Source organism: Bactrocera oleae, chromosome 3, assembly GCF_042242935.1.
Source record: "Bactrocera oleae isolate idBacOlea1 chromosome 3, idBacOlea1, whole genome shotgun sequence".
NCBI classification, from domain to species: domain Eukaryota; kingdom Metazoa; phylum Arthropoda; class Insecta; order Diptera; family Tephritidae; genus Bactrocera; species Bactrocera oleae.
In genome coordinates this window covers 28,604,846-28,726,741 of record NC_091537.1, presented here as the reverse complement: position 1 = coordinate 28,726,741, position 121,896 = coordinate 28,604,846, and the positions used below count along the sequence as shown (strand labels likewise).

The following is a 121,896-nucleotide window of genomic DNA, read 5'->3' as shown; positions in this document are numbered from 1 at the left end:
AGTCTGCTAAACTAACAACCAAATTTGTATATACTTGAAATATATAGGAGCTGGGAAATTTGTTGCGTTAATTTCACATAATGGGCAGTAAATTAAGTTTTCTCCAGTGTTATACGTTCTCTTATTGTTCCTAATATATCTTATATAATATATTGACCGATATATATGGTGTAATGCCAACCGGCAGTTTGAAATTCTTCTATTGGGTACATGGGGCGTACAGGTGAAGTTATCCGATTTTATCCAATTTTGTCATTACGACATATCATTATATAAATAATGCTCTCTGAGTTTCACTATTGCCAATTTTGGGATTATGAGATATCATTAGATTAAAAAGATAACTTACAGATTGACCAATCTATATGGTATAAAGACAATATGGCAATAAAATCAACCGAGAGTTCAAAAATATTTGTATTATTTATGTGTGGGCTTAGTGAAGTATTGACCAGATTTTACCCATTTTTGGCTTGAGATATACTGTTAGCATCAAAAGATGTGTTTTGAGCCTCAACAAGATACCTCACATATTGACCGATATATATGGTATAAAGTAATCCGGAATTTTGAAAATCCCTATATTAAGAATATGGGGCTATGGGAACCAATTTCTCGATTTTACCCATTTTTATAGCTACAAAACATTATTACGGGGAAAAGAAGTTTACTCAGTTTCATTGTTATATCTTAGAGAATGACCGCTATTTTTGCGAAAAATTCAGCCATAGGCACTCAGGTAAATATATTCGGTATGTGGGGATAAGTTTTTTCCGAATTTGACGGTTCGAGACGTTAAATTTAATATCTTAAGGCCCTATTTGTGTAAAGTTTCTCTCCATTTTTCATCAAAATATCTCAATGTTTACTCAAGTTAACTCTTTCGTGTATGGACGGACGGACAGACAGTTAATTGGAATTCAACACGTTTGTCATTCTGATAATTCTTATAGATATATAATATAACTCTATATCTATTTATGGATGAAGATGATACAAACGAATGTTAGGTGAACAAAACTCTCTCTCTGCAGCAACATGTTGCAAGATGGCAAAACTTTATTTATTTCAGACATTCATTCAACTTAACCAGTTAACTTTCAGAAATAGTTGGTGGAACAAGATTATTTATGAACCTCTTCCCTCTGTGCCACATGAAACTAAAAAAAATTTTACGATCGTATTGAACCAATTAACGAAACTGTTAACACGCACCTTAGACAAACAATGCGAATTAATTTGATAACATTAGATTTCGATATTCTGTTCTTGAATATTATTGTTCATATTCATTCGTTAGTCAATACCCCGCCCGGCTCAGCGACATGAATACTCTCGAATATCACTGGTCTTGAAGAAATTTTGGGTCTGTCCTATCTGCAAAGGCAGAACATCAAGATTCTGTAATACTTTGGCGATATAGAAAGAAAGCTATCCTCCTCATCTTAGATTTTGTATGCTCTATTTTGAAGATGCCCCACAAATTGAATTGAATCAGACTGATATCCCTTTCAAAGGTTGCGATTGGCATTCCTTGTCATCATCGCCGACCACATTTAAAACAAAAAGTCTCCCGTTACTTAGTGACAAACGCACAAGTACGGAAACACTTAAAGTTTATGTATATGTGTAGATAAATAATTGTAAGCATTCAATATTATATTATTTTTTTGAAAATTGTTAAAATTTTACTTGAAGTTTTTAACCGATTAAAAAATCCACCCCTTGGGATCGGTTTCAATCTCATTTTAATCTGACTAGTCTAGACTGATAAAACAATGAATTCCTCAGTTGGAAATTCCGAAGTTTTCATGTATATTGTGAAACCGAAGAAAAGCTTCTTCCAAAAGAATCTATCAGACATTGTCAAAATCTTCGGATCAAATCGCATGGCTCTTTTTTGGATAAATATGTATATTAGGTTTTAGAATGAATTATAGGTACACAATTTTAAACTACTAAAATTGGTAGCGATATTAACATTATTCTATTTTAAGTCCATCTGGAAACACAACCGAATGGCGGTCTTTTCAAATTGGGTAACTAACTTAGCATACAGTTTTTTGTTGAAATTAATCACTTAAGTATACATACACACTGTACATACATTTGACCTTTAACTAATTTACCAACACGCAATTCCAAGTCGCTCAAACAAATACAATTACTCAATTAAAGAAGGAAGTGACAGAATAAAGAAGAAGGAACACTAATGCAAGTGAAAAGTAAAGTTGACATTTTCTAAATAATTTCACGCACCAATGCCAAAAGTCCTGATGCCAACAGGAAAAGCAACAAAAACAACAACAAGAAAGCAACACATTGACAATGGCATGAGCAACACAAAAGTCCAAAAGTCGAGTGAATGCTGTCCGCTTCAGAGCAATTTCCCTAATCCAATAACAGTCACAGCCTCAAAATGTCACCGGCAATTTAAAGACGACGAAAAAGCATTAAAAAGTCGTTGTTGTCTCAATTTGCAATGCGCATTTGTCCAGGGAATGTGTGCTGCTGGCTACTACAATTTCTCTATTTCCGCTCCAGCATGTAGACAATTCGCACCAGAGAGAATGAACGCGTTCGCTACATAAGTAGTACCCGTAAATAGAAATGCTTCAGCTAGTAGGGTCGGTACGAAGTACATTGAAAATATGTTGCTACTGTTGCGTCTTCCTTTTGAGCTTTTCAGCATTAAGCAAATTTTTCGATTTCTTTTACAAAAGTGTTGTTGGAGAATGGGTTCTATGTACTCACCCACTCTTGCTTTAGTTGTAATCAGGCAATTTTAGAGTTGCGTTTCTCTTCTCGCCTCACTCCCTGCATTTTTATCCGCTTTCTACCTCGTTTATTTGCATTTATGTACTTGCAAATATATTTGTATCTGTATTTCGAGCTTGCAATGTATTTAATGCGAAATTAAAGACTAACGCACATTGCAACAGCTTCCTGGCGAATGGAATTCAAATTAGTCGCACGGGCGGAAGCGTGCGACTGCGTAACGAAGGAGAACAACAGCGCAGAAAAAATATGATATAAACAAACAATTGGAGAAAAACTAAAAGGATATCCGGCAAATGAGCTAACTGATACGCTTAAAACATCCTGGTAACTTATTCTCGTAAAGAAAACGAATGGTGACAGCTGCGCTTTTAATGGTGGCGGAAATAGTAATTCGTTGCGAAATATTATTGTTGTATACAATGACATAAGGACATATAATTATTATTCGCGCATCTTCTTTTACAAGAGTACAACGATTTTATTCACTAAATCGTTGCTTGATAAGCCTAAAAACAATGAAGGTAGCTAAAGAGTTACACTGTTCAAATTGAACTGAATGATTAGCCAAATTGATAACGTGACGTTTGTTCGACCTGTTGGTGCTTACATATTCGGCTTAATTTTCTCCTTCATCATTTTGAATCCCACAACCTTTCTTCAATTTATAATAAATAAATGAAGTGTACATGGATATATATATCTTGAAGAAATAGGTTCTTTGTCATGTGCCAACTTTGATCTAAAAATGGTCCAAATTAGACCACACACGCTCCTTATAATATATATGTTATGAGGACCTTTGTTTTTGCATTTGTTTACACGCGGGATATATCGGTTGACACATATCTGAGATATTTTAATAAAATATCGACTAAATGTATTATATATCGAAAAGAATTTATCCATTATATATAACAGGTGCAACATAAACGCGGTTGTGTTAAAAGATATTTATGTTATTTCAAGGTATCCAAGTACAAGTCACACAGGACTTAAATTCAGTACATTAGAGTTTATTTTGCATAAGTAGGAGTTTATCCAAAACGAAGGAGTGCAAAAGTCACTAAGGTTTCGCGACGTAACTCGAGCTCTTGTTCTACTATGGTGGCTTGACTGCACCTATGTCATTCACTGAAAGGAAGTCAATGAAGGTGTTGATAGGTCCGATACGAATGACGTTTCGTGCCTGTCTGCAGTTGATCGCGTCTGAACTTTGGTCTGTTAAATAATGAGTCGTTGATGTCAAGGATATTTTTTTTCAAAGTATCTCGTACAGGCCTCGCATGTGTTGTTTGTGCTTGTGAGTCTTCCTCAGAGGACATTAAGAGGCAGCCTGTAATTATCAAAATTGCGGTATATCGGTGCTTTGGCTGGTCTGAGTATTATTTTTTTATGTCTAGGTACCATATTGAAGTGACCTAATTTATTACCGACTGCCTATATATAAACCAGGGATTCATTTTATATTTTGGGATAAGAGAATTTGTTCTTCAAAATATTTTCCACGAAGATCTATACAATTCTGCATGTTTTTGAACCAATTGTCGAAGCACTTGTGCCACTCTCTTCAAAACAAGCGTTCTGAACGCATCAACCGCCTCTTCAGGTGTTGAAAAACGTTGACCTCTTAGCTTATTTTTTACGTACTAGAATAAAAAGAAGTCATTCGGTGCCAATTCAAGACTATACGGTGAATGACTCGTCAAATCGATGTACTCAAAAATGCAGCTGTTTCAGACGATAAGTGGTTGACCGCAGACCGAATAAACCTGTATCCACTTGCCCAAGCTCTGCGACGTACGCTTATCCGGGCGATCAAATTTGAGGATAAGACGAGTTGGTATGAGTTCTTACGGTGCGGAGTTGCACCGCTTGTAACCTCCCAATTCTTATGAAATCCCAATTGCTACAAATATCAAAGTTTTAAATATTCTGAATTGAGAGCTAGTACCTAGTACATTCAATCTTACTAACGAATATTTTTTCGCATGGCGGGTAAAAAATCAATCGAAGCAGCTTAATTGCTTCGGCATAACGAGGAAGGAAGGAATGATCGGCGCTTTACGGAGGACTTAAGTTTGGCAATTCAAAAATGAACAAATAAGAAAGGTCTAAGGTCGGATGTAACCAATTTATAATTTATTTTATTTATACTCGCGCACGGTATAGTAATATATGGGATTTTCTAATAGTAGAAAGTATTGCATTCATTATTTACAATCATAGGCCATAAGATACTTTATTATTATAAAGAGATTGTTTCGGAATTTCATTTAGATTTCTTGCATAGATGCGGTATGTAGTAAACTGGAAGTTCAAAAATATTTATATTAGCACGCTTGGTTGAGTTAACTTTAGTGGTTTAACTATTAATACGGCGGGGTTACGCCCACTTAAAAAAGGTCTTTAGCCTACAAGTGCCTCTTACTACTACGATTATATGTACCAAGATTTGTATCTTAATTTAGTACTTAGTTATAACACTTCATATGTTTTCATTTATTGACGGTTTATGGGCGTGGAAGTAGGTTGTACCAAGTTTCGTCAAGATACCTGATCTTTTACTCAAGTTAACTGTTTTCGTAACCCTGATCATTTGTATATATGGTATATAACACTATACCCATCTCAATAGTTTTAGATGGTACAAACAACCGTTATGTAAACAAACCTTATATAATCTGTGCAACTTATTTGAATTATCTTTGCCAATACATGTCACCACTTTATGCGATATTATATGAATGGAGGTTATTCAAATTTAACGGAAATTTGATAACTCAACAACGAATAAAAATTATGCAATATATACCTCTTTTAAATATAGGTAGAATATATATTTAAAAACTAAATAACAAATTTTCGTTTACAGAATTCCATGCACTTCAATAATCGGCGATTAATTTAAAAAAAATTTGGATACCCTTGTTTTCGTACCCGGTCTCAAGGAGGACTTTCGAAAAAAGATACCTGGCGGCGAGCAAGATTTTTCTAATTAGAAATATCCGAAATCCAAAAACCAAAAATTTATTATTATTATAATAGTATATATAATAAGGAAATAATGATTGAAGTACTAGTCAAAATTTTGATATAAATGGCGGCTTCCTAAATAAACAAGGTCGATTTATATTGTTGCGGAAGACGTCTATTAAAAAAATGTCACTAGCATATGTTTTTCATCAAATGTAGCTATAGACCGTCTTGGTCATGATTAATTTATTTTTGTCTATGGAATTAATGAAACTTCGTCTCTATGACGTTTGCTGTAAAAATTTCGAAAATTTGTGCCATGCCTAACCATTCACAAGTATTTGAAAGTGTCCCACATCCCTTGTAGTTTAATTAAAAGAATTTTCATAGTTTTTGAAATACAGATTTTATTTTAATAAATTTTTTTTGTCTAATAATCAAGTATACAAGTATATAAACAAATCTGAGTAAAAAATATTTACACATAGCTTTTTTAATATTTTGTGTTACAAATTTACGCGCTCGAGGATGTATGTGTAAAATGATATATGTGTGCTTGTGTTTGTGTGAAAGCAAAATATTTTCCTAAACTGCCAAACTAAACTTTAATATAAATTAGTTAACACACTTTTATTTTCATTTCTCTGTATATCATGAAATATTGACTTATTTGTTACTTGCCATCATGTTGTACATGACATATCTCGAACTCTATCTCTTATGGCGTACATACACATATGCATTTTGATAAGTTTGAGTGTACATAACCCCAAAGCACATCGCTTACATACATTTTCATGCATTTTTTTACTTAAATATCTAAACGTATGTCATGCTAAAAGTTTTGACCAGTTACGGAATTGTCAGATTTACATATGTATCTATTTTAAAACATTCATCTCTTTTAACACATGTGTTTGTATCTCTTGTATCAATGGATGTACTATAAACATACATCTCGTTGACCCTTTAGTTATTGCGTACTGTGCATAAACTCAGCCAAACTGCATTAAAAGTTACCTCGATCGGACGGTCTCTCTTAAGAGAAATTAAATTAAAAAGCAATACAATCGAATGAAAATATGTGGTAAATGCACGTGCGAAACTTGAATTGTTGTTTTATACCGGAGCACAACATCTTACAAGAAAATTTTTACAATTGGTTCATAAAACAGAACTATAGTAATGTGTACGGATTACTTGTTTTATGTACACAGAAACAGTAAAAATATAATGAGAAAATCAGAAAATTAAAAAAAATTATCGGTAAAATTAATAAGTTTTCCACAAAGGAGAGCCCCACTAACTTCTATAGCCCCATTGTAGAATGAAAACGAAAGTGTTGAAATGAATGTTTTGTAAAATCCGAAATTTTCAGTAAATTTACAAATGCTCGAAGCACTTCAAGTAAAAACCTTAATCCACATTTCGAAGTAATACCTAAGCTTAAAATATATCATGTCCATACAGTTATCCGTCACAAGCCAATCCACAGGGTCGGTGTGGATAGTGGTTTATCAACTCAATCAATGTACACGGAAAAAAGGAATCTTTCAAAGACGATTGCAGTATGTTAGTTATGTGATGAAAACTATGATATTTTTTTGAAGGTGCTTTTAAAAGGTTGGACGGCCGCTAAATTATTGGGAACTAATTGTAAACTCTTCTTTTAATATTTAAACATAATAAGGAAATTCTCTGTTTTGGGGCCATTTTCTGCATATTTGGATATCTCAATCTTGGATATCTAAGCTTGGAACATATGGAGCCTTCAACTCAAGGGAAGAATTATACAGGTAAATAAAATATTTATGTCCGCTGTTTTTTTGTTGACCACTTGTCCTTTTTATGTCCGAATATATATTTCTTTTAATTTTTGGGATATTATAGCTGGCATTTCTTTCAAGATAATTTTCGTCAATAAACTTTTTGAAAGTAGAAATCCACATCTTAAAGTAACTTTATACGCGATATTATTCCGTTTACAAGCAATTCTGATTCACTCGTATCCAGACTACCCTACTTGGCACATTGCATGTTGCATATTGCGTTTTCAATTTTGCAGCAGTTCGTGCAGCTTGAGCCACGCTTTGTATGCAAATTAGCTGCAAATAGGTGCACAACATGCCGCTTTCTCACACCGACGTATGACCCGCGTATTTCGTTGGCGATTTATGCAAATTTTTTCGATAGCAACAATAAAAGGAACAACGGATGCCAAGATCGAAACGAAAGTTTTTGCTGTTGCATGCAATATGTGAACTACATACGAATATCTGCAAGGAAATATGGCTCAATTGTTCTTGTTTCCAAATGAAAATGTCTTTTGAACTCAAAAATTGCCCATATGCAATGCACGTGACTCATGTAATTGTGTTTTATTTTTTACTGGCTTGTATGAGTAATATGTAAAAGTTAATATTTATACATAAAACTGTAATTCGCTTGTGAGTCATTGGTTGCTTTCAATTTCATTTGAACTCGAGCGAAAAAGGTTGCGTGACCCAAAAGTACGAACATTTCATGGTACATTTTTGAATACAGCTGACTACTCGTATTGATATACATATGTATGTTTTATACATACATAAATAGCTAAAGTATGTACAACACGCGTAGCCAATTATTTAAGTAACTGGAAAGTATTAGCAGAGCCGCCCTTTCGCAAAGTTCAGCGACCTGCTGGAAAAAATTTTGCACAAATGTAAGCCGCTAATTTTTGCTAAATTAAGTGACTACAATCTCATTTCTTCCTCTGTTGATTCAAAGTGACGTATTATCTTAACTTTCATTCTGTTTATTGGTGGAACACGCCATCGCTGGCCGTATTTTTCATATCAAAATATTTAGATACAAGAACTACAACAAAGTAAACAAGTAGAATTTGATATAAGATCTATGCTGATATTTCATTAAAGTAGCCTTAAAGCTATATTTAAAATTATTTACCAAGTTTTGTTTTCCGAGTCAATATAGATCTTGAGTTTATAGTATATTTTCTAATGAAATAATTAGAGTAGTCATTTTAGAAAATTGAAATTACCATTACAACTCCAGAGAATATTAATTTTAATGTACCAATGTGTATATCTTAAAAGAGCACAAGGTAGTCTGCCTATTAGGTGAAAGTATATATACCTGATAAAACAGTCAAAGGGTTAAAAATCAAATAAAAAATATGCATATATTAAATCATAGCCCTGTCATAAAACGAAATTTTTTCATGATTGACTTAACTTAATAAAACCAAGTAGCCAAAGTATTTCTTCCTGTATTTATGACGTCTTGTTTATACATATATATTTAGTTTAAAGCCAGTAATTCGCTTGAAAAAGCGTCAATATTTCATTGAGAAGCAAACTCATAAATACAAAGCCAAACTTAGCGCTTTTGAATCTGTACTATATCTTTTTTGGGCTATATTATGTTTGCTACACATTTCGAAACACCCAAAAGGAAACGTAGGAAACCATTTTATAGGGTATATAAATTCTCAGCGTGACGAGCTTAGTCGATTTAGACATGTCCGTCTATCTGTCCGTCTTTTCGTCCGTTTTTCTGTCTGCATATACGCGAACTAGTCTCTCAGGTTTTGAGATATCGATCAGAAATTTTGCTTTAGTCCTTTTCTCACCAAAAGCTACTCATTTGTCACAACCACCGATATCGGGCCACTATAGCATATAGCTGGCATACAAACTGACCGACCAAAATCAAGTTCTGTCATTGGAAACTTTTTTTGTGTAAAAAGTCGAAACTCGCTGTACATATGGTATATAGGGCAAAAATGGCTTTGGGCTGATTGGACTAATTTTTAACATTTCTTAGCTATCCTCGTAAACATATTTTCAAGCAAATTAAAAATATATGTCTCAAACACTAACCGACCTATTCGGTTTATGGTTTGTTAAAATAACGGAAATCATTATAAGTAATATACGGGAAATGCGGTAATTCGTAGACCAATTTCACATAATTTCGGTATTAAATTATAGTATATCCAATATTATATTGTACCTAGATTGCCTTTTATCTTTCTAGTTTTATTAACCCTAGTGTTATAATCTGGCAACTCACAACTTTATAGTAAAATTTTATATTTTTGATGTTATACATACTCAAAACGTTTTGACATGTGAACGCTATTTGTTTTGTTTACAGTAACTTAAAATATTAATCAAGGCCAAAAAAAGGAATCGCGAACATTTTCGCTCGATTAGTTTTTGCAACTTTCGACGTGGATTAACTCAGCAACAGTGATAAACCTAATTCAATTTATGGCGATGAAACTCGATCGAGGACTTTTAGGGGCGTTTATCGATTGTATGGTGAGTTCAATCAGGGTCGTAGATCACGTTAAGGTGAATTTCGTGAAGGTCGTACAAAATCAGTTTACTCCGGAAGCTATTGATGCTGTGCATTGATACTGCAAGATCGTGATGGGACCTATCGTGAGATTGAGACAACTATAGGCATTAATGATACCAGCATACAATCAATATTGCATGAACATTTTACTGTAAAAAAACTTGTACACGTTGGGTCGCACACAATTCGTCAATCGGTCAAAAATAGGGACATGTCGATTGGTCGAGAGATAAGCTCTCACACATCGACTGAAACAACTGCATTGTTAAGTACTCAAAACATCGATTTGATGAGTCTTCCACCGTATAGTCTTGACTTGGCATCGAGTTATTTCTACGTAAAAATAAATGTTTTTCGTCACCTGAAAAACACATGTTATAGAGACACCTCAATCAGAGCAAAAGTGTTTCGACAATTTATTTAAACGCACGCAAAAGTGTATTGATCTTAATAAAGAATATTTTGAAAAAAAGCGATTTCTGATGTTTAATATTTGTTGCTGTCCTCTAATCCCGAGATATAAAAGGCAACCCTTGTACGCTCAGTTAATTTTGCGAAAATATCTTACATGTTTACTGATATATACTCTATAAAGGCAACGAAAAGTTTAAACATCTTTTATTGGGTATATGGAAAATAAGAGGAGTATTGACCTAATTTTATCTAATTTTAGCAATACCACATATTATATAATTAACAGAATAAGATGCTTTCTAAGTTTCACTAAGGTACCTCACATACCATCACTAATATATATATGTGTGAAATAATATCAGCCGGACGATTCTAAATATCAGCTCTACTGGGGTTAAGGCAAGTTTCCTCATGCAAAAATACATTGTTATTAGAAAAACACGCTCGCTCAATGTTATTCTCACATATGGGCCAACTCGGAGTTCGAAAGGGGCCGTCCATATATTACGTCATTCTAAATTAGGGGGGGGTTGGTCTGCGGATGACGGTAAAGTCAAAGTCGGTAAAGACGGTGTCTTTAAGAAATGACGCTAGGATGATTATAGGGAGGGGGGGGGGTTGGTCTAAAATCTGAAAAAATCGATGACGTAATTTATGGACAGCCCCAAAATCTCACATTGGGTATATGGGGGCTAAAGGACTTTTGACCCGATTCAACCCATTTTTGATACAAGGGTATATAATTATCAAAAAAGCGTTCTCCCCGAATATCAATAATATATCTCACAGATTGACAGATAGTTTCGGCAAAAAGACAGCCATTGACTCTGGGGTAAACATATTTGGTATGTGGGGCTTGAACAGTTTTGGTCCGAATTTTACAGTTTTTAGACGTGAATTGGGGTACCTTAGAGGCATTATTTTTGTAAAGTTTTATCCCGATGTATTCATATTGATTTGTATACTCAAAAGTGAGAACATCAGATGAAATTTAAAATTGGTTTATATGGGAAGGGGGCGTGGTTGTAGTCCGATTTCGCCCATTTTCACACTGTAGCATAGAAAAGTCAGGGTTGTGTTTTTACCGAATTCGGTTGAAATTGGGAGGTTCGGGAATATGTGATTTCACCTAAATGTTGGCGGTACCACGACCATCGTCCATTTTTGAAATCTGCTCCTATAGAGCTCTCTTGTACCATTTTGAGTGTGAAACTTAATATCTTTGACGCATTGAGTTATTGATGTATTGCACTTTTAGTAGTTTTTAACAAAACCGATCTATTGGAAGTGGCCGGGGTTATCACCCGGTTTCACCTATTTTCACACTGTCGTAAGAAAGGTCAAAATGATTTATCCTGTGCAAATTTGGGTGTTATAGCTTAAATGTTTGGGAGATACATATATATTATTATGTATTAATATACCTTATGAGCTATCTACACACTTTCTCAAATTAATTTCGATAACTTTGCTGTTGCTTTTACATGTAATTTGTTTGAAAACAGGCCAGAAGCGAGCAGAGAAATGACGAATCGAATACAGCTGTTATTACTATATTACGCTCAATCCTAACTCTTTTTCTGCTTATTCTCATTCTTTTTTTTAATACATAAATCGTTAACAGTTATATTTATATATGTTAGATTAGAATTGCTCTATAGTCTTAATATCCGGCAATATGGCGCAAAAATATTATTTGTTTTAATTACAATGTAAACTAAATTTGTGAAGTCTATCTAATCCTAACTTACTAGGATTTATACTATATACATATATCATCATAACTTGATAAGATTTTTCACTCAGTTCGGTAACAAAAATATATGAAAATGGCGTATATACTTGTATGTCTATTGTACAAGTGTACAACTAACTTCATAAATAAGTGAAAATCGTTTTATTTGGTAATATAGTATATCAGAGAATGGTCTAAAAATATCTCAATAAAATTATTTTGGAATAGTTCGCCTTGCATTATAATTCTTCTAGATTTCCAAGAGTCAAAAGGCTGGCCTCAAGTTTAGTTATGTTTTACAGGTTTCCTGTTAAACTTATCAATGTGTTAGAGTGTCTAGTTGAATGGTTTTCATTATTCAGAATGGGCACACTCTCATCTTAAGTGTTTCAGCAAATGTTCTCAGATATAGCAGTTGAATAAAATCGGAGTAGTATGTGGGTTAGATATCAAACGATTAATCTCTTTCAGTTAGTTCTGAATTTCTGTTTGATATTGGTAATACAAAAATTAGAAGACTTTCTCCGCTCAAATATAAAATAAAGCTCATTTAAATAAGTTAAACGATTAGGATAGATATATATTTCGAAACTGCTTCATTACTTTTCGGAAACGAACTGCTCTTTTACTAACGCTTATTTTTATCAAGCTTAAGTATTAAATAATTGAGCTATACCTTTGGTTTACTAAAATTTAAAAGTTTATAAACTGAACAATTGGGCGAATTAGACTGGAGTCTTTGAAAAACATGTATTCTATTGTTCCGCGATTTGAGTGCGTTGAGAGTGTTTCCAGCATTTCATTTCTTTTGCAGTTTTGCTGAATTTACACACACATACATAAATAATTTTATGGTACACTCTTTTTTCGTACATATTTTGAATTATTTTGCTATTAACGATTTAGATCTATCAATTGGACTTAAGTTGTAGAATTATGTTTTTTTTTTTAGTTTTTTATTTGATTTCAAATTGTTCATGCTTCTCAATACTGCCTGTTTATGTTAGTAAAGGTCTGTGCGTAACCTCATTTGAGTATAAATATTGTACTTACATATAAGTTACCAAATCTTTTTATGAGAAAAAATGTATACACTCTCTTTTGTATACAAATATCGTAAATCTGTCTTTAACAAATATTTTCATTAGTTTTGCAAAATTAGTTAAATAATTTTCTATTCATAAACTAATTACTAAATTAATTATATATGAATTTTTTTTAAGTTTCAGTTTCTGTTTATTTACAAATAAGATTTTCATTTCTTGTTTAGTTTATGCATAATTATAAGTCTAACAACTAAATGCAGGATTTTTAATTTGGCATAGGATATGTGTCCTTTTTAATATATTTTTACCGTTTTTATTAAAGACAACGCTGTTATTTCTTTACAGGTGTTGCTGTCATCTACTTAGTGTAGTACGAAATTAATTTAAATTAGTTATCTTAAAGCTATGCTGTAGCTTGAAGTACTAAATGCCGTTAATAAGCTCAGTAGTGTTACCAGATGTAATTGCTGTAATGTGGTCTGAGAATGTGGCTTTGCCGAGGAGGAACCTGCAATAGTCAGAACGTTAGTTTGAATATGCAAAATAGTTATATTAAGTTTATAAGAGGTTTAGAGTTAGTGACTCGCCACCGAGGTTACCATGTGCACGCGATTTGGCAGCAATTGTTTCACGTGATTCCAGCGCTGGTGCACGATGCTGTCGATCACTTTGCACACTTGCCTCATTGCTTTGCCAGTACAGCGAGGAGATTTTGGCCACGCACTAACATAAAAATAAACATAAATATTCAAAAAGATTTTTTGAAAATTTTGAGATTTGTATTTTTATAGTTTTTTATACGCACTTTCATTTTTATTTCGCCATCTTGAAAATGGATACCCTTAACACGAAATTCCAAGCCTAGTCGCGCCATTTCAAGTCCCTCGCGACCGACCACATACTTTTCATATTGTTTGAGATACGAACGATTTGCCGGTTCACCATTGATGAACCAGCTGAGATGACAGACTGGTTTGGATGGTCCTGAGGTGCAGTTCATGCGAATAACGTCTCCTATTTGGTAGCTGAGTCGACCGCCGGTGACTTTTGGACCATGGTTGGGTGTCACTGCAATTTAATATACCATAAAGTCATTAAATATTAAGTATTTAGATGTAGCTAATGTTTTTGTTTTTACAATTTATTTTACTTTTCCGGGTAATTCTATAATTCTGAGATCACGTCAGATCAAAATAATGACTATTTTCTGCATAGAATAGAGTTTGCGAAAATCCCATCTTTCGATAAAACTAAAGTAACTGTAACCGTTTAATATCTATTATATGTGATCGTAACAGTTTTGCTGAAATGATATAGCTATGTATAAATACGTTATCTTCTGGTTTTAAGATCGATTGCAAACCGAGTTAGAATGCATTTACAAAATTTCAAATATTCAAAAAAAATCAATAGCAATATGAAATAAATTATTGCACTCCAGACTTTAAGTTTTATCGAATCTGATAAGAATAAAAAACTATCAATAAAATGAAAATTAAAAATATATACTAAGAATATATACTTTTGGGTATCTTGACAAATAAATTTAATGTAAATATTTTTTTTTTAAATGATATTATGTTATAATATTTTTTTTTATGAAATATAAATTTTTAGAAAATTTCTGTGAAAAAAAACTTTAACTTCGATTGCACCGAAGTTTTAATACCCTTCACTAATACAAAATATTTCTGGTACAGCAGGTATATCCTATAAAGGCTTGTTCTGAAAATTTTTTTCATAGATTGCACCGTTGTCTTATTCAATAGTCCATGCTAAATGAAAAAGATTTCTATTGAAGCTATAGCTATACGCTTTAGTGGTCCGATATCAGCGGTTCCAACAAATAAGTAGCATCTTGGGGACAAAAAACCGTGTTCAAAATTTTAGATCGATAATTTAAAAAAGAAAGAAACTAATTCGCATATATACATACTAAACAGACAGACAAACGGACATGGCTAAATGTATCTTAAAACTAAGGGAACAATTTTTATATATACATACAGAGATATAGATATACACTTTAGAGGGTCTTCGACGTTTCCTTCAGGGTGTTACAAACTTTGTGGCAAATTTTATATACCCTGTTCAGGGTATAAATATCGGCTGCAATGTTAAGTCTTAGTGGTGAAAAGTTAAGGAAGACTCATTCACCTGCTTTTTCTTTTTTCTTTCTTTTGAGCAGTTGAACCTAACAATATTTGAATTTACTTTGAGTCTAAACTGCTTCATTCACAAGAAGTTAACGTATAAACTTACAAATTATTGTAAGTTGGAATCGAACTATGATGATAAAACCTACGACTATGTGTCAAATATTGGAAGGGAAAGTATCACAATAAAAAGCCCTTACTTGTCAACGTGAACAACAGACTAGCGTAAACACTGTCTGTCCAAGAAGGGATGCTTTATATTGGGTACTAAATTAATAAGTAAAGTACTATTTCGCTGAACAAGACTACTACTATGTTTTCAATATGTATGTCATCATGTTTGTCCTTTTATATGGTGCAGGAACGTTATGTGGCGATATTGAACTGCTTTAAGCGGTTGTTGTTATTGGTCAGAAGTCAATAAATATACGAATTGTGGTAGCTACAGATTGCCTAAATGAAGACTAATCTCAAATGTTGAAGTATTCCATGAAGAGTTGATCTTGTTTTCCAATGAAGAACCGGGTACTAGTTATGTCGAGAGCTTTATATAACGTAATATAGTTAAGTACTTTTGTCTCTTTGCTGAAATGCAAATCTTTGACATAACTTCAGTTAAAACAAATTTACATTTATTTTCTAATGCTACAAGGTTATGGTATATTATTTGTGAATGAAAAGTTTTACACGTATGCACAACGAGTATATATTTACTTAAAATCATATTGAAATTTATTTCTTTCCTATAAATTAGGTATATATTAGCATAAAAATGTATTACATTCTAAGAAACTTTTCTCGAATTTTCATAAAAAGTTAAATTACACTTTTCACCCAGGCCAAATTTTACGCCTGAAAGCATGGAATGCAGAGTATACTCAGAGGCATGTAAATTCCACGAATCATAACATTTCCATAATAAATGAACGTTCTCGCATTTTCATATATAAGTGACAGGCGGTTGAGTGAAAGGTTCATTTTTAAGTACATCATGCATATATATTCGTAGCTTTAGGTTATTTACATTAGAAATGCAAAATCAATCGAAGAAAGGACTAGAAATTTATGAAGAAGCCAAAGACAGAGCTGGGGGGACATATCCACCATTTCTAGGCCGCATTGCATTAAGAAGCAAAACCACTTTCCTTTACTTTTATTATTATGTACCTTATGAAAATTGGACAAATATGCAAATCAGACGGACAAATACCTAAAATATAGAAACAACGTTTTTTGACTTACAAAAAGTTTTTGCTTTATATCTTAGAAAAATATGGAAATAGCAAAACAATGAATTTTACATATACCCAGCAAAGGTTGCTCGTCCATATTTGTGAATAAATATGGCAACGTATTTCTTTTTATGATTGGCCTCAAGGATATTAAACCGCTTTTTATTTTCATACGTAGACAAGCTACTCACCGAAAGAGTGAAGTTCTCTATTGGCAATACAGGAGGCAGAAGCCGTACCATAAAATATGCAAAAGCAAAAATTATTTGAAACAAAAGTCGTCAGTCGCAGCCGCAAAGTAGCGTTAGGTAAGTCAGCGAGTTGTTTTTGGTAAATTACATGTAACTTGCTCCTAACTGTTGGTGCAAAATTAATAATTAATGGTGATAAAACTTTTAGAATCCAGCAGTATTACCCTTTTGATTGAAATGAAGAGTTTAGTATTCAATTTTAAAATTTAGCAAATAATGAAAATTATCTGCAGCACATTGAAAAGTCTTCGAATGGACTATGATGAAGTATAACAGTAATGATAATGTTTCATTAGGCGTGGATACGATTATCGGAGTAAAAAATGCCAATTCAGATATTCAGATATTATTCAAAGAAGATTCATTATCAGTGGACTCATTATGATCTTCAATCTTGAGGGTAAATTATTGTTTTTTAAATGCCAAATAGTCTGATTACTGAAACCAAAAATCTGACTTTCTGTGGTGTGAAAAGAATTGGGTTTTAAAACCCTGAATAGGGTGTATTAAGTATGTTACGAAGTGTGCTTTAGAGATATCGGTCTGAAATTTTGCACACGTCGTTCCCTTCCTAAGAGGTGATCATTTGTCTGAGCCGCCCATATCGGACCACTATTGCTGCCATGCAAATTGATCGACCAAAATCAAGGTTTTGTATGGGAATATGAGATTCGCCCGAGATAACTCACACTCTAAAGTTATCAATAAAACGTGTTGTATGGGAAAGCGCTGTGCAAAGCGAACTCGCAATCAAAACAATAAACCGGCAAAATACCAATAAAAACAATTGCAATATGAAATAAGTTGGGCTTGAATTTTGCGATTTGAAGAGCTGTGGACTTTTTCCGCACTTAAATCTTAAGAAAGTGTCCGCTGTAAAAAAACTGTGTGATAATTAAGAGGTAGTTGCCGTGGCATATTTTTAACCAGAATACCAATTGTATCAAAAAAAGGTATTGAAAAGTTCGAACAACGCTGTATCCGTCATATACAAATAAACCATTCGATAGCACCTGTGTTGACTAACTTTTAGAGAAAGAACACGATATAGAGTAATCAGCAGGCCAAAATAATTAGTTATATAAGTATATGCAGGATAGGAAAGGCTCAGATAAATTTTATCTATTTAATCTAATGGTACGTGTAACACCCAGATCTATTAAAATTGATACATCACCAACTAATCGATACCTAAAGTATAAAGTCCGCCATAAGGGTGGAAACGAGTATAATGTATATATGTATGTATGTTAACTAGAAGAAGGGATGAACCTATTTTGCTCATAGAATTCTATTAAGACATTTACTATTTTTACCAACAATCAAAAACAGATAGCTGAGACTGTAAGCATCTCGGAAGATTTTTTAATTTCTATAGTATTATTGACCATTGATTAATTTCTATAGTTTTTATTAACTATTGTAAGATGGTTTCAGGAAGATTTGACTCATTTTTAATCTATGTCTAGAATATTATGTTTCATACTATATTTGGTTCAAATCGTTCGGGCAGTTGCCACGAATTGATATTTCGCCGACACATGTCCACTTTCTAAACTTTGGAGACAATTTTTTTCCACTCAATTCTAACTATGATATGTACATATACCTTTATGTAATGACTATTTAAACTCCGTTAAAATTAAACTTTTCTTCACATTCTCCACAACTACATTTCATAAACACAAATGTGTACAACATAAAAATGCAACACAAATTCAAGCAAAAACTCCAACGGCGTTATTAGACCGCAAACAAAATATTCTACAAAATAGGTGAACCAACCACTAACTGAGAGTAGATTTTTTCACTCCTCAATAATGTTTTCCATTCACTTTTGGCATAGTAAACTTGCTTCCGTACTCGTCCTTGCACATATAGAGTAGAAGTTTTGAAGCGTCTATAAGTGTATATAATTGCATAATTTGCTTTGTGTGGGAAGGGAAGACAGATTAAAGCGTTGAACTTTATGGCCAATATGCATAGTTGGTGATGTTGTCACCGGAGTACCGCTAGTCTGCGAAGAATGTGAATATTATACCTTGCGAATCAATGGAAAAGATAAACAAAAGGAAACACACACCCCTAACGGTGGTAAGCCAAGTCAACTTATCTTGAGCTTACGCTGAGTTTGCGGTTAAATTACAGGCATCATTTCAGGCAAGGCAGAGAAGTTCTTGCTAATGCTGAGGCAGTGGCTCAAAAGCATTCATGCACATGCATCGTCGAAAAAGTATGTATACGAATGTGTTCGTATGTGCATATACTCGTAAATAGTTGGGAGTGTGATATGTTATATTATCTAGTGGTATTTTAAATATTGCCTCACTTAAGCTTACCGCTCTCCTCGCACACGAAATTTTGAGGCTCCGAAGCGCACACTTTATTCCACTTGTAATTCTATTCATAATATACTGGAGATACGCAAGATGTATAAAAGTGATACCACTCTCTGATATACGAACAAATATACGCGCCTAAAGAGATCTAACCTACATTGAAAGAATTTAATAGAAGCCGAAGAATTTATTTAAAATATAAAAACTTTATATCTGCTCTTGAGTATTGGATCTAGTCAAGACATGTACTGGATTCGAAATGGACTTCCTTTTCAAACATAGTTTCATTATTTTTATAGGTATTTACTAACTTTTTCACTTAGGCGTTCAATTCTTAGTTCAGGTAGCAACCGTTGTTTTCCCTACTGGGAAGCTTATAAACAAAACCAACTTCACTTATAAGTGCTCTGAATAGGAAAGCACTAACCTTTTTGGTAATGGAAGCGTACAAATACAGATGTGTATATTTATTAATATCTAATAATTTACGGTGTCAAATAAATGCAATTGGATGCGTTCATATGAAGGAACATACAAAGAAGATTGCATTAAAATAATCCGCACAAAAATTATATGCAGCATACATTTTAAGAATGTCGAGCTATTTATTAGAAATGCTTTATTCTCTAAAATTAGCAATTGGGAAGTCGTTCGGATTTACATGAATACCAAAGCTTTCAAACTTCAAGTATGCTGCTACAGTTTCAATTCCAGCTTCAGACATGACCAACACACGTGAAGTTTTGATTCGCAGCTAAATTATTCCTTAGAGTACAAACGATTTGTTCGGTTTAAGGCTACTCATAATGCTACTCTGATAACTTTGGTTGCACCGAAGCTATAATACCCTTCACAAATACAAAGGCTCCTTACAAGAAATTGATTCCGATCAATTTGTATGGCAGCTATATGGTATAGTGACCTGATCTGAACAATTTCTGCGGAGAATACATTGTTGTCTTAAACAATAACTCGTTCCTATACTAATACTTGATTCCGATTGTTCAATTTGTATGGCAGCTATATGCTTTAGTGGTCCGACATCGGCCGTTCCGACAAAGGACCAGCTTCTTAGTGAGAAAAGGATAGGTGCAAAATTTCAGATTGATAGCTTAAAACTGAGGGACGAGTTTATATATATTCGTACAAACGGACAGACAGACGGCAATAAATTTGAGGCTCTCGATTAGGAATATGAAATGTAGAAATTCTCTTCAGTTGCATGTGAATATACACAGTCGCTTATCGCTCTGCCTCTGCGCTGTGCCTTTATAAATAATTTGGACGCTTAATTAAAATTTAAATAGACTAGTGCATGCGCTCAATTTTCTTCCTGCAGCTTTAAAAGGCAAAGCGAGTGAAAATTCCACTAATTTTTAATTGGTCGCGTTTCTGGTTGAATGTTATTTTAGTTGAACGGGTTCGCTGTGGCCGCTATTGTGTCGACGCGTTGCTGCAGCATTTTTGTATGCAGAGATAAGAACCATGTAAAATAGAAAATACTTAGAGTGAAACAAATTTTACATTATAACTGATAACAGAAGCCTTTCGTACATACATATGTATACTATATATGTAAAATGAACTAGTGAATCGTAATCAACAAAGAAGTCAGTTTCGAATTTTGTGATAATATGTTGTTTCGCATTTTAGCTGACAATATAGCTAATTTAAAATAAGGGCTAAACAGCCTGTTATATTACTTACTAACAACAGTCATCGTCTCGGATTCGGAAACTGTGTTGAATGCTGGTGCTTCACCGGAAACTTCGCATTTGTAGACTCCTGTCGACATCAGTGTAACGCGCCGCAGTGTCACTTTTGTATCTGTTGAATTGCGAACCTTAAAAAAACCAAATCAAAGCAAAGATAATGTTAAAACAATGATGTTATTGTTATTTTAATGAACAAATATTTAGTCAGTTTATAAAAGGCATTGTTCGTCAATAAACTTTTGTTGTCAATGTTGTCGGAAAGGTAGAGAATGCTGTTTTGATATTCAAGTATTAAGCAATATTATATAATATAATAAAATTTTGAAATTGAATAAAGTAAGTAAAATCTCAAACCATAGCTTTTTATAGCTTATGGGGGCAAAAATAACTGATTAGCTTTAAGTATTACTTTTACAGGAGAAAATATCTGTTTTTTGTTTGCGCTAAATAGTGGGCTTACAATGTTTAGGTTTCTCTATTAAAAATCAAAGCAACGTCGAAATGAGGGCGAGATATTCGGCCGAACGCCTAACATTTATGTACGTACATAACTTTCACTTACTTCGAGAGGAAATATATTTTCCGTAAATTAGCTTGGATTTTCAACCACAATACTTGTATAAATGGCTAAAGCTACTGTTATAGAGACTACCACAAACCTTTACACAAACAACAGCTAATGAGATAAAAACTGTTGATCTTTTTAATTTTTTCGACTATTTTCCCTCTCCTGCAGTATTTTCAAACCTGGAGAACGCTGACACAGCATGACTTGGCATCGGAATAATTTGTTGTGCCCAAACTTTGGTGGAAATGGTGGAGGAAAAAGTTAGTCAAGCCAAGAAAAAGTTTGAAGTGGCAGAGCAGCAAAGTGAATGTTTGCAAAAAGAAAGCGAGTCAGTCATGCAATTAAATTTGCGTTAGTGAAATAAAGATTAATGTATTTTGAATTTTCCACTAAAATTTCATTATTCAATCGGATGTGGCAAAAACGCGAAGCTACCAAAAAACACGAGTGATGGTGAAAGAACTCAACCAACTGTTGTGCCATTGCAATCGGTGGGAGGGGCAAAAGGAGTGGGGAAAAGTTTACTTTTAAAGAATTCTTGGTGCGCACTATTAAGTAGCGATATTGAATAAAGAAGTTTGCTATAAGAAACTAAGCTATTGGTTGGTCGACATTTCTAAAAAAAGCTATACATATACAGTGAAAATGCATACTGAATAATAAATAAACGTCTCAAAGTTGCTAAAAGTGTCAGGCCTCAATTCTTGACGCCGTTGCGGATCATCACTAAAACGCATTACTTGTTTTGTTGTTGTCTGTACATACATAAAAAATCTAACATGACTACATAATTGTACCTATTTTTTTAGAAGAGTACAAGCTGAGTGCAATATGAGTACAAGATTATGCAAAGAAAGGGACTTATCATTTGTATGCGTTGACTCCTCCGAATTCTTTCCCTCAAATCATTTTACTTCGCGAACTGCAACTTGCAGACTTACAGATGCACTCATGCATATATGGGATGAGGTTTCTTTGCCTAGAAATTATTGTAATTGCAAAAGTTTGTGACTGTGGGGATAAAGTAATGCCTGCTTGCGGCATTTCTGGTCGCCTAACCAAAGCTGTTAGTCAACTTCTCATTTCTTACTTCTTTAAACTAGATGCTTTCACATTTAATAGTGCATGTTTGCTCTATTTTCGTCCAACTTTTCGCAAAGAAATGTTTAGATATAATAAGTATTACTAAATGATGCATTTGCTCAGGTCCCGCAACGCGGTCTCCCCTCTACAGCATTGACATTAGCTTTCGGAGGACATTTCAGCCATGAAAAGGATTCTTATAAATGCTATCACGTGGTCGAATGCGTTCAAATATTTGTAGGAAGCCTCATTTGTTAGTTAACATCAAAACGCACTTAACAAATGCGTCGTATATACCTATAATCGTTCGGGCAGAGCTCATTTTCATTATGATTGTTGTTATAGCTGGCAGAACAATCCTATTTTATTTTACAATAGTTATTGAAAAGTATTCAAGTCAGGCATAATTAAAATAATTTAAAGTTTTGTAAAAGTAAAGAAAAAAATTCCTTCTAAATTTATAAACGGTTCAAAAAATAAAAACTAAGTCTGCAATGTTTTAGCATGCAATTGAATCTAATTTTAATATCGACGATCTTATAACATTTTTGTTTATTTATTTTATTAGCATTTTCTGGGTAGTCGATGAGATTGTTTCTACTAAAATCCAAATAATACTGACTAAAATCTTGCCGTTTTGCTTTCAGTGCACAACAACGTTCCCACTCAGGTGTGTTGTATCCATTGTTACTATTGTACTTGTCGGTGAAGTTGGTTATTATTGCGTTTTCTCAGTACCAGAATGTGCTCGGTTTAATAGCACCCGTTGTATTTTATGTCATACAGTTATTTTCAGTATGTTAATTGCGAAAACAGGTGTCTAGCGGTCAGGAAGATTTTTATACTCTTGCAACATGTTGCTACAGAGTATATTGTTTTGTTCACCTAACGGTTGTTTATATCGCATAAAACTAATAGAGATAGATATGGAGTTTTGTATCTATAAATAATCAGGATGACGAGACGAGTTAAAATCCGAATGTGTTTCTGTCCATCCGTAACTTGAGTAAATATTGAGATATCCTAATAAAACTTTGTATACGTGTTACTTGGCAGAAGAGTGAGGACAAATTCTTTGACGGGCATAATCGGCCAGTGCCACGCCCACAAAACCCTATTAAGTGAAAACCTATAGAGTGTCATAACTAAACTATAATTTGTTACAGGTGATTGCAGTTGCAAGGGACAAATGTGGGATACAATTTTTTAGATATTAGAAGCGGCCCTCCAACAGGTTTCATGTACATATCTCCTAAGCCATTCAAGCTATAATAAGCGAATTCGCTCAGGCAAATTTTTTTGGCGTCCCTACCTACCTTGTGTAAATGGGCGATTTCGGATATAACCTCGTACACTCTCCGTTTGTAGAGGGAATATTTTCAGATATATTTACATTCGGTAAAAAAGAAAAAAAAAACAATCGGTTTTTTTAAATTCTCAAGTGAATGTAACTTCTTAAATAGGTTTTGGATAAAACAAGGGTGCTAGTTGTTTTGCTTGAATCGTAGAAAGATCAAGTGAATGAGTTCGTAAACTTTGTTAATTGGATGTTATTATCAAGAAAACCCGTTAGCTCATAATTCATTCGGATGCAATGAAAGTCGCTCAAATTCGGCAATTTTGACAATGTATATCTATATAAATTTATATCGCCACCTAAAATGCATAAAAACGCATTATCAAAAATTCGAAATTGAGGTTTTTATTGATTATTATTTACTACACCATACTACATATATGTACAAAGTTTTAAGCTTCCACTAACAAATATAACCAAGTTATAAACAAAATTGAAATTTTGTTTCAATGTGAATGGTTTTTCTTCTATAACGTTTTCTCCTTCTCGAGTAAACTTATAAAAAGTTTATTTAGGTATTTTGCATTTTAGGTTAAGACATACTTTTATTAGTCAATGCAAGTAAACGAAAGTCTCCACATAACATTAACTTTGTCATCTCATCAATGACCAAAACAATGATGAGAGGTTATTGTGAAATATTTTTAAATAAACATTAGAATTAAATAGTTTAGCTATCCATAAAAATAGCCATAAATAGAGCAATCCAATGGCATTGGAAATATAATCAGTCAGATCAGTCTTGCAAAACGCTGAAAATAAATTAAGTGTCAGTTTTATTTCGGCACTGAATTTTAAGTTTTCAAAAATGGTATTCCCTTAGTTAAAATAACGATAACAGTAATAGTATGTGCGACTGCAAATGTGATGCAGTAATAGATGTCGTTGCAAAATAATACAAATAAAACTTTGGACAAAGAAAAGCAATTGCATTCGAATCGGTACACTTGATTATTTAATTATACTCGTACTCGCAATTATTAAATGTTTATTTCAGAGCATTTAAACCGTCAAGTTGTATGGAAGCTGCAGGTAGTTTTGAGGATGGATAGTTATTCAACGGCGTCGAAATGGCTCAGTAGATTTTTATAGAAAATAGCAAGATTATACGGAGGGATTTAGCGACTTAACGGAAACTATTAGATTGGTTTGAAAAAACTAGACGCGCTCACTAGTGGTTGTTTACAAGAGTTCTATATTCAAATGAAAACACGCAATGGCAATGAATATTATGCAAAATATTCAGAGTTTATTATTGGTGATTATAGTGGCAATGCTGGCGAGTCCTTAACTGATCATTTAGGAATAAAAGTTTCAACGTAAAATCGTGATAATGTGATGATTCTCCAACAATTTTTTAATGATTTTTAGTGGCGTTTGGTCATTTAACGATAGCTTTTTTAGGTAAACTCATTTCGCTTATCAGCTTTGTGATGATATATCTTTTACTTTTTAGTCACCTAAATGGTGTCTATGATAACGCCCATGTGAAGTGGACTACCTTAGGTTATGAGGAACCTTTATCGTTTGCGTAAATGATGATACGACCAACCCTAAGCTCCTGAAGATTTTTGATGTTGACCTAATTAAATCGATTTGTTTAATTAAATATTTAATTTAAATTTATTGCATTATTAGTGTGTCTGTATTAACCAATAGTTCAAATTTCTATATGTGACTATGCTTTACAATTTCCTTGTAGCATGTTCCTACAGGGTATTATAATTTTGTTCTCCTAAAACTTATTATAACAGCTAAATCGAATCGATATAGGATATACTTGTATACATATACGATCAGATGACGTGACCAGTTGAATTCCAGTTGATTCTCTGTCTGTCCGTCCATGCAAATTGGGAAAAACTTAGGATGTCTTGATGAAACTTGGTACACGTGTTTCTTATTGCAATAAAAAGGTCGGTATTGTTGATTTAGAAAACGCCACAATAAGATGCAAGACTGTGAGGTGGCACAGCAGATCGCAATAAAGAGGGGTATCTGTGGTTTGAAAACTTTTAAAAAGTGGTCGTGCTTTTTAATTTTACGGTATACAAATCGAGAGCCAATACCGTTATCGATATAATTCGCACAAAGTGCCTAGACAAGTAATGACAAGTATATTAAAATGGAGATTATGGCGAGTTTTTTTTTTGTAACTTTTTTTTGAGTGCATTTGACAAAAACATGAATTTATACGTGACGTAATGAACGAGAAAGGAAAAGGTTTTGCTAGAAAAGTTTGACAATTTTTTTCGCGATTTTTTCTCTATCATTCTTGCGCACAATGAATTTAATTTAATATTAATAAAACATTTCTTTATTTGAGCATGGTTAAAAAATTTGGTGACGTATACATATATAAATATCTCTTTTTACTGCCGATTTTGACTTTTTGGCCCTGGTGAACTGGTGAAGAATTTTGGCTGTTAAAAAACTATTTTTGTACCGCTGATAATAAAAGCATACAATTCTTTGTAAATTAATCTTTTCACAATAACATTCCACGTTTAATGGCATTAAACGAGGTATTGAACTGAAAAACAGATTAACCGAACCATAACTAAATAAACCCGACTCTTCAAGTTCTGAGAAGAAATTCCAAATATATACAAGTAGTATATTAGTTCCTTTCATCTATGTGTATATGTATCATTGAAGCGCCTATTCCTCTTGCGCTAAAATATATTGAGGAAACTTTTCGCTTTTACTGCCACGAACTGTTGCACGTTTTTAAGAAATCATCATTAACATAATCATTATTGTGTGGCAACATTAATCATTGTCGGACTGACGGTGCGAAAAATCAGCAGAAAAATTACCAAGGAACTTGTTTATGTAAGTGCCTGGAACCCACTTTGGTATGCACATCTATTATAGTTTATATGTATGTGTGAGAGTGCCAATGTGTGTTTCGACTTTCGAGTGGCACGTACAATTTCAGCAGACCGCAAAAAGCAAAAAGGTACCGCAATATTCTCCCCCTAGAGTTTATTGGCTGACTGCCTGTGCGGCTGTTGGCCGCTCGTGGTGGCGCAAAAGTCATGTTTCTTATTGGTCATTATTATAGCGGTGTGTAAAACCATTGCAATAAATTGCAATAAAACTGAAATTAAATTTTTTATTAACCTACTATTTGCAGTATGTGGAATATGGAATTCGACTGAGTGTTCGATTGCTTGATACTCAGTGTGGTGAATGTTTCATTCATGCTGTATGCAGCTGGTTAAGGGCAATCGCTAAGGACACTGGGGACCGAATGCAAAACAGGCACGTTTCTTACTGCCATCGATTTAAATTGCCAAAGCGCAATGCGAGAAAAATTGTCTGCTATAATATTAAACGAATACAAATGGGATAGACAGCGTTGGTGCCATAAATAAGTACACACACTGGAAAATGAAATTATAAAGATTCAAATGAGGATGCTACGAAGTTCAGCTTGTAACTCTCGAAAGTGGATATAAATATATTGTAGCTTTCATATGCCGGAGAATATATTTTTGAATTATGTACTTGAAGAGTAGCTTTTTGAATAATAAAATAAGATTAAATGTTATTATGAGATACCCTTAAAAAATATTTCCTATTTTAATTAGGCTGTTCCTAAGCTAATAATTTTGACAGAAAATTTAAACAATAACATTGTATTTACCCAATCTTCACGAGTTTGCTTTCCTTCATTTCTCTCTTAATAAACAAGCGCGCTTGCATACATACACTCATACAAATATGCAACATATATTTTACAAGTGTATACAACTGCTTATAATATTCATCTTCCCTTTTCTTTTGTTCTTTCATCATCAAAAACCTTCAAGTGAGTGAGTACTTACATCCACATTGACACCGGGCAAGGGAAATGCTTGTCCTGGCGGCTTATCACGCGGAACATAACGGTAAAACTCATGTCCATCCTTGTACCATTTCACCGAGTACAATGACTCGCCGTCCAAATTATAGCGGCAGCCGAGTACCGCGCTCTTGAAACGCATTATATGATTGGGTATTTTTACTTCCGTCATTGTGAGCGAGTTGGATATGTCTGGAAAAGAGAAAAATATTGTTTTAGAAATTGTAAGATAATTTAAAGAAGATTGAATTCCTTATATTAATTTTGTAAATAAATAAATAGTTATTATAAAAAGTATAAATATTTTTTAAAAAATATATATATTGTCTGTATACTCCACAGGTCGTTGATACCACTATCCTATATTATTGTACTCGTCGTTTGTTTCGTCCCCTATTGGAAACTTGCGTGTCCGCTAGTTTTCTATATGAAATAGAAATCGCGTTGCCCTTCTATGGCGACTATCCAAAATTGGTTATTGGCGAGTTTCAAAATGCTCGCAAGCCGATTTTTGAGGAGCCAGACCTAGGTGCCCCGAAAGCGGCTACCATGGAAGACAACGTGACTAAAGACCATGCCCCTGTATGGGTAGACAATTGATTGGAGATGCACAGATAGCTAAGGCAGTAGGCATCTCAAAAAACCGCATGGGTCACATCCTTCACGAAATATTGGCCGTAAGAAAACTTTTGGCGCGGTGGGTGCCGCATTTCATTCCAAACAGCTTCCGAAAACTTCACTTGGAACATACCAAGGTACATCGAAACAGCAACGCATCTGCTTTAAAGAATTATTGGACCGAATCGAGGAAAAACTTTCTCTATTTGGCTACGAAAAAAGTACTTTTTCACCATTGCAACGCAACGGCTTACAGTTCCGCCGTGACCAAATTGATCGAATTAGGCTATGAACTACTGCTTCACAGTATTCTCCCTATTTCCCCTATGCGACTACGTTTTGTATCCAAGCTTCAAAAAGTCACTTATCGGGTAGATATTTGTGTCGAATAAAAGGGTGATTACCCCCTCGAAAACTTATTTTGCATCCCTGGAGGAGGCTATGGTTGAGAGGTTTTTTTTTCTTCCAAAATTTTAATTTTTCTTTTATTGCATAAACTTTTTCGAACCGCCCCCATATAGGTATATGCATAACTTTATATACCAACCATATTAGATAGTTAGTTAAAAGGGGTAATTCTAAGTAACTACGTTCGGCTGGAGGAGTATTTTGCATTTTTGTTCCCAAATAAAATTAAAAACCATAATTTTAAAATTGGTCTGATTATAATCTTAACAGAGCTTCTCAACATACGACAGATGAGATGACTTTAGTACCATAGGCGTCAACATACAACTAGACATTGGCACCTAAAAGTCACCAGGTAATGACTTACCTTCACTAGAAACATCAGAAATTTTATGGCATCTTTACTCATTTACAAAAATTATATGGCATTTGTAGGCATAAACAAAGCTTTCAAGCTGCGCATAGTTGCATATTCATGACTGCAGTTTGCCACACTTATAAGCTTTTTTTGAAAGCTTATTTCATTAAAGGGAAACAGCAGTGTCGGCTTTTATTCACAGCAACAGACTCTAAGGAACGACGCATCTATAAGGTAGGCACCCAGATGCATAATTCAGCTAGATTGCGACAATGCTTAGACAACGTAAATAAGTCGTCACACCTCTAGACACGAACGCCGGACTTGAATGCTTCAAAAAAAGAAGGCTAAAAGGAAATGTTGGAGCAACTACGAAAACTACGACAAAGTCTAAGCGCGCATCCGTCGCAAACACACACGTGCAAACGCGCGTGCTGTATTGACTGACAGTCAGAGTTCAATAACAAAGGGTCATTAGTAGTAGTGGTGGTAAACGGGGCGGCTGCACAAACAATGGACATTTAAGCCCGAATGAAATATCATTAACTCTAGCAGAGCCTTGCCATTGTACCACAGCCAAGTTGAGATGAATGAAGTATACCTACAACTCTATCAACGCCGCCAAAGCTTACATGGCAGCAGTCACTGCAGCACAAAAATAAAAGCGTAGAATAGCAAAGCATTTGCTTAGCAAGGCGAAATTGCATAGAAGAGTGGCGCATTAGAAGGTGAATTCTGTTCACTTGTCGCAGGGATAAACCCACACACACACACGCATGAACTTGAATGCAAATAAGTGTTTGCATGCACTGCGTCAACTTCGTAATTGCGTGCATAGATGAGTGTATGTGTGAGAGAATTTTGTTGTTGTTGCTGTATTCGTGTGCTAACGTATGACATCAAAAGATAAACTTATGCTGGTGCGCACCTTTTGCTGGCAAAACAAATTATGCCCGCTAGTACGGCATATTTCGCCAGAACACAGTGAGATGTACAATCATATGTGAGTAAGTGTGTGTGTGTAGTGCGCATCTAAGACACGTTGTTTATTCGAACTTTACAAGCAGTGTAAGTTATGTGAGAGCCGATGTGTCATTTGCGTGCATTAGCATGCGCTTGAAAGTTTCTCCTTGCGTCCTTTCTAAAAGCAGCACAAAAGCAACAATCTGAGTCTGCAGCGACAATAGGAACAACGCAGGATTTATTGGTGACGGCAGAGAGGAATAGCGATTAACTATTGCAGCTGTTATCTGTAATTTAAACGTGTGCGCACATAAGGGCATGAAAAGAAATATTTAAAAAAATCACCTGCATCAAAGTACACGTGACAGAAGTGAATAGTTCTTTACCAAATATTAAATACTAAATTACAGTAACCATCACACTTACAAGTGGATCAGTTAAAAAATTTGGCAATGAGAATGGATTAACCCACTTTTAGTTGAATTTTCGCATTTGTGAACTAAACTAGGCCCTAAACGTAATTAGCTGCAGTTTAACAAAGGGCGCAGTCGGGATAAAACCACGTTTGTTTTCGTACTGATGTCATCAGATTATTAATTTTACAATATATAATGTAAACACCAATAAAGAGAAAGATATATTTAAAAGTTGCCAAAAAAGTGTAACTGACAACTATCATTACAAAACGTTCGAAATCTATCCCGAATAAACGGTATAACGGAAAAGTACTGATCTTATGTTAGATATCCCAATGCTATTAAATGAATATGTTTTCTTCACATAAATATGGTTTGGATCTTAAAATGGATATGAGTAGTTCATGTCTTTTCTAAGGTCAGATGTACCCTACATAATTATTTTGTGGACTCTATACTCATAGGTATCTCTGAATATGAAAAATATCTTAACCCGGTTAGATCTATTATTTTTTATACTTTCGCAACATGTTGAAAAAGAGTATAATAGCTTTGAGCACCTAATGATTGTTTGTTAATCGAAATAGATATGAAGGTGTGCATACAGCTACTTATAGTATGACGAGACAAGTTGAAATCCGATGAAAACGTATAAGACGCGAAAACTAAGCCAAAAATAAAGCTACAAGCTCTAATTTGATGCACCGAATAACAGTAGAAAGAGCCATCTGTGGTTTGAGTATCTTTAAGAAATGGTGTGGTTCCGCCCCTTATCAAGTTTAATGTAGATATCTTACATACCGCTAAATCTATATTAATCATATTCGCTGAGGTTAAATATTTCCGGTACCTCCTCCGACACTATGAAAATGGGTGGACTTGGACGAAAGTCCCACTTTAAATATAAAACAATGGGTAAAATTCCATATCCGATGAACTACTGGACCAATTTTAATCGAATTCGGAGCATTAGATTCTTTGGCAAGCCTCTACCACGGTGTAAAAATATACGAAATTGGATCACTTCCACGCCTACTACTCATATAACACAACTTTAAATTTTAATTCTTTCACTTTATATAATACAAATGAAGCAGCAATAAATATTTCGAGATAAAGCTTTCCACAAAGAGTGCCTTTAAGTTACGACATTTCAAGTCCAAAAATATTTGAAATCGAAGCCTCTGATGCTGAATATGTGAACCCGAGCTCCTTTGGTTCCTATGGTTGTATTTGTGTTTTAAGGCTGTGAGTAAGGATGAAAATTTGATGATTTGTGTGTTGATTTGCGTAAAGGAAATTCAGAAAGTGGTTTGAAAGGGAAAAGTGTCCGACTCTGGTTGCCGGTTGTTCGTTCATGTTAAATAAAAGGGAAGGGTCAAAAAGAAAGGTTGCCAAAAAAAGCAACAAAAGTTTTCGCATCTGAACTCAGATTTAGGTGACTAGTTTGCTCCAATTTCCTTCCAGTAAACTGCGATTTGTGGAATTCTGCGCAGTGGCGAACATGAACCTTTCGAAAACACTTTATAGGGTCTTATTGCGCTATGTACATTCCTTTTGAATTTTATATAGAAGATGTTTAAGAAATAGAATGCAGAATCCTTGCGATTTATATTTTCAACCGTGTGTCTAGCAGTCTTTCAAGAAACTGCTTATTTAGTCCAGTAATTAGAACCAAGGGCTCGGCCTGAGTTACATTTACGTAATCATAAACATTCAACAAAACCTACTTTGGCAAACGAAAACGATATTTTTTTTTTAAACGCACTGTACCTACTAACCGGGATGTAGAGCAGGTTCGCCTCCGCGTGGTGCATCCTGGGTAACGCCAAATGACCTGCGGCCTTTACGGCCTTTTTCTTGAACTCCTGATCTGACCTTTCCTCGACCTGGACATAGCTTGGACAATTAGATGGATTCGGTTGAATCCTGGGCTGGTGGTCTTGGTATTCTGTCACCTGAGTATGCAGGGGTGATACCCTGCAGAAATGTCTGATAGGCTAATGCCAAGGTCGCCTCCGTCCCGTTAAATCCATGGCAGGCCACGGAGTACGTTCCCCTCCCGTCATCATTAAGTTGGTGTGGTAGGTGTTTGTTGAGATGACTCCTTCTTTGCGCTGGTCGGCTCTGAACGCATTGCCTCATAAGGGCGTGCGTCAATCCTCGCCTTGGCCTCGTAACTTAGACAACCTTGGGACCATAAAAGGCGACTACCTTTCCGGAAGATGGATAGCGGCTCTGAGTGGAGACCCAACAAGAACAATATGCTAACAGACAAAAACAATAAGGATGAGGGAGGAAGCGGGTCGAAACCGACCTCCGCTGTAGTGGACGGTTCCCTGGGGGGACACTTTCACCCAGAGGGACGAAAACGTCCCCGGTTAAGGGTGAGAAAGGTAATCCAGGGGGTGCTTGGCGTACCGTCACGGGGGGCGGTGAGGCAGGGGGGGTCGGCAGGAGTCTTCCGACAGCAAACTTGGGTAGGGCGGAAGTGCGAGGCGGAATCGCCAGCACTAGCAGAGGAACCTCTGCTAAGTTCATGGGGGTCATGGGGTCCTCGACGAACGCTAAGGGCCCAGTGGGGAAGCGAGTGACTTCAGCTAAAAAGCTGCCGGTAAAAGCTCTCATGTCGGTGCAAAAGATTTCAGACCCATCAGCCTATCCTCGTTTCTGTTGAAAACGCTGGAGAGACTTATGGATCTGTACATTAGGTGCAGAATACCGAGGGGTAAACTGTTACGGGCGCAGCATGCCTATATCAAGGGCAGCTCGGTCGACACTGCTTTGCATGATGTAGTGTCGTGGCTGGAGACAGCGCTGATGCACAAGGAATTTGCAGTGAGCACCTTTCTCGACATCGAGGGGGCCTTCAATAACGTGCGGCCAGAGACAGTGCTTAAAGCCCTCGAAAAGTTTGAGGTGGAATCGAACCTCAAACACCTCATTTGCAGTCTTCTTTGCGACAGAACTGTCGTAGCGGAGTGGAGTAGTGCCAAGTCAACCAGAAAGGTTAATAGGGGAACTCCGCAGGGTGGAGTACTCTCACCACTGCTCTGGATATTGGTGGTAAACGACCTACTTATGGAAGCTGGGCTTGTGAAGAGGTCCGAACAAGGACACGCCGCAATTCTCTCCTCCTTCACCTGCATTCCTGAAAATTTGGATCACTGCGTCACAGTGGCCACTCGAGGCGGCTTTTTCTCTGCTCATATCCCGACGAGGGAGATGTAGAGGGGAAGAAGCCGCTGGAGAAGAGGCGCGGTGAGTTTTTTCACGGATGGGTCGAAGCTAGGAGGGAAAGTTGGAGGGGGGGGTTTTCTGTAAAGAGCTCTCCGTCAATCTTTGCTTCAGGCTACCGGACCACTGTAGCGTTTTTCAGGCGGAAGTGACCGCGATCAAGGTGGCAGTAGAAGTACTGTCACGTAGTGTAGCTTCGTTTAGAGAGGTGAGCATTCACTCCGACAGCAGAGCGGCAATACAAGCCCTGAGTGCGCGAACCGTGCATTCAAAGCTAGTCAAGGAGTGTCTGTCCTCGCTAGAATTAGCATCAGGGTACTTCAATATCAGGCTCGTTTGGGTGCCTGGTCACAGCGGAATCGCTGGGAATTGCAAGGACGATGAGCTGGCTAGGGGGGGTACCCTTGCCCCGCTCACATCGGAATGTGATCGAGTTGGTTCTACACTAACGTCTTGCATTCTGGCTCTGGACCAATGGACCTCGCATGCGCTCAGCAGACGCTGATCGACGACCAGCTCCTGCGCGACTGCGCGATCCTTCTGGCCGAGAGTGGATCGCAGGAGGTCGGGGGATCTTCTCGCCTTGAACAAAGTTCACCTCGCCGCCATGGTAGGAGTTCTCACTGGGCACTGTCCAATGGGAACTCATGCGGTGCGGCTTAGAATACTACCCGATGGCAGTTGTCAAAGCTGTATGGAGGAGGGTGAAGTGGAAACATCCCGGCAGTTTCTCCTCCATTGTCCGGCTTTTGCTAGGTTGAGATTGAAACATCTCGGCAATCACACTTTGGCGGACCAGAAGATCTGGCCGAAACAGATATTGGCCGTCTCAACAAGTTTGTCATAGGCACAAAGCGCTTTGTCGACATGTAAGGGTCTATTGATCCGGCTCATAGGAGTTTTGGGTACCACAACGGACCGGCGTTTAAGCTGTCCAAGTGTGTTCCTTCTTAGGATCGTTGATCCTTCTTAGGATCGACCCTTTAACCTAACCTAACCTAACCTACCTACTAACCGTTTACATTTGCTTATGTTTACATTACTTACTACAAATAAAATTTCGCACATAGAGCAGTAAATTATTTCAAACGCGTTGGTTATTTAAAAACTTGTATTTCTACAGCGATTGCTTAAACATGACTCGTTGCTCCATAAATATAATTTTAACTTTCCTTTTCAATGTGTATGTAAATCACATTAATGCATGTGTGCACTTATATGAATGTGTGTGTGGATATGTAGTTTCTTAGTATTTTCACTTTTTCACTAGCGTGACGCCGTCAACATTTTTCCCGCCTTGTCTACCGTTTATTTGTTCGGTTGCCTCATGTTTGCGCTTTTCGCCGTCTTCTCTGTTGGACGCGGCGTGCGTGTGTTAGTACTGCCGCGAGGCAATCATGGCGACGCAGCTCTTGAACAGTGAAGCCAAGAGAAGAAAACAAGCAATCGCTTTAGAATTATTTTCCCTACATATTTATGAAGAACGACGCGTGCTGCAGCAGCGCCTTGTGGCAGCAACTATGTAGAAAATCAATTTCGTTCTTCATTTGCAGTTGGCAATTTGCATAATAAGGTCGTTTGGCGCAATTTACATGTGAATGTAATAAATTCTTCCTGTGTGTGAATGTATAAAACAGAGAGTGTGTGGGTGTGTGTACAGACACAGCGTAATTTGTGTTATTGTTATTATTTTATAATTGCACACATATGTAAATGTACATATATGTATGGATGATTAGGCAGTCTGTCGCCTTCGAAGTTCGCTTTGGCATAAATGATTTGTTTGTATTTGTTGGCATATTTAAGGATCTAATCAAACCAGATATCTTAAAAGTAACAGTTTCCGTTGTGCTTGTTTGAAAGCTGTGGTGTCGTTCGGACACAAATTTGGTTCTTACATGATGGTTTCGATTTATACATGTGATTTAATACTGATCCACTTCTGATGTTGAAAGTCTTTAGCTTTTGCATTATGTTCGGAGCAAAAAAAGTTTATTTTTCAACTAATTTTTAGGTAAAAATTTACATTTCCCTACAAACAATTCAATTTCATTTCATATTGGAAAGTAATTTTTTATGAGGTAAATTATTTTAGAAATCTACTAGCAAATGCAATTGTTTTGTTATCACACAGTATGTCATCAACTTCAGAGCTCGTAGAATCTCCTACTTCCACAATATTATTTCAAGGAGATGTCATATTACTCTTCAGATTAGGTCATCTTTTCGGAGTCAACTTTTCGAAAGTAAGAATTGATTTTTTGAAATTTCCTACTTATAAAAAGTGTAACTAGTCCGGAAATTACTTTTTATACTCTCGCAACCTGTTGCTACAGAGTATAATAGTTTTGTTCACCTAATGGTTGTTTGTATCACCTAAAACTAATTGAGTTAGATATAGGGTTATGTATATATAAATGATCAGGATGAAGAGACGAGTTGAAATCCGGGTGACTGTCTGTCCGTCCGTCCGTCCGTCCGTGTAAGCTCTAACTTAAGTAAAAATTGAGATATCCTTATGAAACTTGGTAGACATGTTTCCTGGTACCTTGAGACGGTTGGTATTGCAGATGGGCGTAATCGGACCACTACCACGCCAACAAAACGCCATTAATCACATGGGCGTGGCACAGCCCACTTTTAGGTGAAAACCCATATCTTGAGATCTGCTTAACCGATTTCAACCAAATTCAGTGCATAACGTTCTTTTCATATTTCTATGTTATATTGTGAAAATGGGCTGAATCGGTCTACAACTACGCCTATTTCTAATGTAACACCATTTTCAATTCCATCTGATTCTTTCACTTTCCACTATGCATATCAAGCAACAATGATTATATCGGGGTAAAACTGTACGTGAATAATACGTTTAAAGTATGCCACCTTGTGACCAAAAATTGTCTAAATCGAACCAAAACTGTTCAAGCCCCTAGGTACTAAATATGATGACCCCTATAGTTCACCTTCTACCGAAAATATCAGCCAATCCACAAAGAAATCTCAAACGAGTATATAATTTGCGAGAGTATAAAATGTTCGGTTAGATCCAAATTTAGGCCTTCCTTACTTGTTTAATTTCAATTATCTTTTTTGGTCTATGAAAAATTTGGCCTTATGCCGTTTTTGTTCAATTTTGAACTTTGGCAAACACTTATCTAAATAATAAAAGCGACGTATTGTAGACTTGACTAGAAATTATTATTAGTATCATACCGAGCTCACGAATAAGTTAGGTTAGGTTAAAAGTTCGATCCTGTTACAAGCGCCAATAGAGATTTCACTTGGACAGCTTAGAATGCCAGTCCATGGATATACCTAAAACTTCTCTAGGTATATTGATCATTAAAACTTCATACTACTTCGACAAAGCGATTTGGGCCTACCACAAAATTGTTAAGGCGGCTAATACCAGTTGGGCTATCTCTCCTGGTTTGCCGAAAGTATGACTGTCGAAATGTTTCAACTTCAGTCCGGAAAAACTGGACAATGGAGGAAAGAGCGCCTGTATGTTTCTACTTCACCTTCTTCCATACTACTTGGACAATGGCGTCTGAGAGGAGTTTTAGCATTACCGCATGGATCCTATTGAACAATGAAGTTGTGGCAAGCTGATACTTGCTAAGAGCAAGTAGGTCATCTTATTAATACTTAAAAGTTTGTGAATAAATCGAGCGAAAATCACACACATACTTTAGATGACACCACTTTTGTAAGTACGAGTAGCATTAGCGACACTTAGAAGTATTATTCGGAATGTAGAAGCATTTGAAAAGACAGTTCCAGACGATTAGAACATTCTTTGCTTGCCTATGCCTGGGACTCTTGTGCAGATTCTGTGGGTATAAGTGTTTTTTTGTTTTTGACATATGGCTGTACTCTCGGAATCAGTTCAATGTTAAAAAGTGAAGAGTGGAGAGGAAAATAAAAAACAAATCTTCACATAAATAAAATAATTAAGAATAAGAAATATAAAAAAGTTAGACAGGAGTAATGGAAAATTTCTTTACAAAGCACATAACTGTAAAGAAAAGAGTTGTTGGCACAAGAGAAATAAAATATGTGCGCTGGCTGTAAGAAGGAGTTTCGTAGAAGAAGCAATTTCATGCATCGTTTAATTTTCATTCGGGTTTAATTTGTGCCGTTTTGCGCTTTTGCCTTCATTACTTTAGTTTTCTACAAAATGCCGCCTTGCCATCTGCTCATCTTCTATGTCTCTCCTTCAATGTACTATATATAATATATAAGTACGTACATACATATATGGTGGCGTGTAAGCCCATTATGTTCTTATGACTTCGAAAATTCTGTATATTATATGTATATTTGTGTGTTGTGAAACACTTCTTGCCCAGCTTGCATTTGAATAAATTTATTTAATTTTATTTTTTTCCATAGCAAACTATTTCACTACTACAAGTACAATACTTTATTTGTTTGACTGCTATACATACATATTCGTACATTTATATGTAGTAGCGAATTTGTTTTAGAATATTTCTTCATAGCGCCTTTAAAAATGAAAATATTTATTTTTTCCTTGACTGCCTCGGCAAAAATTGCCAAGAAGTTAGAATTGATGAAAATTTACAAAATAAAATTATATGAAGCGCATGGTAATGTGCACGCCCCTCCAACTAATAAAATCCGTTGTTTTGTGATTTCTCTCCAGATTCATACATATATGTATATACAATATACACATGCACACATGCATACAAATATATATTATGTGTGTATGTTCAGCTCAGTTGTTGGTGTTGTCGATGTGTTGTTTTTCTCTACAGCTGCTGAAGTTGTTGGTGTGTATGTATACAATGTTGCTAGCTTGTGTGTTGCATGAAGCTAGAAGTTGTGTTCATTCACCATTCTATCCTTGATACAATTGTTGTGTTTGTTGTATTTATTGTTGGTGTCAAAGCCGGTGTTTATTTGTTTTAAATTGCTTCAACTGCTGCACATACTCCCGCAATTGTACATTTCAGCATTTGTCGGTCTATTCATTGTTTTTGCTATGTTTCAGCAACAAAAACTTTGATTGCGCAAACATACATATGTACGTACATACAAGTATAGTATGTATATCTGTATGCAAAGTGCTTATTTGGTATTTATTTACACATTTCTTCTTCGTTTCATTCTTTGGTCTGCCTAAGCCTTTTTGTCAAATTGCCTGGAATTTTATGAACTTAATTCTTTATTTTTGCAATGGTAATTTTTCGAGTTGGAAATGCCGGCTTAAGTGCCACTTTAAAATGTCATAAAACAGTAGCAAAAAACACTCATTTCAGCCATAACATGAAACCTAATGATCGGTAAATAATAGCAAACTTTTGTATTGGCGAAATTGTTCACTTTCAACTCTTTTTCGACCCATAAGATCATATGTTTTCAGTTTCTTTAGCAACATTTTGGGTAAAGCTATAAATTTGCCTTTCTGCATTTGTTGATAATTAATAGCTTTTGATAAAAAATCATATGACAAAAAATTTTGTTATTAAAAGAAATAAATGTTTCAGTGTTCTGATCGATATAGTCGTACGGCATTCCAATGGGGCATTATTAGTATAAGTATTCAAGCATTTTGCACTTTAGTAGGTATATTTATCTGTACGAGAAACGACATCGTACTTCGAGAACAACAATGGAAGGATTCAGTAGTCGTTACCTTTGATGATTAGTGATCCACGAAAATGTATGGTGCTCAAAGTGTAAAATATATTGGGATGTAACTTGTCCTGATATGTCCAAATAAATGAACTCCGTTCCTATATACATATAAACATAAACCGTAAATTGCGCTCACAATTTTTTTCCTATATTATATAATTAAAAAAAATATATTTAGTTCTACTTGATTTGAGTCAAAGGTATAGGAAACTCGCAAAGTTCGAAAACGGACGTAGTCGAGAGACGGAAAAAGCGATTACCAAGTGTAGTGAGTTTAAAATTCAAATATATGAACAGTATTAAAACTGTATTCCTTTGCACTTTCTCAAAATATATTTCAACATATCTTTCAATATATTAAAATCTACAATCGCATTAACTTTAACATTCAACATTCATAAAAGTAGCCTTACAAGCAAATATATCGCTTTTTTGTTCGCTCGCTTAAAACTAGACCAAACTTTTTTTAATTGCATTAAAACATAGTTTTATTAAACGTTTAGAAAATCTGTATAGAAATAAAAGAGCTGTGCAAAAATATGCTGCAAGTGTTGAACAAATATGTTTACATACAGGTAAGTACAGGTATAGGTACACACACAAATATGCATTGTAATTGCCGTAAACTGGCAGTATCAACTAGCGGTGAAAAAGCCCAACACTAACCAACTGTATACACACGACACCACAAAGAGTTTTAACGATTTTCGGTGTCACTTCGGGCGCTAACTACAACAGCAACAATATTACACAGGTACATACACAACGAACTGGTAATATGAAAGAAGAGGGTGGAGGGAACAGGGGAACACACACGGCAAGAAGCTTTCGCCACTACCTAAAGACTAGAAAATAATGCAACCATTTTGTAAGCTACAAATAACTTGCACAGAAAGGCAGCAACAATGCGTGGCAAAGCCTGAAATAACGGAAGCAAAATAATAACAACAATAATAATGAGAATTTATGATGATGTTCGTAGCATATGTATGTGACTAAGGGCGTTATGGGTGCGGATGGCGGAGTAAAGAGCGAAGTTTGTCGCCAGCATCGTGTGTATATGTGTGATGTGGTGCGAAAACAGCTCAGTGACGCTCATAAAATGGCAAAACTGAAAAGTTGGCGACATGTGTGGCTTATATTGCCAAAGTGGCGCGCTGGGTTGCTGCGCTAGTTGCACTACTAAATGTCAGTCAACATGTGGAAAAGTGTCATTACACGCCAACAACGTCGGGCGATTTGATCAGCTGTGCATGATGTAGTTGCCACCGCACACTCCAATATACAGAGCGTCAAACTGACTGACTAGCCGCCTAATGTTCCACATGTTGCTGCACGGGTATAAAGGAGTTGCGTTATTGTATGGTAGCAAGCGTGACGCTGGGCGGAGTTGACTTGCATATTTTCATAGCAAAAATTTATTACCTTCATACATTATCGACTGCATATGTAAATTTGTACTTACCCTTGTTGCTAAGTGTTTATTGCATGTTGTTATATGCAGTTTTTATTTACGTGGACAAATTTGTATACATTCATATGAATAAATACTTTTACTGTTGCAAGGAAGTATGTATCAAAAAAAATTTTTATAGTAAAATTTAGCTGGAAAACATGCCTCTGTTTAGAAGAGTTCAGGTGATGGCCCCACATAGGTTAAAGTTATCACTGCTGTACAATCAAAAATTATGGGACAAAAAGCAATAATATAGAAGGGCAATAGTGTGATTTAGTACTGATATAAGATTTTAATACCTGACAAATATTTTGGTTAGGAATGCTACAGCTAGAGACCTCTGTCCGTTGTGATGTCGAAAACTCCTAAGTATGAATCAAAAATGTCGACAAAGTGCCAAGAGTCTGCTACAAATTTATTAAGGTGGCTAACATCAATTCCAGCCCATTGGATAAGTTCGAAGAAAGTAGGGCAACCGAGATGCTTCAACCGTAGTCTGGCGAAAGCTGGACAATGGAGGAGTAAGCATTTATACGTTTTACCTTGTTCAGCCAGGAAATCTATCATTGCAGTGATGTGAGCATTGCTAAAAGCTAGTAGTTAAATAGACCATTTACTTTGCTGACCAACGCTTGCTGAGCTCGCGCGAAACTCATAGATCCAACGCCAGAACGCACGAAGACAAGGGAACACCACCTAGTTCTCATCTGGATGGGATTTGGTAAGGGTGTCCTTTCTTTTAAGCTCATTGGTTCTACAGTTTCGAATGATTCCGCTGTGATCAGGCACCCAGACAAGTGTAATACGGAAGTAGCTTGATGCTACTGCTAGTGAGTTCATGCATCCGTTGGTTAGCTCTGATCGCAATGTCAGCGAGCTCAGAGCTCGTATTGCGGTTTTGATATCGGAGTGAATGCATACGTCCCTTAAAGAAGACACACTTCGTAGCTTCGTAGTCCGAAGCAAGGCCAGCTTTTTAAGCGTCGAATAGTATATAGCGAAAGATTTAATATATAATCACTTCGAACAATGATGACCATGAGTCCTGGTAGGTTATCTTGTTGTAAAATCACGAGTTGTCTGCGATCTTTCAGGTCCAAAATGATAATTTATATGAAGTGACTAAAATAGTAACATCGTGGGCGTTCATGAGGTTTTTAAAGAAGATATATTCTTTAAAGTTGTATAGAAGTTATTACAAAAATCAGTAAAACTGTTTTTCCTCCTTAACTGAGAAAAGCGTGGGCAAAGCTGTGGAGACACTCATGTCGAGGAGACCAGTATCCTTGCCAGTAGCTCTTGACCTCCCTGCCTTCCCTTTAATGGTATTATTATGATTTCTTTGATTTGTTGGTGTCATTCTCTTTAACGACTCTTAAAACTCTTGATATTTATTCGATTATTTGATTTTTAGAGATAACTGTAGTTCTTTTGATACTATGAAAGAATTGTTTCTGATTTAAAAAATCTTTATATTTTTCAAGTAAATCCTAAATTAATGCCTTGATAAAACTAACTCTTGCATAACAAGTAAGGAAGGGCTAAGTTCGGACCGAACATTTTATACTCTCGCAAAGCCAAATGGTATACTCGTTTGAGATTTCTTTGTGGGTCTTGCCGCCTTGTTCTATGTTGTCCGATATTTTCGGTAGAAGGTACACTATAGGCACTGGTGTCCACATATTCAGTACCTAGGGCTTGAACAGTTTTGATTCGATTTAGACAATTTTTGGTCACAAGGTGGCATACATTAAACATATTATTAACGAAAAGTTTTACCCCGATATAATCATTGTTGCTTGATTTGCATACTGGAAAGTGACAGAATCAGATGAAATTTTAAATGGTGTTATATGGGAAATAGGCGTAGTTGTAATCCGATTTCGCCCATTTACGCACTATAACATAGAAATATGAGAAGAATATTATGTGCCGAATTTGGTTAAAATTGGTTAAGCGGATTCCAAGATATGGCGCTGCCACGCCCACTGTCTAATTTTGAACGCGGTTACTATAAAGTCATCTCATACTATCCCCGAGATAAAATTTAAAGTCTCTGTTTAGTGCTTGGTTTATCGCGCTTTTAGTATTTTTTAACAGTACCGTTATATGGGGAATGGGCGGGGTTGTCACCCAATTCCACCCATTTTCACACCTTCGATAGAGGTGCTAAAACAATTTGTTCTCAGCAAATTTTGTTATTATTGCTATAGCGGTTTAGGAGACATGCACAATAAACTTATAAGTCAAGACCACGCCCACTTTAAAAAAAATATGCCCATCTGCAACACCAACCGTCTTACGATACCAAGAAACGTACCAAGCTACATAAAGATATCTCAATTTTTACTCAAGTTACAGCTTGCACAGAGTGACGGACAGACGGACGGACGAAGGGACAGACAGTCAACCGGATTTCAACTCGTCTCTTAATCATGAGCATTTATGTATACATAACCCTATATCTAACTCGATTAGTTTTAGGTGATACAAACAACCGTTAGGTGAACAAAACTATTATACTCTGTAGCAACAAGTTGCGAGAGTATAAAAAAGCTAACAGATATTTGCATGCTGTGGTAACAATCTTGGCAAACCGTTGTTATTATATAAACCATGTTGAATAATAAAGTAAAGATTTTGAATGTGACAATAAGTAACTATATTTTATTATTTTCTACGGCGAATATGTTGCTGACAGTGCCAAGTGAAACGCATTCTTAAAATATACTATGTATTGTATAATATGCCGGAAGCTTGTAAATAAGTATTAGAATCTATAAGTTGCAAGAAGATTATGTAATATAGTTTTTTTCTTGCGGATTACACAATAAGGCTACGTATATAATATAGAAAAAATTGTGCTGATTCGAAAGTAGTGAACGTTGGCAACGGCATTCAAGAAAATAACTGAAAAGTTGCGATAGATTTCTTGGCAGCATCTGTTAGCTTCTCTTTGCAAACAACTTTCGACATATTATTTTCAATTCATTTATCGCTATTATAGCTACCAGTTGACTTTTGGGAAAAAAACAAAAATTAACAAAGCTTTTTGCCGTAGAAAAATTTAACTGGTAAAAAACTTATCTTAGGATGGAGTAAATAGTTAGTTAGTAAGTTTAAAATTACAATTCGTGCAAGACTTGGATATAATTATTAATCATTAAGGAAATTTAACAGGATTTCTAATACATCACGTAAGAGTTAAAAGTTTTTTAAAGATAGATATAATCGATACATAATACGTGAAAAAATTTAAATTAAAATAAATTTGCTTTATAAGCTTAATGCACAAACAAAAGGACACCAATAAAATATATAAAAAACCGAATGCGAAAATAAAATCGCTTGCAGAAGTAATAGCTGCAGCTGTGTTTATAGCTCATCAATTTTAAGTATTTATGAAAGCAGACATACATCTCTACCTTACATACATACCTAAAGCTTTCAATATTTATGCAACAGCAACACACAAGCACATACCCTTCTCTAGTTGGAGTCCTCACTGAAACGACTATAAGTCTATAAGTCAAACATAGTAATGCCTGTTTTCATATTTTTCTTTTTTGCTAGCAGTCTAAGTGGAGCAAAAATCAAACACCAACTCACGCCTTCGACAAAATAGCTCAGAATTGATCAATGCATATGCTCATAAAAAGTAATAAAAAGCAAATACTAAAAATATATGACAAACAAACCGAAAAACAAAAGAAAGTACAAATAAATCGGACGCTTCTGATTTGCCATATAAAATACATTGATATGCATATAAATATAAAAGCGCCAAACTGGAATTATTAACACAGAGCTCTGCAACGGTGCAAACACCCTAGAGCCACGGCTATATTTGGGATGGTTGAAAATAAAACAAAATTTACGGCAGCGTTGATTTGGTCATAAAATGCCAAACAATATGAGTTTTCTGCCCCCATTCCAACGGTACTGATATTTAAGCAGCAAAACTAAGTGAATTTTGAATCTACACTGCGTATACAGAACCTTCATTACATGAAGAGCATCATTGTCCTGAAATGCAGGATTCCAGGAAACTTTTGGTGCCTCTATACATAAGTACAATACTATGTGCTTTGTTTGTACGTTCAAGTATAAAAAATATATTATATCATGTGCAATATGTTGATTCGTATACTTGCGCTTGTGCTTGACAGCAGCAGTCATCTTAGCAGCGGCTTCGCATCAATAATGTCATAAACACCCTGAAGCTGACTGGCGAGTGCATAATATCTGTAAGGACACAACTTTCTCTTTAAGCGTAGTGTTTTCTCGACTGGCTTTGACAATAATTTGCACCGATAAAAGAAACAATTGCTTTTTATGCACTGAATGAAGTGCGTCAATGTATTTTGATGTTTTTTTGCACACCTACTACTCAGGAAAATATTCGTTAAATTAGAAAAAAGTGAAAGTAATGAAGTCAAGTGCATAGAAACTGCAGTAGTTCTTATTAAAAAAAAAATACACAAGTGAGTATAAAGTTTATTCTCGCTCCCATCAAAAAAAGTAATATCATTAATATACCAGTCGGTGGAGAGAATTCAATGAAATTTGAGATGTTAGAACACGCTATAATTCTAGCTCTGTACAATACAAATACTCATAAGAGATAAAATAGAAATGAGATAGCTGCAATACTGTCCATAATGTTTCATTAATATATGTATATGGTATAAATCTATTAAGACAAAGCACGGATATACGAACCAATTCAAACGATGGTAAATTGTTGAATTATGCTTAGATTCGCTTCCGCGTTCACTTTATACTGCCGATTTGAATCCATTTAACTTCTCCAGTACTCAGATCTGAAGGGAATGTTCGAACGGAAGAAATTAAACGCAAATGAAGAAGTAGCCGTCAAGACTGGGGTCTACTTACATGACATCTGACCTTGATGACATCTATTTGGAATAATCAAATCGCATTTTTCCAAAAACAAAAAACATATTGTTCTATAAAATGATAGAAACTTTCAGCCTGTTTATTACGTAAGGTCTAATAAAAGGAAATCCGTTATTTTCGTATTAAGTTGAAAGTGTAATTTAGCACAGTTTAAATGATCCGATTTATGTAAAATTTACTATGTTTTGTTCAAAAACTTGTTGCCAATTTGAAGGTATTTCCATAACGCCACTCTCAGAAAAGTATATAGTACTTCTTTTAACTCCGGTAGGAGCGTAATCAAGTATATCATAAAGATGGTCGATTAGCCCATATCTCCTAGTTCGTTGGGCTGCTACCTTGGCCTACGAATCTGCCAAAAAAAACATATCCTTCTGAAGCAAGCCGCTTGCTCCAAAACAGACGCCCGTCTTTGCTGTCACAGTTATGTTAAACAGACGTTACGACCCCTCACGCAGAAGTATTGTGTTAAGTGAATGGTTTTAGCTTTAAGGTACTCAACTTCGACCTTACCGACTTATTAGGCTCTACCAGCAGCTAAGCTACCGCCGGTGACTATTGATGTGTGTATGTGTATTTTTTACCATATGCGTCAAACATATTACCAAATCATCCTGATCGTCTACCGGGCTACCGTTTCTGCTGGCTTGTCGCGACTAGACCACAATCTTTTCCATTATTTTATCCATGTTTTTGATAATTACTCTTCCAGAGGATGTTACATCTTTCTACCCAACCAAAGTTGCGCTGGATTGGCTATTACCATATTAGGACCATTAACAGTATTGACAACTACAAGTCAACCAATAGCAAAACTGTCTGAAAAGTTAGTTTTTAGTCAATAATCTTAAATTTCTATTGCCAAATAGCGTATTCCGATTGCACTTAAACGAATCGAGATACAGATTACTAAAATGTATGTATGATAATGATGAAATGACTTTGCCAGAAGGCGTCTCCGTTATAGATATACATAAGTTTTAAAGTCAGCAGTAACTTTAAATAATATTATTACGTAATTATCCCAGAAAATTCACGATAAATTTAAAATGTAGTTTTGATGATCTGGTGTCGATCCTATCAGACAACTACTCCATACCAGCTAAAGCATTTATATTAACTAGACTTGAATAAAGTCATGAACGATAATTGTGCTCTCAAGATTTGTTTTCTTATGTTAGAGGTATAGTAAAAAAGGTTTTGAGGCCAAAATTTTCCCACGATGGTTACTATTTACGATTTTGAAAAATTCAAAATTTTTAAATTTTCTCTGAAAACGCACCAGTGTTCTTCATATAATATACAGTGGTTTCTGAAATATTAAAGCAATAAACTCATAAACTCGGAAAAAACAGTGAAATTTTTAATTTTGCATAGCTCTTAGGAAATTTTTTTTAACATTTTTTTTCCTTCCAGAACTTTGGTTTATGATAAGATAAAACTTTCCGCCAAAATTAATTCGGATCGGTACAGCTCGCGTCCAACTATATATGTGGAAAATATTGAACCGATAATTTCTAACAACTTTGCTTAATAAGTTATGGGTCTGAAACCGCTTCGAGCCAGCGAGTTTCAAGGCGAAGTTTAGCTCTTAGGAATTATAACAATTTTTTCGTCAATTTTTAATATATGAAATCTAACACACAGGTGTATTTTAATATCGTGCTGATTATATGTTGGAATCATTCATATCAAACAACTGTAACATATACAGCTGTGTTCACAAAAATAGCAGTGCGAGAAATGCAATCAAGTAATGTTATTTTTTTTCAAGTTCCGTTACAATTATTCCAATGTCTACGCGTTGTTGTTGTAGAATGGAATGCGTATAAGGAAGAAACGAAAAAATCCCGTTAGATTTGCGAGATTTAGGCAAATGAAAGCACCAGTCTTTGGCTGTTCATTAAAATAGCAGTGTGTATCTTGATAAGCCAAAAAAATTTTGTTAAGACGTATAATTGATAAAAAGTAAGTGGTTTTGTGTTAGTGACTATTATTAACATTAGAAAACACTAAAATAAATTTATATTTTTTAACTTAGTGGTAGGGGCAAACATTGTACTCCTGAAAAAAGAAATATTATAGTGCAACTAAGAAACCTGGGAAAAACATATAAAGACATCCAAGAAATATGGGGATGTTCAGCTAAAATGATTCATAATGCTTTAAACTTTAAATAAATACCCGAAAATTGTCGTATCCGACGTAAAACCACGCCTCCGATCTATTGTGCGTTATAGCAGGGCGCAGCCTTCTGCATCGCCCAGCAAGATAAAAAATGACTTAAGCTTGAATGTTAGTGGCGTTACTATTCGTCGACATCTTAAAGAACAAAATCTCAAAGCGTCCCATCCACGAAAAGTTCCACTGTTAGCCACCAGACATGTCAAAGCACGTTTGGAGTTCGCCAAAAGTCACCTTAACTGGCCCATTACAAAGTGGCGAAATATTTTATGGGGTGACGAAAGTAAAATTGTTTTATTTGGTGGAAAGGGCTCTAGACAATATGTCAGACGTCCACCTAACACAGAGTACGATCCTAGGAGTGGGCCCTATATTCATGATTGATGGGATCATGGATCGATCTGTATATGTTGGCATATTAGAAAATGTTATGTTTCCTTATGCCAATTGGGAAATGCCACTAAAATGGACGTTTCAACAAGATAACGACCCCAAACATACAAGCAAACTGGTCAAAAGCTGGATGGCATCAAAGCGATTATTAAGTTTTTTTACCTTTCGGTATACTGCCTTTAATTAAAAAGCTAAGAGGGCAACATCATGTAGGATTTTCCTTGAATATATACTTAACAATGAAAATTAGACATTTCCATTATATACTCGTATATACTATATGACATCTGGTAGACATGTAGTACAGGTTTTTCTAACAAACTTCTGTTTATTAAAATTATATGAAAACCACGTTTATGGAGGCAACCGATGCTTCGGAGGCAGTATGTATACTGTATAATATGCTCCATGCAGACATACTGTACGATAATTGTTGGAGTGGGAGTGTTTTTGTCTTCGTACGCTGTTAATAGAATTTCAATGAAATATTTATGCGCACCATTTACGTTCATTGTAGAGTAATTTATCTAAATTAATCCTAATAACTCATCGCACTTGAGCACAATTACACCAATACAAGCGCAGATATACAAATGTTCAAATACCTAGCAAAGCTACAAAAAAAATAAACGAAACAGCAAGGCAAAAGCGTGAATGAGATTTGCAAGTAAGCAGACAAGTGTATGTGAATATGAGTGTTTAACTGCCTTTTATACACATTCATGTCTACTTAGGCATACATACACAACTTAGATGTTTCAATGTATGCGCTGCTTGCACAATTACACATAATGTTGAAGTATAGAAAATTTGCGCAAAACACACGCAGACACACCACCACTCACACACAGAGCGCGCAAAAACGGCGAACAAAGTAGAAAAACAATCAGTGAGTTTGATTGATTGGAATCAATTTCCCACCAAAGCTAGATGAATGGGTTTGCGCGCGTGCTGGGAGGTCGAAGCGACTGTCTGTGGGCTTAGAAAAGTCCGTGAACGCGGTAAAAAGTATGCTTTATTGTATTCATAACGCAACGGCGTGAAGGGGAGAAATTCGAAAATGAGTGTAATACGAGTATATGAAATGGCAGAAAGAAGGGTAAGGCAAAGTATTTGCAAGCAGGGCGAGTGAATATAAACAACGCCTACTGAAAACACAATATACACACACCTACAAATGGTTGTGTAAGCATTTATGCAGAGCAAACATTTTAACACATTTATATGCGGCGGTGTGAGCCCTTGAAACCTTGACGTATCGCCGAGTGAAAGTAATGTTATTGTCCGTAGCGCACCACAAATAGATACCAGTTTTTCGGCAGCCTGCGAAGGGCTTAGAAAAATTGTAATAAAATCGTGTGGCAAGCAGAATCTGTACGAATACAAATTACGCTTAAAATGTGTGCAAAAGCTAAATAAATTACTTTTTGTACGTTTGTTTTTTTATCAGTTCATCAAACATCTAATAGATATGCCTGCGTGTGTTCGGCAAATATCTGCACACATACATGTGCAATACTTTCACTGATTTTCAATGGTACTGCCTGTAAACAACACCGCACAGCGCGCATGAGTAACCAGCCGTCGTACATGGTGTATACGCAATATATATTCATAATATTATATTATTCCGAAAAGAGACAGCGACAGTGCTCAAACTGTTTTTTTGTTTGTTTCATGTTTATTGAAATCAGTCGAATTTCATGGGTACACATTTCCACGTCTTCATGAAATCTTTTTTTAAATGAAATTATATAAGTGTATTTTAAAGTTTTACGCAGCTCATGATCAACACCTCATCAGTGGTAATGACGGCAGCACCATTAGAGGCAGCAGCAAACTGATGCTTATCACACACTTGTAAATTACACTAAAAACCTATTAAGTCGTATTATCGGTTAAATGGCGATATATGTATGCCTGTGTATGGGCAACCGCACGCATCACACTCATTTTGCCTGCGAGTGCTCGCATGAGCAAATACAAATATTGGTTTTGGGTTTAGGGTTATTGTAAAATCATCTCATCGATTATCGCTCAAATCTAGCAGCCTTGGCAAGTGAACTTGAGATGGCCTTTTCACTGCTCATTGCCTTTCCTCGATGGGCTTAAGAGAGATAAGGGTAAGGCAACTGCTGGCGCTAACGCTTAGTTATGGATGTATGTGGAAACTTATGAGAGGTATGCGGAGATGTGCCCACCAGTATGAATTCACTTATACCTATATATTGACATATACATATATCAGTATATATATATATATGTCGGTGCATATTAGGAAAGCAATATAAGTTTAATTTCGTTTTACGTTGTACAGAGAAATCATTCGACAAACTATTCTTGCTTAAATATACAATATTTTCATATTTATCTATATTCTAACAATTCGTTCATACACTTATGAGGAATTTAGCTATTTTCCCTTTCTCTCTTCCGTATATAATCTTTTGCGTTCGCCTGCCACGCGCTTTCCATATAGAAGTATACCGCATATCATCAGTTTGCCACAAACCACTAAAATGGACACAGAGCCAATCAAATATCAAACATACATTCAAAACCATATGTACATTCATTACTATTCTTGAAGACAAAAGTATTAGTTTGTGTTTCTGCAATAGATATTGTGTTGCCAGTAGAAAGTGCTTGGGCTTAAAATGTGGTTAACGTATGGGGAAATTATCGGTTTGAAAAGAGTTGTGGCTGTGTTGGCAGCTTGTAACGAAACCAAACCAATGGGAAATTAACTGGATGTCAAAGGGCTACAAATAGTTATAAAACAAGAAAAAATAATAACTTCGGTTGCACCGAAGATATAATACCATTCACAAATACAAAGGTTCCTTACAAGAACTTCATTCCGATCTAATTTCGTGAATATACCTCGTCAAATAAAAAAGTTTTCATGCAAGCACTTGATTCCGATCGTTCAGTTAATATGTCAGCTATATGCTACTCATGCCTACAGTAACTCATGCAAAATTTCGTGAAGCTATTACGTCAAATAAAACAGTTTCCCATACAAACACTTGATTTCGTTTGTGCAGTTTTTATGTCAGCTTAATGCTATACTGGGCCGATATCGGCCGTGTCGACAAATGAGCAGCTTCTTAGTGAGGAAAAGACAAGTGCAAAATTTCATATCGATAGCTTAAAAACTGAAGGACTAGTTCGTATATATACAGACAGACGGAGAGACTGGCGGACGAACAGACGGACATTGCTAAATCAACACAGCGCATCATGTTGATCAGTTATGTATATATTTTATATGGTCTCCGACGTTTCCTTCTTGGTGTTACAAACCTCGTGGCGAACTAATATACCCCGTTCAGATTTATAAATATCTAGATATTTAGTTATTCATAAAGGGTGAGTCTTTTTTAAATCGGTTTGAAATCTTCAATTAGTTTTGGTATTGACTAACCGATTGAGTTGATTATAGAAAACGAGAGTAACCCCAATTCAGTAAATTCTAACCATGAATCCCTTTGGTTGGACCTACATTGTTTTATTTTTTTTCGGAAAAACCGAAACAGTCAATGAAAATGGATATAAATAGATGTTTATGATAAGGCGGCATGTCAAACGGCGAATCAAACTTTTCAGTGTAAATAATTTGCCTTAACGTCTGATGTTAAAAAGTAGTGAAAATGCCTTAACTCAAGATCTAAACATTAGACTATCATGAAAGGTGTGTGGGTATAAACCAAATTATACTCCATCAGTATTCGGGCCAACTCAAGAGAGTCCTTTGTATCGACTTTATCGCTATACCGCACGAGATGTTCAAAAAGTAATAAACAACGCTATAGAAAAAAGTAATATGGATAGATAAATTATTAAGGACTAAATGGGTAAATTAAATAAACTATCAAAGAAAATCACTTTTAGTGTCAAAGCTCTTTGTCTTGTAAAAATAGTACTGCTATTCAGCAATGGTCTGCATAATATTCCGATTAAGTTAAGCGTTTACGAGATATTTGCCGTCAAATATCAATGCCCACCAAAGGAAAAGAAAGACATAAACAAAAGAAAAAAGAACAGTTTTTATAGAGTAGTAAATTTACTAGAACTTTACCTATTGAAGGGATATAAATAATGTGATATTAAAAAAAAATAGGAGACTGTAAGGCGGAGCACCTTCCCGTTACAATTAAGAGTTCACACTTGAAAAAACTTTCTTATAGGTGTCTATTAACCAATTTTTTAGAGTACCAAGCGAAAATAAACATATTTTATTTTCCTGTGGTCAGTATAAAATATTTAAGGAGATATATGGCATAAAATTCACCTTTTATTAAAACAAATTGCTTTACGATATTTTAATATTTCAATATTCATTCCTTATGTCTACATTAATATTTGGCGCAAATACTTAAATAAGACATATCCTACAAGAAACTTCTGATGGGTTCACCAATACACTCACATTTATAGCGTTTCATTCAATGCTGACAATTTTCAGTTATGATGGATTTATGGTCAGAAATGACTCAGAAAAAGACATGAGAGTGAGCAGTATAGATGTATAGTGAATCAATTCCGAATACCCATGCGTTAAAGAGAGATGCAAACTCACACACATACGTTTGTTTACATCAGTTTTTACACAAGGCTCTTAAGAAAATGATAGAAACTTTGTTCTGAGCGCTGATAAAATTTTGTCAGCTGTGATTGTCATATGACCAGTCAGATGACTGTTACTGTTCTTATAGGGTAGGTGCCGGCAGGAATTTACCACACAACTGCATCTTAAGGACTCGATGTCAACCAACGCATCCACCTTCAATTTCCGTGGAGTGAAGTAAAGCAAATAACTTACAAAAGAAAAACATATACAAAGACTTAATAGAAGAATATGTTGTAAACATCGTTGGAATTTAAAGTATGCCAAAGCAGAAGACAGTAGTCAAAATATTTTTGTGCACTAAACAGAGCCACCCCATATCCACAGCAACAGATACCATACCTTTGTTTATATATAAATACGTTTGTACATAATTTAGTGCCCAAGCATATTTTCGTACATATAAAACCACACAAAAGTACGCATTCCTTTATTTCCACACACACCCATTGTCAGTAACAAATATGTTTAAAAGTTTCCCATTTGTATTCTATTGCTAGAATATGTGTGTTCGAGAATGTGGCGGAAACATAGATTATCCGACACTGTTGGGCTGTTGAGGAAAACTAGTAAACTAAACTATAGAATGGCTGTGTGGTCGAATTAAATAAATGAAATGAGATAAGAAAAGCAGTTTGACCGGCAAATAAGTTTAATAATTATGCACGTAAGGAATGATTTAATTAAAACTTTAAAATTAAAAGAATTATATAAAAAAGTTCAGTATCAGAAGTTTGGTAATGCTTATTTGGGTCAATTAATTTCAAACTTGAACGACAGAGGCTCTCTTTGCTATGGCAAAACTACCTCGAACTCATTTTAAAAATGTTCAGTCTTTATTGTATTCCTAGATATTTAAAAAAAAATTTACCATGGACAGGGTACATAAAGTTAGGCCCGAGTTAAGTAAAAAACGAAAGGAAACGTTCCAGATCTTAGAAAGTGTATGTATAAATGATCACCGAGACGAGCTTAGTCACTTAGCCTAAATGTCTTAATTTTCTTAATATCGAATTGAAAATTTAAATACAAGAAGCTGCTTATTTACTAGAACCACCTATATCGGTTCACTATAGCATGAACTTTTTATGCGGAATACTTTTTCATGTGACAAGAAATCTTCCCACAGTTTCACATAGATTCTTCGCCAAGGTATGTAATGCTAAATTCTTCGAACATATTCCTCAGATCGTATATATAGCATATATGTCATACAAACTGACCGATCAACATCAAGATAAAGATCTTGAAATATATAGTTTTTCCTTATTAAATAACATTTATTTAACTTGAAGGTTGTTATTTCAATTAACGTAGCTAGAAAATGGTTTTTTTTTATAAAATTGCTTAAAATTTTTGTAAAATTCTATTTAAATCATGATTTATTGTTCATCAATTTAACTTTCAACAAATTAGCATAAGAAGATTCTGAAATTCAATACTCACTGCTAACGAAGCATTAGTTCTGTACAAACTAACTCACTGAGTAGTCATTTGAAACTATAAATTACATCAATATTTACGCTTTTGATTATTTACCTTTTCTATTGTCCTTTGCAGCAGCTGCTTGCAGCATTCACATGAAAAATATCATTTATCATATTTCAAATATCCTGCTCATTTTTCAAATATACCAAATGATGCTATTGTCACTTCCAGTGACTAGAGTCATCATTTTACCAACCATATGTACATATTAATAAACCCTTTCTTGATAGATATGTTTTGTTATGGCCGTCACTAAAGGGCGTTACTACGTAAGTGTGATTGTGATGGCCCGAAAGTGAATATGAAACTGATCAAAATCACACTTAAATCGATTTATCTTTTGTAAGGGTATGAAAATCTAACTGATTGATGGGCCATATACGCGTAGCTACATACGCCCCCACAAACCAGAGCCATCCATTGTTGTTTACATTTCGTTCTACTAGCGCAGATAGTACGGGGCGTATACGCAACGTCTCAATAAGTGCACTCAAACATATAAGGATGACTGCGAATGAGCAGCAAAGGCTCGACAGTTTGCAGTCGTTTTGATGGAGTATTTTACTAATTTTGTAATTTGTTTATTAAATCTAGTGCAAACACTTACGGCGGCGCAGATACGAAATATTTTCTTTGCGACCTGTAAGTCAAGTGGCCAATATAAAACACTCGAGGTTAAAGGAAGTGACGATCTAAGCAAATAAATAAAGTGTGTCAGCGCAGTGCTATTGTAAACAGTAGAGGCAGCAACAATGGCCTCACCAACACCAGCACGTACAGGAGAAACAATAAAATCTATCAGCAAACACTTAAAGCGTCTTGTTAGACAACCAACTAACCAAAGAACCAGCCAAGCAAGCATCGAATTCAGCAACCCACAGTTGCATGCCACTTGTACGTTAGAAGGAGAGAGGGAACATACACACGTGTTTGTAAGTATTTGTAGTAAGCATTGTTGATTACGGGAGCGTAGTGTTGTATGGTTGTGTTGGTAGTAAATGCTAAAGATAACGGAAGCGTTGTTGCTTTAGTTGTTGTTGCCATTCACATGCACATATAGGTAGCTAGGCAACAGCGCAGGCTTCCCTTCGTTTCTTCGTCATTCCGGCCCTAACCCAATTTCAAGTGAGGATTATTTTTATAATCTAATAAAGGACACCACACCGACGTGTGAATGAAGCAAACAAAGCGTTCGCCCTTTTACATATAAACCAACTGGTATATAAGAATAGGTATGTTATATGTTTTGTTATATATGTATAATATATAACACTGTGTTTACACGGAACCGCATAAATGTTTGTACAAACCTGTTTTGTCTAGGTCATATCTTGTGTTTCGAATAGTTAAGGTGCTCGTGAAAACAAATAAACACACACAGCTAGGTGTGTAGAAAATTCGAAAATAGAATCTGGTTTATATATGGTACCCACCACTCTGCCCACTTGTCGCACACGTGTAATCTCAATTACTTTTAAATTTGTATATACGTGTGGCATTTACATATTTGGTACATCTGAAAGCAATTCCTACACCTAGTTAACCTTGAATACAAATTTAAAAACTAAGCGCCGATTACTTTTCTTATCTACAAATTAAAGAAAGATCGCTGTGTTTTCAATTCTGTGTATTAATTTATAGGTTCTGTATAGTGTCTTTCTTCGAATTCATCATTTCATTAAAGGAGATATTTTAACGTTATTTTGGATGGGTTATTGTTTAAGGCAATGGCGCAATATGCAAAGAAATTATTCAGATCCAGCGACTATAGCTTCTACGGCGATTACACCATTGCCTTAGCCACAACCCCATTGGCAAATTTCTTGTGTATCTCGTCAAATAAAAAAGATGTCCATGCAAATACCTGATTCCGATCGGTCAGTTTTGTAATAATTATATGATAATTTTTTAAAATACCATAATTGGAAAGTTTTATACTGCTCTCCCTGCTAAGAGAAAATATAGAGAACATTTCCAAAATTGTATTCATTAGAAGAAATTGATTAGAATACTTGTTGTTTGAAACTGGTTTATAAGTTTTGGCTTGCTGGGTAAAACAAAAGGCAACATATCACTTCTCTCATCAGTGAAAACTGCTTACACGTTTTAAACAATTGACTATTGAACAGGTTATCTCAGTACCATATATAATATATTTATGTATATCAAATATTTCCCGCATGGACAGTAAAGTTGCTTGTTTGAGAGACAGCAGTCCTTGCTAAGAAATATATGATCATATAGATTCCGTGCGCTTTCGTGTGTAACTATCTTTACTTCAAGTAAATATAATATTACAAGGATTGTGTACCTCAAGAAGACAACAAGAAATGCTAAAGTAATCAAGAGCCCGGAGGAAGATGAACACACAAAATAACGGGAAATGCGAGCATCTAAACACAAGTAGAAGAACCAAGCTCATGAAGTTATTGGCAACGACAAGCTACACAGCAGGATATAAAGTAAAGGTTTGCAAAAGGATAAATAAGAAGTGTCATCGCATTATCGGCTCTTATCAATCACCGCAAATTCCTTACGTGCACGACAATAACATACTGATAACTGAAATTCAAGGGGAGACGAAGGGAACAACCCACGTTTTTCACCACACTTTCCTTGTCGTTATTGTCACTCTCATACAATTATCTTGCAAGGAGGTAGGTCGTTTTTTACTTAACTTTTTCTTTTTTTCGAAAATGCTGTACCTACATTTCGATTGTAAAATTGTAAATACGAGTGATTGTAACGGAAGTATTTCGCAATTGTTGTAAACATGAATTGGGATCTGTTAGTCGGTATACTCGTACTTGCGAATGTTGGTAAATTCTTAAAAATGGTCGAGAGTTACTTCAATGATTCACATCTATTTTTTTTGCAAAACGCAGAACCTGTAAGCAGTATTTAATTTATTGTTAGTGATCCATGTCGTTGTAACGGAATTGACAGTGTTAAAAATTCGCGTTTGATTAAGGTTATTATAACATAAAATAACAATGCAAAAACAAATATAGCGAAGAAGGAAACAACTTTTTACTCACGCAAAGAAGACAAAATATTAATAATATTGTGGTGGGTGGATTTTTTCAGTGAATTATTCTTAATAGGACGTCTCTTAATCTATATGATAGGGAAATAACACAAATCGTATTTGCTGCTCATATCTATACATATATTATATATTATATTATAGTGTTCCAAGTCCAAGTTATTTTTCAAAACGTAGATCATGATCTTCTAAACTTATTTCAAAAAATGGATTCTGCTCTTCTGCCCTGAAATATTTTTGAGAATTAAAACATTTTTAAACAGCCTTTGACAGAAATAATTACTGGCCACTTACTTTCTGATATAAAGAAACGTATGCAACATGTCTCGGATCGTAAAAAAATGTGGAGATTTTTAGACATTCGAATTATTTATTTCACTAATTGAGTTAATCTGCATCAAGGATAGCCATTTTTTGAACATCTTTAAATTTTTGGAATTTTTTATCACAACCTGGTTTTTCTGTCCACTTGATTAAAAAAAAGATTATATTTTGAAATCCTGACGCAGAAAGTCAAAAGTATAGTACTAATTGACACGTGGTACCATCTTGTGCCCATAGGTTGCATGACAAATTAAAGCAAGAGATACGAAATCTCTAAGGTATATATGCTGCTGGCTGTTCCAGTTTCGTATGCCCTACTGTCTGGGATCAAATTTATATAAATTACCAAAGTGAACGTGTGCTGTTATACCTGTAAGTAAGTGAACTAGAACATCGAATATTCAAAAATATACATAATTGAGGTGAAATGCCGAAATGATAGCCCTCCGACGGGTATTAAATCGGATAATTTCTCATAGTTTTTTTATGAGCGGGCGCCAAAACTGTCAGACAATTTCAGGCTCTTGGAAAGCTTTGTGAATTAGAAACATCGAATAGCTTAGATTCAAAGTTTAGATAGACTTATTATTGATTTAGAATCTAAGGGATTTCTTAGAACGGTAAACTGAATTGGTATTTTCCAGAATCGCGTACGTTCGCAAGTAAATAACAATCAAATATAATTAATATAAATTATATATACAAATTGCAATCAATTAGTAAGTATATATTTATTCAACTTAGCAGTGGTTATTTGCAATTTAAATACAGCTTTTTAGAACAGAAAAGAAAGCTTTTACTGAGAACGTACTTGTATTAATAGTAAAATAAAACAGGCTCGAAAAAATATACATTTTCCTTTTAATTTAAAAATTTTAGGTCATTGAGTTGGTCCTTAAAAGATGGCAACGGCAAAGCGAAGCGTGTAATGCGTGGGCGATTTTGTTCGTTGCTCTAACATATGCTTGGATCATTTTGAGATAATACGTAGGCTGGGGTCCACTAATAACTTCACGAACTTCACTTGAATGCTGGTAAAGGATCTGTCAAGGTATGTACTGAGTATTTCAATCACTTTTGTGTACTTTTTTCAAAATTTGTTTCCTTTCGTTTCTCCAGGTTTTGCTTTAAATAAGCAGTGCGCGTGAGTGTGGGTAGTGAATACATTTTCATTTTTATAATCTAACAACATGTTGTTACAGAGTATAATAGTTTAGTTCGCCCAACGGTATCAGGTAAAACTAATCGGGTTAGATATAAGTTTGTATATATAAATCCGCGTGACTGTCTGTCCGTTCGTCCGTCCATCTGCGCAAGCTGTAAATTGAGTAAAAAGAGAGATATCTTTATGAAGCTTGGTACACATGTTTCTTGGTACCGTAAGACGGTTGGTATTGTAGATGGGCGCAATCGGATCATTGCCACGTCCCCAAGACGCCATGAATCAAAAAGCAATAAATTGTCATAACTAAGCAAGCTGTTATTTGGTTTGACCAATCGCATTAGGGAGCGGCTTTAAAGCTTCGCGATTTCAGACAGGGCAAATATTTTAAGTACCCCTGCTAACTCCGCCCACTCTCCATATAATGGATTTGTTAAAAACTTCGATAAATCATACAATCTTATTGTACACCAGAGATGGTTCGAGAGGGTTTTTTTTAGAGCCGGTGTTAAAATTGTACTTTGTGCATGGCACCGCCTACATTTACTTACCATTTGAGCGACCTATTCGACCGCTTTCACCCAAATTCGATAGGTAATATTATTCTGATATTTTTATGTTACAGTGCAAAAAGGGGGCAAATCGAACTGTAATCACGCCTTCTTCCCATATACCATAATTTGAAATTCCATCGGATACTTTCACTTTCCAGTATAAAACTTTGCGCAAATAGTGCTCTCTAAGTATACCACCTTACGACAAAAAACTGTCTAAATCGAGCCAAAACTATTCAAGCTCCTAGGTACCGAATATATTAAAATATTGCTCAATCCGTGAGCTATATTTTAGAAATTCGGAGAGAATACATTTCTGATAATAGTGTGCCTGTGTATCGAAATTGGAATGCATCGTATCAATAATTCCCTTAGTCTTCATATAAGCAATAAAAAAATTTTCTAACTTCCGTCTGACTTTATCCCATACACCATGACCCATACATCGGCCAATATGTAAGTTATATTAATTAAATGTCTCCTCTTATTTTTCTCCAAACAGTGTATCTGTGTGCCTAAAGTATATAATATATTGTTGGTGGTATCTGAGATACCTTAATGAAACTCAAAGAGCTGTTTCTGTTAATGATATGTACTTGTAGTAATGAAAAAATCGGGTCAATACTATTGTAAACCTATCTCCCTATAGCTAATAGGTGAAGGTATTTTCCCGGCTTTGCACATTGCAAGTAGCAAGAGTATAAAATGTTCGGTTACACCCGAACTTAGCACTTCCTTACTTGTTTATTGTGTTTTGATTAAAATACGCTTGTTTAATGGATCGTGTAGCGTTCATGATTGATAGATGTCGGCGAATTTGCTGTGGCAGTCACAGTGACGCATTGTTGGTGTGCTTGTTGCCATGCTTTGCTTAGCTGTTCGAAGTAATTGTAAGCCATAGTAAATTTTAAAGCTTTTCAATTTCACTTTTTCTCGTTCCACCTTTCACTTGAGCTCACTTTTTGTTTTGGGTTTTCGATTGGTTGTTTTCGGAATTTTCCTTCTGCATCGAACGTTTTAATGTGTTGGTAATGATTTATAAAAATCCATCGCTAGTGGGAGCACTCTAAGACGCTTGAGTTGTCTTCTTATTTTTTTTGCTAACATTCGAACGTAGCGGTTTATTTTCCTTTGCTTCTTTGTCCATTTTATTGACTCTGACAAATATTTGTAAAGTGTGCCACTCATTTGTGATGCAATTATGTTAATTGAAGGGATTTTGACCGCAGCTAACGGTATTAAGGATGATCCGCTTGTGTCTTTAGTTGGATGGTGCAAACCAACCAGTTCGTCTGGTTTGTCGTGCGGAACCGGTAAATAAGAATAACATTTACTTAACTATAAGTACGTACTTAAAAATTTACGGCTCACTTTGCTCGTTGGCGAGGAAATGAGGTCGGTGTATGAATTATTGAGCAACTGTAATTTTTGCGAGTGTTTATATGTGTCTCCGTAATTGCACGGATCTACCATTTTATTGTATGATGAATTAAGTCTTGTCATGTCTTAACCCATAAAAATTTTCATATATTATTTCTAAACCAAATATTGATGGTGTTCGACAACACCAAATTTCCATAATTTAATAACAGTGACTTCAGGGTTGAACTCGTTTCACTGCCATTGAAATGAATTATCATCAAATTTGTAAATCTATTGTACATGCTCATAGTAGCTCAAGTTCGCAACTAAACACCAAGTAATTTTTAACCTTTAATATTTAGTATGAAAAAAGTAAGATTGGGAGGGATGTTTACTACATACTTTAAGTAATTTAGAATCATATAATTCAAAACATTTCGGGAAAGGCCGGGAAAATAGTACTCATTTCCAAGGTAGCCGAACAACATCTCAGTGTATACGATGATTTAGGAATTTACCATAGAATAACATATAAATATTAAAATGGTTGAAAATCTCTCAATGTATCTAATGACAATTCTATACCACTTATTAGGTAAGGTCCATACCAGTAATTCAAACAACTACTAAGAAGAGAGTGGAAACCAACAGTAAGACTACTATTCTTTCTACTATTGTTTTCCACTGAATTCGTTCGTACCAATTTTGTTATTGAATTTAGGAGAGTTTTATACTCTTTAAGACAACTAAGGACTTAAATGCAATCATGCCTTATATTACTAGCCTCTACCTTTGAACAAGTATAACATGTGTCTAATATGGACTTTGTGCACGTAAGGCCCTCTCACACATCCGCGCCTGTCAAATGGCTCAGTAATTTTTTTTTTCGCCTTTGCCGAAAGCAATACTAATTTTACGCTTTTAATATGGAGAGTCGCATGTCAACAGTGTATACTTATGTATACATACGCGTGGGTTTGCATACTTTTGATGACGGGCATGTCAGCAGGAAGTAATATGAATACACACTTCGCGAAAGTAAATACCAAAGCAACAACAAGCATCCGAATTTTGCAGGGAAGTGGTACTCAAAACTGAATATGAGACCCAAAAGGTTAAAAGTTAGAGTGCGCCGCATATGGTTTCGCGTGCTTTTTTTACTAAATCAAAAAACCGAAACAAACATAATTGTATGGAAGAGCAGTCACAGCCCCAATCTTGGTTTTTTCATTTCTTTCTTCGATGTCAACACGTGTCAATTCGGCCAAAATGGCAAATGAGATATCAAAATAAATTCCATACAGTGAACAAGCGATCGGTGTTTGCTACTGGCGAACTGGCGAACTGGCGAATTAGTAAACATATGAATAAAAGGGAATAAGAAAAGATTAAATGGAGCATGGCAATAAAAAATTGCGAACTTTCTTATGAGACTCTTGTAAAATTAACACATTTCTAGTGAGAAGCAGATTAAATTAAACTAATAAATTTTATTGAAAGAGTATTATTATATTCGGTTCAAAACAACTGGTAGTATTTTGCAATTGTACATTGCCGCCTAGAAGGACCTTATACTTGTAATAGAGTGCACAATGTTTGGCAAAAAAACTATTCACAAATTGATATGGATATCGCCTGACGGTGATACAAAAATTCGAATAGACTATGTTCTAATCGATCGACGATTCAGGAAAGTACGTGCCAGAATTTCCCTTTCAAGGAAAAGTAAACGTGCCGTGAAAGATAGGATAAATATGGGCAAGCTAAACAAACCAAACTTCGATACATTTTTCCAAACGCAACTAAACAAAAACCTGAAAGACTTGATTGAGTGCGGAAATCAGACGAAATGTGATTATTCGAAGAAACAAAAAACATGGCTCGATGACGAGTGCAAAATGCCAATCATGAAATAGAAGAAGAAGATGAATACAAGACTATGCATAATGGAAAAACAAGAGCATCTACCGAACTATACAGAGAACTAAGAAGGCTTGAGAAACGTATTCACAGATATGTCGTAAATTTTACAAAGTCATAAACAGCGATCGAGCTGACTTTAACCCCAAAACGCTGACTTTATACTGTAAGGGCACACAGGGTAACCTGCTAACTGAACCACAAGCAAGCCTTATTAATCCGATGGGTAGAACATTTCGACCAACTTCTTAACGGAAGCAGTTCAAATGAAAATCTGCAAAGGGGGGTACCTGAGGTACCTCGGTAGTCAGTGAACTGACACTAGAAGCATTGGAGTTCAAAGAGCTATTGTTTCCCTTCGCCATATCTTTAAAGTGGTTTAACAGGCGTGGCAACTAGAAAGCATGCCACAACATTGGGAAACCGGAAAAATATGCCCATTGTTCGAAATAGGAGACAAATTTCAATGCAAAAATTAAAAATCAAATACTGCTAAATATAGCCTATCAAATATTGTATTTTCCACTATTCTACATGAATGATTACGCCCATACGTCAATCAAATTGTATCCAAGCAGGATTTATAACTGGAAGAAGCACCACCGATCAGATATTTATAATAAGGCAAATTCTTAAGAAAATGCAGGAAAATAATGTTGCGATATTTCACTTGTTTTTAGATTTCCATGCGGCATACGATAGTATAAATAGGTCGCTTCTCTACGAAGCCTTACGTGAGCTTGGAATACCCAATAAACTTATAAATCTCATAATATCCACAAAGCTGCAAAGATTATGGGTCTTACAATAAACGAAGATAACACGAAAGTTTTAATATCCTCTACGGTGAAATCAGTGCACCACAGTATTAGACAAAACTTAAGCGTTTACGAGCATAACTTTGAGGTATTTGACAAGTTTAAGTATTAGGAGTAAATATTAACAATACGAACTGCGGATACAAACCAAAAGAAAATAGCCGCTATCAAATGCAATTTCTCGCAAAGCAAACACCTAAAGCGACGCACCCTCGATAGATCAGTGCAAATCGCAATCCACCGCACACTGATTGCTCCTCTGCTAACATACCCTAGCGAAACCTGGAAGTTACGTAAAGCTGAAGAAAACAAGCTAGAAGTCTTTGAACGAAAGGTTTTGCGCAGAATTTTGGAGCTATTTACGATGATGGCTTATGGAGTAAGCGGTATTATCACAAGCTACAGACCTTTTTATAAGCACCCCGATATTGTAACTACAATTAAATAAACAGGCTACGGTCGGCTGATCATATTATTCGCGCCGACGAAAACTATCCTCCTAAGCAAATTCTCCTGGGTAGATGCAAAAATAACAGCAGCAGAGGCAGACCAAAACTTAGATGGATTGATGGTGTATACCAGTACGCTTAAACGCTGGAATTACGATGCTGGCAAACTCAAGCTAGGGACAAAAGTAGTTGGAGAATTAAACTGCAGTAAGGGAAGACCGCGCCGGGTTGTGGAGATAACGATGATGACGTTGATGATGAGATATTGAAATACAACGCGGAACAACTATTTTTAAAATAAAATATTTTAGCTTTCATATCTTTAATGAATGATATGACACAGTTTCCTTAAGTCTTACCTAAAAAACTAGCGGACTAGTACATTAATGGCGAATTCTGGTTGTTCCATTCACATGAAAAAGGAAGAGGAGATTTTTGGCAAAGCGAGGGCCGAAAATCGCACTAAAAAAATTAATCCCAAGCTTATAATTTAAAAAGTAAATGGGTTGTTTAATTACTTATTAGATTTATATTTTTTCGAGTTTACGTACTTAAAGTTCTAACATTTGGTTATCTTTTGAAATGGAAAGGTCTTTTTTTTATCCTGTTTGTATTGGAGGAGCCTCAATACCCAGTATAACCTAATGCTTTCAACTACCACATTACTGTTGCTAACTATGTGCTTAAATGAAGAAATTCAAAGCAACCCAAAATGATAAAGCAGTGCACCACCAGGGAGAGACGTGTAGAGGTTATATCTAGATACAGTTCCATTCTGCTGCATCGCTTCTCATTTTGTCTCTGTAAAAAAGACAAAAATAGAGGTATTATATGAAAGAGGAGTGAAACCGCGTGTGGTGTCTACACCTCTAAAATGCCAAAGTTTTTCCTTATTTATAATCACACTTGGGAGATTTAATGATAACCACCAACAGAACCACCAATACGCGGCATTACCAATCTATCATCAAAAGTTTCTATAAAACTATATACAGATAAGTTATATCTGGCGTAAGCATATGAGAATATAGTGTATCTATTAAATGTACTGAGAGTACAAAAACACAATTTCTAGGAGAGCGTGAAAAAGACGCGGTGGTAACAACAAAACCAGATCTAAGAAGTGGTGATAAATGAAATATGAAACATCGAATAATTTACCCTCTGAATATATCAAATTGGACATATCATTCATGAATTCGTAATAAGTGTGCTCACATTAGACCACAAACTACCTTGAATTAACAATTCATAACAGTGGTGGCAGCTATCCAATCGTTATAAGACCGAGTTCATTTATTGATATGTGACTCGGGATCTCAACATTTCACTCCGAAGTTCTTGGATAGTCATACGTGTAGATGGTATATTAGTATACTGTAGTATGTAAAAAGACGTAACGGGTGATTTAGCAAATTACGGTATATAATGAAATCATTTTCCTCAAATATGGAGACAAAACAATCTTCAATATGGACTATTATATGGTCTTATTAATACGTTTGAAAGATAAAATCGTTGCAAAAAGACACTATTGCTCATCAGAAGAACGCAGCATATTACAAAACAAGGGAATCCAAACGAAGTTGTATGAATTGAACTTCGTGTTGCTAGTGCACCCACTATATTCTAAGAATTTGGCTTCTTCTCATCATCTTCTTACTGTTCTTAGAAATCAGGAGAATGCTCACTGGAAAATATTTTGGAATAAAATTGATACTACAAAAATAGTTTCGAAGAGTTGAAAGAAGGAGTCTAAGTACTATAGGTCAGAAATGCATAAAGAATATTTCCTCTTGAATAATACAACGGTCTTCATTCGCTACTCACACGCAACTGCGTAAGCAGCTTGTGACAAAAGTTTGCTTGCAATTAACACTTTTCGCGTGAATTCTGCTAGGCGGCTTTACAACTGACAAAACCGAAAACACAACAACAATATTTTGCACTTATATATTTGGACCGAATGCCATGTTACTGTCATCTGCAGTTATTGCCAAAGCTGCTACGACAACTCTTCTTCGTGTTGTGTCAACAATTAATTTCAATTTATTGTGAAATTTTATTTGCTATTCGCCATTCCAATGTAAAATTTGATTCCCCCCCTCGCTCGCAGTGAGTAAATACGACAACTTAGTAATGCTAACGCTATCTGCTATGCAACGGTGCGGAAGTGACAGCCTCGTTAGTAGCAATCAGTAGTTCGTCGACGAAAGCACACTAAACTCGCTAAACAGCTAACCAGCGGTAGCGGCTGTGGGGCACCAAACTTAATGGATGCTTATTAATAGGGTAATTTGTATGCCACACTGGTGCGCGTCTCTGACGGCTTACGGTTTACGTTGATCTTATGCCCGTTTGTCTGCTGTATACTACGTTTTCCGATTTCGTGTCTGCTCATTACGCTTAAACGGCAGAACGCTTATCAGCCTACCAGCACCTCTCAAGTATTTTTGTGTCACATGCGTGTGTGTACATGTACATGCTGGACTACATTGCAGCCGATTCGATAATGCGACTTTGTTATTGTTGTCAAGCAGACTCTGTTATTTTTAAAAAGCATCGCTGAAATGTTTTATGGCAATCTTTGTCTTTTCTTGATTCTGTCACACGACACACATGCACGTGAAAACATAGTGCCTGCATGGCGTATACGTAACCCTTAGTATTTATCCTCGTAATCAGCAAATATGTTGGCATACTTGGTAGCACAAAATGTGTTCGTATCATTTTTTTGCTGCTCTATAATTATGTGTGTATTTAATGTAAAGATAAAGAGGAAAATAAAAACACGTATGCGAAATCTGTTCTTTGCCTGCTCAACCAGCAAACGCATTGTACATCATGGATATATGTTTATATATGTATGTATTTCAGCATATAAAATTTATTTGTAAGCTTCTGTGTACGCACTCGCTGCCAAATGTGCATGTGTCTCTTCGAGGTCTCGCATTCTCCTGCTAGCTTGTTTGTTTACTTAAGAAACTCTTTTGGTATGCTTTGAGCGAAAATCATTGTAACTAAATTATTTTGACATTAATTATTTACCAGCACTCCAGTGGAACGTATACGAACGCATATTTATTATCAAACATGCCTGGGTCCTCCTACATGCATAAACAGTTGCATGTATGTGTGTGTGCGCTTATATGTAAATACACTTTGGTGTGTCCTCTTCCTTGCCAGCGTATATGTCTTATTTATTTGTACGTTGTTTGAGTTACGCGTGGAAAGCGGAACTTCAGTGCCTCTTTTATCCATTAATATGTGCGTACGTGCTTGCGACGCTGCGAAATTTCGTAGCTGATTCGCTTGTTGGCTCATTCATGATTTTTTTTTTTTTTTGCTTTTTTGGTATTTTGTATTTGTGTTTATATTTGCTTGTTCAGCAATATTTTTTTGTGTACTGCAGATTTGAGTCGTTAATGCAATTAGTTAATTTGTTATTGTGTGCTCGTTGTATGTTCATATTATGATATTCACATATTATATAATATTTTACTCTCGACTAGAGCGTCTTTGTTTGGCTAAGCCAAGTGCGAATCGTGAAAAATTATGAGATTCTTTAAATGGTGATGCAAATGCATTAATTATAACTTTTTTAAGTATGTAGATGACGTAGTAGATTTGCAAGCTTTTTCGTACTATTTTAGTTTACCTTGATATTGTTAATTATTTATCGCTGTATTTCTAATATTGGATTAAACCTTATGAGGTTTGTTATATCACCCAAGTCAGCATAGTTTTAGGTTAGCACATGAAGGGATATTTGAGGATCCTTGGAAATGGAATTGAAAATGCAAGTTACGACCTTACGTTACGGAAATTACATTTTGCGATTAGATACCAAAATATTGACGTTATGATGTATTCCATAAAGCGGCATTTTTTTTAAAGCTTTCGAAATCTGTGAAAGGAGAAAGTTTTTTATTGCGTTTGATCAGTGCCGGATTGTTGTTAGGACGAAGTAGTAAAGTAAACCAATAAAAATAGAAGGAAATGCCTAATATAAGCGTATCTGATGAACAGTTTTGTGATCTGTATCATAGGGAAACTAATTCCCCTTACAAAATTATATTAAATTATTACTAAAAATTCAAAATCTTGCTGTTTTAATACACCATAAAATCGGTAAAAGGTTTAATCATTATAAGTATTGGGTATTTCAATTTTAATACCCAATAATGTTTTTATACTTTTGCAATATGCTGCTACAGAGCATAATAGTTTTGTTCACCTAAAGGTTATTTGTATCATTCAAAAATTATCGTAACTACCCTATCTCTATAGGGTTATACAAGTAAATATGAATGATCAGGATGTTGAGACGAGTTGAAATCTGGGTAAGAGTCACTCTGTCCGTCTGTCCATTTAGATATCTTAATAAAACGAGTTCGCAGATATGGATGTACGGACCACCGACATGCCCACTAAACGTCATTAATTAGAAACGTAAGCCGTAAATTAAGATACAGAACTCAAATTTGGTACAACGCATCGTAATAATGAAGATCACCTGTGGTTTGAATTTTTTTAAAGTGCCTGTGGCCCCCCACTATAATAGGTTTTATGTATACTTTTCCCAAACTATTCAAGCTATATCACCCCAATTTGCACAGGTCATATCATTTCGACACCTCTTGGGACAGTATAAAAATCGTGAAATCCGATGATAACCGCGCCCACTAACCATTTAACAGTTTTGTTAAAACCTACTAAAAGTGAAATAAATGCGCCAGAGGTATAAAGTTTTACACCTGAGCTGACAGGCGCAGGCTTCATACGCCAACTAAATTTGATACATAAGTTTACTTTGAAATTCCAATTTTACAGTGCGAAAATTAACAAAATCAGACAGTAACCACACCTACTTTTCATACTACACAACTATAATTTCATATGATTTTTCAACTTTCCAGTTTACAAATCAAGCACTAATTAATATATCGAAAAATAATAAAAATATTTCCTTTAAGGTGTGCCATCTCCGGTCTAAAAATTGTCAAAACTATTCAAGACCCCAGATACTGAAAATATCAATCAATGTGAGATATATAATTGAAAAATGTTTTCTTGATAATAATATATCCTTGTCTGTGTTGAATCGGATCAATACTTACCTTAGCCCCCAAAAACCTAATATAAAGATTTTCGAACTTCCAGTTGACTTTATACCACATATATCGTCCAATAAACTAGTTATTTTAATACAATTGAGAATTGAGCTCTTCCTTACTTGTTTACTTCTTGTTTTAATATAACAATGCAAAATTTTGTAAGTAATGCAAATTTTGAGATTTTCTCACACTGGAAGAAGTAAGATATTCCTTTATTAGTAGTTTGTAATTCGTGAATGATATGACTTACATTAATAGGAATTAGGCAAGGACTTTTCACCAAATATGTGATAGTATTACCACAGGTTTCAAGCATACCTTATGTATTCAATAAAAATCGTACATTAATTAAGTTTTTAATATAACAAATATTTAATTTTGACAGCAATTTGTCGCTTGAGCCATTTATAATAGCCTAACTGTATAAAATATATAAACCAAACTTCTTCACTCTTCCGTTAACAATTCATTTTGGCTTAGAAAGTAGGGGCTAAGAATAGCGAGTAGAGAAATGAAGATTCCATTATGGATATTGTTATTCTTATTTTGAAATAATATATTATATTTTTATATATAATTATATATAAAATGAGTACTTTCACGTTGTAAAAATTATCACTGAATTTATAATGGCGAACTTAGTTATTATGAATATGAATATGTTAATACATAGTCTTTATTGTCCTAATACTGAAGCAGACAACCATGCGCAATTTTGTTTTCGTCGATTCCGGTCGGGTAATTTGATGTCAAAGACGCACCACGATTTGGAATGCCAATTACCGATAAAATAATATAAATCGTCTAGTCCGATCGTCATGTAAGCCTTGCTTCGATTGGATCGCCAAATAAGGCTGAATAGAAAAAGAGCTCGATGCATGTATGCTACACGAGTATAATGAACCGAAAGTCAATCTGCGAATATCGGCTATATCGAGAGGATGGTTACTGGTGATAAAAAGTGGGTCAAGTGAAAACGGGCGTGTTCTCGTCACAGTGAGACGGCTCAAACGGTGAACAAGACAATATTAACTGTCGGGAAGGGTCTACTGTATGATTGGTGAAATTAGTAGGGGATCATCTACTATGAGCTCTTTCCCTATCACCAAGCTCTTAGTTCGAACCTTTACAGTCAAAAATAGGACCATCTGAAGTAATCAATTGCTGAAAAGTGGTCAAGCTTCTAGTACTCTGAAATAGTAAGATCTTCAATTACCAATCATAAATTCTTGTTATAAATAACTATAAATTATAAAGCTTAATTAAATGTATATGTGTAAAGAAATTTATAATATAATTGTCCCACTAATTATTCCCTGAACAGGGTATATTAAGTGTGCCACGAAGTTTGTAATACCAAGAAAGAAACGTCGGAGACCCTATAAAATATATACATAAATGATCAGCCTGATGATGTCCGTCTGTCTGTCCGTCTGTCTGTCCGTCTGTTCGTCCGTCTGTATATACGCGAACTAGTCCCTCAGTTTTTAAGCTATCGATATAAAATTTTGCACCTGTCCTTTCTTCACTAAGAAGCTGCTCATTTGTCCGAACGGCCGATATCGGACCCCTACAGCCTATAGCTGCCATTTGGAATCAAGTGCTTGTATAAAGGAAAAACTTTTTTATTTGACGAGATATCTTCACGGAAATTGGCATAGATTATTATTTAAGGCAATAATGCAATCTCCGAAGAAGTTGTATATATCAAATGACTATAATATATCGCTGCCATATTAACTGAACGATCGGAGTAAAGTGCTTGCTTGGAAAAGGTTTTTATTGCCGAGGTATCTTCACGAAATTAGATCGAAATTATTTCTTGTAAGTAACCTTTGTATCTGTCAAGGGTATTATAGCTTCGGTGCAACCGAATTTAACGTTTTTTTTGTTTCTAATTGCAATCAATGTCCTGCAGTTTTGGTTGTTTCATCACCACAATTCTTTCCTCTTCTTGTTTTTCGTATTACTGCTTACTGATTTATGTCTCATTTTGTATTTAATGTTAATTAGTTATACCCATATTAATGGAATTTTAATAATTAATCACACTTTTTTTTAACGAATAATAACAATTTACTCACCGATTAAGAACAATATCGCAGATATAATAAACCATAGCTGATAATGGTGATACGGCTGGTGTGTGTAACAACTTAGGTGTTGTTGCTGATGTTCTTGATATTGACTATACTGTTGATGTGCGCATTTTGGCTTTTGTAACTGTTGTTGTCCGCTCTGATACGGTCGACTATGATAATGTTGTTGATGATGTGTATGCCATTGCTGCTGATGATGCTGTTCACAACTCATGTTTCTGCTCTCTTTTGCTGGCTTGCAGACCCACACGTATACTGACACACCTTTTCCACTAACACATGTCCGTATAATTAATACATCATGTCACATGCACATATACATATATATATGAATATGTGTAGGTGGTTGTATGCGTGTGCTTGTGTTGTGGCACAATAACAAATTTGTGAATAAATTAGTCCTGCTACATTTGCTTATTGAGAAGCAACAATTAATTTCACTCGATGATGTCCTTTGGTAAGTACTTACTTAATTGTATAATAAACATAATTGTATGTAGGTTCGTCTGCTTATGTGTACTTAAGTACTCTTATTAAGTTGTAGTGCACATTTGTTATTAATAATCACTTTGTAATAAAAAAAGAAATTTAATTATTGCATATAATAAGTCGTGGTATTCGAGAAGCACAGCAGCGAGCGAAGGGCAGGCAGGGTGAAAATTAAAAGGTCTGACGACAAATCGCTTAAACATGAACCCAAATACAAATATGTGCGCGCTGAAGAGGAAGAGCATGAGCATTTGTATGATAAAACATATAATTAATTAATCACTGGTATTTGTATAAATGGATTTCTTTGTATGTGTGTAGAAATAAATTTTTACCATCCAACTTTTATGACTAATGCCGAAAAATTAAATATATATCATATATAAAGGGTGTTTTTTTAGAAGTATAGAACTTTAAATTGCAATAAAACAACGATGGATTATTCGATTGACATGCCATGGCTGGCTTCAATGTAGTCCAATTTGGACGTCCGATTTTCGATGACTTTTTCCAACATTCGTGGCCGCATATCGCCAATAACAAGGCGAATGTTGTCTTCCAAATGGATAAGCGTTTGTAGCTTATACGCATAGACCAATGACTTTACATAACCCCACAGAAAGTAATCTAGCGGTGTTAAATCACAATATCTCGCAGGCTAATTCACAGGTCCAAAACGTAAAATTAGGCGGTCACCAAACGTGTATTTCAATGTTGGCCATTTCGAACAGTAATGCCAACTTAAAGTTCTACACCTCGAAAAAGAACACCCGATATAAACAGTTATACGATGTATCAACCTTTCCGCTTGTGCAAATCTTCAATGGCGAAACGTCTTGTCACGGTGAGAAATTCAGTTTCTTCAATAAAGATGTAATGTATGCATGTTCGTATGATAAGATGTTTAGGAGGGCGCTCCGATGACTCCGATGATCTGATAACATCATGCGGTGGTGATCAATATCGGTATGATTATGATATTTACCTTATTTCTCTTTTCAGAGTGTTTTATTCTGTTTAAGCACAAGCGATTTGTTTCATGACCGACGACAAAATTTGGATCCAATAGTACACACTAAGGACCACGGAACATTTGAAACAGTTGACTTCACTTGAAAACCTCCCACGAAGCAGATGATGACTATCCCTAATCAACTTGAGATGTGATATCCAACGGTTTATGGAATTCACAAGATCTGCTCCACATCAATCTAAGAAAAGGCCTACCTAGTCCGGATTATTAGGTTGATTTGACGCCGAACTGCAGAAAAATTGCAGCATTTGTGGCAGAACAAATTGTAATGTGTTGGTTCACACCTCCGCCTTGCCACAGCTGAAGTGGCAAAAATAGACTACGAACCGTTGCCATATCCACCGTCTCCTGAATTGGGTCCGTAACACTTCGTTCTATTTTCAAACTTAAAAATCAATCACCGGGTACAAATTTCAGAATAAGAGGGAACGAATAAGATGAAACGTATAAGATGAAACGACCTCCAGAAAATGTATTCTTTAGATGAGTTAAAGAAATTGTGGATATAGTTGATAGTTGACTATGTTAAGAAATAATTCGCAAAATTTAAAAAATTTTCTTTTGTATATTATAGTTTTTGGGCCTCCCTCGTATATAGTAGTGCTGGTAGGTTGCATCCATAAATTCTGTAGCCTTTACGCCGAGCTGAGATTAATTATGCCACACGCCTTACAAAGCGTTCTGCCAGGCAGCTGCTAACTCGCGCCATAAAATCAATATCTACGAATGTCAGCAACAACAAAATTAGCATCAGCTATGCAAATTATGGTGCATAAATTCATGAATGTGAATCGCAATTTAGCGGCATCAGCATTGTTCGCCATATAAATTCCCCAGCGTCAGCTTGCATTGCATAGTGACATTGCTGGCACTCGCGCATTTTGCTCGCCCGCTTTCGTCCACAACCTTTTTCATCTTTGCGGTCACACGCTTTGTAGCTTGTTCCTTGCTTGTAGCCTACGAATGCAACAACCGTACTTTCTACAAATATGCTCCCGGATGCCACTGCTCCTACACGGACGCTCGTCGTCGCATTCCCTTCTGCTGTATTTCGTCGGTTCAACCCTCGCAATTAATCGTCATTAGAACATCGGTTGGCGGATGGCGGATGGCGGACGTCGCTGAATTGTTGGCAACCCCTACCAGTAATAGCTAAGTTCTTTTTGCGTCTCCACGCATCATGCTACCCTTTCAACACTCACACACGCACCCACTTACCCACGCTCTCGCAAATACAGCCCTCTTACACTGTTGTTGGCGGTTAACCGCTCAGTTAAATGGTCATTGCCACGAAATGCTGCCGAACACACATAAATTTTTATTCCATTGCCGCACGGCTAACGAACCATACAGCCTTTGAAGCTAGTGACCTGACCAATTTAGACAGTCAAGTGGTCATTTACTCGTGCCAGTCGGCACGCGCTGTCCTACTCGTCAAAAATCATAAATTTCACTTAATTGAACATAAATTGTTAATATACATTTAATATCGATGCCTTTATTTGTCTACGTGTGTGCTTGTATATATGTATGTATATATTCATTCTATTAATGTCGTAAATGCTCAGACTATTGCCGTTATTGCTACTCAATACGAGTAGATACTGACTGCTTGTGTTTATGAGTGGTTGAATTTGTTATTGCTTTTATAGTATACGGCTCAAAGAGGCAATATGTCGTGGCTTTATGTTGTTTGAAAAACTGTTGTTGCATAATTGAATTTTAGATACATATATACGTATTAGTTACATATATATATACACATCTATGTACATGTACGAGAGATATCCGAGTATAAAGCGATAGCTTCAAAGCACTAAAACATTATATATTCATATGGAAAATGCAGAAAAATTCAATAATCCCTAATTACTTTAATTGCTATGATTATATGCTATAGTTTCGGTATCGTTGATATCTCATTTGGAGCCTAAGTTAGCGTAGAGATAAGCGAAGCTAAGCTGGTGGCATTGTAGAGATTTACGTTTGGCCAGTTTCAGAGGCTTGTGCTGTTATTCATATATTAAAGAGGATTTTATCAAATTACTTAAGAATTTTTTAAGATAATATAATACAATACAATATAAGCTAAAAACAAACAACAAGTGTTTGTCGACATAACTATTATTATAACCATTTTAATAAATAAGCTTGTCGACTTCCATATCACTCAAGCTTTGGGAGAACCATGGCAAAGAAATGATCAAATAATATCGGCATGAGTTTATTGACATCGAGGTAATGAGGACTTTAAAAGAAATTGAGCTAAAGTGTCCAACGACTCTATAATCAAGATTTCATAATACTGAAAACATAATTACGGTTAAACATTTCTCAAAACCAGGCGTCTTATAAAACAAGGTAAGCATTTTAGTACAAGTATAACACTGAGTATTAAATGAGCGGTTAAAATGAAACACTAATTTCGAATGGGGAAGTAAAAAAAAAATTATTTAACTATTGCTTTTTACACATTTTGACCACCTTTCTGGTAATTTGTGGATACCATGTCAATAGAAATGTTCGTCTTTTAAAACAAACCAATCAGACACCCAATTTTCGAATTCTGCGTTGAAATCGAATGCTACTCAGCCAATGCGTGTCTCATCGATGAAAGCAAATGGTAATCGGAAGGTGCCAAGTCTGGTGAATACGGCGGATAGCTGCTCCCAGCCAAGTACTTTGATACAAATCTTGAACCGAATTTGCTTTGTGTGCAGGTTCATTGTCGTGTACCAAATTACGTTGCCGTGTCTTCTGGCCCATTCTGGTCGTTTTAGAATCAAAGCATTGTTCACATTGAACATTTATTGTTTGTACTGTTAAAAACTACTAAAAGCCCGATAAATCAAGCACTAAACACGCCAGAGACGTTAAATTTTATCTCTGACTTTATAGGAACCGCGTTCAAAATTAGACAGTGGGCTTGGCACAGCCCATTTTTAGGTGAAAACCCATATCTTGAGATCTGCTTGACCAACTTGAATAAAATTCGGTATATAACGTTCTTTTCATTTTCTTATGTTATAGTGCGAAAATGGGCGAAATCAGATTACAACCACGCCTATATTTTATTACAGTAGTTTTATACTTTTAAGTTGCTTTATAATGGCACAATCCGTAATGCTTTAAAGAAAAACGTGCTGGAAGATAAAAAAAATTGTGTTTCTTGCCGAGAGTCGCAAAAAACTGTACCACGAAAGAGTGGAGGCTGTCCACAGAAGTTGCCCTGTAGCACGAATTGGCAGGGGCAAGAAATACCGCTGTGGAAACTAATAAAGTCATTAGAGAGGTCCGTGGAGTCAATGTCAGTGACAAAACAGTACGAAGTTGCCTGAAAAATAGCGGGCTCAAGGCTAGAGCAATCGTAAAAAACCGTTCTTAAGTGATGAGCACCGTTAGGTTCGACAGTCCTCAGATTTGATCCCGATTGAGCACCATTTAAATCGGAACATTTTTGCCGAAAAGGAAGCTCCAAAACTGAAATGTCCTACCCCAACTTTCCTCGCTTTGTGTGACAGTTCATACCGAAACAACGAAGCACAAAAAACAAACGGAATGCCACAATGAACGCTCTGCTTTAAGTGTTTTATTCTATGTAATTAAAATGGCTACTGTTGTTTGGCAAAGCTTAAAAAGATCAGAATTGCCCACCACTTTGCTTGGCTTCGCGTCGAAAACTTTTTATGGAAACGTACACAAACACATATCGAAATTTTCTGTCAAAACAAATGTATGACGCAAAGCGAAACAAAAGTTCTATGTGAATTGGCCAGAATTATGGCGGCGGGCCCTATTGGCATAGCAAAATGTAGCCCAAATATATTTGAGAATCACACAAACTGTATGCCAAAGAATACAAGTATTCAAGCAGTAAAAAGTCGTATGGTGGTCACACAAATAATTTACGTGTTATTACCCGAACTTACATAATTTTAAAATTGAATATTTTTAATTAATTAACTTTAACTTTATAAATTAAAAAAGATTAACACCCTCTTAAATGGATTTTATTTATAATGATGTATAGAGTCTAATAATGTTTCAAAGCTTAAGGAGAAAAATTAGTATTTTCGTAAAGAGTTTTGTCCTTTACTGTACTCTTACATTCTGTGACGCTCATACTACATTGTACTCTATGAATATATGGCTTGGATTTTATATAAAACGTCTTTTGATGTATATAAATATATATACTTCTACAAAAAATCTTAATAACTACCTAATTTTTTCGACTTATAACTATAGCATTGGTGATTGGACTTTTTTGCACACGGCTTGATAGTATGATTTATTATCCAAAATGAATATTGCGAAATATACATCCGATAATTTTACCTACAAGTATAATGAAGTACCTTTCTTTCTTTGACAATGGGTTTTCGAAAGCTTACAATAATCTGTATGAATAATAGATTTTCAAATACTATTCGCGTTTTCTTTTTTCGATGAAAGTGTTGCCTCATTATATGACAACATTATATACATAAGTGTTCCATTTTTTACACAACAAAATTACAAAAAAATGCCAAACAAGTCATTTGCAATATATATTATTGATCTTAACAAAAATGATCGATTCATTATAATTATCAAAAAAATTTAATTAAAAAAAAACTACCAAAAAGGCCAGAAGGCCAGAAAATGTTACACTTTTTTCGGGCAACATTCTGAGAAAAGAACACGCAACTTTTGCAGCCGGCCATAGGACAGAATAAATGCAACATTTTTGTTAGAAAAGAAAACGCTATAAATAATAATGATAGTAATTTGGGTGATTATATTAAAATATTATATTTACTAAATATTGTAAAAACTGCATTGATTCGCGACATTTTGCTGTTGTTCGGAAAAGTCTGTAAAGTTTTTTATTAATGTGACTGAAGGTCCTTCGTAGATCGTCATCGCCACATTACAATGTACTGTTTTCGTAAAAGTAAATTGCGAAATCTTAAAATATCTTGACGAATAACATCTAATATCTGTATGTATGGAAGTACGTAAGTATAAAGGACTCGTGATTTTAGTGGGATTTATTTTTTATATGCTCTAATAAATGTTTTGACTACATATATGTAATCGGGTTTATTGAAAAATTGGGTCTTGAAAATAAGGAAGCATGGCATCTTCTAACTATCACCTTAAAGAAAGTCTTACCAAAGTCTATGACAAATTACAGATTCATACAATAAGCGCTGACTAATACCCTGTTGTATATTTTATTTATCTACGAATTTTTTCATCATTATGACATTGTGAAATAAAACTCATTCTTGCTCACTCCAAAAGATATTTTATCATTTCATTACTTTCGTAATGTTGTCTAACTACTTTCACAAACTGTTAACTACCTGCTATCTGCTTTGTTTACATGCAAATACCAGCATACGTTCAGCCATCGACCCAATCATTTGTAGTCCTAACCATAATTTTTACTTCCATGTTAAAAGATTACCGCTTTCACTTTTATGTCCGTTCAGGTGATTACTTTTACGATATTGTTAGCAGTCATGTCTACATGTCACAGCGCTTAGAACTTGTCTAGTATTACGAACGTCAGCTAATGCCGCCTCGGCTGGTGTTGAAGTATCAGTTTGAAGTCACACGTAATAAACATAAACAAAGATCGATAAAGTTAAATATCGCCTACCATTGTAAGCAATTAAATTGTCATTAACACAGATTAGCGAAATCGATAGCAGTCGAATTTAATGATACATATCAACAAAGAGTGAAAGGTAGGAAGGATACACTTATACAACTAGTGAGGGATTTGTGTTGTTGAATCGGGCAATGGCAAGTCACTGTCCTGGTTAAATCTTGGTCGTGCGAAATATGACGTGTAGGAATTTATTGTTCTTGTAGTCAAACAAGTTTTGGGCATTTAATACATATACTTATACATTTCTACATTTTATATCTCTTTATTGCTAATCTTTCAACTTCTCTCCACACCACACGTCTACTATGATTGAGTAGGTGTATATGCGTTTGTACTTCACTCTTTCGTCATACGTACACACTTCAGCCCTTTTCATGTTGCTTTTCTAAAAGGTCACACTCTCTCGTCAACGCGATGACGTGTCCGTTCGTGCGTAAAATACACGAATGTATTTAAGTACCCATTAAGTGTCCTTGAATGGAACTCCTCAACAGTCACTGATATCCTGTTGGGCTGTGTTGGATAAATGAAACAAATCAGCACATACTTCTCATGTATATATGTGCATGATACGATTCTGTACGACTTTGAAGTGCAATTAAATGAAAAACGAGTATTTAAAGTCGTTTACTGCTGCTATTTATGTAGTCGAAGATCATTATATGGCTTCTTCACTTATTGGATACTTGAGCAGGTATTCAGTTGTTTTTTCAAAGGTCTGAAGTTTTAGTTGGTAAAACTAGCTAACCCGGCTAACTTTGCACCGTCTAACAAAATTATGATTAAGAGTAATCGATTTGACAGGCGTTTTCATTGTTTTCAAGTACTGTTTTCTGCATATTTGGATACATTTATAAAGTATATTTTTAAGTGAATATTTATGAGATATTAATACTTATTCTGCTATTCGGAGGGGAGATGAGATCAAATAATAAGAATCAGTAAAATATTTGCTGATATTTCGGTCTGTTTGAATTTATTTAACATATTTTTGGCTGGCATACTACTTATATACAATGTATATCTTTATTAGGAATTTCACAGAAATTGCTATTTTTTTATCGACATAGTTATGTACCTTTCAAATTTATCATCATCATCAACCTATTGCGACTCACTGCTGCGTATGGGCCTCTTTTTCCTTGTGCTATTTTTCGCTGTTTCGGGCTAATGTTGCCTATGTATTACTAATGTTGCCCTTTAACTAAAGGAACAATAAACATTTTTCATCAAAATCGTTTCAGAAGTTAAAAAGATTAGGACCAAGCTGTTTAATTGTTTATGATGGTCAATCTGTTCATATAATTTAAGTTAAGGTTCATACGGTACGTATAAAAAAGACACAACAAATTTTTTTTTTTTTAATTTAATACAGATGAAAAAAATTATATTACAACAAAACAGATCAGTTAATTTTTCAAATAATGCAACCAAAAATTAAACAGTTTTTCAGAGAACATTTAATCCTACCTCGTAATTATAGTAATTTTCTTGGCACTTTTTGTTCTGCAAAATCTTTAATAACATCTGATAAATTTATACTGTCGCAAACCTTGTGTTCCATTGAAATCACGGCCAATCCATATAATCTATTCTGTGTCATGGTGGATCGCAGATAGTTTTTTATTATTTTTAATTCAGAAAGCTTTTTTCATCACTTGCAACTGTTACTCGAAAAGTTAAAAGGATCCTGAGCGCAATACTGATATTTTAACCAAATCTTAAATCTGTTACAAATTTTAAAACATCTTGAGGAGATAAATTACCATTTCAAAACATACAAAGGACTGACAACTTCTCACAAAGTTCTAATGCATTTATATCGCTTGAGTTCTCATGAGTTAAAATAGCCTCGAGATTCTTACAATATTCTAACAATTCATCTGTTTGCAGTTCTCTTAAGGCATATGCATATGTTATACAAAAAAGCAAAATGTTTACTGTGTTCAGAAATCTGTGAAAATCTTAATTCTAAAGAGTTTATGGCTGTGTTCATAATGTGAAAAATACTTGAATATTATATATATGACGAGGCTCAATGCTTGGTTCGTCAACACACTCATAAGAAAATACTTTTTCTTGGACCGTGCACGAGGTCTAGCCACATTTTCAAAGTCTAACACCTTGCAATCAATTTCAGAAGCTAAGACTTTGGCGTCTCTAAGAACTTGAGTGAAATACTCATCTGAACGTGAGTTTTAAAATAAATCTCTTTTACTTAACTAATAACGGAAACTAAGTCAAAATCTTTACTTTGCATTAATTTACTAACAGGGTTTATGCGATTTAAAGTTTCGTACCAAATTATAATAGAACATAAAAGTTTAAACTGTTTAATTTAGTTTAACAAACCCGAAGCTTCGTCTCGTGTGAAGGTATCTGTACCTGTTTTTTGGTAAACACCAAACAATTATTAAAAAAAAAAACAATGAGGGGTCCGTGGGGGTATTTGAGGTGTCCTGATTTGAGTTCTAAAATTTTCCATCACGTACAATAATCAATTCTAAAGAAATCATATTACAGGTACGTAATCGTTGGCCTAGCGAACTTTTTTTATTTTATATGGTTTTGTTATAAGGAACTACTAAATATATCTATTATGGACCTGGTGTTCGATATAGATCTTCCCTAAAATATTGTTTAGTTTTTACTCGAATCATCAGTTGAATTAACTCTAGCTCTAAAATGTAGGAACCAAACTGATTTCTTTAAACCGCACAACGATATGTGTAAATTTTTCCCATAATTACTTGTCATTATAGCCTCCTTAATATTATTATATTATAGTCTCAACAAATAAAAATCAACTTAAAATTATACTCATACAAGTATGCCCCTAAAGGTATGCAGTACCTAAAACAATTGATATATCGCAAAGGGGGTGCACATACGCTCAAGGGTGGTGTGCGCTTTTACTAAAATTTAATGAGGTTAAATAAGGTGCGCGTTGCGTCCCAATTGGCCATTCTGCCAAAATAATGTGGCGTACATGTGCGGTTTGCACACAAAACTATTGTTTAATGCAGCCGTTCTATTATGTTTGCTACATCACACACAAACTGACAGCATTCGTTTGTTGATACTGCTGGTGTTGTTGTTGTTATGCCGAGTTGATAATTTTTTAAAGTTGTCGAATGACAACCTAAGCTGTCACTACTATTAATTAAAGTCATCCAACCACCAACCAAAACAATGCGGACAACAACCGCAAACTACACCTAAATACACAACAGTTAAAACAACATACAGACACACTAACACGGCACCACAATGACAAAGCTAGACAAATGCTGCCAACTTCCAGCGCTGGTTAGCTCGTTCAACGACACGTGGCGGTACCGTTAGAAAAAATATATATAAACACGTCCAACAATTGCAAACACACCAATACTCTCTCTTCGAATGCGTTTTGGTTGAAATTTTTTCGTTCCTTGTTTTTTTATATTGTTATTTTTTTTAAATTTTTGCACCTACTTCAATTCACATTTTTCGTCATTTGCTCGGCTCATTCTAGTATGACATTTTGCTTTTGGCACACACAAATTGCCAACTTTATCACTTTTATGCAAATTTTGCACTTTTTACTTGCCATTAGCGCAATTTGTTGATGTGCCTCGGTCTGCCATTGCTCTCATTACGCGTCTCCCGCCTTTCGTGCTGCCTTCTTTTCACACCAACATATTTATTTGTATAAGTATATGTGCGATTTTACCGTTTTGAACTTTCGTTTTACGTGAATATTGCACTTGTAACTTTAGTTAGACGACACATTCACTATTCACCAGAATGGCCAGTTTGCCGTTATATTCGCGACGAGCATGACAAAGCAACATGCGAACCGTTAGAAGTATAGATTGCGACTAAAAAAACTTTGGAAACGCTTACAGCGCCACCAAATGTCGTTTGCCTGCACTAATATACCATTTGTTATGGACTTTGAAAGCAGTCGAGCATCGTTACTGTGCTCATTTTTGTTGTTCTCCTTCGTGCTATGTCCTTACGTGCAGGAGTTGAACATGGAAAGCTCAGCGCGAGCTTAACAGAGCGAAAAGAGAGCAAAGTAAATGAATTTTTCATGAGCGCTAGTATAAGAGAAATGTGTCCTGGAAGTCACAGTTTCTCAATGAGAAATAGCGAATAAGCGCTTGACAGTTTTTATGGGAACTAAGGAGAGAGCATCAACTGCTAAAAAGTTATAAAACTCAGTTATCATTTTTGCTTAGTTTGAGTCCATGTCATGCGTAGGTATTTTTCTTTAAAATTCAAGTTAGGTAATTTAAAAGCGTGATAATTTTTTTCATTCAAGCAAATGTATAACAGTTACATAGATTATCGCGTTCGGACTTAAGAGTACTGAAATAGAAGTTTAAAAAAAGTGACTTTAATAAAGTTTCTTATGCTTTGGATATTGGTTTGGAACCGCAAGCATATATTTAAGTCTGATAAAAGGACAACATGCGGCTAGTCTTTTCTCAGGTTATGTATATTAATGATAAAAAATTATCAGTTTGTCAAAAGAAGGACGAAAATCCAAGAGGAATAGAATAAATATAGTTTAAAAAAACAATAAATATTTCTGTCAGTTTAAATAAGGAATTATTTTTTACTTTTTGGTATGAAGTGGTTTAAAGTAAATTTGTTATTCAAATGACAGCATGGATAATTCATAATTTAGCAGCATAGTTTTAGGGGCATTTTTTTGTATGATGGATATTTCATGCTTTTAGCTGCATTGTTATATAGTCGATTTTGCACATTTTCACCTAATTTTACCTAATTGTTGGTGGTGCCATGCCCATTGTACAATTTTTACACCTCCTCCTATAAAGCACTTCTCTACTATCTTGTTTGTGAAATTTAATGGCGCATACATTTATTTTGCATTACTTTTTGACATTCTTTAGGTCTACTTGGGAACTTATTTTCAAGAAATTTTATAAATATATAAATATAAACACATACTATATGTAATAAAGTCAGCCAGAAGTTTCAATATCCTGAATATCAGTTATGTGGGGGCTAAGACAAGTTTTCTCCTGATTTTATCTATTTTAGGCACAAAGATACACAGTTATTAAAAAACCCGCATTATTAATTTCATTAACAATTAATTACAATAACCCCGACGCCCATTTTTCCATTTTAAAAGCGGTTCCTATAAAGCTCTCTTATATCACCATGTTTATGAAATTTAAAGTCTGTGGTGCATTTAGTTATAGATTTATTTCGCTTTTGGTACTTTTTGACAATTATGTGAAGAGCAGGGTGGGGTTACGATCCGATCCATCATCAATTTTCACACAGCCGGTAGGGCTTCTCAAACAATATGCCTTTTGGTTATCATACTGTAGAGCCCTCAAATCATTCGGTCATTGATCAGCAGCACGTAGAGTTTCTATTGGTACTGACGACGCTGCTCGAACCAAAGATTTTTTGAAATTCTCCTAATCTCTGTGGGATATTCGACAAGTCATGTTGTCCAGCTCTGAACACAGTCTGTAGTACAATAGATTCAAATCTGGACTTCCAGGCAGTCAGTCAATAATCTGCAGCTAGGAAACCAGGAATATTGCTCCCCTAAACCCCTCCTGGGTGGGTTTTGCCTTGTGTGCTTTAGCAGAAACTTGCTGGTACTGCTTTACAACGCTTTTTGAAACATCCTGCTGGTAGAAGAGAGACTCTCCACCAAACAATTATAGCAGCTGCATGGTGACCAAGTTGAGCTCTTGGAATAATAATTCTTGCGCCTTTGGAAGTTATTGCGTACATTTTTGTGACATTAATCTCGTCGATATTTCCATTGACATATTATCTGGTTTTAAGGTGATTTCTGCCAATGCGTTGACGAGCATTTTTTATGGCTGAATTGGTTTGAATCGCGTCAGGATGACCACTTCCCTGTCATCAACTGTAAACATTAATTAACGAAATACCTTAAGACCAGAACGTGGAAAAACAAAAAGCTTTTGGACACAAAAAAAGTCGCATGAGGCCAAATCCGGTGAGTACGATAATTAATCAGGAGTTAAGTTCGAGCGCAACAGATCATGTTATACTCTCGCAAGGATCAAAGCTGGGAAATAGCTTAAGATATAGGTGATATGCGAGTAAACTCGATCAAAGAGAATACATTTAATACATTTGGTACATGAGAGAAAATTCGACCAGTGAAACGGAAATCATTATTTTAGTGATAAGGGGCTTAGACCACGGATTTCATTCTTATTCAGCGCTAAACACCATCATGTTTATGAAAACATTGCAATATCAAATAAATTGACCAACATACTCGTACACGGCTTAGTCAAGTAGACGTGGGACATTACTCAAGTATATTCAAAAACATGTCTGCAAGCAATTTTATGAAGAATCAAACGCTACCACTGACATTTGTTTCATAAAGCCTGCTAAAATAACGAAAATCATTACATGTAGTATATAGTAGCTTGCCAATTTTCTGTATTAAAATATAATATATTCAATATTATACATTATCTTACATACTGACCTATATATACGGTGTAAAAGGGAAGTTTGAAATTCTTATATTGGGTATATGGGGCCAAGGGGTGGTATTGATCCGATATAATCTATTTTTGATATTACGACATACTATTACCAGATAAAGATGCTTTATAAGTTTACATATGGCCTAAAGTCAATCGGAAATTTGAATTATTTATATTGTTCAAATAGGGCTAAGAACATCTGTTCATGACACTGCGATATATTATTACCAAAAAGAAACATATTCATTGAGAAACCTCTCAGATTAGACGATAAATGCGGTATAAAGTCAATCAGAAGTTCGAAAATATCTATATTAGATATGTGGGGGCTAGAGAGAGTATTGACTCTATTTTACACATTTTTACACAAGGTTACCTTATTACCAGGAAAACGTTATTTCCGAATTTCTAAAATTAAACAAAAAAAATTGCACTATACATATGAAGAAATTTTTACCTCAATACTTTTATATTCTTTGGTGCTTGGTTTGTGTACGGTTAAGGGGAAAAATCATATGAAGTTTAAAAGTGTGTTGTATGGGAAGGAAACCGATTTTCCAATGTAGGATAGGAATGTTTGGATAATGTTAAGTACCGAATTTCGTTGATATAGGTGTAGCAGGGGCTGAGATATGGGATAACACGCCAAGGTGGGCGGTGCCACGTCCATTGTCCGATTGTGATACCGGCTCCTTTTAAGCTCTTCCCAAGCAATTATTTATTGAGCTATGGTCCGCTTAGTAGTTTTCAACATAACCGTTATATGCGGAGTGGGCGTGGTTTTTATCCGAATTCATCCAGTTTTACACTACGGGATGCCGAAAACATTTGTTTTCAGCGAATGTGGTCCATTTTACTATAGTGGTTTGTGAGATATGTATATTAAACCTATTAAGAGGAGGGAGAAATATTTCTACCAAGCTCCTTCGTATATTAAGACAGACGGACAAGTAAATTTATTGTTTTAAGGACGTTTTAGGGTGTTCCTGCCTTCTTATTGTTTAAATTTACATATGTCCCAAGCGGTTTAGAATATAGCAACTAATCTAATTCAAAACTAATTTTTCTTAATATAATATATATACAAGTTATATATGAATATGAGAGAAATCAAATAATAACTACGCCCACTACTATAAAAGTTTTATGGTGAATATTATTGAAACGTAATATTATTAAAGCAGTCTTACATATGAATTTGTATAAAAATTGGTCAACTTTCGACCGAATTGATGCAAAATACTATCCCCGTCAGAATATTTTCACTAATTAAGTAAAGCACTTATGATGCTATTGGAACAGAAATTTGAACAAACAGTACCTTTAAGGTGTAGCATCACTAGTCTAAAAATTGTGGAAATAGCACTACACCATTTCGAGTTTCCCGGACACCTTATTTAAATATGTTATCACTTTCAGTTGATTTTATGGCGTATATATCATAAAATGTAAGATGATTAACAAAAATAAGCATTAGAATCGATTTTTACCTATTCAAGTACACGTATGCCATTATATACTACATACTTATTCCATTATATACATATATGATATACCTTTGTTGCGACTTCAAAATTTTTGTTGTACAGAACCTTATTATTTGTTTTACACTCATATTGGCTGCGTAGCCAACAACCCATTTCACTTGATACATTAATTAGAACAGATTGGAAATTGAATTGGCCTTGACTCCATTGTCAATACAGAGGACTCTCTTTATACCGCAGTGTATAAAGGAATAACGCCAATAGATACATTGTGCCAACGAACTAACACAAGCGTGCACAATAACAGTAATACCTTTACTTTGAGCAAGCGAAGTGCATTATGCAAAGTGACCACTCAGCGCCTAGGCAGAAAACAACATATATTAACGCAGCTTTTGCTATGTGATGATCAAAATGCAGTGCGGACGTGTATATATATATTTATTCTCTTATGTGTATGTGAGCTATGTACTTGGCACAAAAGTGGCAGTGCATTTGAATAAATTGCCGGCCGCCGCTGTGTGTGGACATGTGTATTTGCTTGTCGGACAGGCGCGCACTAAGAAGGAGCTATCACGCTGTCAAAGAGACTCCTGCGTGTATTGGCGCAACATTTGTACCTACAAGTGTGTGCGCAGCATGTATGCTGCTGTTGTGTTAGTGAGTAGGTATCTGCGATGTCAATAATGCAATGTAAACAGTTGATAATGACATTTACACCACACAGACACACACATGCACCGTATACAGGCGCTGGCATGTCGTGCTTGAACGTCAGCATTGGAGATGAACGCAAACAGATGTTGAAACGCCTGAAAGCGCACAATAACACCAATGAGCAAATGCAATGGCCAGCGAACAATGTGTGGCACATTGGTGCAAATCCCAGCGGTAATGCTAATGACATAATGAGTATGCCAGGCTGTGGCAAATGCAACGCGGCTCAGCCTGGCACTTGCTGCCCGTCTGGTTTGATGAACGAATGAGCGAACGGGTCGAGATTGATGTGCATGGATTTTGTGAATCGGTTCCGCGCACTAGCATATATCTCCCAACTAGTTTTTGTTGTTATTTAAGCGCTATGAATGCGTAGTGGTGGCTAATGCGTTGCGCCGCGTAGGGCTTTTGTGCGTATACAAAACAACTCTACATATACGAGGTGAATGTGCACCACGTATGCGTTGCATGCAACACTCAAATTCCGTTACAAATCCAAAAATTTCAAAGAATACGTGGAAAACGCCATACATATTGTCCTTGCACCGCCATTTCATTTGTCATTGCGGTATGATTTGTAATTAAGTATGAATTTTCCATTTTCTATGCGCGTTGCATGGCGCACAAAATCGGTTGGTTAAACTAAGTTTCACCCCCGCAGCTGTGCATTTGCGGCGTTCACACCTCACGAGCCCGCATTGCAGCACGCAACACTCCCCGTTTTGTATTGATAGCATATACGCGGCCATAAGTAAATACGCGCGGATGTGGCGCTTGGCACGCATTAGCGATTTTTTTGTTGTTTATTGTTGGCAATGCATTGCGTCGGCGGAATTTTCCAAATGTTGCTTTGCCGGTGATTTTGCATATGCATCGCTTCTGTGCGATTTTTGTGTGTGCTTTGCTGTGCGAGTAACCGCAAAATGAATGCGGGCGTTCTTGTTTCGGCGTTTCAACACTTGCACAAAGTAATTGCTACGTTTGCGTTAAATTTGAATTTACCCAAAAAGTAGTTGCCTCCCCATACCTTCTGCTTTGTACACAGAATAGATATATTTGTGTATATGAATTTTGGGTATGCAATTAGTTGGAACCTCTGCTGTAAACCACGCAGTCAGTGTTTTCGTTCAGTTAAGTTAATGTAGTTCAATGCAGTCGCAATATAAATCACGTGGAATTTATATTCGACGGTTATTAAGAGATTTAATTACTTACTCCTAAATCGTGCGGGTGGGGTTTTCAAATCAATATTTTTGGAAAAAACCGTTGAAACCGTTTTAAGCGCTTTTGGTAGATTAAGTGCTTCTAACTGTTAGTGAACTTGGCCGACATGTCCGTACACGGTCATCATTAGTACCTTGTTCAGTCTTAAATAATACAAAAATCTCTATAAATATGATCTTACATATCGGAATAGTAGAACCAACTCCATCGTATACTGAAAACGTATAGCTCGAGTGTGTCGAATCCAATATTCGTAACCTAACTTAGGAAGGTGTATAGCTAGTTACATTAACATATAATATATCACATACTGATAACTAAAAGTAGAACTAATATCACTGTATTAGGTATATGGAGTGGAGGTACCGAACCAATTTTATACACATTTGACACCAGATCACATTATTATAAAGAAATTGTTTTCACTTCGTTTAGTTAAGCTTTCCCGAAAATTGACTTAACCCCTCGGTATACGGTCAGCCATAGGCAAGAGGTTTTCGTTTGCGGTATTTCTTACCTAGAAAATGTGTAGTCCGCGGTTCAACAGCTGAGAAAACAGTGTTCAAATTTATTTCCATTTCTTTATTGATGCTTTATTTCAATATTGTACAGTAGAAAAATCTGTAAAATATGCAATGATATGTGGGAGAATTGCGGACAACACGATCCGGATAATCCTACTAAATGCGACCCTGTAGACTGGAAACTGACGCGACGCTTGGGATGGGAAAACGGGACAATTACTGAAAAACGAGAACGTACAGCACAGTTTCAAGTCGTATGTAATAAAGGGCAGACGTGCCACTATACTAAGAAACGCGTGTTTCATTTAAATTAAGAATATCCTACAAATTTGTGGGCTTGTTCGGGAATGAACTTTTAAATTTGAAGAATTTGGAGCTTACAATTTTCTTTTTGAGTGCAACGAATGATATTAATAGAAAGTCATGTGAAAAAGTATAATGTGAAAAACTTGTATATGGGTGCGTGTGAGTACAAGCAACAGAATTTACTCGCACCAAAGGAAACTTTTAAACCACAAAATTTGAATGTGTACAAACAGAGTTTTCTAGAACTCAAAAATTTGGTAAAGTGACGGTTACATACGTAGTTTTAAAATATTGAGGACGGTGAGCGCGTATGTTAAAGGAGTTCAGAAACAGTCAAAATCAACGTGTTAAATTGAAATTTAAAATTGAAGTGCAATTCGCCGCACAGCAATGTACCGAGTAGAGTGGAGGAGAAACAGTCAAAATCAACGAATTGAGTTGAAATTTAAAATTGAAGTGTAATTCGCCGCACAGCATTATACCGAGTAGAGTGGAAAAGAAACAGTCGAAATCAACGAATTAATTTGAAATTTAAAACTGACGATTCGCCGCACAGCATTATACAGAGTAAAAGAAGAGACAGCAGAAATCAACGAGTTACTGTAAAATTGAAGTTGATTCAGAATTCGCAGCACAGCAACTTACGGATAGGAAAACAAGACATATAGCAACATTCAACGAGTATCGGTGCAATTGAAAATGGGAGCAGAATTTGTAGAACAACAAATTATTGAAGGAGGACGCAAACGTGACAGCAGGATTTAGTGGATAAATTTGAATTTAGAAATCGATTCAGAATTCGCAGCACTTATTGAAGGAAAAAACAGTAGCAGTAGTAGGTATATATATTAGGTTTAAGTATGATAGAATAGCGGATAGAAAAGCGAAGAATATCATGCAGGAAATAATAAATTAAAACGGAGAAACGAATCAAAATCATATTAGAAAAACAAAAGAAAGGTACAGCTGGTCATATTTGTAAAGATCAACTTTTATAAAAGCAAATGCAGTGGCAGTTTCTATTACATTCCTATTACTTAATATTACTACTGTAACCAAACATTAATAATTAAATTTAATTTTTAAATGTATTTATTTCCTTAATCGTACTTCTTCGTAGTAAAGAAGAATTAAGACGAGTTGGACTAACCCAGACAGGACGAAAGGGTGACCTGAGGGATAGACTTTTGCGACATTACGAACTCATACAAAGTGACGATGAGGAGAGTGAAAATGAAAGTACTTATGAAGATATAGTTAATCCATCATTGGACACCGTAGTAGTCAAATCCAACTTTACCTTAAATAATATCGAAGGCAGTTTACCCTCATTCAGTGGAACTGATTCCCTTGAAGTTAGTGAGTGGTTACAAGAGTTCGAAGATAATGCTGTTACTTTAATAATAATAATAAACCCAACGATTACCCTCCTCCCGGCCAACCGACGCGAGGGGCGCAATCCGCATACGTGCGGAATTAGCCGAGTCAGAAAAGGCAAGAGAGTTTTTTAAGTGTTGAGATCTAAAACTGCTCAGCTACAGAAACAAAAATTTCAACAGCTAAGATCTAAAGTTACAATATAATAAATTGTTACCTTTTTTATTTATTAAGAGAAAACAATAAAGTCTTTTTAATTTTGAAAAGTGAGTAAGATAAGTCAAATGTGCTGGAATGAGAATTAAAATCATGACAGTAAAGGTCTAAACTGCCTCGAAAGGCGAACCGGGATATTAAATTTAATTTCAGACAGGAGAAAAGAACTGCAAACAGTTCCATTAAAAAGTTTCACTAAGAACGACTAGAAAGTGTAGGCAGATTTGGGTTGGAATGAGCTTCAAAAGTATGTGTATGCGAACCAACTGCTTAAAGGAGCTGCTAAGTTGTTCTTGCGTAGTCAGGTGGGCATAAAAAATTGGTCTTCGTTAAAAACTGCTATTGTTGATGAGCTTGGCACCAAATTATCTGCATTAGAGATTCATAGGATGTTACAAAATCGTCGTAAAAGGAGTAGTTAATCGTGTAGGGAATATTTATACGTTTTGATGGATGTAGCCAAGCCAATAAATCTAGACGAAATGAGTTTGATAGGGTATTTTGTGGAAGGTATTCCCGACTCTAGGCCTAATAAAACTATACTGTACCAGGCACAGACGATTAAAGATTTAAAAGAAAGTTTGAAAGTTTACGAACGAGTTCATGGGGCGCGACAGCACTCAAACAGAACTCAATATGAACAAAATGCGCGAAAGGTCTCTGCTGGGTAAGGAACTAATGGAGCAATGAGGAAATGTTACAAGTGTGGTAGTATCTTGCATCTAGCGAAAGATTGTGGGGAAAATAACAAACAATATAAATGTTTTAAGTGCGGTCAAATGGGACATCGCAGTTTCGTTGGCAGCAACGTAGGTAGGCAGATAAAAACCGAGAGGGGTACAGTTAATGCGATGCTTGATTGTCCTTATAGCAAATGTAGTGGATTAATTTTTAAAAAGATCAAGATGAGAGACTTATATGTTGATGCCATGGTTGACACCGGGTCTGAACTAAGCTTACTTAGATACGATATTTTCAAAAAATTCAATTGCCCTCTATCAAGTTTCGAGAAACGACGATTAGTCGGCATCAAAGAAAGTGAGCTGAACACTATAGGCAGTATTACTGAAAATATTGAATTAGACTGGCTTACAGCACCAGTCACTTTCCATGTTACCACAAGTAACGACTTGAGATATGAAGCGATCCTCGGAAATTATAATTTTAAAGTTAGCAGACGTTATATAAGGTTGGAAGGTATCTCCCTTCCGCTTTTTTGTCTTTTGAATTTCGCGGCTATGTACAAAGCGCTACAGAGCTCGTATCTGGCAACACTATACATAAGTTGAAAGGTCTTGACATAACCTGCAAAACAACGTTATGCATGATTAGTTTGGATATTGCGTTATAGACGTGTAAACATGGAGTTCACTAACGCCGAAATTCGCGCTATTTTGAAGATTTCCTTCGTTAAAGGCAAGTCCGCTAGAGATACGTTCCGTGAGATTAATGGTGTTTTGGGGGATGGTACTCTATCACTTCGAACCGCGGAGGAATGGTTTCGACGATACAAAGCCGGTGAAAACGACACCATGGATAAGCCAGCCGGCGGAAGACCTGTGACGACAAATACCGATCAAATCATAGAATACATCGAGTTAGACCGGCATATGGCATCTCGTGACATCGCCCAGGAGATGGGAGTTAGCCACCAAACCATTTTGAACCATCTGCAGAAGGCTGGATACAAAAAAAAAGTTTGATGTTTGGGTGCCGCATAATTTGACGCAAAAAAACCTTCTGGACCGAATCAACGCCTGCGATATGCTGCTGAAACGGAACGAACTCGCCCCATTCTTGAAGCGGATGGTGACTGGCGACGAAAAATGGATCACATACGACAATATCAAGCGAAAACGGTCGTGGTCGAAGGCCGGTGAATCGTCCCAAACAGTGGCCAAGCCGGGATTGACGGCCAGGAAGGTTTTGCTGTGTGTTTGGTGGGATTGGAAGGGAATCATCCACTATGAGCTGCTCCCATATGGCCAGACGCTTAATTCTACTATCTACTGCGAACAACTGGACCGCTTGAAGCAGGCGATCGACCAGAAGCGTCCAGAATTGGCCAACATGAAGGGTGTAGTGTTCCACCAGGACAACGCCAGACCACACACTTCGTTGATGACTCGTCAGAAGCTACGGGAGCTCGGATGGGAGGTTTTATCGCATCCACCATATAGCCCGGACGTAGCGCCAAGTGATTACCACCTGTTCCTGTCCATGGCGAATGCCCTTGGTGTTCATCGAACAAAACGGCGCATATTTTAACTAAATCCGATCACTGTAACACTTTTTATAAAGCATTGAATGAAGAGCAAAAAAGCGGAAGGGAGATACCTTCCAACCTTATATTTTCAGAAGGTACTGTAGAGTTTAAAGAAAAGATTCAAAACAAAACCAGGGAAGTTGGGATAGAAACCGAAGAAACACAACGAAGAAGAGAAAAAGAGGGTAGTAACAAAACACCCGAGGCGAAATGCATCACTCTCTTATCAGAATTTACTTCTCTTTGCCTAGAGAATGATTTAGAAAGGGTTGAGGACTATCCACTTTTGAACTTAACTCATTTGCCTGTAGACTATCGCTCGCCTATAATTGATATGGTCACTCAATACACTCCGGTAAAACAATCCCAATCACGAGTTGAAATGAAAATCATTTTGTGTGATGACCGACCTATCTACCAAACTCCACGAAGAATGTCATATGCAGATCAGCACGTGATAGATACGCAGGTGACTGAAGGGTTGAAAGATGGCATTATTCAGCCAAGTAACTCCGAGTATGCTTCAACAGTGGTACTGGTATCGAAGAAAGATGGCACAAAACGATTGTGCTGCGACTTCAAAAAGTTAAATGAAAAGATAGTGAGGGATAATTTTCCATTGACACTCATCGATGATGCTTTGGAAAGATTACAGGGAGGCAAAATATTCTCTACTCTCGATCTGGCCAATGGATTTTTCCATGTGCCGGTCGAACCAAACTCAAAACGGTACACCTCATTCGTAACCCATAGTGGGCAGTATGAATTTAATTTCGTACCTTTTGGAATTTGTAATTCTCCTGCCGTATTTTGCCGTTATATATCAGCTATTTTCCGAGATCTGGTGCAGCAAGGAGTCATCGTCATTTATATGGACGATATAATTGTTCCAGCATCAAGCAGTAATGAAGGGTTACTTAAACTAAAAGTAATTTTAAAGAGAGCCGAAAGTTTTGGGCTGAAGATTAAGTGGCAAAAGTGCCAATTTTTGATGAGGAGAATACAATTTTTAGGATATATTATTGAAGAAGGAGGTATAAAACCTGATAAAAGTGATGATTGGGTAAAAGCGGTATGCAAAGCTTTAGGGGAAAATACTTACGAAGACTTTTATTTGAAAAATGGTATACTGTATAAAGATTCCGTAAAAGAGCTGGTGGTAGTACCGCAAAAACTGGAAGAGGAAATAATTCGGATGGCACACCGTGTAGGACACTGGTCGGCAAAGAAGACCCAAGATTACTTGGAAAAATCGTTTTATATATCCCAAATAGGACCAAAAGTGGCAAACCTTATTAGAAATTGTGTATAATGCATTATAGGGGAAGCAAAATCAGGGAAAAAGGAGGGCTTACTCTGTCCAATAGACAAGGAGGACAGACCGCTGTTGACTTACCATCTTGATCATTTAGGGCCTATGGAATTGACCCATAAAAAGTATAATCATTTATTGGTAGTGATAGATGCGAATAATTACGGATAGGGGAACAGCATTCACAGCTAAGAGTTTTGAAGAATATTGTACTAAGGAGGGCATTCAGCATTTTCTTATTGCAACCGTCGTGCCACGTGGAAACGTGCAAGTCGAGCGTATCAATCGTATTATACTACCATTGCTGACGAAATTATGCCACAATAACCCAGCCAATTGGTACAGACACGTTGAGAGGATACAACAACTTTTGAACAATACTCCTCCAAGAAGTACTAAGTTCACACCTTTTCGAATTCTAACTGGGTTAGATATACGCACATCTGATAGTATCGACCTTCGGAATATGCTAGAAGATTCACTACTTAAGGAACTAGATGGGGAACGAGAAAGTACTAGAAAGAAAGCTGCAGAGAATATATCCAAGATTCAGGAAGAGAATAGGCGAACTTTTAATTCAAAACGGAAGCCAGAAGAAGAATACAATGTTAATGATTTAGTGGCGATAAAGAGGACACAGTATGGCTCAGGGCTTAAACTGAAGGCAAAATTTTTGGGGCCGTATTCAGTGAAGGAACGACTTCCACATGGAAGATATACTGTGGAAAAAATAGGTGACGTTGAGGGACCGGGTAGAACTATAACGGTGGCCGAATACATGAAGGCGTGGAACCCAGCGTTCGGGGCGAGCGGCAGGTCAGGACGGCCGAATGTGGGAGAATTGCGGACAACACTATCCGGACAAACCTACTAAATGCGACCCTGTATACTGGAAACTGACGCGACGCTTGGGATGGGAAAACGGGACAATTACTCAAAAAGAGAACGTACAGCATAGTTTCAAGTCGTATGTAATAAAGGGCAGACGTGCCACTATACTAAGGAGAGCATGTTTCATTTAAACTAAGAATATCCTACAGATATCATATGGTTAGACGACGTTCACATATAAGTATCACGCACCTTCAGTAGTGAGATTTTAATTCTGACCATATAGCATTTAACCAGCTTTTCATCATTCTCAGAAGACTCGATAAAAGTAATCGACGTTAAAACAGATTATAAAATCGCGAACAGTATTTATGAAGAATACCATTAACTATGCGTCAGCGTATAACGCGAATGACATATTCACAAACGCGGAATAGACCAAGAGCATAATTTCGTAGATTTTAATGTCTTCTCAGATTCCTCAAGAACGTAAGTGATTATCTCATTTATTTGAAATCAAATCGATAAAATGTAGAAAGTAGAAAATTATGAAGCTCAGACTTGTATCTTTAAATATTTTATTTTTAAGGTAGCATAGAAACGAACGAAAACTAGTTAATTTAAATTTACATATCAATCCTTTTTTATTTCACTTAGCTGTTGAGTTGTCTTCCGGTTAGTTTGGTATGGATTGTACACGTAATTCCTTCAAGCAATCTACAGTACATTTGCATTGTCTTTAATGCGAATGTTCTTTCTGTTGCTTTCTTTTTCTTCTGTTTTGTAAAACATAAATATAATCTGGACATAGAATTATGTACGTATATCAGAATATCAAAAATTTTGGGAACATTACATTTTCGTCTGTCTGTCTTTCTGTTCCTCCATCAATGTACGCGATAAGCTGATGAAAAATTTAGTTACCTTGATGAAGCTTGACACACAAGGGGGCAATAGTCCGTACTGAAATTCATATCGGTATGGCATCCTCGGCGTAATATATTATATTTGCGCAAAAAATGTCGATCGAAAAAACGATAAGTAGTAGTTGCTTCCTCCTCAGCCAGTCTTAGATGCCAAATATATACATTCTTCGATAAGGAAATATATATCAAAAGCCTGAAAATATTACCACATATTTCCTCACAGCGTCAAAATAATCAGCGCGGACTACTACCTCAGAATTAATACACGGTAGAACCTTAATGATGTGACAAAAATTTGACATAGGTTTTGGGTCTTAAGGGGGTATTCTGTATGAATTTGAATGTGATTTTTGAAAAGCCGTAAAAAAAAGCAATAAATATTTTTTTATCAGTTATTTATTAATGTTTTAAGAAAACAGAAAAAAATTAAAAATTAAAAAAAGTTCGAAATTTGAAACTCTAGCAGGTGATGAAGTGGGGGGTCTCAAAAATTGGCACGTGACCATACCCCTGATTTTAGCCCTCTAAGAAATCTGAAAAAAAAGAATAAGTGTTTATTAATATATGACGATTATTTGAAAATAACGTCATTGCTTTACCGTTTTTTTTTTTATATTCACGAATTTTTTACAAATAGTCAAAATCTTAATTCGGGGATGAGCGTAGTTGAAACAAAAGAGAAGTCTATGAAGAAGACTTTCGAAAGTTCAAGTAAATTGGTCCCGTAAAAGCTGAGAAATCATGGGTATGGGCTCGAAAAATACAGTTTCGAGAAAAACGCGTTTAAAGTTTCGCGTAAAGTTTTTCACAGTTGATGTCATGAAATGGTATTTTATATTTACATTATTTCAATCTGCCATTCTTGCTTCATACATCGGATATATATAAAGTATATATATTAGGTCAAGGTAAAAAGTTCGTTCGGTTTTTATCTAAGAGATGGCGTTATTGTCCATAGTACTACTTGTGGTGTTACGTGTCGCATCATGTCATACTATACGGCGCTGCAAACGTGTTTATTCGCGCTAAAAGTTTGTGTTTGACAGTTCTTCGCTTGATTTACTCAGTTCGTTGTGAGCGCTCGTCAAAGATGGACACCAACAAAGAGAAAATTCGCTATATTTTACAATTTTTCTTCGATCAAAGCGAAAAAGCTGCCAAAGCGGCTGAAAATATTAATTTAGTTTATGGGCCCGATACTGTAAACGGACGTGTAGCACAAAAGTGGTTTGCTAGGTTCCGTTCCGGTAATTTCGATGTCAAAGATGCACCACGCGTCGGGTGGCCTGTCGTCGATAATTGCGATAAAATCATGGAAATAGTGGAAACAGACCGTCACGTGAGCACTTATTTAATTGCTGAGGAACTAAAGATAAGCCAGAAAACCGTTTGGAACCATTTGCATAACCTTGGATTCGAAAAGGAGCTCGATGTTTGGGTGTCACACGAACTAACGCAAAAAACATGATGGACCGAATTTCCATCTGCAATCGCTGCAGAATCGCAACAAAATCGACCCGTTTCTGAAGCGAATTGTGACTGGCGCTGAAAAATGGGTCACTTACGACAATATCGAGCGCAAACGGTCGTGGTCAAAGCTCAGGGAAGCGGCCCAGACGGTGGCCAAGACCGGATTGACGGCCAGGAAGGTTTTGCTGTGTGTTTGGTGGGATTGTCAAGGAATCATATACTACGAGCTGCTCCCCAATGCCAAACGCTCAGTTCGGCCCTTTGCTGCCAACAACTGGACCGCTTGCAGGCAGCACTCATCCAAAAGAGGCCATCTTTGATCAGCAGAGGCCGAATTGTGTTCCATCAGGACAACGCCAGGCCATACACGTCTTTGGTGACGTTCCAAAAGCTCCGGGAACTCGGATGGGAGGTCCTAATGCACCCACCTTATAGTCCGGACCTGGCACCAAGTGATTTCCATATTTTCCTGTCCATGGCGAAAGCGCGTAATGGTGAGAAGTGGGCCTCAAGAGAGGCCTGTAAAAATTGGCTCTCCGAGTTTTTTGCCAATAGGGCAGCCTTCTACGAGAAGGATATAATGAAGTTGGCATCTTGTTTACAACAAGTTTACGAATAAAACGGCGCATAGTTGACTAAAATTGGACAAATGTACACAAAGTTATCATCTTTTGAAAAATCAATAAAAAACCGAACGAACCTCTTACTTGACCTATATATATATATGAAAAATACAAAGAAATACAGTAACAAAAGGAATACGGTACAGGTACGAACCAGTTCGGACGCCGGGTCAACAAAACAGCTATATCTCCGAAAATAATTTAAATTTAAAAAAATCCTCTTGTACACATATTCTTGAATAGTTAAACTTTGAATATATAAAAAAAAATGATTTTTTGAAATTTCTAAACTAGAATAGCCTCTTAAGTTCTCAAAATCATGTTCATAGGACAAATTCGAAAATCGCTTTAGAAGTATATCTTTTAATCTTGTCACCATTATACGATCATACATATTTATGATTCTTACATCAAAGGAGAGTGTAATTGGCTGGACCATATAGTGCTGAGAAGAAGAGTGACTTGAAGAAGAATATACTGTCGGCATATTACTTACGACAATGGAATCTAATTTATCGATCTAAGTCACCGACTATCCCTCGTGCTGAGCAGACGTGTTTTTTCTTTTTCATTGTCCTCTTTTCCGCCTGATCCAAAGTACGGTTTCTATTTGTGTTATAATTATTTCACATTATGTTTGCTCTTTGAACTGAGCTTTTCAGTACTTTCTAGCACAGAAATATTTATAGTAATTAAAAACTTATAGTTTGAGACATAAAAAACAATAAACTTTTACCTAACGATAATCTTAGCAATTTAGCGCTAAATTTAAAATCTAATATTTCCACTATCCAACTGAAGAGTAAAAACACTTGGTGTCGACAGGATTTCCTATGACATGTTAAGACACATTCCACCTGACGGTAAAAAAAGAATAGTAAATCTTTACACTAAAATACTTTCAGACGGTATATACACCTAAAGTTGGAAAATCGCTGAAATCATTCCAATACCGAAACCTGGAAAATCTTCATCAGCTATAGGCTTATTTCGCTGCTTTCTTATTTAGGAAAGGTTTTGGAGAAAATAATATCCAAACGTTTAATGTGGTACGCAGAGGAGAGTAGACTGATCACTCACAACCAAGTCGCTTTCAGAAAAAATCAAGATACAATAGACGCCCTTTAACACTTCAAGTACCATTCCTCCAAAATTATTTCCATCAAGGGGCACGTTACTTGCGTTAGCTTAGACTTTGAAAAAGCGTATGATAGTATCGGACTTCATTAAGTTCTACAACAATTAGCAAAATGGAAATTGGGACCAAAAATATACAACCTACTTAAAATGTTTAACAAGCCGAAAATTTCGGGTTCACAATAAATTTTCTCACTGTTTGCCCCGAGAAAATGGAGTTCCTCAAGATTCCCCTTTATCTGTGTTCATATTTATAATTGTATTTAATGAAATCAGCGAGATACTATCCAATTTCCCAGTCGACATTCTGATATTTTCAAAACAACTCGACCTGAATAACGTCAAATTAATTTTAACGGAAATAATTAATAATATATCGACCTGATCGCTCACATTCGGCGCTAAGTTATCCTTAGATAAATGTAATATCTTACATAAGTGTCGTAAAAGAAAATGTGATATTATTAATTAAAAGTTTAGGATTAATTTTCGATTTTAAGTTTAAGTTCAAAAAACATTGTTTGTATATATGAAAAAAACGTTTCGATAGGTTAAATATATTTAAGTTTTTAGCTTCACGACATTCTTTTCTTCATCCTACAACACTCATCAATATCGTGATGCTATCTATATTAATACTTCGTTTATTAATCGTATGTTAAAAAGTTGTTAGAGTTCCAAATCGCGTCATATGGGAAGTAGGTTTCCCGGCTCTCGATTTTCAAGGAATATCATGTATTATAAATTAAATAATATCATAAGGGTATATGTATTATATATTATGAATCAATGTTGAAATAGATCTGTCAACTTCTAGGTGAAATATTAGATACCATACTTTCCAGACGGTGTTTTGCCCATTGTCTAATTACTTAATATATCCTTATATAAGCCTGATACATTATTCCTTTAGGCGTTTTATAGTCCTGTGTGTTGATACAAAAGTTTAAAATAAGGTTATCAAAATATTGCTTACATGTGTAAACTGCGATCAACTGATAGAGAGGGCATAAAGGTATTTGTAGAAATTAACAGTAATCCCGGTTACATTAAGTATTTTTTAGAAAAATGCAAAACTTCGCATTGTTAAACCTAATTGAGCACAGGGATATACACAATGGTATTCTACATATGGCCACGAAATATGTGGAACTAGAAACTTTAGAACAATTTCCGAAGTCGCCGGGGGGAGTTCTCTACTACACACTCTGCTAATACACTTACCATTTTCTAGGAGTGGATGTGGTGGATATGAGTAGAAGAGTTTCCATTCGCCCTAAAAAACAAAGAAAGCAGCAACAAATTACGCATAACTAGCAAAAGTCCAATAAAAACAATTTACATTTAAGCCAAAAACTAAAACCACTAAACTAAATGGCAACAGATTTACATTGGATTTGCCAATACAATTTATACAAAACATTTTTACTTTGCTTAGTTGCAACACGCAACAGTAACACAAACATACATACTTATTTGTGGACATATGTATGTAGCTGGGCTATCATATACATTGAAAAGTTGACAATAACATTTACAAAAGTAGCTTATTCAGAGATTTTTGGTATTTCTTTAGTTTGCGAAGTTTCTGGGATATGTTTGGCGATTTAACTTCTTCAGGATTAATTTGGCAAAATATGCAACTGTATTAGAACAAGTGTTGCCTCGAGGATATGAAACTAATCACTGGGAAATATACATATAAGTTTTGTAATTCACCTTCCGAAAAATAAGAATATATGCATATATGGTATAGATAGTTTGCAGTGAATCTGCATCCAAATATTGAGGAAATTTACCACTTTACAACTAAAGATTTCTGTAATCAACAATTTATTTTATTACACCAGAAGTATTACTTCACAATTTAGCTAGGAACAATTTGCATATTTTCGTAAACTAGTCTGAGCTTCTATATTTTTACTGCAATTTTGCTATTTAATATCTCGTAAAACATCAACAGGTAACATATTTAAGTCGCTGCATGAAAAGTTCGGCTTTTGGTTAATTTTTTTATAAAACTACGAAACATTAAATCCGGCTTCACCCACCCTACAATGGTGCATTTCTTATAACAAACATAACTAACCTACGGTTCGCATCCATATTAATCCTCAAGTCAAATTCAGGTCACTTAATAAGAAAACAACTTCTTTTATGAAAACCTATATTTTGGATTTGAATCGGTCAATGTGAATAGCAGCTTTTTACTATAGCGGTCCGATCTAAACAATCGGAGGATTGTGGCATATCTTGGGTAATAATATTTTATTGAATAAATAATAATATATAATTTTGATAGATATGCTATAGCGGTCCGATATCGGCTCGTCCGACATATGATCAGCTTCTAGGGGAAGAAAAGACGTGCGCAAAATTCCATATCGATATCTTGAAAACTGAGCGAATAGTTTGCATGTATACAGATAAAAAGTAAGTTTATATAAAATATTAAATTTTATGGCTGATTTATATTTAAAAATATTCCTTCAAGTTGTAGGTAACTATGCAAATAGTAAATTAAAAGTATTTCGCGCTCCCCGTTAATGATATAGGTATTAAGCAATGAATAAAATAAAAAAACTATATTTTCAAAATAATGTACCAACATTAAATTATAGGAAGACAATACAGGAACTTTATTCTTCGGAGGGTGCACCATTGCCTTAGGCAATAAACCATGCCAAATTTTGTGAAAAATCTCGTCAAATGAAAAAACTTTCCATACAAATACTTGATTCTGATCGTTTACTTTGTATGCCAGCTATATGCTATAGTGATCCGATGTGAATAATTTCTTCGGAGATAGCTTCGTTGGCTTAAATAATGAATGTGTAATTTCGTGAAGGTATTTCGTTAAATGAGAAAGTTTTCCATGTGAACAGTTTGTTCAGATCGTTCAGTTTTTATGGTAGCTATACGATATAGTGGTCTGATATCGGCGATATCAAACGATCAGATTCTGGGGGAGAAAAGCACGTTTGCAAACTTTCAGATTGATATCTCAAAAACTGAGGGTCTAGTTCGCGTATATGCAGAGAGGCGAACAGACAGAGGGACATGGCTAAATCGGCTCAACCCATAATTTTATAGGGTCTCTGACGTTTCCTTCTGGGTCTTACAAATTTCATAGAAAACTAATTATAGCCTATTCAGAGTATAACAATGTCGTTATTAATTTTCTTTGTCACCTTTTATGTTCTTGTTAAATGTTATACAAGGCTATAACAGTTTTGACCGCATGGTCTCTGATCAAAGGAGGATTGAACCACTTTGACTTTACAAATTGCTTGGATAGAGTGAAGTTTGAAAAACTATATTAAGCTTAGCTGTAAAGTAAAATTTGACATTTCGTCGAAAACTTTGATATAAATTCAAACTTAACTAAAATATACCGAAACTAAATTTCACCTATATAGCACCTGCTCCTCATATATCGGATATGAATATTTACGTGTTTCCCCCTAAGTTTTTATACATATCAAATCAATATCTAAAGGTATCTAAAAAAATAATATATTTAACAGATATAGGTATCAAAAATGGACGGAATCGGTTCATACCTTTCGTCAGGTGCCAAATATTAATTATAATTTTACCAATTCTTCTCACGGATTTTAAACTGCTTATATTGTGCGTACGTGAGATATCACATTAAAAATTTATCAGTATTTTTACACTACAATTTGGTTGACAAAACTTTACGATATAAAACTTAACCTTTGTATGTATTTTAATATATAATAGATTCGCATCAAGAGAAGATATGACGAAAACTTCTATGAGAATGGCATTATTAAATTGCCTTCAAAATGCGAATAAGATATCAACAAAACGGTGCATATTTCACCTCAATTGGATTATTCTAACTATGCTAAACAAAACCTTCAATTTAATGCAAAAATAATGGATTTATTTTTACTAGACCTTATATACAATAGGTGAGCAAAAAAAAATTTTACTATGTACAATATAATTCGAAACTTTAATAACTTTAGAATCACTAGAAAGTTTGGGGTATTTAAATTTTACCAGATTCTGGACTGTGCGCTCTTTCGTAGACTCACTAACTAATCAACTTATCACTTTAAACCCATCTCTATTTCGAACTTTCTTGCTACCGTCAGATTATTCAGTCTTACACCAATTTCTATCCAACATCCACTAACAATTCAAAGTTTGGAATTCGTTGCTATCCCTTGCCTATATAGGTTGTTTACATATAAACATAGAGTGGCTATTTAAGTTTATGTGCTTCCGTTTTTCTGTAGTTTTATATTTTCATGTTGTTTCTCTCTTGGTTCTGATTCATCCTAAATTTTCGTACTTCAAGTCATTAGCTATCTTTTGCCGCCAGAGATTTGCACTTCACACTACAAGCATCCAGTTCTCATAGCCACTCATCCTTCTTAAAATATGTACTGTATGGTTTGTTAGTCAGTTGGCTCGAGATGTTCGGGACGAAGGACATGACTTGCACATGTTGGTCTGCTAAAAGGATACAGTTGCGGTGCTATATATTGTTTCACATCCTTTTACCTTTCGAAAATGTGAGTTACTTATGCCGATTGAAATGACATTTCAAATTACATTTGATTTAAAAATTTTTTCAAATAGCCGAATGTAAGAACTAATATCATTTACTAGTGGTTTTCGGAAAACCCCATTATCAGTCCCTTTTAAGATGGCATGCAATATTTTCTAGGCACAGATTGTCTGCCGAAGTTCTCATTTTTACATTAGTTGACTGTTATATACTGATATGTATATTTATACTTATATATACGATTACCCCAAAATATATATTCTTATGTGGCGGTTAGTGTTATCAGTACTGTGTGCCGCATGCTAAGGAGAATTTATCATGTCTGAGGAGCTGCTGATGCCTCCGCTATTGGCTTTTCAGCTGATTTTATATTCACTCCTGTTCACTTGTTGTATATGTTGCCTCTTCGGTCGTCAGTTCCTGCAACACACAAAACCCACGTATTAGACGAAATATGCGGTTTTTGTCGCTTAGCATTTTAAGTGCTACAAGCTTATTTTGTGGCAAAGCGAAAGCCAATAATTCGATGAGGAAATTCCCCACGCTGCACAAGGAAAAACAAATGGGAACAAATATAAGGACTCCGAAGGTTTAAAGCTTGAAATTTAAACAGCATGTCGCGAATATTTAGGCCAATTCAAATGCATGTTACATGCCGCAGTTCATTTTTTCTTTTGTTGCATATGGCATTTGACTACATAGTACACACGTTACTTTGAGCGCGTGCATGGCGTGTTGTTTTTGGATTACTTAAGAGCATGCGGCTGCCGGCATATGTGGCATGTGCGCGCCTTCGTCGTGTTGCACATTTTTCTAAGTTTTCTCAGTCCTTTTTTTGCTTTTGCTGGTTGCGTATCGAAAATGGCAGAAAAGTACAATGGTAAAAGCGCACCTTTTAAGCACTTTCAGTTGTGTTACACTCACTGCACCATTATTAGAAAACATTGCAGCAGCTGTGGCAATGCAGACTCCTTTGTTGCAGCAGTCTTTGTTGAGGCACAATAAATATCTTAACGCAACCTGAAAAGTGCTCGCCGCCCAACGCGAATCGCACATACAACGTCTGTTTTCTATCACGGCATAGAAGTGCTGGCATTTCGTGGTTGGCCGCGCTATTGGGCCACCTCGGCTGACACCTTTTAAGGCATTAACGTGTGTTTGAAAACATTCTATCAGCAAATGCTTTTCAGCAAAACCAAAAAAACACAAAAAGTAATCGCGTTCAGTTATCTTATGTGCCTAAGAATAAGTAGGTGTACTATCCGCGTTCCGCACTCCTATTTGCAGCAAGTTTTGTTCTCTGACCTTTCGCCTCGTTGCTTCGCTCCCCCGACCACGCATGCGCTAAGCCGTGAATTAGATTTAAGGTACTTCACATGTTTCCTGCGAACATAATGTGTGGTGTGAAAGGTCATTTGTTCCAAATTCTCCGCTTCACAATTCACACGCCCATTTACTTACTTTCGCTGCTGTTCACTGCGGCGCTGTAATGCCTTTTGGGGAATGTGTGTTACTTCAAGCTGTGTTAAGAGCTTGCTACACAGCGTTGCTTACCTCGGTGCATTCGTATTACTTTTATGTTGGCATTTTAATGGATGAATATGCTCGCCTATATTCAAGAGCATCTTTTTCCTTTGTTCGCTTACTTTCTTAGTCAATTCGTGTGTTGCCTTAAAAAGTAACACAAAGGGACAATTTCATTAGAAGCTGCTTCATTTTGTTTCGGCTCGTGAGCAGTGCGCTCATATTTTTAATTCTAATTACCACAAGGCATATAGACTTACCATTCATTATATATGGGATTGTCTTATTTCTGGAATATACATGTATAAAATTGCAAAGTAAAAGCTGACAACGAACTCTGTAAAATTGTACATACACATTTGCAGTTTCATACACATATATTGAAATTTAAGCTAAATTTAATTAAAAAAGAAAGTAGAAGGAACTGATCTCTAAATATTCGGCTTTTGTAGACTAGAATTACCTTCAAGTTTCATTGAAATCATGGCTGGATTTATACATTAACCTTATATGAAGATGTTTAAAAAATTGGTTCCGGTGACTATTTTATTGCCCCAAAAAAAACTCAGCTAGAACTCAACCCGCTCCTGAAAGATTCAAGCAATTGTCAAGAAATGTATACCCCTATTCAGGTACTCAACTGCACCCAGTTAAATTGAAACTCTTTTTTGGTACAACGGAGTTCAAATGTTTTCAGTCGAAGTTTCATTGGTGTTGCCAAACTAAAAAAGAAGATTTTATAGATAGTTAAACAGCTGAACATTTTTGAACGAAAAATGAAAACAGTTCAATTCAATTATTACTCACATGGGTTTACTTAATATATTCTGGTTACAAAAGCATATATATATGGGAAAGGATGATTAAAATCCGAAAATATTTGCTTTTAAGGCAATTATAGCGATTTAATCATAAACTACAGAGGAATAATGTATTTTAAAACTTTATTTCCTGTAAAAACCAGTACAAAATGTTTTCGAGAAGTTTTAAACGAGACGCTGACTTGTGTTGGTATATCTGCGGCGAATATATTAAGTAAAAATTTAAAGATTTTCGATCCACATCAAGCACACTTCAACCTACCTGCTAAAAATTAATACAAACATGTAAAAAAGGACTAAATTGGGGTGGAACTGAAGTACTTAATTACTATATTAAACTCTATTAGTCACAAGTGATCGCAGTGGCATGGGGAACCTGTGGTAAAAAGATTTAGAAAAAGTGGGCGTGGCCCCGCCCTCTAAAAGGTTTAATGTACATATATCCTTAACCACTATAGCGTTAATATCCAGATTCGATCAGAATAAATCGCTTAATCACCACTGTTAATACTACAAAAGCGCGATAAATCATTAAATAAATACGTCAGATAGATTGACAAAACTTACATTCGAGATGGGACGAGAAGCCGTTATATGAGCCGGGGACAAAATTGGACAATGAAATACATATGTACCCCTCGCATATTACATCAATTATTATGTCAAGGGGCAGACCGATAAAGCATTAATAAATACTTGTACATATATCATAAGAAACCTTGGTTCAAACACTACACCAGACACGAAAGAAACAGCTATTAACTATGAGCAAAGTTGACAAAGTTGGGCGTTACACCGATTATAAAATCATTGTGATAATAAATATTATAGAATATATAATAGATTCAGATAAAAAGTAAGTAACGGAAACAATTTAAAATAAATTTGCTATGTGTTTCCTTGATTTGCGACACGGTTTATTGTTTCAAGTCATATACAAAAATTCTTTAACGATATCTCCCACAAGTTTCGAGTTTTAGAGTGTCAACTATCTCGACAATTTTCATTTTGCGATCGTCCAAATATATTGCGAATTTGCTATGTTTTCGTCCGTAAAATCCTCTTACTAGCGCGAAAGCAACTTCAACTTTAAAACTTATTGTTGTTTCATAACCGATAATAATTGTTGCAAAACAACAAACCTTCAAAAAATCGCAGTGGTAAAATGTTTATTAAAAATCCATTAAATCCAAGGTTGGCCTTCAGAAAAGCTCTCTGAATTATTAACACTCAAATTTTCTATTGTATAAATTCAAAATCATATTATATATTGAATATCAAAAGTAAGCAAACAAGTGAAACAATGAAATTCTGTGAATTCCATACAAATTTAATCTTCATAGGCTTTGATTTTACTCACTACTTCGCAGTTGCACTAACAAACAGCTGTAAGCCAAATGTACGATAGTTCACATATTTCATTTTTTTATTTCAATGAAACAAGTGTAAAATAATGTCGAGGTCATTTATAATACATATTTTCCATTATTACTCTACAGAGATGTCAGGCAAGCGCTCGTTGTTTTTAAATTGATATACATATATTTTTTTTAACGATGCACAAATATTTTCAAAAGGTAGCTCGCTCAAAAACAATAAATACGCTGAGGAATATGTACTTGTATGAAAACTTTTATAAAATGGAATGAACTTGAAGCAAATAAAAATATGAGGTGAAAAATAGTTTAAGGGAGTATACAACAATAAACGATGCATACAAACATTTATATTGCGTCTGTGTATTTTAAAATACATAATAATACTGTAACAGCGGAATAGCAAAAAATTGTATACCTTTGCTTAAAACAATCTGAAATATATTGTAAAATCAGGGGTCTGAAGGCTTCAAAATAATAAATGGCAATATTGGTAAATGTACGAGTACATATTCATAAAATAAACATCATTGGCAAAAATTAAATCACCCACTAGTGCATCTTTTGCAATATCTGTTTTTCTTAAAACAAAGGAATTGAAAACTATTTTTTTTTATTAGATTATATATTCAATTATAGTAAACTAATAGTATTTTGATAATTTATTTCAGATTTTAGAAATTTCCACTGAGATAGTTATGGTAGTCAATAATTCAGTGGTGAAAACTAAAATAAACAGATTTAAATACTCAATAATTTTTTCGGGCCGAATTAGCATACATAAATAACGCACCGATATGTATTCAACGTCATTTCATAGAACGAAATGTTTACATGTATTAAAATAATATAGCGGTTAAGATCATGGTATCATCGAGATAATGATCATTAATATATCTCCAATCAAAGTAAGCCTGCCACCACGATAATGACATAGTGTTTTAAAGTGTCAAACTCATTCCTTGGATCTCAAACAACATCTTTTAAGATTTTTCCGAAATTTTAGAACATCGTACGAAATATTAAAATATTGTATAATTCCCCTTAAACTTGTGCAGTAATTACATTAAATACTGCATTTTCTAAAAATATTAGCACAAAAACATGTTGGTTGACATCAATGTGGAGGGTTCTTTAGTCCACTGAATTTTTGACTACTATGAACTATTTTCGGTGAAACTTTAAAAATCAAACGAAATTAATAACAATTACGTAAGCTTATTGAAAGTGAATATATAACCTAATAATATATAGTTAAAGCTTTTATTTATAATTTTTTTTTAAACAACTACCTTAAAAAAACATACTAGTGGAGTGATTTTATTTTGGCCAATAATATATCTATTTATTCATATGAGAACATGGGCACATATAGCTATATTCACAGATGTTTCCATAAAATTCCACTTATGACGATGCAAATGTAGCATAGTCTCCAAGGTATACAGAAAAGGGGTTAAATTAATAATTCGTAATCCAAAATTGCAACGTTATGCCACGAAATAAAAATTTACCCTTTACAAAACTGTGAACCTTTAATCACCATTTAACTGAACTTAAGCACCGTCTAAACGGCATAACACTATTGCTGTATTTGTTTAGGCATGTCTGCAAATTTTATTCCCAAACCTGTTTATGTCTTCTTTTGTTTAGATAACAGTCCTGTTTGCTTTACGTGAACAAAAAATAAATAATCGCTAAACAAATCAGTAATTTTACAGCAAACGAAAGAAACCATTTAATTAAACCTTCTCTGGCAAACACTTAATTTTGTTAATGTAATTTTCGTACAAATTACAAAGTGAAGATAAAATACAATTATCAGAATTTGACTGGTTAAACAATAAGATCCTTTAAACTACGGATAAGTACATGTAGATAAGTATATTGAAAAAAATTACGAAGCTATATTTACGAGGCCCATAATTCGCGTTTAAAGCAAGTTGTCATCATTATACCGTAATGACTTTTTTTCTATGTGAGTATTTGACTTACTTTTTTTTATATTTGACAGGTTTTTTAATAACTAATGCTTGGGTTGGATTTTGGCGGCACTCCCCCGAATACATGGATCATTATGAGGTTAGTTAATATGTTGGCTGAAGCTGGAAGTGTCACAAAAAGACCGTACGATCACTCTCCGTATGATCGTCAATTCAGGTACATCCAAGAGTTTCGACTCGCAACTGATCGACGCAACTTGGAGTTAGCACACGGTCATTACAACGTATAATTCATAATGACGTAAACCTGTTTCTTACAAAGTTTAAATAACAAGCCGGTTAAATCCTCTAGATTTGCGTATTCGACTGGAATTTTGCCAAACAATTATTGAATATACCGAAAAAGGCAATAACTTGATAAATTGACTGTTTATGTCTGATGAGGCTCATTTTGATCTAGATGGATATGTAAACAAACAAAATTGCCGTATATGGAGTGAATCAAATCCAGAAATAATCAACGAGACGGAGCTTCAGCCACTTCAGTCACTGTGTGGTGCGCAGTTTCACCAAGGTGTTTTGCCAGGCAATACTTCTTTGAAGAAAACGGTGTAACAGTAACTGTTAATGGGCACCGTTATTTAAAAATGTCGAACGATCTTTTTTACCCAGAACTGCGCTGAAAACATATTCCTTTCAATAGCGTTTAGTTCCAGCATGATGGAGCTCCAACGAAAATTTGAAAACAAATAAATATAAAGGAACTCCACTTTCCGCTGGCCCCCAAGGTCACCTGACCTGATTGCACCAGATGTTTTTATGGGGTTATGTCAAACAACAGGTTTACAAAACAAAACCCAGAAATCTGACTGAATTGAAGCAGTCCATTAAATCGATAATTAAGGCAATCCCGACTTTAACCCTTCAGGCCGCAATGGATTATTTTCTTATTAGGTGTCGTATATGCGTAAATACAATATAATGCATTGATTAAAAATAAGTTATTACGGTTTGTTTTTGTAGCACGATTCGCCGCCATGTACAATGAAATTATATGTTGTTGGAAAATTCCCTTATTTTGATTATTTCACAGAGGTATTATGTTACATGGCTCGATATTAGAAATATCTGCTTTAAAGCCAACCTTACAAAAATAAATTTCACATCTTTCAAACTGTATATACCTATGTATATACCTATGTGCCATAAAATAGTCCAAAAAATGAATTAATAAAGTTAGTCTTTATCATCTATACGTTAAGAGTGAGAATGTTTTTTATAAATTCAATTTTATAATTTTTTTATATTGGCTAAAAATTAGTTTACGTTCTGCTTACATACCTTCGAGAGAGGCATGTTTGGGAATGACTCGTTGGAGAAGAGGGGCGGTAAGCTTTTTTGCGGGTGGATCAAAGCTAGCGGGGAGGTTTGGTGTGCACTGTCGGGAATTTTCCATCAGGCCTCCTGACCACTGAAGCGTGTTCCAAGCGGAACAATACCACCCTTGAGTTCGCTGGCTGGGTGCTCAAGACTAGTGAAGGGACGTTTAAATCTCTTATATCTAATATCAATTTTTTATATGATTAGACTGGTCTGGGTTCCTGGCCAAAGCGGTATTGCAGGAAACTGCTGATGCTATTGCTTGCTATGACAGGTATTTCAGTATAAATAACTGCGCGGAATAGGAACTCTGCTGAATTCTTCACTTTCACTTCTGAATTGTTGAACCTCAGACCAGCTTAGCAAACGATGGTCAACTACCAGCCGATGTGCAGTCGCAATGTTCTTTTGCCACAAGGAAAATCGTAAGAAGTCTAGTTTAAGAAGTGTAGTGTTCAATGGTTATAGGAGTTCTAGTTTGTTCAGTTTTTAAGCTATCGATCTGAAATTTTGCATCTGTCTTTCCTCACTAAGAAGCTGCTCATTTGCAAATGCAGATAGCTGGCATACAAACTGAACATCGGAATCAAGCGCTTGTAGAGGAAACTTTTTATTTGACGAGGTATCTTTACGAAATTAGGCACGAGTTATTGTTTAAGACAACACTGTATTCTCCGAAGAAATTTTTTAGAATTAGAATTAAGGAACCTTTGTATTTGTAAAGCGTATTATAGCTTCGGTGCAACCGAAGTTAACTTTTTACTTGTTTTGTAAATATTTATGTAAATTAATTAATTTGTGTGTTGCTTAATCGTGTTCAATTAGATATATTATAAACCGACAATCCGCAAAATTTGCAAATATACCCGATATATTCACAATCACCTTTCTCACAGACACCTTCCCCCATCAACGTATTCCTCCTTCCTTTGAAGTTGATGTATTCCACGTCTGTCCTTTTATCGGTGTAAGTGCCACTTCACACCAAAGCCGCAGCGCTACTTTATGTGAGTTTTATTTCCCGCTCGCCGCGTGTTAATTCCTGCTGATAAATTAATACCTGACGCACACAAGCACACTCACAAAGACATAAATGCGTTTGTACACTCACGCAAATGGTTCAGCGCTGCGAACACCCACAGCCGCACATTTTATGACTATTATGTATGTATGCATATGTTGGTACATATATACAAACATTTACATTGATGTAAGTCTCTTTATTATAATGTTTTAAGTGCCCGAACAAATGTGCGTGTGTATGTGTGCGTGTATTACAAAAAGTGGCTTTCTCACAACTTGTATAAGCTACATACTGTATGCATACAGAAACATATTCTCTATCTCGCTATACACCAAAGTGCAATTGTGTGTTGGTTAGCGTGGCTCAGCATAAATGAGCTCTGTACGCTTTCTTCGCCGCTGGGTCGCCATTGCGGGGATTTACTTCTGAAATTAACGCGCGCACGCTCTTTCGTGACTCCAGTGAAATTAGTCACCGACGCTTGTTTGTGGCAACCTCGCTAAAATTTTCACTGCGATGTTGTTGGTGTTTTTTCGTTTTGTTTCGCAGCACGCGATATGAAAATGCAAAAAAGTCAAATTTACGACTCTCATATATTGAGGTATTAGCATCGCATGCAGTAGCATTAGACATAGGATTTGACCATCGTGTGTTACCAACGAGCTAGAATGCCAACTGGTTGGGGTTAATCCCGCTGTATTTGCAACATATGCTCATTTGTGGAATTTTATTGAAACTATTCGCCGGGCTTTTGTGTTGGGCAATAGTAAAATGCTCATTACGTAGGTGTTTTTTATGATTGTTGTAAAATTAAATGGAAATTCATGTCCAGCGTGACATATGTCCATGTGAGTCCTTTCTGTCCTTCGAAGGGATTGAAGCGCTGAAATTAAAATTTTAGGTTAATCATTTGTTGTTAGTCTTTTTGTTGTACGAGATATTACCGATAAATTTATCGTTTTATTTAGAATCAAATTAAACAATAATAGCACATGTATTATATATTAAATGATTATGCCGAAGGCCAAAACGTGACCATACATTAAGCAATACGAAGAGTGGTAATTATTAAGCTCGACTAGTTGGTAATCAATATCTATTGCACATAACGCTTTACCATATAGTAAAATCCATGCCACCAACAAAACTTTAAGTCCGCATAATCATTGTAACGAGATAATGCGAAACTAGGAGGCATACAGGTTTTACTAAGAAACTTTTTTGTTTTAATAATAAAATCCAGCAGATGATCTGAATTTGATCTCATATATGGATCAAACGAATTTCGAGTCTTAATGGTTTAGGATCGCTCTAAAACTTATTTCAGCTTTCTGCTATTGGTATGGATGCTTAAATTTTATTTTAAATTCATTTACGGTCATCTTAGCTCCAATTCTTAGCGTTCATTCCTCCTGATTTTTTGAAAGCCCAAACGGTTGATTTTAGTTTGTATGCAGCTCATTGCCCTTAGATCCGTAAATGAGGTTATGAACTTCCACCAAATACCTTCAGCTGCCAAATGTTGTTGAGCATATACCGCCCAATTCCCTAAGTCTTCCTTCATTTGACGATTCGCGCCTACGAATTGTCTTCCATTATCACTGTATAAAGTGGTGGATATTTCTCTTGGACTAATGAAGCGAACGTAAACGAACACCGTTCCTACATGGACATGGAATGGCCCGCAGTAATCTAATTCGCTACGAGAGAATGGTGGTACCACTAGTACTCGTTCTTTTGGAAGCGAAGCAACTTGCTGGCGTTGTATAATATGAAGATGCTTACGACATGTAGTGCATGTTCAGATGAAAGACTTTACTTGAGCTCGTGCCCCTTTAAGCCAAAAACGTTGTATAAGAAACTGCAGCATTTGTGGTATACCACCATGTAGGCAACGTGTATGCGCATCAGAGACTAGCTCAGATCCCAGGAAGGGATTAAGTGCTATGATTTGACTACGACCCACAATCCTAGAATGCAATGCAAGCGATTTAGTTTCGTATTTAAAATTAAATTGAAGTAACGGCTGGGGCTACTCTTCGACAGAAACTACATCATTCCTGTAACCACGATATTTCGGTAACCATCACCTTATCCAAACAGTGGTGTTGAGTAAACTACTCAATTTGTAAAATATTTCTACGAGAGGTATCCGCTTGTCTTTCGTGGATGTCATAATCCACTGGAATCAGCTCTAGAAAGGAAGATTGAGACCGGACGAGATTTAGCTATGGAGACTTGCCTTTCCTCTTCCGTCAAAGTGGGTTGGCTCATTGTGCAGCCCACACCTCAGTGTATGCACGTCGGTCCCGTCCACCAAAGATGATGCTCTGCTAATAGAGCAGGAGATAGGCCCCTGCTTGCACAATCGGCTGGATTCGTTTCCGAGCCAATGTGTTTCCAAGGATTAATATCTGAATTGGCTTGCTAGGGCCATAGATGACTTTATAATTGTCATTCGCACATTGACGCAGCGCGCGTATTGCGCTGAATGGGCTACATGGGCCATTCCATAAGTTACCGTCTTCAATTCATATATTTGAAGAGGTTTATTTGGTGATTCACGTCAAAGTATCCGTTGCCATTTACGATGTCGTTTGTCTATCAATATTTGTCTGAACATTTACATAACGTCTGCAGTAATTACTACGTTAAATTTGCGAAAAAGGTTAAGAATGTCGACAATAGTGGCATGTTACTGTGGTCCAGAAAACTGTGTTTCGTTTAAGGATGTCACATTATAAGTCTTCGCGGAAGCGTTGAAAGCACAGCATGATAAGGTACGAAGCATTGAGTTTCTTTGCTAACGAAAGTTTCTTTGTTAACCTCCATATGATCGAGAGCAATGTATTCACAAAGTCGCGTGACATGGATCGTGCATCAGCCGTCGCTCGAATTGTTAAAACTGGCGAACTGCCAGCCAAAAAGCCTCAAGTTTGAAGTTACTGCTGTTGTCAAAGGTAGCCTGCATCTGCACCGTTATATGGCCCTTACTATAGACTGCAGCGTTAGAACACATGCCTTCAATTCGTATCTCTTCTGGATGCCTATATCACACATACGTTTTGTAGTAGCATCGATAACCTGAGAGCCGAGGTCGCAGAGAGCGCCACAAGCGAATTGGCTTCCGCGGTGGTCAATAATCATGACCTTTGCAGTCGCTAGTAAAATGGTACGGTCTCCATTTACGAGAAATGACCGAGCCTTCCTCACATGTCACTGTTGTCGTGGATATACTTGTAGTACCTGTGTTGAAGATGCGTCCCAGGGTATATTCCAATCGGGGATTTGACTGTTAATGTCTATCACCCTAGTCCAGAGAATAGTATAATGGCGATGATGGCACGTTAAGCAATCACGCGACGTACAATTGCAAGATCCATGATCAGCCCCAAGACAAATGAAACTGTTTTCCAATGCATTTATGCAGATCATTCAGCAATCAGCTGACTGGCATTGGTTTGTGTCCTTGTCCCCTTTAAAAATTTTGTTTTGAAATCGCCGAATTTTCTGTTGTAGGACTTCTAGCACTAGATATTGTTGCAAGATGTTTTCCTTAGATTCCTTTGTCGCGGAGACATTTCTAAGAGGTCACATGACGATCTTGCAATATTAGCTTGCGCACAGCATCAATAGTTTTCGGAACAACAACTGATTTTGGACGACCTTCACGGAGGTCGTCTTGGAGTGATCTATGGCCGTGACTGAATTCATTATACCATTGATAAACATAGGTCCTTGATAGTGCTTCATCGTCAAAAATTGAATTTAGTTCATCGAACCACCGTTGCTGGGTTAATTTATGATGGAAAATTGTAAAAAATAATCGCGTGAAAATGCGATTTAATTCAATTTTTTGGTCGAGGTGAATATTTTAAGTTACTGTAACATTAAAAATAGCGCTCGCATGTCAAAACATTCTGCTTATGTAATATCAAAAATGTCAAACTTTTTGATAAAGTTGTGAGTTGTCAGATTGCAATACTACGGTTGCCAAATCCCGAAATATCAAAGGCAACCTACGTATCAATTTAGCATCATTTGGAGGTTACAATATGAAAATAACTGTATAATTGTATTCCTTTATCTTCATTGAGCAGGGTTTCAAGTAACTGCAGTAAAATTTCTTACCGAACAACACATAGTACTTTTATAAACTTTATTAATAAATAATAAAATCATTTCAAAAGAACTCTATAAAAATTACTTCACCGAAAAATTAAAAACAAAATACATATGGGCACAAACACACTAAGATATGTCAATCCCTTTAAGAGTACGTAAATATGTATATAACTGCCCATTTCATGCAAGTACTTTTAAGCTAACGCAACATGTTGCACTGAGTACAATAATTCTATTAATCTAACTTAATGGGTATGGCCAGAGCAGCGGATATAAAATTATGTGCAGATTCATACATTTTTTGTTTGTGATATAATCATTTATTAACAGAACTAATGAAACACTTATCAAGTTTGAACCTCAAGCTGATGAAAAATAATTTTTTTCGGTTAATTTTGTTTATATAATATACAAATGTTTCTTTGATCGTTTCCTTTAAAGCGCGCCGCCATACCCCTTAAGCTAATACAATAGTCGAGATGGTTTATAAATACAAAATTTATCAGATTCTTAAATAACCTAACGTACATATGCATACAGTCATTGTCACGGCCATAATTGTAAAACATACTCCAAATTGGAGTTACTTCAATCAAACCTGGTGCGAATATTTCAATTCACAACTTCAACCAATATGAAAACCTTCTATATGATTCACTAAAGTTGAGCTAAATTGTTAAAAAAAGGCAAGTATTGCAAAGCCTTAGACAGGACTAAAATTGTAGATTTACCTACTGATCAGTTCAGAAACTGGAACATGTCATGATTTCATATTTACACAACCTTTCAATTCAAGCGAATTTAACTCCTCCTTACTAGCTAAAAACAAAAAACGTAAACGAAAAGCTCAAAATAAACCAAGCAAACTGCAAGAAATTTATAATGCCTACTTACAATTTTCACGGAAGCACGCATATGCAAATCACTTTGAAAATAACTTGAATAAATAACCTGCTGGTAAGCAAAATACCTCCGAACTGGTATGGTTCCAGCCGTTTTTATTTTTCATTCAATCTTTTATTCATAAAAAGAATACTGAAGAATTTTACTTGGTATTATCTTGGAATATTCAACGATATTTTCGTATTAGTTTCTCCCTAAAATCGAATTATCGCAATTTTTGGATTCGCCTATGCACAATAAAGAAGCAGATTTGGCAAATTAGATTAGGTTACGAAGTTGATCACGATAAAGGTGACGAAGGATATGACTTGGATAGCTGAGAATACCGGTCCTTTATTGTGCATAGAACTCCTAAGTATGGGTCAAAAGACCGTCATGTATCGATTTAGCACTTTGAGCTAAAGCACTAGTTTGTTGATGCGGCTAATATTACTGTACAATATCTTGTTAGAGCTCCTACAATTGCGGTATGACGAAGCGACCAGTTGAACCTTATAACAAGAAGTGCAAAGGACCTATTACGTTCCACTCTTGAAGGATATCGCAACCGCACCGCTGGTGATTCACCAACACTTACCGAGTTTACGCGAGATCTATAGCTCCAACACTAGAAAGCAAGTCATAATACAAGCGCTGCACGAAACTACTAGAAACCCATAAAAGTGGGTCAACTTCTGGACTTGATATTTGACTGGCTGATGTGGAATTTTCCCTGAAAAGTTTTCACATGTTTCCATGCCAGCAAAATGGCAGCAACCGATGGAGGACGTTGTGTGCGCATTTGATATGTGTTAAAGTAAGTGGGATTTTCCTATTCAAATTGCTTTACTTGGACCTGTAAAATAGTATGATTGCCAGTGTATGCATGCATGCATTTACTTAAGCACACATGTACAGGAAACTGAATTGCTCAGGTAAGAGCAGATTGGATGCAATCTAATAAATTCAGATGGTAATTTCCATACATATGTACATATACTGCTAAGTAAGACCTTCGTAGCTAAGTATACATGGTTACACAAACACACATATTTTAGTAAATGACTGCCTTACTGTTGTTGTCTTTCTCGTTGCATTGCAGTTCGTCCGTTTAATTTCAATACAAATGAACACTTTGTGTTCAGACTGAAGTTTGAAACCTTTGGCAATTTGTTTGTGCCGTTTGATGGAAGAAAGCAAACCTCAGCAGTTAATACATGCGCATTAGAATATGCAAAAGATCACTTATTTTGGAGTGGTTAATAAAAAGTATACACTGTCAGAAACAGATGCTGCCCAAATATGTGTATGTTTGTCATCGTAAGTATTATTTTTGATCTTAAGATGAACTTTTTTTTTAAATTAACTGCAAAGGAACGTTTCGGCTCGGTTAGTGATTGCTCAGACTGCTTGTATCTGTCAAATCCACTATAAATATCAAGAGCGCTTTGATTCCAGTTGGACCGTTATATAGAAATCTTACTTCACAGGCAAGTAAACATAAAAAATATGGGCTATAAAGGGAAAAAATTATTCAGTCGTTGTTTTATTAGTATTTTGTAAAAATCGGTTCAACAACTGCCTATTGGGCGTTTGCCGTGTGCTGCGTTTCGTCATTACGGAAAACAAGCGCAACCATGAGAAGTGCTTAACGATGTTTACGTTCAAGTTTCTGCATTGTCTCCTGACCATTGTGAAATATGGATGCACAGAGACCAAGGGACAGTTGACACAGTTGGTCTCCTCCGGGGAAAAGCCGAAGACTGTCCAATCGACCGACAGGGGGCTAATCGATTAACTGGAGAAGAGCAAAATGGTCACAGGGCGTTACCATGCCGAGTCACAATGACAACGCACCAACTTAGACTTTCACGGACACATGGCTAAGTTGATTGAAATTGGTGCAACTTTTTTATTGTTTTCAAACCTGGTAGAAATTTAAGTGGAATGCCCACCGTCGTGGGTTAGATACCCACTTACTTTATAGATCTCAAGAAAATGTAGTTTCCAGACGGGTTAAATAAGTGAGAGCATCGTTGGGTTAAGCATATTGAGCTATATTCAGGAATAAATTGCCATTTTTCACCCTGGCTTGAAATAATCTTTTCTGTATATACAATAAGTTCACGTATTTTCTCCTAGAAACATTCCTCAGATGTGCGTAACTTATTTGAAATGATTCTTAAACTGCACCCATTATTGACTCACATTGGTGCATTTTGTGCATCGTGAAGTCCTCTGTGTTGTATATGCAAAGAGAAACGACAAGAGTGTGTACAAGTACATATACAGTAGAGTAAACTCATGCATCAATGCGCGAATATGTGTGCCGAGCTCGCTATCAGCTCCGTCAGTTCAAGTCAGTTTAACGTCGTTTTTTAAATCGAAAGTGAAATTAGTCAGAAAAGTTATCATACCAACATATGAGTAGCGAGCAAAATACATATATAGGGTTCTGTTTTGTTTTTAAAAATATTGAGTTTATTGGAATGACAGCTGCTAAAATAAACACATAATTTGAACTTTTTTTGTAAGTATACTTTAGCAAAAATTTACACAGGAGTAGCATTTCAAAATTAGTGGAAATTAATACAACTTTTAAAAATCTAAAAAAGGAAATATCAATTGACCAAATGTTAAATGATTCCATCAGAACGGTGCAACAGCAAATAAAACCTCCGTGGGACGAACATTTGGTGAGCGGAACATATCAAGAAATAGGCCTGTCCATTGGCCAGTTAAGTGATTATATCCTAGCTTATGATGATGAACCACCTGCACATGCGTCATTGTTAACGAGATAACCAACTATTCTAGAAAATTGCTGCTGAAGTTAACCGTAAGGTAATGATCTTCAACTTTAAATAACGTAATTTGCATCTAAAATGAGAGATATTTACTTAAAGCTTTTTGTTAAAAAAAAAACACCCAATATTTAGAAATACATACATATATCTATGTTTATATAAACTCCCCCGTATCTGTGTAGCGTGCAGGGCGGTAGTCGGGTGGTTAAGTAGCTACTAGCAATACGGTAACTGCCAGATAGGAAAGTAGTGGTGAGCTCTTGGTAGTGCCCACATCTGTGTATGTACGAGTATGTGAGTGTGCGTGCTTTGTGCGCACTTTTGAACAAATTTTCGTCCGAAAAAGTGAGATTAGCCAGAATAAATGTGCACAGGTAAAAGTAATAAAAGCGACCACAAAAAGTGAAAGAGAAATTTACAAATGTCATAATAGTTGTAACGACCAATACATATGTACAAACAAACAAGCGGAAGTGGAGCGGTTCGTAGGACCTATGCTAGTGTTGACCGGAATGTGGGTAAATTGCACTTGTAGAAAATGCATTTTGAGAAGAGGAGCTGCTTTTGTCTGTACATAATACTCGAATGATATGTATAAACGTACAATACATATATATATATATATATATATGTGTGTGTAAGTAGTGAATGTGAATGTGGGTGCGGCGGAGCTTTGTTCTTTCATAGCATTTCGGCTTATTTATTGTGCGAAAGCAAAACTTTTTTTGTTATTTCGGTATTTATACGTTTTTGTGTATTCATTAGAAACTTCGACTATAGCAGATTTGCAGGAATAATGAAAAGTCGTGTAAACTGAAACATATAAATGATATATACGTGTATAGAACTTTGTTCTTCCTGGCAAACGAAAATTTTCTGTGTGTTTGCGGTTTGACATATTCGTGACCGAAAATTTATTTTTAGTCAGAATTATTTCGGCAATTTATGTGACCTATACCTGCTTTGTATGCACATATATACCTATATACATATGTACTATATTTTTATTTGCAAAAGGAATTAGGTGCATAGGAATTATCTTTTATATGATGTTAAGATCTATGCGTATTTGTGAATTCGAAACTTTTAAGTTGCTGTTTATCAGCTTAATATTTTCTTAACTGTTAGCATAAACAACACTGCACCCTCTTCGCAAATAAAAGATTAAAGGTGGGAAGATCCATATCACCGAGAAAACAATCGTCTGACGTGTTTTGCATTTTAAGAAATATTTAAATATTTTATTTAACTACTGCATTAATTGGTGCATTTCAAGAAATGAATTCGGTTTGGGTCCTATTTGATAGAATTGTATAAAACTTCAAGTGTCATTAAAAGAGAGGCGATCAATCCAAATATCCATTATCTGAGTATATTTCAGGTATGTAGTCATAAAAATATATTTTGTGTTCTGTGATGGCTTTATAATTGAGGATCTTCTAATTGAAGATCTTCCGTACACATACTACATACATATTTTAGAAATAGCTTATAGACAAGATTTAAAATTGTAGTATATAAAAAATAGAGAGTTAAATGAAAAATTAACTATTTTTAGTTCAATAAAAGCGATTAAGGGCGCACGAGTTAACCTTATCTTGTTGTGGGGTTCTCTTAAAATCGCGGGTATATCAATCAACTTTTTACTTTTTACCCCTATACTACCGTTAATACCCGTAGGATATGTGAAGTCTCATTCTTGTTTCACTGGATTTATCTAACCAATGGTCCTTTCATTAATGTTCGTCACCGAGATCGAGATGTCTGGTCGTTGATCGAACTAATTTCCGTTAATATGTATGTCTGATCATCTATCATCCGCACCTTAAGAATCTTTAAATTTTGTGATAATTTCAATAGGACATTCGAGAGACTCTGCCTACTATTTATTATTATAAA

The 121,896-nt window shown here is 35.5% G+C and overlaps 1 protein-coding gene and 1 pseudogene across 2 annotated transcripts; one reads left to right on the top strand and one right to left on the bottom strand.

Moving 5' to 3' along the window:
* Nucleotides 1–6,188: 6,188 nt before the first annotated feature.
* Nucleotides 6,189–82,491, bottom strand: beat-IIIa (beaten path IIIa). 2 transcript variants are annotated; one of them, XM_036375436.2, is made up of 7 exons: nt 82,357–82,491; nt 71,446–72,027; nt 27,852–28,060; nt 21,003–21,138; nt 14,123–14,385; nt 13,917–14,040; nt 6,189–13,825 (listed from the first exon to the last, which is right to left on the bottom strand). In XM_036375436.2, the coding sequence occupies exons 2-7, from the start codon at nt 71,672–71,674 to the stop codon at nt 13,710–13,712; spliced, it is 1,077 nt and encodes a 358-aa protein (XP_036231329.1). In that variant the 5' UTR covers nt 71,675–72,027; nt 82,357–82,491; the 3' UTR covers nt 6,189–13,709. The 2 variants fall into 2 exon arrangements, with proteins under 2 accessions (XP_036231329.1, XP_014094129.1); XM_014238654.3 differs by lacking the exon at nt 82,357–82,491 and adding an exon at nt 72,935–74,766.
* Nucleotides 25,070–25,604, top strand: LOC138855960 (fibrinogen C domain-containing protein 1-like; annotated as a pseudogene).
* Nucleotides 82,492–121,896: the final 39,405 nt, after the last annotated feature.

Excerpts from the sequence above, each read along its gene's own strand:
- beat-IIIa (XM_036375436.2), bottom strand. The coding sequence starts at position 71,674 with ATGAGTTGTGAACAGCATCATCAGCAGCAATGGCATACACATCATCAA. Across the intron at positions 28,061-71,445 it reads TGCGATATTGTTCTTAATCG|ACATATCCAACTCGCTCACA; the intron begins GTGAGTAAATTG and ends TCTCTTTTCCAG. Across the intron at positions 21,139-27,851 it reads TGCCCGGTGTCAATGTGGAT|GTTCGCAATTCAACAGATAC; the intron begins GTAAGTACTCAC and ends GGTTTTTTTAAG.